Source organism: Cavia porcellus, unplaced genomic scaffold, assembly GCF_034190915.1.
Source record: "Cavia porcellus strain 051 isolate PalLab524CR breed Dunkin Hartley unplaced genomic scaffold, mCavPor4.1 scaffold_24, whole genome shotgun sequence".
Classification (NCBI taxonomy): Eukaryota; Metazoa; Chordata; class Mammalia; order Rodentia; family Caviidae; genus Cavia; species Cavia porcellus.
This window is the reverse complement of record NW_026947507.1, coordinates 39,901,823-40,009,055: the sequence shown is the minus strand read 5'-3', so window position 1 is coordinate 40,009,055 and position 107,233 is coordinate 39,901,823. Positions and strand designations below refer to the sequence as shown.

At 42.4% G+C, this 107,233-nt stretch overlaps 2 protein-coding genes across 2 annotated transcripts; both read right to left on the bottom strand.

The window, feature by feature from the left end:
- Positions 1 to 8,846: 8,846 nt before the first annotated feature.
- Positions 8,847 to 26,021, bottom strand: LOC100735706 (L-gulonolactone oxidase-like). Its single transcript, XM_013143314.3, is given in 14 exon segments — positions 8,847 to 11,021; positions 11,297 to 11,385; positions 13,161 to 13,325; positions 13,423 to 13,572; positions 18,441 to 18,517; positions 18,909 to 19,049; positions 21,013 to 21,125; positions 21,972 to 21,997; positions 21,999 to 22,080; positions 22,752 to 22,918; positions 23,304 to 23,398; positions 24,474 to 24,599; positions 25,172 to 25,273; positions 26,013 to 26,021. Coding segments are annotated over 14 exon segments (1,473 nt in total). The 3' UTR covers positions 8,847 to 10,890.
- A 17,384-nt stretch (positions 26,022 to 43,405) lies between these two features.
- Positions 43,406 to 101,093, bottom strand: Adam2 (ADAM metallopeptidase domain 2; the record flags this gene model as incomplete). Its single annotated transcript, NM_001172910.1, is given in 21 exon segments — positions 43,406 to 43,728; positions 44,088 to 44,190; positions 45,921 to 46,080; positions 48,948 to 49,074; positions 49,358 to 49,435; positions 53,687 to 53,870; positions 63,293 to 63,401; positions 66,085 to 66,280; positions 66,398 to 66,487; positions 68,120 to 68,303; positions 74,054 to 74,190; positions 79,670 to 79,751; positions 80,745 to 80,911; positions 82,044 to 82,115; positions 86,868 to 86,921; positions 90,157 to 90,322; positions 90,625 to 90,701; positions 95,805 to 95,883; positions 97,978 to 98,033; positions 100,513 to 100,589; positions 101,028 to 101,093. Coding segments are annotated over 20 exon segments (2,208 nt in total). The 5' UTR covers positions 101,089 to 101,093.
- Positions 101,094 to 107,233: the final 6,140 nt, after the last annotated feature.

Genomic DNA, 107,233 nt, shown 5'->3' with positions numbered 1-107,233 from the left:
GTGAATCTTTCTCATTCCATTCTGAAATTCTCTAAGTACCTGGACAGGGTGAGGGCTATGTCCTGAGGCATCCATTGGTGATGAAGGCAAAAAAGAAGTAATAATAAGACTTCCTAGATATGCTAACATTTAATTAATGCTATTATGGAAATTGTAGCCTCCAAAAGATCAACTGAGGCAGTTTTCATTTGTAAGAGTTTGGAATCTCCAGGCCCTTGCCTAGTTGTAGATTTCTCTGTCCACTGACCCTCCATCCCATCGTCCTGTCTTCCTGGACCACTGGCACTCCTCTCCAGGTGGCTCTGGGTGAGTGGTTCAACATAGTGGAACTGCAGTACCTGATGTTGCCAGCAGGTGGTCTCAGCTCAACACGATGCAACTCAGTCCAAAGGCTTAAGCTTGTTGCTAATATTAATGTTCTCTAAATACAGACTGCTGACTCTCACATACTGTAAGTGGGAAAAAACCTGGATTCGTCACAGTTCGTAGCAAAGTCCACTCGCCTATTCATGGCTTTGAATGTTCGTAGGTCACTGCCCCTTCTCTCTAAGATAACATCTTGGCCACTTGGGAATCAAACTTGTAAGCCCAGCTCACACCCAGACTGAATACTTAGGATTGTTAACCAGGGGCATAAGAGTAAAGGCAGTGAGATTCACTTAATGGTGTAGAATAGTTAGGGTTATGAGATCAGAGGGGATTTAAGTAGTTGTTAATTGTAAATACTAATTAAAGTCATAGCATGATTGACATTTAAAATTCATCACATTTTATTAGTATATATTTGCAATAGTAGTGATCATATTCGTCTTGAGGAATTGGTACATACTGCATCTTGACCACTTTTACCCTCGCCCCACCGGTCCTATTTCCACAGAGCCAACCTCTCTGTTTCCGACCATCTCTTTATTTTTTTAAAAAATTTTATTTTAAAGAGGAAAGAAACACAACAAAACAGAACATAACAAAGCTATATAAGAGACATAGATTTCAAAGCAAGGCAACCTGGCATCTTCACTGTCTATCATATTGTCTCTTGTTTTCTTCCAAATAGTTGTCCGTGTCTTCACATCAATGAATTCATACAAAACAGCATAGTATAAAACTGATCCAAACAGGATGATGAAGGCATTTTAGGTCTTCAGGACCAGACAATAAGGAAGTCACTAATGGCTGTCATAGTATTTCTCATTCTCTTCAAAATAGCTGTCCATATCTTCATGTGTGTTGAAATTAAAACAAATCAGGCTAAAATCACTCTGAACAAAGAATAATAGTACTGCTGGATTTTACCTCATGATGCTACGGAATCACTGAGTACCCTGGTGTGTCTTTTCCTTCAGAGTAGCTGTTCATTTTATCCTGTGTTATATAATCAGTTCTCATAAAGTGTTTATAGGTGCTACGCATGCATGAGTCACTACATGTATACCTATCCTTTCTGTATTAGAGGGAAAAGCAAAACAAAACAAAGCAAGACAAAACAAATTCCTAGAAAAACATGAAATGAAAAAGTCATATAAAACCACAGTACAAGGTGATCTACAATGGTTACTATGATGTCTCTTGTTTTCTTCAATAGAATTGTCTATATCATTAGGCATAGTATAATTGAATATAGCAGTATATAACGATATTAATAAACAAAACATTGGAGACATTTTAAGACCTCAAAAGCAGGTAATAGTCAAACCAGAGTGGGTATCCTAGTGAATCTTGTCATCCTCAGTATAGTTGCCTATACTCTCAGACTTGATAGTATCAATCATAACAGATTCGAATAAAATCAGTCAGTATAAAACAGCAATCTAATAAACCAGATTCAAATAAGATCAGTCATAATAAGACAATGTAAGTGTACAGGGCTTTAGTTTAAGTTAATAGGAAATTAAGGATGGTTACCATTATATGTCTGTGCCCTCAAATCTAGTACAAGTATACAAACTGAAACAGAATATAGTCCATCTAAACAGAGTGGTGACAATAATGTGGATTTTAAATCCTGATACACTAGTAACAATGTCCTCTGCCTTCCCTTTTTAGACAGTTCTTCTCCTTTCACAGGGTGCTTTGTACATTTTGGTCCCACTAGCTCCTTTAGTTTTTAGATTGGAGGGAGCACCCTGCTATTTCCCTAAGTGGTTCTGAACTTCTTTACTCCTGGGCTTGATCTTAAGTTGTATCCATTTACCTACAAAAGCCTCCAGGTTTTCCTTCATTATAGCTGGGTAGTTCTCTACTGCACAAAAGTGTCACGTCTTTCCATCTGCAGCTGCTGGACGAGCTGCCCTATTTCTCTCTGGTCCTCTGTCACATATAGCATTGTTTTCTCGTATTTGACTTTTGGTCCATAAACCCTCTTTCAGGTTGATTATATTTTCTATACAGAGCATCTCTATGGACTCTGTCTCCTGATTTACTCTGCCTGTATTTCTTTTTGTTAATGTATCAAGGCCATCTATGTTAGAGATTATAGCCAACCTTCTCTGCCTCATTTCTGCTATGCTATTTTTCTGCCATTGGGTGTGTACTTTTCTCCTTCATCCCACTGTCTGCCTTGTTCATTGAGGCCTCTCTGCCACTGTTCCTGAAATCCTGGTGGTTTTTTCTCTCTCTCTAGAATGTCCTTCAGTATTTTTGGTAGGGTTGAATTGGTGGTCACAGTTCTTCTTTGTCATGGAGGTATCTTGTTTCTTCATTAATTTTGAGAGAGAGTTTTTCAGGGTACATCAATCTGGGTTGGAGGTTATTTTATTTCAGGGCTTGGAATACTCCATTCCAAGCTCTTCTTGATTTGATGGTTTGTGTCAAGAAATCTGTCATGAGTTTGATGGGTTTTCCTTTATAGGTGATCTGTTTCTTTTTTCTGATGGCCTTTAATATTCTGTTCTTGTGATGAATTTCTGGGACCTTGATTATTTATGTCTGATGTAGATCTGTTTTGGTTGTAGGTGGGTAGAGTTCTGTATGCCTCATACATCTGAATATCATTTTCTTTTCCTATGCTTGGGAAGTTTTCCTTAATTATTTCTGTGAATAGTCTTGTATTTCTTTTGTGTTTACCCCTGCTTCTTCACTCACATCTTTTATCTTAAGTTATAGATCCTCTTGTCATCTTCTAGCCTTTGTATTGTTTCTGCCTGTTGCCTTGTTATTTTTAAGAGATCTTTCCTTTTGCAATCACACATTGCAAACCTATCTTCAAGTTTTGTTAATCTATCTCTAGTTCCTTTCAGGCAATTTTTCCAGCTTTCAATGGAGTTTTTAATTTCCTGGTAATCTCTTTGAGTCTGTTTCATGTATTCTAGGTTTTTTAAAATAGTCTTTATCATATGTTTCTCTCTTTTTTTTGTGTTCCTCCATTCTTCCCTCTGTCTTTTTTAAAATTTTTAAATTTTATTTTAAAGAGATTAAGACAAAAGAGGACAGAACAAAGCAGATCAAAACAGAACAATGTAAGCAACACAGCACTTCATCACAAGACAACTGGATATTAACAGTAACTACCATAATGTCTCTTTCTTTGAAATAGTTGAGCATACCTTCACATACAATAGTATCAAACATAACAAAATAGCATAAAACCATCCAAGAGAATGAAAGTATTACAGGGCATTCAGAACCAAACAACAGAAAATGAACAATGGCTACTCATTTTCCATAAAAAATTTTGTTTATACTATCACACATATTAAAATCCAGTAAGACACAACATGATAGAACAAATAGAAATAGAAGAACAAAAAACATGGTAGGACTTCAAAGCAAGATGACATTAAATCAGCAATGGCTGCCATAATGTCTTGTTTTCTTCAAAATAGCTGTTCATACCATCACACATAATAAAATCAAACAAAGCAGAATAAAACCATTCCAACTAATGAACGAAAATGTAAGGCTTCAAAGCAATGTAATGGAGAATCATGATTACCATAAAACCTTATGTACTCTTACCATTTCTTACATTAGGAAGACTATATGATATTTATACATGTGAGTTTAATTTATTTTGCTTTGAGTATGGTCTCAAGTTGCATGCATTTATTTATAAATATCTCAATGTGGTCATTGTTTATAGCTGAGTAGTACTCCATTGTATAAAAATACCACAACTTTTTTTATCCATTCATTGGTTGATGGACACTTAGGTTGTTTCAACCATCTGTGTCTTCTTGAGAGATGCTTGGCATTTCTTTTATTAATCTTCTTACATCTGCTTTACTTGTGTTAATATTTCAGTTTTGAGTTTGTCTATAATGTCATGAAGATATTTCTTTATGTCAGCTGATGCCGTGTCCAATATTGCATGTTTGCAGCCCTCAATCTCTTCTGTATTTATCTCTCCTGGACCAATATTCCCTGGGTTGGGGCTGAAGTCTTTTTCTTATTTCTTTCTCTTGTCATGTTTTTGGTTTCTTCCATTCAGGTGTATGGTAGAGGTCCCAGCCTCCAGCCCCTTTCTGTACTGGTTACAGTTCTTCTGAAGCATGCTGTCTAGGGATTTCTGCCCTCTCCAGTTTGCTGTTGGTCACTGAGGTGCAAGCAGGGGCAGTGTAGCCTAGCCCCTCCCCTCTGAGCGAGTCAATCGTGGGGGTCTTCACCATGGTAGTGTGTGCCACGTGGAGGAACCAGTTTTGGACAACTTCAGGGACAATTCGCCCTTGGCTACCGGGTTCCAGCCAAAGGTGATCCAGCGCAAGCAGATCCTACCAATCTGCTCTGGGCAGGGAGCAGCCAACTGAAGTCACTGCTGTTCCTTGTTCAAGCCCGTCCTGCCCGATTCCAATATGATGTCAGTGGGTCACCTCTTTTCCATGAGAAGGTCAAATTCCAAGCACTCACCGCGCGGGGGTTAGTGCAGGCCTCCACGCCGGCTCTGTTCTCCATTGGGCTCACTGACCCCTGACTTCAGCACAGCTGTGGCTCTGGTGGTGAGCGCATGTGACCTCGAGTCTGACCGGCTCGATGGGAGGGTCGAGATCTCGAGTTTGACCAGCTCCTTTCCCTTTGGGTTCTTCTTGGATTAAGAGGATTCATCTCCCTCCATCTGGTTTTCTCCAGGATGTTTTATTCCAGCATCTGAGCTGTTTCTCTCAGGGAGGCTCCGTAATTTGCTGCTTACTGATCCACCATCTTTAGCTCTGATCCACCATCAGAGCTAATACTGATCCACCATCTTTAGCTCTGCCCACGATCATAGCTTTTTATGACTCATTGTTTTCAGGAACTCCTTCCTATTTCTGACATGATGCACTTATCATGTTTGCTTTTCTCTAAGATGATGGAATTTAACAGAGCTGAATAAAACTCAACACTCAAGTTAGGAAGACTGAAGAATTCCAGCAGTCAACAACATACCTTAAGTAAATGGTAAGCTTTCAACAGAAAATTACTAGTTATATGAAAACGTGGAAAAGTGGTCAGTAGAAATAGACTCAAAAGTCCATCTCTTTATTTTGCTTTATGAATTATTTATTCCTGGGATCCCTCATATTAGAGTAAACCATGCATTAGTTAATAGTTGAGTTATGACCTCAAGATCCTTTTTCATTATAGGGTTGTTGGGCTTGGCAGCCACTGTTACAGATTTTATTTTAGTGTGCCCACTTTAAATTCCTATATTCCAGCATCTCAAAAGGCAGAGTCCTAGCATAGAACTCTGAGGTTCCCTGGGACCCTTCCTGTCCACCTTCATTGTCCCTCTGTGCAGTGACCCTCCATCCCAACAGAAGTTCCAGCTCGAGGCACTAGGAAGTGACAGGGCACCAGGGCACTGGGCTAAGAGGTAGCTCAATCCAGGTGGGGGCCATGGAATCAGCCCTCAGTTGCTGGCTGCCAGGATTCTTGGAACAAAGTAGGAGCAGCGCTTGACAATTGGGAAAGAGGGAGGCCTGGGAGCAGGGTGGACCAGCCCTGCTGTAAACCCCTGTGTTGACACTTGACTGTCATCTGCCAGGATACTGTCATCAGATGCAATCTTGGATGATGCCGAGGAAGTGTGTGCTGGTCACCCAAAGTGCCGACACTGGGCCACTGGCTTCATGAAATCCCATTATACTCTTGCAATTACCCTCAAGGCATTTCCCACACTGCAAGGGAAAAACCTGCATCAGAGGCCAGGGTGGGGTGACACCCCACCCCAGTTCCTCCAGATCCATGGAGGCTGGTACAGGGACCTCAGAATCGCCTGTCCCTCACTGTGAAGAAGCAGGGAGCAGGGGAAGGGGGTGCTGGGAGCTCCCCTCATGTGCAGAGCCCTGCTAACATGGCAGTGTTGGATGACAGAGGGGCCAGAACCTGAGGGGCGGGAGAAGGGCTCTGTTTTGGAGGTGACACTGAACTCCAGAACCAAATGGACTGTGCTATTGGCTGGAATACGGAGGGACCCCGAAAGCCACTGTGAGTGAAGCTGCAGGAGTGACAAAGACAACTGACTTGCAGCGAGTGAGTGAACCCAGTCCTGTCTTGGGGGCCAAAGGGGAGCTCCCTGCTGTCATTTAGCTGCCTGGGACTTTCCACATCAGGGTCCTACACACTGCCAGGTATTTTCCAGTTGCAACAGAAGAGCCCAGCAGAGCCAGGATGTATAAAATAGCTCAAAGAGGACCAGGTCTTCAGAGTTCAGGAACGGAAGGGGTGATTGGCAGATCCCAGGGCGGTAGCCCCGAAAGTCGGGCTGTGGACGTGGAGCCCACGCACAGGGTTAATCATGGGTGCTCTGTGTGCCGCCTGGCTCTGCTCACAGGCCAATCTGGGATCCAAGTCCTCTGCTATACAATGCCAGAACTGTCTGTGTCCCTGTACCCACTGCTCTGCTCAGTCACTGAAGGGCCAGCAGTGGCCTCTGGCCACCTCTGCTCCACCCCAAGGCTGCAGGGCTTCAGTCAGCTATAGATCTTTCCACGGTGTAGTCCTGCGATCTGCCTGCTCTTGGTCGAGTGACCACCAGGGAGACAAAGACTGTGGCCTTCAGCCAGTGCCAGACATTGCCTCATGGCCTCCTCTTCACCCCAGCCCTTGAAGCACTCAATCCGGTGTGCGCTCCGAGGCACTTGTGAGGGTAGAGTGACAGGCTGGCCACTTACTCCAGCTGCACATTCAGAAGCATCTTTGCCAATGATGTCACCTATATGCAGCCACAGTGGTGATACGCAGACACCAGCAATGGCACACACTTGTGTCACAGGGCCCACATCTGTGTCCTGTCACCAGCTCACATCCCTGGGGGACACGAGAGACCAGTTTCAGAAGAGGGACACTGCAGTTGGCTTGAACCCAGCACTGTAGTGCCTAAGTCTGGGTGGGCAAAGGCAGCCTTTGTGTGTAAAGGGGCATCAGAAATAGAAAACCAGCGAAACTTTCCTCTTTGGAAGTGTCAGGGTCTCTCTTGACTTCTGAAAGGCCCTGCCCTGTGCAGAAGCAGGTGCTGCCTGGTTTAGCCCATGGGTCCCACTCCTGTATCTTAGAACTGGGGTGCTCAGCAATTCCTCAGGCTTCCACCCTCTCTTCTTCACCCCGAGCCTGCCTTGGGCTTTATTTTAGTACCCAGAGATCCTGGGTTGACCCTGCCTCCCAGGATTTGGGGACGTTCTGCATAAATTTGAAACCAACTGTGGCATGGAGAATGCTTCTCAGCAGACCCTGGTGCTGCCCGCAGGTTTCTCCCTTCTGTCCTTGTTCCTGTCTGTCCCCTTCCTGCCTGGGACTGGCTGACTGTGTATGATTCAGGCCAGAGCTGGAGCTCAGTCTCCTCTCCTGTGTTCTATGGCTGGGCTCAGATAAATGCCACCAGGGCACCTTTGACAATGGCCACCACGGAGTGACCACAGCAGGATTCCTTCTGCTGAGCCATGTCCTAACTCACGGTGGGCTTCGAGCCTGTGCCCAGGAAGCTGCCTTGCCCTTTGGGACCTCAGGGTCACTAGCCCTCACCTAAAATCTGAAGATCAAAACGTCACAGCCTCAGTGCTCACCTGGGTCCCTCTGTCTTGCTGTGCACCTGAGGGATACAGCGATACGGTGGTTACCTGGCGGGGAGAGCTGCTCACAATCAGTGCAAGTTGCTCATTTCCTTGTGACTGGAGGCCTCTCCCCCTAATCCAACTTCAAGAGCTGCTGTGGCTCCACAGCTCTGATTCTGCATTAGTTTAGTCTCACGCTGGTCAGGGTGGCACTGACCTCAGTCTTTTGCCCTTTCTCAACTTCTCGGAGGCTGCTGGCATTTCCTGGCCACCAGCAAAAGTCAGGCATGGAGGCCCAGCTCCCAACCTCAATGCTCAGTCATTTCCTGAGATGAGCATGTTTGTCAGCAGGTGACAGAGCTGGTCCAAGGCACTTTAGGCTCAGCAGAAGATAGGGGGACGCTGGCCTGAAGTGACAGCAAAAGCAGCAGGACGAAGCCAGGAAGGAGAGAGAAACGGGACAGAACAGCGGTGCCCTTAGGACTCCACCTTACAGGCTCGGGCTGCACCACTTGGTGACAAAGGGACTCTGCATGGAGAACTCTGCAAAGGTGACCTCTGGACATCAGAGAAGACGCCAGGTCAAAGAAAGGACAGGTTGTGCTCAGCATCCCAGTGCTATCCTCTTGAAATTCTTATTAATTTTGGGTCACTGCACTTTCCATTGGCATTGCCCCCTGGACTCCCTCAGCTTCTCGTGCTGCAGAGGTGGCCTTGTTCTCAGGGCTCTGCTCTCATGGCCATGGACTTGGGTCCACTCATGGAGGCCCCTCTGAGGATGTGCAGCCCATGCAATGACAGTCACCCCGCTTCCCTGACCCCACACTGCATTTTCCCTTATGCTGTCTAACATCCTATGCATATTTTGTTTCTTTGAATGAGAATGAAATTTTCATTATTTTTATCAGGGTTAAAAACACAGACTATACAATTTACCACTTTAATCGTCATAAAGGGTATGATTCAGTGACACAAAGGACTTTCACATTGTTGTACAGCCGTTGTCACCACCCATTTGCAGAACTTTTTCTTCTTCTCAGCTCAAACTCTGCATCCATTAACACTAACTTCTAGCACTTACAACTCCTGCTCACGAGAACCCCCGTTCTACTGTCTTCATGAATCTGACTGCTCCAGGCACCTCATTTAAATGCAATCATAGGATATTTGTTCTTTTATGAATAGCTTCTTTTACTTCATCCAGTATTGAAAGAATTTATCCATTTTGTGGAATGTGTCCAAATTCTCTTCTTTTCTAAGGCTAATATTCCATTGCATGTACAGACCACATTTTGGCTACTATGAAGAACGCAGCTATGAACATGTGCATGGACATATCTCTAATGTGCTGCCCCTGCTTTGGGGAACAGGCCATTCCCGCAGCAGTCAGAGCATTTTGCATTCTCACCAGCAATGCTCAGTTGTTCCAGTCTCTCCACATCCTCACCAACACTTGCTATTTTCTACTTTTGAACTTTTTGCCATTCCTACTGATCCTAATGAGTGCGAAGTGGGATCTCGTGGCTTTTTTGCATTTCCTTAACAAATAGTGGTGCTGATCATCTTTTCCAATATTTACTGGTGGTTAGTATATCTCGAAGATATTTGTAATCCTATGAGTTACAATTAGAATAAAAATTTCTTGAGGGCAGAAAGATAGCTTAAGGATCTTTTAATGCCCTCACAACACTTGATGCATAGCAGATCTTTGAGGAATGTTGAACGCAGTCAGAGGCAAGCTGAAACTAAATTTATAAAGGACCGTGAAGAACATTTTCCAAGAGGGAAGTAGGCAGTCTTCACACCCAAAGCATTGCTCTGGAGGTGGCAGGGTCGGGGGAGGCACACCGGAAGTGAAGCGAGGGTCACCAGAGGTGAGATAAGGGTCACTGGAAGTGAGGTGAGCCTCTTACTTTGGGTTTTTATTGAGAAGAGTGGAGGAGTGATGTGTCCTGAGGTGGCGGCAAAGGCCAGACGGTGGCTTGTTTTACTTAGTTGGTGCCCCTACTTTCCTGACCTTGCACTACATTAGAGTGGGTACCCCTGGGCAGTGGGCACCCACAGAGCATGTGAAGATCCTCGTCATGAAAGACAGCAGGCAGGGTCTGTTGGGAGCCGCGGCCGACACCGGTCACTTTACTTGGCGGACGTGAGGCCTGTAGAAAAGAGCAAAGCCTGAGCTAAGTTACCCCTCCCATCGAGTGAGCCAAGTTGGCGCCTGCTTCCTGCCCCCTGATTGCCCTGGCGACTTAAACAACCCGCTCTGTAAGATAGTCTGCCTAGCAACAACTGATGTTAGCCAGTCAGCCCGCATCGCGCGCTTTGAACTGATTGGCCACTGTTACCCTATAAAAGTGAATGCCTCTCCCGCCACGAGGAGGAAGCACAGAGAGAGATAGAGAAAGTCCACCGGCGAGAAAGGGCTGGTGGCAGAGCGGAGGCCTCGCGGGGCCCACGCGGAGACAAATAAAGGCAAGATTGCACACCGTCAGAATCTGTCGCATGTTCTTCCTGCAGGCCGGGAGCGACACCGACAAGGGTCCACACCCCTGCTGTGCCCAAGCACCTCCAAGGGCCGTGTCTGGAGAGGACTAAAGAGAGAACCCTGGAAGTCGCGCTGCAACCCTGGAAGTCGAGGACATTCCCTTGTCAATGGGCTGAACCTGTGAGTTTCAGGGCTCCTGACCTGTGAGATCCACAGCATGGCTTTAGGGCTCCCTTTTCTCCTGAGAAACTGGGTGTGGTGACTGGAGGTGCAGGGAAGGGAGGGGACGACATGGGGACACCACAGAGGAATGGGTGCTGTGAGGACAAGGAGGGGAGGACAGGCCCTGATCCAGCCCAGCTCATGCCATGGAGTTGAGAGGGGGTGTTGCCTCCTGGGCCTCCACCCTCAGGGAGGCGGGCCCTGCTCCTGGGCCCTCCTGTCTCAGTAGAACACTTTCTCCAGGTAGGAATTTAGGAACATTCCAGTGAGGTTCAGCTTTTCACGGATGGTGCAAAACGTGGGAAAGGCAGAGTACATTTTCTCAAAGTCCTTCCAGGTGCAGTTGTGGGCTTGCAGAAATAACCAGAGGCCATGGGTCCCGGTCCCACCACCTTGGAGCATCCTCACTTTCATGTCTGCTAAATGGGCTCACAGATGCCAGCTTGTCCCGCTCATGGGCTTCCTGAGAGAGTCAGTGAAGGGAAAGGTGACACATTACTCTGAACACAGGGGCCTGGCAGTCATCTGGAACTGTGGACATCGAGGTGAAGGGTGAGGAAGTGGGTCTGGGAGTGGGAAGCAAGCCCAGCCTTCCCTGGCATGCCAGCAGCTGCCCGCAGCCCTACCTTGGCCCAATGGGGTCTTCCCTGGAACTTCTTCATGATGGTCTCACAGGTTAGCCAGTAGTTAAGCTGAGGCACGTCCTTGCCGTAGGGCCTGGGCACAGGGGAGAGAGGAAGAGGTGAGCCTTCCCCAGCCCGTATCTGCCCACCATGGGTGATAACAGCCCAGCACCCAGCCTGGGAGTGGGAAATCAAGGCCAGCTCTGCCTCGGGACACGGACAGCAGCCAGCCGGCATCCCCATGGCTCCTGCTCATTCCCAAGGGGTTCTGAAAAGCCTGTGAGCCCTCGGCTATTGTTCAGTGAGTGTCCGTAAGTTGCCATGAGCTTAAATAATCTTGTCAAGGACTGCGAGGAAGAGTGTGGGCCTGGACAGAGCTGAGCCGAATGGTCCTGTGGCCTGGGGTCACCCTGGGCCTTCCTGTGTCATGGTGCTTGGGTGCACAGACACCAGCCACTGTCCCTGCTGCCTGAAGTAGTGACTGCTGTGCAGTGTGCAGTAGCTGGACTGCCCAGTGTGCGTGGGGACCCCAAGCCTTCCCGCTGAGGATGTGGCACCTCTATTACTGGGTTTGGGTTGGTCCTTCTGCCCAGCCAATGAGGTCTGACCTCTCTCTCTCTCTCTCTCTCTCTCTCTCTCTCTCTCTCTCTCTCTGTTCTCCTTCTTTCTTTCTTTCCCTTTTCTTTCTATCTTGTACTGAAGATCGAACACAGGGACCTTTGCCTTTGTACTGAGCTATACCCCCAGTTCTTTTTACTTATATGCTGTTTACTTGGTGGCAGGGCCTTGCTAAGTTGGCCAGGCTGGCCTTGAACTCACAATCCTCCTGCCTCTGCCTCTCAGAGTGCAGGGATATGGGCCTGGCCAGCACGCCCAGTACTGCTGACTTCATTTTTGAAAACCTGTAGGAGCACGTTAAGATGCATCCCTGGCAATATTCTCATTTCTGATTTTGAGGGCACAGATAGGGAGAAGATGGACAGACACACAGACAGACAGATGGGTGAGTTTGTCCCTCCAGGAACCCGCTGCTGTTCCTGCAGTGAGTCTCCAGGAAGCCCTCTTTCAGGCTCTTGGGACCTCCACTCAGCAGCAGCGCATTCCCAGCCATGTGGTGCCCTGCAAGCTGTGGGAAGCACCCCGGCAAGATTCAGGGAAGGCAGGGGGTGCTTTCTTTAAGTCAGAGAGGGCTGCGATGGATGGTGAGGAAGGGGAGGCCGCAGCAGCGTGGAGTTTCAGGAAATGTGAACTTGACCCCCAGGCACAGGAGCGCCGTCCTGCAGCCTGCTGGTGCCCCAGAGAAGGTACTGCAGCCCTGGCGGGGCCTGGTGGGGCCATCAGCATGGACAAAGGCACCCAGCAGGCCCCTGGCCTGGGGCAGGAGACCCTCTCCTGCTGAATGCACACCATCCTCGGAACCCTTGCCAGCCCCAGTGGGCGATTGGCATGGACACGACTTCTCAAATATCAAATATCTGTGTCATCCAAATATCTGCTCCCTGAGTAGTAGCTATTCCTAATGAATAAAGTCATAAGTAATATTGATTAGCATAGCATAGACCAGACCTGGGGTATGTTGTGAGTCTATGGAGTGGAATCACTGATGAGTATGGTAGTGTCCACCTAGGATCCCAGCACTCTGGGAGGCTGAGGCAGGAGGATCGTAAGTTTGAACCCCTCCTGGGTGACTTAGTGAGACCCTGTCCTAGAAAGGCTCAGTGCGATGCCTTGGGTCCAATCCCCAGTGCTGCTGAGAGAGAGGAAGGGAGAGAGACTGGTCTCCTGCTGCCAGGACCAGCAAGTCGCTGGAGATAGTGGCATCAGAGATGGGAGGGGGAGCCTCCTAAATCCCATGGAGCAGCCTGTCACCTGTATATGCAGATGTTCATGTAGCAGCTGTCCCTCTGGAAGGAGGGGCTCAGCAGGATGTCGTCCCCCCGGGTGAAGCGCACCCCCACAGGGTAGTGGGCTGCCACCTTGGGGTGAGCTTCCAGCATGCTCTTCAGCTCCAGCAGGGCCTCCTTGGTCTTCTCTCTGCACTCAGGGCAGGGGATGCCATCTGGACCTCAGGGCAGGAAGGGATGCCGGCACCCTCCCCACAGCTCTCCGGGTTGCCCCTGAAGGGCCCTACCTGGGGATGGCCCAGTCCTGGACGTGCTGCTTGAAGCGGCACTCATAGCTGAAGATCTTGTGGCTGAAGTCACAGTTCTCCTTCTTGCAGTTGAACAGCAGCCAGAAGAAGAAGCAATTGATCCAACCCATGAGGCACGGCAGGAAGGTGCTGCAGGACAGGGAGAGGAGGGATAGGGGAGTGGCCGTCATGACACCTGGCATGGATCATGCCATCATGAGCCAGCTTCGCCCAGGGGCAGCGATGAGCTCTTTCTGAGCCAGAGCCTTACTCTCCACACAAGGGTGCCTTTGTTGCTTATCTAGAGCTTGGAAATCTCTCCTGCTGTAGAGGTGTCAGAGTCACTGATGTCAGAGGCACTGCAGGCTTTATTCTGACATATTCACCCATTAGCGGCCACCTGCATTGCTTTCCTGTCACCTCATGCCACACTGTAACATGTCCTCTTCCTAGAATCCTCCCAGCTTGCTGGAGACAAGGACAATGGGTTCTAATGTTAGCAGAGGAGTTTCTCGGAAGGTTGTGGTAGTCATCCACCTGAGCTCTGGGTTCCTAGATTGCTATAAGGATTAGGTGCCAGTGGGAGCCAATACACCAGCATGGGGTCATTTTCCTGAGTTCTTGTCCCCCAAATTGAGGCCAACGTTGCCCAGGTCACTACAGAGGGAGGGCTCTGTCATTCTGGGGCCAGGCAGGAACTAACCTAACCCTAACCTGGCTTTTGCTTTAGGAAATACATTTACACCACAGTCTGTGAAATCTTTACACTCTCTCTCTCTCTCTCTCTCTCTCTCTCTCTCTCTCTCTCTCTCACACACACACACACACACACACACACACACACACACACACGTTCCTTTTTCCTAGTTCTGCAGGAACTGATCACCCACTCTGGACACACTGGCAAGCGGGGCCTAGAGCTAGGAGGTGCGGGGGCCCCAGAGAAGAAGGCACCACATGAGCTGAGCTCAGAGGCTCTGGAGTCTCCTGGTGCTTCTTGGCTGTGGGTCTGGATATGGTGGCTGGGATTTAGAGCCTGGGATTAGGCTCTAAAGCATATATTTGAAGCCGTCCTGCTGCAGAGATTGAGGCTGAGCTGCAGAGAAACACAGGCTGCCCTCCGAATGCCTCATCCAGGAGAGCTGTGGCCGTCACATAGGGTGCATCAGCAAACTCAGGGTGCTGCTCCTTGGCCCTTTCCCATCCAGATCTGAGGAATCTCTTGCTGCATTTCAGTTCCTGACACCTCCATGGTTTGGTGACTGGCCCTGCATGGGTCCCCTGATGCTACCTGTAGCCCCCCTATCCTGCGCACAGGCCCATCTGCCAAACTGCCCCAATTCCTTGATGCAGACCTGACCTGGGATTCAGAACCACTACGAATGCAGCATCTATAACAGGCTGTCTGACCTGCCTGGGAGAAAGCATCACAGCCCATCCCAGTGAGGCCTGGGAACCCATCCCAGTGGCTCATCCTTGCATTCAGCTGCAATTCAAGGATGGGTGTCAGCCTCTGGGGATGTCACAAAAACTATAAGGAGTCACACACATGGAGCACTGGGCAGGGTGCCTGGAACATAATAAGTGCTCAAAAAACTACAGCCTTTGTGGGCTGAACGCAGCTGCTACCCACTCAGACAGGCGCAGGGGAACGAATGGGCGTCTGCACCTGCACCAGTGCGGGTGGGTGACCAGGGAAGGAGGCAGTGTTCTCACCCATCAGCCTCAGACTCTTCTTCAGCCAGCCACAGGCTCTCGGTTTTGTGCCGTGAGCTGGAAGTGTCTAGTTTGCAGAGGAGGAGAAGGAGGGCAGCTCTGGAGTTACTGGAGAGGACCAGAGCCCAAACCCGGCCCTCTGACTTATTCCTTCTGTCCCCACTTTTCCTTCAGACTGATGATCAAATTCCCAAATCATGCATTAGATCAGGATTCTGGGTTTTGCCATAAGGTGTAAAGTGAATTATCATCTATAGGAGTCTATTAGTTGGATTTATATGAAAAGTATTGGGGATCACTGGGGCTCAATTCACGTGGGCCAAGTAGCAGCAGCACTAAATCCCAAGCAGCAGCACTATGGTGTCTCTGGTTTGGGCCTTGAGCTCGAAGTTTCTCTTGTCTTGTGAGACACTGACTTTACACCTCACCCTGAGGCCAACACTAGGACAGTGCCCTGAAGAAATGGTCCCCTCTATGTCGTTCATGATCATTCTGTATTCCAGGTCTAAATCCAGGTGTTAACCCCACTCTGCATAGCTAGGAGAGTCCGGAAGTTCCTCCCAGCCTGAGTCTTCTCCAGGCCAGGTGTTCACCTTCACCCACACGGGACCTGGGCTCCTGCCCATGCACTTTTCCAGTGCACTTGTGCACCCTTTGTGCCAAGATGTGCTGGGTGCTGCTGATATGAGCACTGAGGGGGCCTCTGGATGGCCTGGGTGAGCTGGGTTGGAAGGCCTACAAGAGTAGTGGCAAACAGTGGTGCCAAAAGGTTGGACATCACTGACCTAGAGCTGTCATGCAGAGAGTGTCTTTGTGCTTTGTTAGAAGGGAGAGGAACGCAGAGGGGAAGTAACTCACTGGAGGGGCTCAGCAAAGGCGGGAGGTTTGAGCTGCTCAAGGAGAACCAAACTGGCGCTCACCAAGCTGACAAGGGAGAGACTTGGAGGAAGAAGGAACTGTAGGAGGAAAGGCTGATTCTTGTCCCAAGGTTGGCAGAGCAGGAGAGGGAGATGGACTCCTCTTTCCCTCACCCTTCCTGACATCAAAACTTGAAGCCACAGGATCAGGACAGTGCAGTGCTGGGTTAAAGACTCATGTAGATGGGTGGAATAGAAGTGAGAATCTAGAAAGACACCCTCAAACATTTTTGGACAGTTGATTTTTGAGAAGAATATAACGATGATTTAATGAAAGAAAGGATAGTTTTTTCATCAAGTAGTGCTAGGACAACTGAACATTCACAAGCGAAGAAGGGGTCAGATTTCTCCCTCCAACCATACACAAAGGTAGAAGTTACAAAAGAGCTGAACATGTAAACTATAAAACTCACATGAAAGTCTTTGTGATCTTTAATCAGGCAATGCGTTCTTAGAGGTGACACACAAAGCATAAGCCACAAAAGAAAAAGAGGAGAAATGTGACTTTATCAAAATCAGTAAAGAGACAGATCACAGAAGGGGGGAAATATTTACAAATCTTAGATCTGATAAGGGACCACTATCTAGAATAAGAACTCTTTCAGTTCAGCAATAAAAAGTTAAATGGCCCAATTTGTAAATTTTAAAAATGGGTAAAAACCTAGGGGTGATGGCACACACCTGTAATTCCAGCATTCTGGGAGACAGAGCCAGAAGGATTAAAATTTAAACCAACCAGGGGGCTGGGGATTTAGCTCTGCGGCATAAGTACCTGCCTTGCAAGTAGGCGGTCATGAGTTCGATCCCCAGCACTGATAAAAAGAAAAAAAAAAAAAAGCAAAAAATTTAAAAAAAAAAAAGAAAGAAAGAAAAATTTAAACCAACCCAGACAATCTAGCAAGATCTTGTCTCAAGCTTAAGCAAAAAAATGTAAAGGGCTGGGAATATAGCTTAGCGTGCAGACCCTGCATTCAACCCCAAGTCCCGTAAAAACAAAACAAATAAAAAAGGGGGAAAATCGGAATATTCCAAAGAATGTACACAAATGGCTCTAAGTACTTGAAAAATGCCCAATGCCAGTAGTCATCAGGGAAATTCTAGTGGAAATTACCACATCCTACTGCAAACTTGCTAGGATAGGTTAAGTGGAAAAGGCAAATAATGAAAAGTTTTGTTAAGATGAGGAGAAACTGGAAACTTAATAAAATGCCAGTGTGATTGTAAATTGGTGTAGCCTTTCTGTAAAACTCTGTCAGTTTCCCAAAAAGCATAAAATTACCATGTGACTCAGCAATTCCACTCTTAGGCAAATACCCAAAGAATGAAGATATGGATCTAAATACAGAATTATACATGAAGAGTCACAGCAGCACTAGGCAGGATTATCAAAAAGTAGAAACCACCCGAGTGCCCATTCCCTGAAGACCTGATACGTACAGGCCTGCATACAGAAGAATGTTATATGACCATAAAAAGCCCCGGATGATTGACACATGCTATAATATAATGAACTCAGAAACACTGGGCAAAGCAGATGGAGCCATTTGCAAAGGTCTGGTTACACCCACATGAAATGTGTAGAGCAGGCGAATCTACAGGACGTAGACAGGTGATTTCCAGGGCAGAGAGCCGGATAGTGAGAAGTGGCTGCAAAGTTCAGAGCTGCCTTTTGGAGCCATGGAAACGCTCTACCATAGACTGACAGAATGATCACACAGCTCTGTGAATACACAGAGAGCCCCTGAGCTGTGTGCTTATAGTGGGGATCTGTGTGCACATGAATGAAATTCTTTTTTTTGTTGTTGTTGTTGTCTTTTTCCTTTTTATCGGTACCAGGGATTGAACTCACGACTGCCTGCTTGCAAGGCAGGCGCGCTTATGCCGCTGAGCTAAATCCCCAGCCCCCCCCCCCTTTTTTTACATGAATGAAATTCTAATGATGCTCCCAGTCAGCTTTCGTCAGGAGGTGACTTGACCTGGATTGGGTCTTCTGTCTCAGATGCCACCCAACCACCCATCCATCCACCCATCCATTCATCCATCTGTCCAACCATTCACCACCCATCTATTCACTCACCCATCTACCTCCTTCTTTTCTTTCTTCCTTCTATTCATCCACCGCACCCTGCACCTGCCTCCACTGACACTGCCTCTTGCATCATTCAGGAGGACTCCTGCCGCATCTCCCGTCCCTCCAATCCACTTGCTCACAGCACTGGGTGCTGTTTTAAAACATGCCCTCCTCTAAGCACATCTAGTGAGTCCCACTGTCCTTAAGATGAATCCTGCTCCCCAGGCAACTCACACATGTACTGGAGGTGCAAACCACGACCCCAGACCCAGGAGGCAGAGCTCACCACCTCCTCAGCAGCACATAGCAGACACTGGGGCCGGGGCAGGAATTCCAGTAGGTAGAACCCGATGGCATAGTCCCAAAACCAGCTGGCTGAAGAGGAGGGGGCCTGGGAAGGAAAATGTGTCATCAGTTCGGTACCAGGAGTGAGGGCTGAGCGCTCTTCTGACGTATGTGTGTTTATGTCATGAGATGGCGATCTGTTTCAGGGATGGCTTCACATGGGGGAGGAAGGAGAAGCGAGGGGCAACACCTCGCAGGACAGCTAACACCTCCCCTTCCATCTAGGCTGTCCTTTGGCCACACTCTTACACGTCCCCACTCAGGGACCTGCTGGATGCCCCTGACTGCCTTCCTTCTGCGCGTCATTTCCCTGACCCTCAGAGCATCGAGTGTCAGCTACCCGGGGAGCAGGCAGGGTGTGGCAGGGAGGACGTGTGCAGGTCACCAGGTACCAGCTGCCCTGGTTGCAGTGACCTTGGCCCCACCACTGCGGCTACCTTGTTGGTGCGGTCCTGGTAGATGACACTGACGTTCTCGCTGTGTGGGAACCACAGGAAGCAGAAGTACTTGAACTTCTTCAGATGGCTGTCAAGGTTGTCGAGGACCTGGTCCAGCAAGAGGAAAGGAGAGAGACCGTGCTGGTCACAGGAAGACGGTGGTAAAGTGACCAAATGATATTCACTGACAGTGGAGGCTCAGGTGTTCCTGTTTTTCGTCACCAAAAGGAAACCCTTAAAATTGTCCCAACACACTAAAGTTGGTATACCACCCCCCCACTGCTAAATTTGACTGGCTTTAAAAAAAAAAATTGTTCCAACATTGCCAAATGGCAAACAATGAGTCTTAAAATACATGGGGCATCAAAAGGGTCCACTTACGTATTCACTTCCCCAAGTTGGCAGAGGACATGAGGATTTCTTATTTGTCCTGGCTCAAGCAGACACTGGCTACATGAGTCTGAGAAGTTACATAATGCTTCTGTGTCTCAAGTTCTTTCTCTGGAGCTAATAATGATCCTACCCCTTCGCCCCTGGAGTGCCAGGAAGATTGAATGAGCTGGTGGCTGAAGGCCCTTAAAATGGCCCCAAGCACACGGAAAGCACCACAGAGGCTTGCAGTGCTGCTTCTGGTATCCCTGCTCTTCTGCTGCTGTCCCTGTCCTCACATCATTGTCATCGATACACAGTCACCCTCCATGAAATGGGCAGGAGAGTCCTGCTGTGCCCTGGCTCAGTCTTGCACATGCTGAGTGTCTCTGGGCGAAGCCTGGCTCCCTGACACCCATCGAGCAGATTCTAGACAAGCTTGGAGCCAGAGCTGAGATAGATTTCGGGGTTGACAGGAAGCTGAGGGGCTGGGAAGACCACTGGTCTTGGGAAAGTTCTGGATTCAAGTCCAGAGTCCCTGCTGTCACTGTCACAGTGCCCTCCTCCTGGCTCTGGCTCCGGGGAGAGGTGTGTCCAGCTTCCCACCTGGGACAGACCCATGGCTCAGGATTGACTTATTGCTGGCTCTGGTATAGTACCTCCCATGGCTCTCACCTAGCACTAAGAGGTTGTTAAATGGTGGAACCATCTGGGGCCTTCCTGTCAGGGCTCACTGAGTGTCCTGTCTGGGGAGCAGTGGTCCCTGGGGGCGTGGATTTCCTTGGTCTGACTTGTCACTGTCAGGTTATTCCCTGGAATCACTGTTGAAGGTGTTTCCCCCATGCAGCAAAGGCTTCTTTGGTGTGTTACTAGCATGAAGGATCCTAGTGGGGTTTGTACCTCACATTTAAAGTCTTGGTGCTATAGAGATGGCTTTTGAAAACTAGTTACCAGGCTTGTGTTTGACTGGGACAGTACCCAGCAGATGGCCATGCAAGACAGTGGGGAGCTTCATCATGACAAAGCACCAGGACCAGTCCTGCTCCTCAGGGGATGGGAGGTGATGCAGGCAGCCAGCTGCACACATCCGAAGCTTGTGATGGCTTAGCTGGCATGAAGGGCAAAAGGGGGACCATGATTTGTGATGTCCCTACGTCTTCTAACTGGCCTGACCGCATGCTGACTGGTGAGCACTCAGCCCTGCTGCTGCCATAAAACAGCACGCAAGTGTGTGGGAGCTTAGTGTGGGCTCCGCAGACCTGAGCTGGGGATCTGACTGCACTCTCCTGCCCTGTGTCCTAAAGCCCCGATTCCAGCTCTTTAGGGCCCTAAGAGACCCCTTCCCTTAACTGAATGCAGGCTCTGGGCAGCATTCAGGTACATGCTGAGCTGTCTGTAAGAGAAGTGGTATTGGGGAGCACAGGACTGGGTCCCAGATGGAACCCTGTACGATCTGGGTGGGGGGCAGAGAACAGGGAGAGGGCGGGGCTCTGAGTCAGGCCAGCCATGCTGGTGTCACCTGCTGCCTCAGAGCAGATCTCTGTGCTCCTGAGCTGACCCCCCCAGCAACAGAGGGAGGGGTGAAGGTGAGGAAAATGGGTGAGCAGTCCATGCAGCCTGGGGACCAGAATCCACACCCCCTCAGCAGGGCCGGGTGGCTGGTGTCTCCCAGCATGTCAGAGAGGGGCCTCTTCCCCACAATGTAAGTGGCAGTGAGGACAGAGGATCCACGTACAGTGTTTCCTTGGAGGGTGACATGAGTCACAGAGGAGCGTGAGGGGCACAGCCCCAGGAACTTCCCTGGGTCGCTCCAGCCAGTGGGACAGTGCTGGGAGCCATAGTCTCTCTCTGGGGGTGGGGACCAGGAGGCAGGGAGCAGTTTTGCACTGGATCCCAGATATCAGAGCTTAAAGGGACCTTGGGGAACTTTGAGCCCAAACTCCCTTGGAAAAGACTAGAAACTGGAGCCCAGAGTTTGAGGCCCTCGATGAAGGTCAAACCCAGAAGAAGCATGGCCAGTCATGTGGGCTACGTGTGCCTCCTCCCTCCACTTTGTGAGAGTTTCTGACCGTGTGTGTGTGTGTGTGTGTGTGTGTGTGTGTGTGTGTGTAAGAGTGCACCTATCTGTTTTATCTTTTGCGGGGGGGATTGCAGCTGCCATTTTTCCTGTGTCATCACACAATCAAAGCAATTGGAAGCTTTGAAAAGGATGTGAGTCATTGCTTCAAAGTCACTTTGAGTTTTCAAGGATGTTATGTTTAAGCTGGAAATTTCCATGCTGACCTGAGGCTGATGGTGTGCACATAAATGTGTATACGTATGTGCCTCTGTGTGAACTTGCATGAGCATGTTTGTGCTGGTGTGTGATGGAGGAGGGAGGCAGCCTGAGAGGAGGCTCGAAGAGAAGCAGGATCCCTGCCAGGTCAGAGGAGGTGCAGAGGACAGGTCTGGGGGCAGAGGACCATCCAGTGCCCAGTTCTGGTGGCCAAAGTCAATCCTCCAGCAAAAGAAGCAACGCCTTAATCTCCAGGCCAAAACCCTTAGCCTGAAAGTCAGTCGGTTCTCACTCAAGTGAGAGGCAGGAAAAGAGGACTCAACCCCGAGGCAGGAGCCCAGCCGCTCTCTGATGGGGAGGGGTCACTGCTGCCTGTCTCTTTCTCTTGGGTGACGGGTGACGTCTACTTACCCCTCAGCCCAGGTGCACCCGCGTTGCCTGGAACATCTGGGTGGCTGGACTCGGAGCACTCCAGAATGACCCCATCAGCTGTCATCAGTGTCAGTGCCACCACCTGGCAGAGGGACGCTGCACTCAGGGCAGGGCTCAGCAAGAAGGTAGTGGGCAGCACCCATCCCCAGAGGATCCTAGCCCCTGGCCACTGGAATCCCCTAGAGGCATGGCCACAGTGGGGCTCAGTGTTGGAGGAGAGAGAAAGGAGAGAGGAAAGGCAGGGCACGCCTGGTGGGTGACATGGGACCCTCCTTTTTGGGAATCATCCTCCAGGAACCACTAATTATCTCTGTGGCTTCACAGTCCGGAAGTGGTGATCTGAGGCGCAAGCCCAGATGGGCGCCAGAGAACCAAGGGCAGAGCATGTGGGTGTAATCCTAGCATCTGGTAGGCCAAGACAGGAAGACTGCAAGTTTATGTCCTGCAGGGGCCACTTAGCAACTTAGCCAGACCCCGAGGGGTGGGCTGGGCAAAGGCCCTGGGTTTAATCCCGTGTAAAAATGAAAGAAGGAAAGAGAGAAAAGAAAGAGCGGAGGGTTTAGGATATATGGATGGGGTGTTTAGGATATATGGATGGGGACCCTCCAGGTCAGCGCAGCCCTGCTGTCCCCCCTCAGCTGGGAGACAAGGTACTTGGGCTGCCCTTGCTGTAACTGGGATCATTGTCTCCTCTGAGTCTGCTAAGGAACCAGCTCCTCCTGCTGGCCGCTCCCGTGCCCCACTGGAGACTGGAGGAGGAGCATCACCTTTGGCCCGCTGCCCTTGGCAGGGCTTAGCCCTCTGGGCTGCCACACATGCTATCTGGAGGGAAATTGCTTCTGACTTGCGGAGCTGGCGGAAGGAGCGCAGGGTGGCAGAGCAGCTCCAGCGGAACAAATTCTCATTAACGTTGGCGGAGACGAGAGAGGAGAAGCTGGCAGAAAATGGCTTGGTGGCCTGCGAGGGAGTGAGGCTGTCACAGCAATTTCTAAGACAGCCGGACTCTGTCTGGGCCAGGAGCAGTGAGTGAGAGCCGGCTGTGAGGCATCTTGCTAGGCCTGGAGCCCGGGAAGGGTGGCACTGCTCTCAGGGCTTAATCCATGGATTTCAGACTTAATCCATGATTATCTCAGCCACGTTCAAGATGTACTTACTGCTTAGCTCAGCTCTGGTCTCTTTCATTCCATTCCCACTCAAGGGCCCCAAATCCATGTGGAATAGGAGATAGGCACCTCGGGGGCGGGCAGCAGAGCCCAGAGAAAGGGATGCATCCTAAGAAGTGCTTCCCAGGAGTGCAGAGGGAGGGGCGGGTCTCTTACTTGGACAGGGACAGGCCGTGCTTGTCCAGCTGCGAGTGCAGCTCAGCCAGCAGGATGCCAGTCTCCACCGTCACCTGCTTATTCTTCTTGTCCACCTGCAGGAGACCAGGGTAGGCTCAGAGGATCCAGGCCACGCTGGTCCTTCATCCCCCCACTCCCGTGACTGGGATGGTGGAGCTGCGCTGTAAGTCTCCACAAGGCTGTGTGGAGGGGCTGGCTGGTGAGGGCTCCTTCTGCAGAGTTCCCCTCTGCATTCCATTTCTATTTGTCCTCTGAGAAACTCTGGGCAAAGACTGAGACTTGGGAGGGGAAGGGCAGACATGGGACATCATTTTGGCACCTGCCGTGGGGACCAGGATGCTGCGTCCTGAGGAAGTAGGAACAGCCCTAGGAGAAAGGAAGTCTCTGCCCTTCACAGGGTCAGAGCAGGATCCAGGCCTGGAAGTCACTCATTTAAATTAGTCACACAAACAGCAGTGGCAGAACTGAGCCTCACTCCAGAGCAGAGCTCACTCCAGGAGTGGAGCACAGAAAGCAGGAAAATCAATCACAGGAACCCATGCTAATTAGCAATTAGAGGTGATTACAGCCATGACTGATGTTCTCTAAGAGGTGGAGATTGGCATCATGAGAAAGAAGGAAATCGCCGAGAGAAACCCAGACGCTAGTGCGCTGGGGCGAGGGAGGTCGTCTGGGAAAAATGACGGCTCAGGCTCGGTGCAGCAGGCCCTGTGGGTGAGACGGGAGACTGATACACGGACATTTGTCCTGGGCTCTGTGTTGCTGTCAGGCCATATGTGGGCTGAATCACACAGACTTCAGCCCTGCATAGCTCTGCTGTTGGCCCTGGGCCTGCTCCCAGCTTTGCTGTCCTTTGACTGTGTGATGCCAGGCAAGTCACTGACTCTGATCCTTAGTTTCCCCATGTGTAAAACTAGCCTCGTGTCACTTTGCTCACATCTGGCTCTGATTCTACCTGATTCATCACTTCTGCTATAACAAAGTGGAGAGGGAGCGCTAGAAGAAGGGGTCACAGGACATTTTCTCATAGCTACAGGAGGCCAGGCAGATCTGACTTGCATGAGCAAGCCTGGACAGGTTCAGGAAAGGGGCTCTCAAGGATGAGTCAAGGAGCATGATGTCATGGGGCAGGCAAAGGTGGTGCGGTACCTGGAGGATCCGGTTCATCTTGCCCCTGTGGATCATGATGCCCTCTGTTCAGGCAATGTCGGAGGGGGAGTGGCCTCTGCCCACAACCTTCACGCGCTTGTTCTGTTGCCTGGCTAGGGCCAGCACCTGCAAGATGATAACCTAAGTCAAGCCTTTTCCCGAGGAGGCCAGAGTGTGCAGGGATCTGGCCTGGCTGCAGGGGGCGCAGGTGGCTCACAGGAACCAGGCTGCCCAGGAAAGAGCTGGAGATGTGGGCCTAGAGGTGAACCAGTACAGAAGACCAAGGAAACTCCTACTGTACTGCGTGGCTCTGGTTCATCCTCCTGCTGCAGCTCCAGACTTTCAGATGCAAACCTGGTCCCAGTCTTCACCAATGCAAAGCCTTCCGGGGTCCTGATGATGAAACCCACTCGTGTGTGTGTGTGTGTGTGTGTGTGTGTGTGTGTGTGTGTATACATGGGGCATTCGTACACATATGCACAGCACCAAGTGCCACCCAGCGGTCCCTGACCCATAGCTGTGCAAGCTGGCGTGGGCCTGGGAGCTGCAGCAGCTGCAGGTGGACCTGGGTTTAGCGGAATCCCCAGAGCTCAGCCCAGCCAGTTCTGAGCTAGGAATGGGATCTGGCCCAGGAAGTTCCATCTCCAGACTCTTGGAGCCAGGGCAGTCCCTGAGCGGGATGTGGAGCTCACACTCACCTCTCGGACCTCCTCCACCGATGCCGACTGGTAGTACATCTCCAGGCAGCAGCAGTAGGTTTTCACCCAGTTTTGGAACTAGAAGCCTTTGTGCCCCTGGACCTGTGCCAGGGAAGCAGCCAGGTCTCAGCAGCTGTCCTAGCTGCATCCCCCTGTGATGCCACATCCTACCCACCCCCTTTTCAGATTGGGTGGCTGAGGCCATGCATGGAACCTTGGGCTTCTCTCCCTGAATCCACTGTGGATCAGGGCCGCTAGGAAGAGCAAACATCACTGGAGGAATTGGGGCCGAGTGTCCATGCACAGGGCCACCCGTTCTTATCTCCCTTGACTCCTCCTGCTCTGTGGGTAGATGGCATGCAGAATCCTGCCCATTGGTAGGTGCAGGGGGACAGATGAGGTCAAGAATGCAGCCCGAGAAAGCAGGCCTCGGGCTTCCTGCTCTGGGGCACCCTCTGGCAGAGCTCAGCAAAGGGGGTGGGGGGTGTAACTGAGTAGGGCAACTGGGAAGGGGGCTGTGTGAGCTGGGCATGGTGGCCCAAGGAGGGCTAGAGCCTGGTCCTCAGCTTTCCTACCAGGCCTATCAGGGAAGGGGCGTGAGGGGCCCCAGGGCCATGTACCCAGCTGGCCTCTGGCCCACAGCCAGAATGCTGGAGATGAGACTCCCACCTGTCAGCAAATGACCCTTTGCATCCTATCTCATTGAGACCTTACAATAATGACATGAAATAAGTGACATTATCCCCATTTTCAGCACCCAAAACTGAGGCTCACAGAGCCGCTTAATAAAGGCGAAAGAGTCCAGCCCAATATGGCCCGCACCTTCCCTATAGCCCCACACCTGGCCCATTGCTGCCCCCCCACACACACCTGGCTCACAGGCCCGGCCTGGCCACACTATGGGCCCCTTACCATGGCTACAGCTGTTGCTGGCCTCGGCTGGCTCTGACTTTCCTGGGGAACCAAGCCCTGAGTGCAGGAGCACGGAAGCAGCAAGTGTGCCTGTGGCACATACATGACTGGGGCAGTGGAGTAGGGGCAGTGGGTCAGGGAGCACAGCGGGGCAGGCTCCACCCCACAGCAATAAGGCAATGAGGCTGGGACAGGGCAAAAAGCGCAGGCCCTGCCCCGCCCCCCAAGGCCCTGACAGGCAGGGAGGTGCAAAGCAGATTTCAGCCGAAGCTGCTCTGTTTCTAGAAACTACCTGAGCTTGGACCCCAGCCCTATGAATTCTAGAGCCAAAGGCCACCCCCAGCTGCATGGCTCTATCCTCACCCCATGGTCAAGGAAGCCCCGTGGACAGCTGCAGCCTGAGTCCCTCAGGGCACCAGTTCACGTCAGACCTGGGGGATGATGAACCAAGTCACCTCACTGTTAAGGAGACAGATCAGGGTGCTGGGGGCCGCAGGCTGTGCATTGTCTTCTGGGAGACCTCTTCTCTGTGCTGAGGGGAGAGGAGGGCTTTAGGCAGGGTAAACACACTGAAGCTTCTAGTCCAGGCCTCGCCAGATAACACCGGAATCTCAGTTCCCTTCATGTCAACACACAGGTTACAGTGGCCATAAGAGACATACCCAGACTGGGCACAATTGGTGCTTAGAAGTGTGGCCTGCTGGTGGGAGGATCCTTGGGACACCATTGTCCCCAACTCTTGGCTGCCAACCCAGGGAGCTGTGCATGTTTGTGCAACAGACAAATTAAACAGTCATCGAGCACCTTGTCTTAGCAGAACTTTTGGAGCCCAGAGTCGATGTCTGGTGTGGACCCTGAGCAATGGTTCCGGGCTCCGGAGGAGGGAGGGTTGGGTGAGAGGAACCGGGCATAGGGAGTCCGCATAGGGGATCACAGCAATCTTTACCTCCACACCAGTATTTCTGAGGTGGGATAGAAATTACCCAATTTGTGATCAAATTTACCCAAAGTTACCCATGTCTGTACCCCACATCTGTAGTCACAAGGCTTGGTTTTTTTTTTTCTTTCAAGAACCACCATACCCTAACCCTTTAAAGGCACTGTAAATACAGACATGAACGTAGTAGATAAGATAAAAGCAACAAGCTCAAAGGATTCAAAGAATGTTCTTAGCAAAATGTCTTAAAGAATCTTAAAGATCACCCTCTTATTTTTTTATATCGGGGATCGAAGTCATGACCTTGTGCTTGCTAGGCAGGCGCTGTGCTGCTGAGCTATGTGTAGGGCCCAAGATCCCTCATCTGAAAGGAAATCTCTGAGACCGAGCACATGGCTCCCACCCCAGATCTCAGTGAGTCTCTACCAAGCACCCACCACTTATTTTCTCCTGAGCACCCACTTACTCCACTGCAGTTGGTAAATCTGCCAGGTCCTCTCTCTGCTGTGTCCTGAAATTCTTTCTCTATTGTTGGAATGGGCAAACAAACTCCATGGAGGGAATGAGCTGAAGTCCCCATCTCCTCCTTGGAGCCTGGTCTGTGACATCCTACCAATGTGCCACACACATGTGTGCATGCATGCGTGCGTGCGTGTGTGTACGTGAATGTGTGTACTCAGGCACCTGCAGCCTCCCAGCCAGCAGGTAAGGTGGCCAGAGAAGGTGCTATTGCTGAGTGGTTGGCGCAGTGGTCAGAGAGGGGATCCCTGAGACCGGTGGGAGTCTGCAGAGCTGAGGGCTACAGGATAGGACTCACAGGAAGCACAAGAGCCGGGTTCCACAGGCCAAACTCAAGCCCTAGGATCTTGGAGAGGAATGTATATGGAGAGAGGGTCTTTTTAATTTTAATTTTATTTTTTAGTTCTAAGAATCAAGCTGATGACCTCATGCTTGCCAGGCCAGCATTGTGTGGCTGAGCTATATACCCTGGTCCCAATGGGCCTTTAAAGAGTGACTGAGGTGGGATAGGGTCCTTAGGAGGGCCCCTGACCCTCAAGGACTGGTCCTTATAAGAGGTGGTTAGACAACAGATCCGCTCCGAGGGCTCCGCAGCAAACACAGCCCTCCTCAGCCCAGGAGACAGGCCTTGGGGGAACCAGTCCTGACCACACCGGATTCAGACCTAGCGACCCAGGACTGTAAGGCAATGACTCTCTGCATTCTGGTCTCCGGATGTGTGGTATTTGGTTATGGTGGAGCTGAGGGAGGCACCCCCTAAAAGCCCCAAGGCCTTTGTGGGGAGAAGAGCCAGGCCAGGCTGCTTCTCTTGGCATCTGTTCCCTTGGGGCTGTCCTTAAGGGAAGGGGTGAGGGGCTGGTCTGAGCCATGGAGAAAGCAACATCAGAGTTGTCACTGTTGCTTTCTATCCACTGTTGTAAGGCCCCAAAGGGGCCCAGGGCTGTGGCTGACACAGGACAGGGTCAGCATAACAGGGACAGAGCGGTCCCAGCAGTGAGGGCCCTGCAGTGGTGACAGGCCAGTGCCACCTGGAACCGGTAACTCAGAGCCCATTTCCCCTCCAACCCCATCCCCACAACTTCAGAGCTTCCTGGGGCTTGTCACCCACAGAAGCCTCATAGCCTGGAACTGTGCGGTTCCCACTGCCACCAAAGGTGTCCCGGCCACCTCTTTGGAACCGAACACTTCCATCAACACCCCAAGCTGCCCACATCCGTGGTATAAATTAGAAAAAATCAAATCACCTCAGGAAGAATCCCCAAAATCAGCAGAAATGGTGCCTATTAGTTATTCTGATCTGTGTTGCTGCCATTTGATGACTGAGGTCCAGGGTGCGTTATTTCTTATACTCTGAACAGCTCAGCTTATTCATTGCTGAGTCTCACTTTTTTTAAACGTTCATCAGCAAGGAAATCAATGTTCTGTTTCACTGGGCTCTGAAGAGCCCAAACACAGATCTTTATCTCTCCCAGGTTTGCTCATCTCTGAGAACGAATTTCCTTGTATTCCATTTGCACCCCAGGAACTGAACACATGGTTTTGTTTTTTAACCATCTCCATGTTCTTACTGTCAACACTTTGAATGATATTTCACAATTCCTGATACTATTCAGTCAGGTCACCCTCTCTAAATGTGATACTCAACAAACAAGTCAATGGGACTCTCTACAATGTTCCATGCCTTCAGAGTTGTTTTTCCATCAGAATCTCAGACCACTAAGGAGACAGTGCAAAGATATTTGCTTTCAAATGTTTCCCAATGAAAGCCATGCTGGTTTGTTTACTAAAACACCCACTGATTTGTGATTGCGGTTACAGTGGAGAATCAGCGGCTGCCCTCTGCGTGGTGATGAGCGCGTGGACTGTGGGTCAGCCTCGGTCCTGGTTCTGGCTCGCAGAGCGCAGTCCCCCTGCCAGAAGCAGCTGCTGTTTAGCTCAGGGATGGAGCTTGGTTCTCAGAGGGACCCAGCGGGTGGGGACAGGTCTTTGTTCTGAAATTGTCCTTAGAAGAGCAAATAGATGCCAAAAGGGTCAGTAAAAAATGAAAGAGGGCAGAAAGATAAATCTGTCCACCCACATAAAAGCCCATCAGACCGATGTCCTGAATGGGATAAAGGTGAAGGCCAGACAGGGAGGAGATCAGAGTGTCCCCTCTGGTTTGGTGCCCAGCTGATACTATCACGGCCTCATTTACAGAAGATAAGGCTGTGTTTTTCATCCCACAGAACAGTGACAAATGTCTCCTTTGTCCAGCTGACAGTGCTTTTTCCTTTCAGGCTCCTGAGCCTGGAGATAAAGGATGGAACTTATGTTTAAAATTATTTTTCCTATTTTTTTTCAGTACTGAGGATTGAACTCAAAGCCTTGCAAAACTGCAAATCTACATCCCCAACCCTTTTTTAATTTTCTTTTTTCCTTCTCTTTTGAAAAAGAAGCAAGTAAGTTACTAACTTGCCCAGTCTGGGCTGAAACTTACTCTGTCCTCCTGCCTCAGCCTCCAAGGATGCTGGGATTAAAGGTGTCATCACACCCCACAAGGATGGACTGAGAATATAGCATATATGTCTATGATTTCTAGCCTCAGTATTGGCACTAATTAGCTGGGAACCTTATTCATCCAGGGCCTCTTCATTATAAAATGAGAGTTTTGTAAGGCTTGAGGTAATTGCCTGACATGTAGGAGCCATACCAATGTATGGTAATTAATATCATTATTATGATCTCTGTGCTTAAAGCCATGGAAGGAGACCAGAGTTACCTACTGCTTTGGTCTGGCCAGTAGCATCCTGTGAGCTTGATCCTTGTCTGTTGTTCACATTGTCAAAGCGAGGTCAGAGTAGGGGCTCAGCAAACACCAGAGGGAGTGGGGGAGGGGAGAGGACAGGGAAGAGCAGAGAGAAAGAGGAAACTTGAGGTGAGGACTCTGGAATCTGTGCTTCCTAAAGGACCCCAGGGTTTGGGCTGTGATTTTTCTGCTTTCCAGTGCAGCTCTATTCCCGGATCACCTTCGGCCCAAAGTCAACAGATGGATCTGCTCTACTCTTACCGGAGTTGTCACCTGAGTTAGGTGAACTGGGGACAGCTGTGGACCCTAAAATAAACCAGGATGAGGCCTTTGGGAGTGTAGAACCGCTGGGGCCTTGCCTCAGTGCTTTCTGAGGTGTTTATGGTGGAGTCCGTAAAGCGATGTTAGGGCCAAGGTGAATGCTTTGAAAGGAACCACTTAGAATTTATCAGCATCCAAGAGGCCTCTTGTACCAAGAGCTGTGCCTCTTCTTGCCTTTTCTTTCAGCTCAAAGTCACAGAAACTCATGATTAGAGGAGAATTTATAGTTCTCATCTCCTTTGGTCTGCAGAGCTTCCAGGCCAATATCTCTGCTTTTATTCTCATTTGCATCACATAGTTCCAAGCCTGTCTGACAAATCCGTCCATGGAGATATCTGGCCATGCCCCTCAGTGTGATAATTAAAATTAACTTTAAAAGCTAAGTGATGTAAATTACAATTTTTGGTGAAATACGGTTTTTTAATTCATACCCTATTACCATCACACTCCAGTGTAGTGAGCTGAATTGTGTTCCTCCTAAAAGATGTGTCTGGGTTTCATCTCCAGTTCCTGGGGCCTCACTTGGAAATAGGTTTTAGCAGATATAACTGAGGATCTGAAGATGAGATCATTGTGAATTTAGGGTAAATTCTAACCACAATGGCTGCTGTCCTTTTCAGAGAAGAAAGGAGACTTGGTACACAGAGAGACACTGAGGCAGAGGCCACATGAAGACAGAGACAGAGATTGGGGTGATGTAGCTGTAAGACCAACATTGCCCAGGATTTCTGCCTGGGGCTCAGGCATAGGATAGTTTCTGCCTCACACTTCTCTAAAGGAACCAGCAAGTCTGCCTCTTGATTTTGGGCTTCTGTTCCTCGGAATTGAAGAAGACCAAATTTCTGCCAGTTTAGCCTGCAAGTTTGTGGCAATTTGTGGTGGCAACCACAGCGCATCTTGGTTTGAGAATGAGGAGAGGGAGTGAGGAAGAAAAGGGGCTTGGGAGGGCCTGGTCTTTTCCCAGAAGCAGCAGGGAAGCAGGGTGCTGATCTCAATGTGAGGATCTGAAGGGTCCCTGGAGCCTGAGCACCTGAATGGTGGCGCTTCCTCCATCCATCCTGGCCCCCACTCCAGTTTACTCCTGGTATAAATCTGCTCGGCTCTGCCAGGGAGCTGGGACACAATGGAGAAAAACATTGTGCCTGACATTTTACTGGACTCCAGGTGCCTGGGGCATGTTCTCGGTCACCTCATTTGCCACCAGTGGGAGAGCCACAGGACAGGACCTCCAGGCACATCTTCCCTCCTCACATCCTAAGAAAGTGTCTCCCTTTTAATCTTCTCTTCTTTGTCATTCTGCCTGGAATGACATTGTGTCTATTTGCCTCCTGGCCAGGCAAGGGGACAGCTGTTGAAGTCCAATAGCAGCTTTCTGCAGTTGTTTGGTGTTTGGTGTCCGCTGTAGGGGACACAGAGCAAGGCTGGAGATTCTGCTCCTCAGAGGCTGGGACCAGCAACTGCTTCCTTCTCACGTCCACCTCCTAGTATTTACTCACCTTGCTCCGAATCCCTGGGGCAGTGTCCTCTGAAATAGGCCAGAAGACACAGCACGAGGTTCAAGATGCAACCAGCATGGCAAAATCAAGCTTTACACATCAGATTTTTTTCTTTTTCTCTAAACTTCTTGCTGAGCCATATAACCAACACCCAGTGCTATTCCTCAGCCCAGATGAAGTGACAGAATATGCAGATGGCAGCCCCTGGATCTGCTCTGTGTCCTTTCCCCAAAATGGGGAGAGGAGCTGCAGACCCTGAGAGCCATAGCGCAAGCCTCCTGAGATGCGTACTGTCCCTGCCTCTCTGTTTCTTGCTATGAAGGACTCCCGCATGTCCGGCCATGGGGAGGTGGTGATTTGAAGCACAGAAGACCCCTCCAACTCCATAGAGCTAGGCTTGAATGTTGACTTTGCCTTATTTTGGAAATTATCGTTCTAAAACAAATGACGTTCTTTGATTCAACATAGAGCAGATGAACCTGATGGTCCTGCGTGGCTGGTCACATACTTGGTCACAGAGTCAGAGAGAGAAGAGCGAACTTCGTACCTGTGACTCTGCTGCTTGGCAAGTCAGCCAGGAGTTAAGGCTCGGAGATGCTCTGAGAGGACAGAGGCACTCAGGTGCCGCGTGCCACCCTCTCACGCTGCCGGCTCTTCCTTTCCAGGTTGCATGGAGTCAAGCCAGCACTTAACAGGCAAAGGCTGTGAGGTCTTCACGTGTTAGGTCAAGGTCAGGAGGATTTGAAGTGGAAAGTCTGCGTGTGGGAACTCAGATTTCCAGCCCCTCAGCATTGCACTATAATGCAGCACGAGCAATGTGAAAAAATGAGAAGAAACTACCAAGGTTTTTTCCATGAAGGCATAAACATGAAATCCTGACAGCTGAGGCCTGGTGATGGGATAGCACCAGTGACAACATCTTTTAGAATGCATTCCTTGGCTGGGATAGCAACCCAAAATGCCTGGTGACAGAAGAGGGCCATATAAATCGTAGTCCATCTCTATTATGGAACCCTGTGCAGTCATTAAAATAATCTGTGTACACAGATGGAGAATCCATGCAGGGCCCATTAAACGGAAAAGCAACACAATTCCATTTATATTGGAAATACACATCCATATTCGTGTGCATACACATGTACTTAAAAGCATATTTGAAAAGAGGTTTAGAAAATACTACTACTAATAATTTCATAGTTATTATAGTAGCTTCTAGACTGGTGCAGAAAGATTCAACTTTTTACTCCTCATCTTTTTTTCTGAAAGTAGCTAAATGAATTATATTACAAGAAAAAATTCTCTAAAAAATAAGCCATGTAACTAATAACCTGCTGTCCCTGAAGCCTGAAGGAGCTATTGTATTCTAGAGAAAGACTCCCAGCTGTGAGGGAGGGGAAAGAGTCATGTGGGTGCTGGGATGCCCTTCAACCAAAAAAGAACCCTTGTCCCTGACCACCTATAATTTCCTTTTCCCACATTTTCTCTCTTTTCCTTTGTTTGGCACCTGGTAGTAGGAGGCTGGGGCTGATGGAAGACACCAGACATGTTCTGAGTTGGGGGTCACAGTGGCTCTGAGCTGTCCTCAGGTTAAACAAGGACACTGAAGTCCTAAGACTTAAAACCTGGAGCTCGTTATTATGAAATTACTTAGCCATTTAACTTGGCTTTGCCTCCCCCTCACGTAAAAACTTGTTTTTCCTTTTCTGAGAAAGGAAGGAAACATCCTTTTTAAGTTTTTACCAGACTTGAAATTTTCAGGTAAAACAGTAGATGCATCTGCTTAAGACTCACAGAGAGCCCATGGAGTCCGTGGTCAAGCATGTCTAAGCCCTGGGCCTTTAGCGTTCAGCAAACACACGCATGAGATGCGGTAAGGGTCAACCTGGCAGAGAGGGAGGCTTCGTTCTCTGACCTGTCTCAGCAGCCATCAGTCCCAGGAGAAGCAGGAGACACTCACAGAGGACTCCTCCAGGCCAGAGCGGGTGCCCTGGAAGAAGAGGTATAAGCTGGGTCTCTGAGCAACTCTGCAGGGGACGGTGGGATTTACTCCTCTGAATTCCACTTAAGATCGAGCTGTCACCTCAGTGTCAGAAAACTACTCAAGGAGGCTGACCTTTTGCAGCTGGGGAGAATGCAGGTCAGTGATAAAAAGGAAGGAAGCCATGTGAGTGATGCCACCTTAGCCTCTGAGCCCGTCATGACCAGGTCTGGCTGCTGGGTTTATCTCAGACAGGTTTCTGGGTGGCCTGAGCACTAACTTTTATAAAGGTTTAACATTTCCTGCCAAGTGATTTTGTGGTTAAGAACAAAACCATCTGCAAATTCTTAATGCACATAAAATGCAGCTGATACCACAGAACATGGAGATGGTGGTTTTTCCCAGAAGGATTATAACAACCTGCGAAACAAGCATTTCATCTTTACTAGGAGTGTAATTAATGTTTCTCTCTTTTCAGGTCACTTTTTCAATTAAGACTTTGAATGTATATTGCTGTCTTTCTTGGCTCTCTGCTTTGATCCCACAGCACACAGGATAAAGTCCGTTTTACCCTGCCAGCAGGACTTGGCATCAGGCTAATGGGCTTTTGAGTCAAACAAGTGTAGTTTGATTTCTTGCCTCAGTCACATGCCTGCCTTCACTACTACCCTCTCACAGCCTAAATGCTCAGAAGAAAAAAGTCCACAGACTTCTGATGGTCAGATCAGAACTGCTTATGACACTCAAAAAAATAAAAAAGGTAATAGTTACAGTCAAAGTGCCCATCTATGGATGAATCAAAGTGCCCATCTATGGATGAATGCATAAACAAAATATTCCATGTCCATTGAATGGAATATTATGAAACCTGAAGAGGGAAACTTCTAGCACTTGCTGCATGGATGAGCCTTGAAGATATGTGCAATGGAGCAGGCAAGTCACAGAAAGACAGATGTCATACAATCCAATTTATATGAAATGTTTATATGATCCAGTTTGTATGAGATGTCGAATTCATAAAGACACAATGTAGGGTAGTGGGAACAGAGAGGTGTTTTGGTTTAGATCAAGAATAACACTCAGAAGTCTCATAGGCTCAGAGGTGAGGCTTTTGGAAGGTGACTGGATTGGCCTAGTGATGGGTTTGTAACTGACATGTTATAAGGAGATAGGGCTTGGTCAGGAGAAGAGGGTCACTGGGGTGCAACCTGGAAAGATGTCTGTCCCTCCCCATGCCTCCCTTGTCTCTCTGTGAGCAGCTTTCCTCTGCCATTTCTGTGAAGCAACAATATGAACACACGTCATGCGACTGGGCTGCCCGTTGGCTAAGAATGGTTAAGGTGGTGATGTGATTTAACCCCCAGTGATTTGTGTTCTTGAACCTTGGTCCTCAATGCAATGGTATTCAAAGATGGTGGAAACCTAAGGGTCCGTGTGGGAAGTGATCGGGTCATGACTACCCCTGTGAATGGATGAATGCTGATATCATTGTGTTACAGCGGTGCTTCAGTTTACAAACTTGATTTATTTTACTATTTGAGGGAAGACGGCTGTGTTTGTGTTTGTGTGGAGCAGATGGCTGTGGTTATGTTTGGCACCCAATGTGGAGTGTGAAAAGTAAAATTTTGCTGAATGCTTTTGTTTGTGAAACAAATTGTTTGCAAACAGAAGCGTTCATGAACCAATGTATACAATAGTGCCCACAGAAGGGGTGGTTATGAAAGAAGGAGCTTAGTCCTTCTTTGGTCTCTTGCTTCCTTTTTTTCCTGGATCCCTTTCCTCCCACTCCATGCCGTTCACTATGTTATGATGCACCAGAGGTGATTACCCGATCTGCAGAAATGAAAAATACTTTTTTATTATAAAATATTCAATTTTGAATATTTTGTTATAGTGACACAAAACAAAGACAGGTAGTAAATATGCATATTTTACCACATACCATGTAGATCTTACCTTTTACATTTTAAAATGAGCTAAACACTGTTGATAAATATTCATGCAATTATATCAAAACATGCTATAGTGCAACTATTACTTTTTCTTTTCTATTCCTATAATGACATTAATACAAACTTAAAAAAATAAAGTAATATTTCTCCAAATGAGGTCTGGTTACTAAAGAGAATTCTGGGAACCTTTTAAGGGCCTGTGACAAAACCATTTTTATAGCAGTGCTAGAATTTATCTTTTCTACTCTCATGTTCTCCCAAATGTACAGCAGAGTTTCCTAGAAGTTGCATAAAATGTGATATCATAACAGCCTGAACACAGAAGCAGGTATCAGTCTCCAGCTGTCTCTATTAAGAGACATGAGAAGGACTTGAAAAATATGCCACTCTTCTCATGAAATTTTAAAAATACAGTTTTTTTAAAAAAAAAAAAAACCATGTTATTTATATTTACATAGGTACACTATTATTTTAGTGGATTAATAAATATGTAAAAATTTTAATTTCTAGTATAATAAATATCCATGAATGGAATTCACATTAACTAAAATGCTTTAAGATTCTTAATAATTCTTAAGAGCATCAAGGTTACATATGACCTCAAAGTTTGAGAATCATGGCAAAAAGGGAAACTGTGATTTATGAGACAGTCAAAGCCTTCAAATGTTCAGTAATCAGTATAAAAAAAACAAAGATTTGGAAAATCTAGGGAAATATGATACCACAGAAGGAAAACAACTTAGCCAGTAATGTGCAAAGAAATTCCTAGAATTATAAGAAAATATGGATGGAAATTTAAAAGAAATTTGGAAAGCAATCCATGAATAAGAAACAGAAGCAAACAACAAGAAATTTTAGAAATTGAGACTGGAAAACATGGCGTCTTGATGGAAGCTGGATAGAGACCTCTGCAGGGGAAAACAGATCAGATGCTAGAATTTGACAACATGAAGAGGGCCAGAAGCAAACCGAAGGGAAAAATAAAATTAGGAAGAGGAAGGAAAAGCGTGGGTGGAGGGCTGAAGCCTGACACACTCACTGAGACCTGATCTGCATTGGGTGCGCCCAGGAATCAGACAGTCGCGCTGAAGCCACGCTGCTGATAACAGGAGTTGGTGAGTCCCGAGCCCTTGGCCGGAGGACCTGGTGCAGTGTGGAGTGGAGCCAAGATGGAGAGCTTTATTGGCTCTCGGTGAGTACTGGAAATTGGTCCTGGGCCCACGGAGCAGCAGGAACTGCCTGGCCATGCTGGAGGAGGCCATGCGCCTGGGTGCCAAAGCTGGGTGCCGTGCAGTTTTCTGAAAAGGCAGGATGCTGATCTAGATGTGGAAAAACCATATCAAGCTAGAATCTTCCTCTGTGGAGGAAGGAAAATCTTGAGTGGAGGGCTGGAACCCTGTGTGCTCACTGAGACCAGGCCATGCTGTGCTGGGAGCGCTGTGGAGTCAGGCGATTCAAGGTGGAGCTAAAGCCATGGCCACTGATAATGGGAATTGTTGAGTCCCGAGCCCTTGGCCGGAGGACCCCATGCAGTGTGGAGTGGAGCCAAGATGGAGAACTGCATTGATTCCCAGTGAGTGCTGGGGATTGGGTCCCGGGGCTGCTGTCCCTGGCTGGAGGATATCTTGGAGTTGGGCAGAGCCTGCAGCCATGGCAGTGTCAGTCGGCTGACCCTGGCGCAGAGAGGACTGGTGGAATCTGCTGGGGCTGAGTTATGCCTCTGGTTGGGACCCAGTAGCCAGGGGCAAAAAGGTCACAACTCTGTGATGTCCACAAGGTACAGCCTAAGTCTCTGAAGGGAACTGTGGGTCTCCTGGCTCAGAGGCTTGAGGCTAGCCTGCATAGTCCCTGCATTCATGCATGTACCTCAGATAACAGCAAATTGGGGAGGGCAGCAAAACCCCAGTCAGCATGCTTCGGAGAGACCCTAAGCAATATTGAGAGGGCCAGAGACCCCCAGGACATACCTGTCTGAAAGAAACCAGAAACATGACAAGAGATAGAAATAAAAAAACCCTCCAGCTGCTGACCCTGGGAAAAGAAGCCCAGAAGAGGTAAATACAGAAGAGAACCAGTGCAGTAATAATGCAATATTAGACACAGTATCAGCTGATATAAAGAAATACTTTCGTGACCTCATAGACAAATTTAAATCTGTACTTATGATCCAAGTAAAGCAAGATATAAAAAGATTAATTAAAGAAATGATAAGCTCCTTCCAAGAGAACACAGATGGAAGAATGGAGGAACTCAGAAAAGGAAGAGAAATCTTTGATGAAGAGCATAAGCAAAATCTAGAATACATGAAACAGATCCAAAGAGATTACCAGGAAACTAAAAACTTCATTGAAAAGCTGTCAAAATACCTTGACAGAAACTAAAGTTAACCTTTTGAAACTTGAAGAGAGATTTATGTTATGTGATCATGAAAGAAAAGATCTCTTAAAAATAACAAGGAACCAGGAAGAAACAATTCAAAGGCTAGAAGACAAAAGGAGGATTTATAACTTAAGAATAAAAAATGTGAGTGAGGAAGTGGGAGTAACTACAAATGAACTACAAAGGACATTCACAGATATAATTAAGAAAAACTTCCCAAGCATAGGAAAAAGAAATGATATCCAGATAAATGAGGCATACAAAACTCCAGCCACCTACAACCAAAATAGATCTACACCCAGACATATAATAATCAAGATTCCAGAAATCCACCACAAGAACAGAATATTAAAAGCGGCCAGAGAAAAGAAGCAGATCACCTACAAAGGAAAAATCATCAAAATAACGACAGACTTATCAACACAAACTCTTAAATCGAGAAGATCCTGGAGGGGAATAGTCCAAGCCCTGAAAGAAAGTAACCTCCAACCAAGACTAATGTACTGGGAAAAACTCTCTCTCAAAATTAATGGAGAAACAAGATATTTCCAAGACAAGGAGGAACTGTGGGAGTTCATGGCCACCAACCCAACACTACAAAAAATACTGAAGGACATTCCAGAGAGAGAGATGAAAAAATATCAGGATTCCAGTAACAATGACAGAGAGGCTTCAATGAATGGGGCAGACAGTGGAATGAAGGAGTAAACTGGACAAATAATAGCAGAAGAATAGAATAGCAGAGATGAGGCAGAGATGGTAAGCTATAATCTTTAATATAGATAGCCTTGATACACTAACAAAAAAGAAACACAGGCAGAGTAGATCAGGAGGCAGGATCCATAGAGAGGCTCTGAATAGGAAATACACTCAACCTGAAAGAGGGTTAATAAACTGAAAGTCAAAGATGAGAAAACAATGCTATATGTGACAGGAAACCAGAGAGAAATAGGGACAACTCATCCAGCAGCCACAGATAGGTTGGAAAGTTATGACACTTTTGTGCAGTGTAGAACTACACAGCTGGAAGGAAGGAAAACCTTGTGGCTTTAGTAAGTAAAGGAGTACAGCTCAAGATCAAGCTCAGGGGTAAAAAGGTTCAGCAACACTCAGATAGATAAGCGGTTGACCCCCCTAGTCTAAAAACTAAAGGAGCTAGTGGGATCCAAAATATACAAAGCATCCTGAGAATGGGAAAGGTGAAGAATTGCCTCAAAAAGGAAGGCAGAGGACACTGTTAAAAGTATATCAGGATTTAAAAGCCACAGTAGTCTTATCACTCTGTTTAGTTTGATTATATTTTGTTCCAGTTGGTCTACTCATATGAGATTTGAGGGCACAGACAGCTAACCAAAAAATACCAGATTATACCATGGTATCTATCCTTAATTTCCTACTAACTTAAACTGAAACCCTGTATTACTTACATTGTCTTACTATGACTGATCTTATTTGAAGCTGGCTTGTTAGACCGTTATTTTGCCTTGACTGGTTTTATTTGAATTTGGTATGCTTGATAGTATCAAGTCTAAGAGTAGAGGCAACTACTCTGAAGATGACAAGATGTAAAAGATATCCATTCTGGTTTTGATTATTAATTGCTTTCAAGTCCTACAATGACTCCAAAGGAATTTTTATAAAAATAGCTATGTAATGCTATGCTTAACTATATAATGCCTGAGGGTGTGAACAATTCTATTAAAAATAACAAGAGAAGGCATAGTAACTACTGTAGGTTACCTAATATTGTGGTCTTATATGTCTTTTTCATTTCATGTTTTTCTAGGAATTTGTTTTGTTGTCTTGTTTTGATCTGTTTTTCCCTAAAATACAGAAGGGATAGATATACATGTAGAGATTCACACATGGGAAGAATTTCTAAACTATTTGCAGGAACAGATTATATAATACACAATGTAATGAATAGATACTCTAAAGAAGAGACACTAAGAAACCCAGTGCTAATTCTGTAGCACTATGATATAAAATCTAGCAATACTATTATTCACTGTTCAGAGTGATTAGTGATATTAGTCTATTATGTTCAATTTCAGCACATAAAGACAGCTACTACGAAGAGAATGAGAGATATTATGGTAGCCATTATTGACTTCCCAAAATCAGGTCTTGAAGACCTAAAAAGACTTCATCATCCTGTAATGACTTGATTGGTTCTATAATGCTCAGTATATGTTCAATGTGTATGAAGATGGGGACAAACTATGTGGAAGAAAACTAGAGACAATAAGATAGACAGATCTCCAGCAGACTTGCTTTGAAATCTGTGTTTCTTTAAATTGTTTCGTTATGAACTGTTCTGTTCTGTCATGTTTAATCTTACCCTCTTTAAGAGAAAAAACAAGTGTGTAGGACTGATAACCATATTACTAACTTTTTGACATTGAGCAGAACTGTTTGCAGTGTCATTATTTGAATGTCACTTTGTATGTTTTAATTTTGTACTTGAACAACTGTTTCTAAGATGACAGTGTGTAACTTATCAACTATGATTTATTACTGTTTATTTTTCTGAAATTCTGTATTATTTCTACCCTTTTCTGTTTTTTTACCTCTTTATAATCATAATAATAAAGAAATTCTAGAAATAAAAAATAGAATAACTGAATGGAAAAACTCAGTAGAAATTTTTGACCGCACATTTACTCAGAGGAAAGTATCAGTTAACTCTAAGGCAGGACATATATAACATAAGGAAAATAATTAAAAAAAAAGAATAAAGAAGTTCTACAGGAATTGTGGGCTATCATCAAACAAACTACCGTATGTATACTCTTAAGTATCTGGAAGAGATGACAGAAAAAAAAAAAAGACCTAAAAAGCATATTTAAGAGAATGCTGGCTAAAAATTTGGCAAATCTAGGAAAATATATATCCCAGTGTGAGAAGCTCAGAGGTCACTGAATGCAATTCAAAGAGGATCTCCTCAAGGTACATCAATCAAATTCTTAAAAATCCAAGACAAAGAATACTGAAATCAGCAAGAGATAAGAAACATCAAATTAAAAACAAACAGCATGACTTTCAGATTTCCTGAAACATAGCAGGCTAAAAGAGTGTAGAATGATATATTTAAAGCAGTGAAGTAAAGAACTACCAACCAAGATTACTGTATCTAGCAAAACAATTAGTCAAATTCACAATCTTCTGAACACTGAGGGCATGTAAGTTAATTTAGGAGGAAGTGTAATGACAAAATATAGGTAATAACTGATAATTTGTTAAAGAATAAACACTATAAAAATATAGTGACATCAAAAATTCAAATTGTGTGTATTAGGAGTGGGATTAAAGTATACATGTTTTTGTTGCTTTCCAGCAACCAAAATTGATCGTACTCTAAAATAATCCACTTTAACTACACCATGTTTGTGGGGAAAATACACAAAGTTTTCTTTAAAACACAGTAAAATGCTCAAAGCCAAAATCTGTAAAATTATGTTAGAAGTAAAATGCACGACATCAAAGGATTCTATTAGAGAAATGTTGGAAGTGTTTAACTTTCTTTTCATTTGTACAGGGACTTGTAGCTAAGAGTCTGCCTTAAATCTTGGAGGAAGCTTTAGACTTAAGACTCTGTAGCAGTGCTAAAATTGTTAAGACCGTGGAGACTCTTAAAGATGGACTAAATGTCTTTGGCATAAAGAGATGTGCCTGAGTCTTTTGGGGGCCAGGGGAAGAATGTTATGGCTTATGTCTAGGTGTCCCCCTCAAAGCCTCATGTAATCATAAGTGTGGATTTCTCAGAGGTGGCTGAATCTCAAGTGTGTGACTGATTCATGGCGCAATGCTGGGATTAAGGCTATGAATGCCACCTGCCCTTAGAATACAATGTAAGGTACAGAAAGAGGCTTGCTGCTAGTTACCTGTAGTTGGTCCCTTGCTTGTCATTTGCTGCTGTCTACCTGTCCTGCTTTGCCATAAACTGTTTCTCCTCTGCAATCCTGTCTACCATGCCACCCTCTATAGGAGCCAGCTACAAACTGCAAATTCTACAAACTGTGAGCTAAATCAACTTTTCTCTCTTAAATTTTGGAGTTGGGTATTTTGTCTCAGCAACGAAACAGTAACTAAGACATATACCTTCTAGTTAGATTGACTCTCTGCATCATGATGTAGTCTTCTATCAAATCTGTATACTTTCAGTGTTAAAGTGCTTCAGCTTTCCTTTGTATAAAATTCCTGTGGTACTGTATACATTTTCCACTCTTTACTTAAAAGTCTTGATATACTTGAAATTGTGTTTTCTGCAAACAGCATATAGGTGAGAATTCTTTTAAAGGAGAAAAAAAAACCAGACTTTCAAAACAAAATAATTGGAGAGTAATGATAATTGATACATCATGTATTGTTATATTCATAGTGGTTACTCAGAGTACAAGATAAAGGCATGAAATATTGTCCAAACAAATATTATTTATTTTCAGTGAACTAAGAGAAACTAGCTGCATAATTGTCTTTTCTTTTGTTGTGTGTGGTACTAGGGATTGAACTCAAGGTCTTGTGCAAGGCAAGCACTCTACTACTGAGCTCTATCACCAGCCTGTAACTATCTTAGCTACTATATATGTATGTATATATACTTTTTCCTTCCTTCCTTTCTCCTTTCTTCATTACAGTTTCTTTTGTCTTTTGAACAGGATCTTATTTACTCTTTCAGCTTCTCACAATAACAGACAATTTGTAATAGCTAACTCTTGGAAACCACCCAAATGACATCAACCAAGGAATGGATAAAAAAGATGTAGTCTTTTTATACATTGGAGCATTAGTCATAAAGAAAGATAAATGAGAATTTTATAGCTAAATGGAGGCAATTTGAGACCACACACATAGGTGAGACTTTTTTTGCAGACCCTTAGATCATTATTAAACCCTCAGATTATAACATTAAAAACATAATCTTTGGAAATTAAAACATCACTGTAGCCTTTAATCATGGTATTACCTTTATTATAACTTTTTCTATATCATGCCTACTAACAGAATTAGTGACTTCTAGCTAACACGGTGTGAAATAACTTTTAAAATGAGAAAAATGTAATGTAAAACTCATAATTAGGCCTTCCTTACAAATAAATTATCTGTTATAGAATCATATATATACGACATATATGTATGTTACATGTACATGAAAATGTCTATAGTTTCTGGTGCACTGGAAACCACGATACATCAGTTTGACTTCCAGGAAGTAAGGTAGTGCATATTTTTTCTTCTCCACTTTTTTCTATCCACTAAAGATACTTGTTCTGGAAGACTGAAGAAAGGAGAAAAAGTTATCAGTGTAGCCAACCAAATCTGATGATGTTAAAAGTGAAGATCACATGTGTACTCTCAGTATGAAATAGACTTCATGCACATTATTTACTTTTAGCCAACATTTCAAATTTACAGCTACTCAAAGATTAAGCTCAACTAGAAAATGAAATTGAAACATAGAGCTGCAAGAATTTTTCAAATGACAAATTGCAGTGTCATTCACACCTTTACCACATCTGTGATGTAACTTGCAATACTGAAAAAAGTATTTTTCCATTTATTTTTATTATATAGAACTGTACCCCACCTCTGCTTGACGCATGTGTATTTCCCTACTACCCCTCCTCACTGTCATACCTTGAACTATTTGACACTCACTGTGGCAGCATAGAATCCTTGCCAGCCAGTCTACTTGGAAGAGACTTTGGAGCTTTTGGGTTCACTCTCGCTTTCAATGTTCCTGTATTTTAAAAAAATAAAAATAATTATTTTAAAGTATATTTCCTCCAGAACACTGTACTGTTTTGTTGGTATTGAAATGACAACCCAACCCCAACCTGTGAGCTGGGTGTGGTGGGAATCTGCTACCTGGGGAAGCCCTCTCTCCAGGTCCTCAAACTATGGACAAGCATCTGCAATTATGCAAGCATCCACATTATTTCTGTTTTCTTCCTTTGTACGAGTACATGTTTATAGTGCAGGATGACTATGTTTGTGGTAGGGAGCTGGTACATGTACATGACACATCTCAATTCTGCTTATATTCCCTTCTTTGACCTCTCCCCCCATCTCTTAGTCTCCTTCCCTTTCATGGAAGATCTTCCTGTTTCTCATTATCTGCCTTTTATTTGGCTATTTAACTTATCTATACCTTAAGTCTTTCATGTAAGAGAAACCATGTGACCTTTAAGTTTGGATTGTCTGGTTGATTTCACTTACCATTATGGTCTCAAGTTGCATTCATTTGCATATAAAAAGATTCAAGTACGTCTTTGTGGCCCGCTGGTACCCTACTGACTATAAACACCACAATTTCCTTAGCCATTCATCTGTTGATGAACAGATAGGCTACTTCCAAGATTAGCTGTTAGGATCTGTGCTGCTCTGAGCATGTGTCCCTGGAATACCTTTCTCAGAGCAGCTCATTTTCATAGGCAAACTGTTATTGGTGCTGATGTCTTTCAGCTTTTTGCTACACTTCACCTTTAGTCCTATTTATCTCTATAGTTTTACTAGCTTATTTTCCCCTACTGTTATTTGATATTAGTTTCACCACAATAAAGTTATCCAATGTAAGAAAATTATATCTAAGTATTAACAAGGTCTATTTAAAATTATTAGCTATTTCATATAATGCATACTATTTTCACAATGTCACATTAACTTCTCAGTATATATCCATGAAATACAGTTCATGCACACTGTTTTGTTAATTTAGTGAAATTTAAGTTCATTTGCAGTAAAACAAAGACATAGATATAAAATTCAAAGGTCAAAATTATTATTATTATTATTTTGGTCTTTTTCGTTTTTTATGGGTACCAGGGATCGAACTCACAACTGCCTGCTTGCAAGGCAGGCGCTTATGCCACTGAGCTAAATCCCCAGCCCTCCAAAATTATTTTATAGAAATTTCCCTAAGGAGAATTATACCGATCTTAATATTTATTTTTATCTTATAGTATAGTATAGTATTCCTATAGTTTATGTTCAGAAATCCATTGTTTTTTGAAGGGGATTGTTTTTGTGTTTTTGACAAAGTCTTGTTGTGTAGTTCAGACTGGTCTTGACCTGACTAGCCCAGGCTGGCCTTGAACTCGTGGTGATCCTTTTTCCTCAGCCTCCAATCTCCTTGGGCCGCCATGCCTGGACCATTACTTATTTTGAGACAGTCCTCCTCAGTTGCTATGCTACCCATCCCAGCTCAAACTTCAGATCCTCCTACCTCATCTTCCCAGAGGGCTGGTATTACAGGCATGTGCCACCCACTCAGCTACAAATTTTTAATCAGATTAAAATGATTGGTTTCTGTTGAGTATCCATTATATTATTAACATGTTAAATGCTAAATTTCCATATAAAAACAAAAGTTAAATCTGAATTATTACTATTTATATCTACCATGCTATTAATAAGTTATTATACCAAAAATTATAAACGTAATAGAATTTAAATGTGAAAGCAACATACTCATCATTTGCATAATCTTCAGTTTTCCATTTTTTCTTTTGGTAATAGACTTTTACCACTGTAGCAACCAGTACGGAGAAAATAACGAAAAAAGGAATGATCAAGAAAAATGGCCATTTTCTAGACTTGGTATGGTAAGCACCTTCAACGAAATACGTTTCTAGGAAAGAAAAACACCAGAGTTGAATTAGTAGGCAGTCACCAGGAATTCAGGAAAGATTACTTCGGCATTTTATTGTGACTCCTACAATACAAATTTAAACAATTCAGTGCTTTTATGATTAATAAATTTTAAATGAAGAAGATAATTTGACAGTATAAGTACAAAAATAAACTCTTCTGGAGCCTACACGGCATCCCTAACCCTCACTTTTTAACTGAGAAACTTCTCCCTTGGTAGTCAATACTAAAGATGCACTGTGATTTCTAGTCAATGGAATTTTTTAAATCAAAAACACTGGACATATAATAAAGTCTAAATTGTGTTTTAGTGCATTGATATTTATTTTTGTTTTGTCTAAGAAATTGTTGTTTATCCTAAGGTCATGAACATAATGTTTCCTGCTAGAAGATTTGTAATTTTAGTCTCTACATTTAATTCATAATCCGTTTCATGTAGGCTGTTAACCACATTAGGATTTTGAGGTTCATCTGGACATGGTAAACATTCACTTCAGTGCAATGTTTTGAACTGACTTTTCTTCTTCATCTTTGTGCTCTTACTGAAAAATTGATTAGCTATATTTTAATGCACATATCTGTAAAAATTCTGTTCCATTCTGTTGATACATTTATGCATCTAATCTTTAGCAATGCCCATGCACTGTCTCAGTTAATAGAATTATATACTAAATTTTTACTGTAAAGCAACTTAGTAAATTCAGTTTCAGGCAAACAGACTAAGCCTTTCTTTCTCCTTGCTCTTTTTTGAAAGTTATTTGACTCTTGGAAGAATTTTTTGCTACTTTAGAATCCTTTGTGTGTATTTTAGAATCAAATTTCTGAACAGCTGTGTGTATTTTCATTAATATTTCCGATCTAGGTGCTTTATAGAATTAAATTATGATATGATCTATTTATCATTAATATAACACGTATGTGATGTATAAATTTGCATTTTATATATATTAAAAGTACACAGTTAATTTAATGAGAATTGACATCCTAACCATCATGAGCCTTCCCATGGGTGACCTGTCCCATTTCCCCATTTATTCCAGTGTGTAACATCTATCTGAAAATTAGTTTTAGTCAATTCACGGACCAAGGGTAGAGAGAGCCAAGTCATACCAGCAAGCAAGCTCAGCCTGGAAATCAGCGCCATGCATGGGCTGCTGTCAGACTGGGACAGCCAGAACCAGCCCCTTCTGGCGCACTGGCTGGCAAACAAGAAGTACCAATCCCTCCCACCCCCATAAGCGACCAACTTATCCAGAGAAACACAGGCTGTGATGATAACTATGGAGGTAAAATGCAATTGGATGCCTGTGACGCTTTGTTGTTTCACTAACATTGCGGGTCTAGGGCCAGTGGTCTGATCACAGGTTCAGAGGATAGCGGTACACAGTGTGGCATCTGGGGGACCTGCTTCTGAGGGTTGCAGCCATGCTTGATGTGTGCAGATGTGTCTGCAGATTCAAATCACTCCTCTGACACATAAGTCCCGTCTCAGGGAGACGATGCTGCCAGCTACCGCTGTCTTCTTCCTTGAAGTTTTCCTTTTCACTCTCTCTGGGCTTCAACTCACAGTTAAGATTCTCCCCGGTCCAGGGGACCCACTGCCCTCCTTCTTGTCTTCCGCATGATGCTATTTCCAGTGTCTGGACAGTGACTCTCAGAGAGGCTGTTTTCTCTGCTGCTTACTGCTCCACTATCTCCCTGGAATTTCCATTGTGGTTTTTCGTTTTTGTTTTTGGTACTGGGGATCGAACTCATGACCTCTTACTTGTCAGACAGGCACTTGCACTGCTGAGTTACATCCCCAGCCCCGCACTGTGTTTTAATATGCACAGCTAAACAATCTGAGCTGATATTTTGTTGGGTGTTGGAGACTTTGTTCATAAAGGATATATTCTGTGATTTTTTTCTTTGTTAGTTTGCCTTGTCTGACTTTGCCATCGGAGTAATGTTTTCCTCATAAAATTAACTGATGGGTGTTTCCCTACCATTTTTTAAAAAACAATTATTTCTTCCTTGTAGAAATGTGGTTTTGCTCACTGTGTGAGACTATAGTTTGTTTTTGTTGGTAGTGGGTTTTCTGTACCATCAAGTTTTAGCATCTAGTTTCTTATTTCTACTCTTTGGTTGATAATCCACATTGCACAAGGAATACTCCTTTTCATATTTTGAGTAGGTTTATGGTCTGGATGTAACCCTACGTAGATTGGAGGAAGGAATGTATGAATTTTTCTTGATCATTCATCATGAGCTGATACAATTCCTTTAGCATGTGGGTTTCTGTGTACCAAATAACAAAGTACGTCTACTATATGAAGGCTATTTCAAAAAGCCTGTTGGACGTAAGTTTTTTCTCTGTATTGAGCCTTAGTAAGGCTGCTATGGGAAAACTTACTTAAAATTCTTCTAGGCTTCTTGTGAGTGAATTCTTAGGAGTCCTTTCCATAAAACTCTTCGGCCTTTTGTATAGATGAAGAAGTCTTTGCCAGACATTAACTTAGAATTTTATGAAGTTTTAACAAGGATATTATAGGAGAATGCTTGATATATATTTTAATCTGATAATTTTGGGGAGGGGTACCAGGGATCGAGTTCATGACCTTGTGTTTACCAGGCAAGCAGTTAAGCCACCGAGTTAAATCCCCAGCTGAGATAAAATTTTACTACTAAAGAATTTGGCGATAGACTAAGAATGAAAATTAACCTTACTTTTATTCTCCTTCTAAATGTCTTATGTTTACCTTGCATTTTACTTGTTATCAAATCAAAGCACAGGTGTCACCAAAGTTTTTAAAATTTAACCATTTAAAATGATGTTCTATACGCTTTCCATTTGTTATTAATACGTACCAGGGATTGGTTCATATCGTAGATTACCGCTGTCAACACTCCCTCCAGGCTTTGTCGAATCTTGGGTCTCGCAGTTTGGAGGTACATAGGTGGGATTACAGTGACAGTGCCTTTTGTTATTGCATACCTAAGGTAGGAGCATATCACCTTCTAAGATAAGCATCTGGATTTGCAGGTGTTCAAGAATTGTAAAATAGTTCTTAGGTAAAATAAAACTGATTTTCCTACTTGGTTTATGAGAATATAAGTGTGCATATGAGGGTACATGCACACATGCCCTCGTGGATGTGTGTGTGTGTGTGTGTGTGTGTGTGTGTGTGTGTGCGTGCATGTGTGCATGTCTGTGTGCTATGCATTTGTTCCCGTGGATTAGTCTAAGTGACTGATGAACTCACAGTACCACTACTTACACCATGATCACTGCAAGTGGCTGGTGTGCAGTCATATCCCAAATACGAACTGGATACACACTGTTGTTGCCTACAAACCTAAAAGAAAGGAGTAAGTCAGAATAAACTCCTTCATATGCTATCTAGATTTGTCACTTAATTTAAAGCATCCTCTACTATACCAAAAATAAAAGCTAGGGTGAAATATTGCCTCATCCCAGTTAGAATGGCTATGATCAAAAAGACAAAAAAGTAATAAAGATTGGTGAGGATTTGGAGAAATGGTGAACTCTTGTATGCTACTCATGGGATGTAAACTAGCACATCAGTTACGGGAAATGGTATGAAGTTTCCCACTCCCACCCCAAATAAATTGGAACTACCGTAACATCCAATAACACCCCTATTGGATCTATTTATCTCCAGCTCCAGCTCCAGCTCCAGCTCCAGCTCCAGCTCCAGCTCTAGCTCTAGCTCTATCTCCTATCAGTGGATTGGTGGATACAGGGCATGTGGTACGTAGAAGATGGAACACTATTCAGCCATAAAAATGAAATCTTGTCATTCATGACAACATGGGTGGGCCTGGAGGACAGTATGTTAAGTGAAATATGCCAGCACAGAGGATGAATACCATATGATCCAATCACATGTGAATCTGGAAATTTTAAATGGAAGTTGAGATTAGAAAGTGGTGACCAGTGACTAGAGACAATATGGGAAGGGTGACATGGAGAAGAACTGGTCCATAGGTACAAAGCTACTGTTAGAAAGGAGGAATAAATTATGGTACGGAGCAGTGTGATTTTGAGGATTCTCACAATGAACAGATGACAAATAGTTGATGCAATGGGTAAGCTAATTCCTGATTTGATTATTACACAAATGTATCCATATTTCAAAACTTCACATTGTACCAGTGAACATATATAATTATTATATATCAAAATAATAAAAACCTGTCCAATATGAAGTGATTGTATAAACACCATGAGAGGTAGGTGTGTTTTCATCAAAAAATGCTAAGGAATGACAAGAAATAGAAAAAATATGTTCATTTTAATGGAAAATCTGAAGTGATGGAAATTTGTTTTAAAATATGTGTGCCTGATATCCTCAAAGACTTAAAAAGAAGACATGGACCAAAAAAAAAAAAAAAAAAAAAAAAAAGAAATGGAAAGAAATCAGGACAATAATGTATGGGGAAATGAGATTATCAATAAAGAGATTATTATAAAAAGAAAGAGAAAAAGAAATTATAAAAGAGAAATTATAAAAAGAACCAAACAGAAATTCCGGTTCAGAAACTGTAATAACCGGATTGAAAAATTTACTAGATTAACTCCACTGCTATCATCAATTGGTCAAAAGACAAAGACGAGGGGCCTTAAAAGTGGTAAGTGAAAACCAGTCATCACATGCAAGGAACCCTAATAAGATTAGCAGCAAATTTCTGAACGGAAGAGGCCAGAAGAGAATGGAGAACTGGTAAGGGAGGGCCCAACTAAGAATTCTGCAGAAAACCACCCTTTGAAATGAAGACTGCTATCGCCTAGATTGGAGGAAAATAACTGAGGGAATTAACTACCAGAAGAGCTGGCTTGCAAGAATTACTAAAGGAAATTCTTCAGAATGAAAGAAATGAACGTAGTCATTAATAAGAAGTCCTGTGGAGAGATAAAGAACTCTAGTAAAGATAAATAAATGACCAAGTATAAAAACCAGTATTATTCTAATTTTTATTTGCAACTCTACTTCTCTTTCTTCCTTTCTTTTTTGTCTTTTTGAGACAGAATTTCACTACGCAGATCAGGCTGGCCTTGGGCTCACTTTGTAGCCCAAACTAGACTCTAAGTTGCAATGATCCTCCTCCTGCCTCAGCCTCCCGAGTCCTGGAATTACAGGAGTGTGCCACCATGCCCGGCTTAATTTTCTATAAGATGTGAAACGAATGCATAAAAGCATTATAAATCTACATTAATAGATACATGATATAAAAGGATGTGACTTTTGACATTAACAAGTTGTAAAGTGGTACTAACTATATGTACCACATTGAGAGGTTAAACAGAAAAAGCACTGTGATCCCATATAAAAAGACAGACACTATGGTAACTACTATTCTTTAAAAAAAATTATTTAGCTATTTCTTATGTTTATTTTAATTAAGGGAAAAACTTAAAAAATTAGGATATATAGTAGTAACTCTTTTTGATCTCCTATTAACTTGTTTTGAAGTCCTGTAATACTCCCAAGATCTTGTTTTGACTGATTAGACTCTGTTCCATTCTGTGCGACAGTAGCAAGTTTGAAGGTATAGGCAACTAATTTGAAGGCAATAAGATTCACAAAGATGCCCATTCTGGTTTGACTATTGTCTCCTTTGGAAGTCCTGCAATGTTCACAATGCCTAAGTTTTATTGGTCTTGTTCTCCACTGTTTTGTCCAACTTTATAATATCTAATGAGATAGACAATTCCTTTTAAGGAAACAAGAGACAATGTTGATAACCATTGTTGATGACCTTGTACTCTGTTCTACATCATGTGCTATGTCTATCCTTGGTTTGGACTTACAGCTTTGTTTTGCCATATTTGACTTTATTATCTCCCCCCCAAGAGAGTAATGAGAACTGAGGAGTAATAAAATCCAAAATGTGTAAATTTTGTTATAAAAAAGAGAGGGAGGGAAAAAAAAAAAGAGCTCTAACGGATATAACAACAAGTGTGTTTAGGGATGTTAAATAGCTGACTATATTAATGTTTTTGGATCATTGAACACAGCTGTTTGCAGTCTCTCCGTTTGAATGTCTACTTTGTATTCTTTGATACTGTGATTTGAGCAACTATTTCCAAGATGATATTATGTAATCTATTAACAGGTGATTTCTTACTGTTATGTTTATTTTTTTTTTTTGTAGTTCTGTATTATGTGTAACCTTACACTGCTTTGTCTTGTTTTGTGTTTTTCTCTTTTTCCTCTTAAATAAAAAAAAAAAAAAAAAAAAAAAAAAAAAAAAAACAGAAAAAGCAAGTCAGAGAATGGAATGTTTTTATCAAAGTGCATAGTTAGAAACTAGTTTATATTTTTGCATACACATATGTATATCAACAGCTTGAAAACATGTTCATCAGAATGGAGATACAACTACATTTCAGATATGTGACATCCGTACGTGTCTGTTTTACCCTGTGAATTCATTATTTCCATTTCTAAAATGGGCATTATTATTATTATTATTATCTAAAAATAATTATACAACTACTATGTCAATGAGCATGTTGAAAAAGCTGAAATTCCCTTTGACCCTGCTGTACGTCTTGGGGTTACATTCTTGAGGAGCTGAAGACCCCATACTGCGATACCCCTGCATGCCCATGTTTGCAAGCAGCACAGCTCATAACAGCTAGATCTTGGTAGCAACCCACAGGCTTATCAACAGACAAGTAGATAAGGAAAGCGTGATACATAGATGCAATTTCGGGTCACAAAGAAGGTTCCATTTGAGTCGTTTGTAGGAAATTAAGACAATAATAAGCATGCCAAACAGAGAAGATTAAAATCGCATGGTTTCTCTGATATGAGAAACCCAAAATATACACAGTTTGAAGGAGAAAACGAAAAATGGATGATAGGAAACCAAGAGGCAGAGCTTGTGGACTGGGGTGGAGAGGGGACAGGGAAGGAGTGTAAATAAAAATGATTAAGACACAATGTGTGTACGGACCAGTTCCCCCAGGACAAATGGAATTACTGTGTACACACATAGCCTAATAGGAATAAATAAATAAATTAAGTAAATAAATTCTAAAAATTATTTCAAAAGATAATTCATGATGTTAGGAGTGTTCCCTGTGAAACAAGGGATAATTTAATAAAATACAGTGAACAAACAGCATGATTCTCAAGTCACACAACTTCCACAAGAAAAAGGGTAGCCATCAAAAACTTAGCAGAAATAGCACCTGTCCTTGATTGCAGATTATATTTGACTCTTAAATTGTTTTCTTATTTTCCAGATTCCAGTGTTGACTGTACATTTCAGCTATGAGAAAATACTAAATATGTATCATTTAAGAATGCAGCACTGGGGGTGGCACTGTCTGTCATCCCAGCACTCGGGAGGCCGAGGCAGGAGGATCACTGTGAGTTTGAGGCCAGCCTGGGCTACAAAGTGAGTTCAAGGCCTGCCTGAACTACACAGTGAGACCCTGTATCAAGCACAAGCACAAACACAAGCACAAAACAAAACAAAAATTCCAAACCCAAAAGCCAAAAATCAAAATCAATACCAAAAACAACCACAGTATAAAGTATTCAAAAGTGACTGGGGAAGAAGAAACTACCTACCTCACTCGGGCCACACACGGTGCCATCTCTTACCCACATCAGTGCACTCTTGGCGTGACCAGGAGGATATTCTATGCTGACACAGATATGGCCGCTGATGTTGGCATAAATGGTCATGCCTTCCTTGTTTCTCAGGATTTCGCTCTTATCATAGGAACAGATTAATTTTCCACACTTCCAATTGCTGTGATTCACACACAGACAGAAATCATTCATCTTAATACATATGTGCCTATCACTACAAAAGCACATCAGTTCAAAGAAACTCTCAGCATTTGCAGTAGAACACATGCAGTTAACTCTCAAGTACACCCCCAAGACAGCGATTTCTCAAATTGCTAACTGAACATTTCAATAGTGATTATGAACTACTCCTTGTTATTGTGATACTTCTTTTGATGATGACTTCACTCTTTTCTGGTCGTTAAGCATCACCCCCAAATATATTCTTTCTTTTCTGTTTTGAAACAGGGTCTCATTTTGCAGTCCAGCTTGGTCCTGAACTCACAGTGATCCTCCAGACTCAGCTTCCCGAGTGCTGGGATTACAAGCATGAGCCATTGCTCCCTGCTTCTACTTTTAAAACATGAGAGAATTTGTCCAGTTACCAGGCTCGTTTGGCTTTCCTTACAGCCTCACATCATCAGACTCACACTGGTCCGATGCTGGAACCACACCCAAGAAGGAATACATGTCGTTCATATGTGAAATAAACTTCAAGGTGGGGACAGAGCAGGAGGCAGGAGAGAGATGGGGGGAGGGGTGGCGAGAAGGATCAAGATGTGACACATCCTGTGCGATACCCCATCGTGAATGTTTTTATTATGAATATAATGAATATGCTAATAAAAAAGGAGAAAAAAGAAAAGAAATTCTACTATCCCCAAGATTCATACAATTTGGTAAAGACACAAATTCTAAGCCACCACCACTGGTGCAGGACACGCAGTGGGCAGCCGGCCCTGCTGTTCGGGATTCCCCGTCTGAACCTCACATGTGCGGCTCTAGCAGGGCTCTGATGGGTTTCAGGAATACACATTCTCCTCATCTTTGCTAATGTACACCTGACAAATAGGAGTTCTATGTATCGAGCTAAAAAAAAGTGGTGCAAGCCACATTGAAATCATACAAACAGAAAGCAAAAAAGACGATCTACAAAAGAACAATAGCACAACCAAAATGTGATATTTCAGCACTGAAAAGTGCAAACCAAAAGACTGCTAAATGGTACTGTCAGTGTGGAATATAGATATCTGGCCGCCTATGGTTTGAAGAGAAGACATCCTCGAAGTTGAGCACAGGCTATCATCAGACAGTAACCAGGAAAACTCATCACCAAGCAAAATGTGTGCTGAGTTCTTCAAAGGGAAGAGAATTTGGTTTCTCTGGAAGGTTCTAGTGGTGGGAAGGACAGAGAGCATTCTCGGCTTACCGAAGTTTCTGTCTGTTTCCATAACATAAAAGAGTTTATCCTGCATCAGTGCTGGGTTCCTTGATGAATCAGACACCAGGACAGAGGCAACTATAGATGCCGCTAAAAGAAGCAGCTTGTGGGGGAAGACAAAGTGGCCTAAACCATTCTATACCTAGTCAGGTTTAAGACAGAGCCAAGTAAACAAAAACAGAGCCTCAGATCTATGGAAACGTACCCATGGTGGAGAGTAAACTCTTCGCTACATTTTTATTTTGTGGTCCATCTTGGCAGTACATCATAACGGTTCCTGTTGTGAACTGGTACACTTACGTAACACATGAGTTTTTGTTCATACCCCAACCGCATATTTTGGCCCCTTTTTCCTTTTGCTACAGATTTACCTCCCTATTTCTTATCGATTTTATCTTTTTCTTTTTTTTGGCTTTTTGAGACAGGCTCTCACTGTGTAGGTCAGGCTGGTTTTCAGCTCACTTTGTAGCCCAGGCTGGCTTTGAACTCACAGTGATCCTCCTGCCTCAGCCTCCTCCCAAGTGTTAGGATTATAGGTGCACACCACCATGCCCGGCTTATTAGTCATCACTCATTTTGCTCTTTATACTTTATGTTTCTCATAAAAGATACACCATGTGGGGCTGGGGATTTAGCTCAGCGGCATAAGCACCTACCTTGCAAACAGGCAGTCGTGAGTTTGATCCCCAGTACCAATAAAAAAGAAAAAGACAAAAACAAAATACACCATGCAATATCTAGCCTTCTGTATCTATTTCAATTACATCTGTCTTCTTACACAACACTCAAATTTGTCTTCATAGCTGTAATAGTCCTCTGTCAAAGCCAGCACATTTCTCCCCATTTTGTAGGTTGTCTCTTCACTGTATTGTTTGTTTCAGTGATTGTGCAGAAACTTTTTGATAGGGTCCTGATTCTTGATATTATTTCTGGTGTAACTGGGTTTCTGTTCAGAAAGACCTTGCCTATGCTTATGTCTTCAAGAGTTTTATCTCATTTACTTTCCAGCAGGTTAAATATTTCCATTTTAACACTTTGGTCTTGGATCCATTTCTATTCTGGTTTAGTACATGGTGAGAGACATGAATGTAGATTCAATCTCATGTTGATAGTTCTCCTGGCACTGTTTGTTAAGCTGACTTTCCTCCAGCTCAAACTTTTGGCCCTCTTGTCAGAGATCTGAGAGCTGGATATACCTGGGGTTGTTTCTGTGTCCTCTGTTCTCTTCCATTGACCCACACATTTGTTTTTGCACCATTAGGACTTGTGTCTACATGTCCCTCCAAAGCCTCATGGGGTCATAGGGGTTGGGGAGTTTTCAGAGGTGGCTGGATCTAGAATGCATGATGCTGGGATTCAGAGCGTGTGGTTGCTAAATTAGCTCACTGATTGGTTCGGCACCTGTCCTAAGCCAGGTAGCCTATAAGAGGGGCAGAGAGAAGCTGGAGAAGCTGCTGTTGCTGCTTGTGGCTGGCTCACCTTGCTATCTTCCTCCCATCATGAACTGTTTCTCTTCTGAGATGTTCCTCTGCCGCACCACCCTGCCTTGGAGCTGGCCAGTTATCGGCTGAAAGCTCCACAAACGGTGAGCTAAACAAAACTTAACTCCTGTAACTTTGGGTACTAGGTATTTTGTCTCAGCAACAAGCAAAATGTAAGACATGTGCCAGTACCATACTTTATTAAAGGATCACTATAGTTTTGTAATGTAAGTTTAAGTCTTGAATTGTGATGACCCCTGGTTTGTTGCTTTTGTTATTCTGAATCTTTCTTGGCTCCGTATGAATTTTAGGATTGTTTTCTCTAGTTCTGTGAAGGATGCTACTGTTATTTAGATTGGGATTGCATTAACTTTGTGTATGTTTTCAAAAGATGGCCATTTTGATTATATTGGTTTTGCTTATCCAAGAAGAGAGATATCTTTTTCTTATGTCCTCTTCTAGCTCCTTTTTCCAAGGACTGTGGATTTCTTTGTAATTACTTCCTTAGTTAAATTATTGGATTTTTCCCAATTTTTTTTCTTGGTGATTTCATTATTGGTGTAAAGGAACACTATTGGCTTTTAATTTCCTGATTTTACCTGATTGCTCTGGCTAATGTTCTAAGGACTGTATTAAAAACAAGTGGTTATCTTGCTCCTGACATTGGAGGGGGGGCATTTAGGTTTCCCCTATTTAATATCATTTTGGAAGTGGGGTTGTGATAAGTGGTTTTTATTAGAATGAGATTAGATCCTTCTGTGTCCATTTTTTTCAGGGGTTTTCTCATGAATGTATGTTGGATTTTTAATGGAAAAAATAAAACAAAATTTCATAACAAAATAGTAGGAGAATAACAATAGTTCATATACAGTGTATTGTTATCTTTGAAGTAGTTACTCAGAGTACAAGATTTGGGCATAAAAATTCCAAATGATATTAGCACAAATCTTTCTTTGCAATGAACTAGGAAAAACTCGTAGCATAACCATGTCATTTTTTTCCTTTTCCTTTCCTTTGTTTCCAATTTCTACCACCCTCATTCCTCTTTCCTTTTGAATAATTCCTCCCCATTTCATAAAATTATACGTCTTGGTCCTTATATACTCTTTCAGTTTCTCACACCAAGGAGGCAATATGATGCTTGCACATGTGAGTCTGATTTATTTCACTTACAATATGATCTCAATGTGCATCCATTTACCTATAAATGTCTCATCTATTCTTCTTAATGACTGAGTAGTACTCCATTATATAAAAATATCACATCATTTTAATCTATTCCTCAGTTGGTGGAAGTTTGTGCTGTTTACAAGATTTACTGTGTTGCTATAAACATGGGTGAATATAAATCACTGTGATATGTTGCTTCTAATTCTTCCGGGAAGATAACCAGAAGGGGAACAGATGGGTTAAAGGGACCTTTAATCCTGGTTTTTGAGGACTCTCCATACTGATTTCCACAGTAGTCGTACTAGTCTACACTCCCACCACAGTAGAGAAGGGCTCCTCTTTCCCCACAGCCCTTACCGCATTTGTTATTGGTTGATTTCTTGTTATTGACTGATTCTTTCTGTACTGAGATGGAAACGCAGTGTTCTTTTAATTTGCATCTCTTGAATGACCAGTGATGCTGAACATTTTTTCATATATTTAATTGCTGTTTATATTTCTTCATCTAAGGAGTCCTTATCTCTGATGCCCATTTTTTTCAAAACCATTTTAATTAAAAAAAAACAAACAAAATTTCAAAACATATCAGTTGGGGCAACAATGATACATACATTGTGCACTGTCAACCCCAAATCACACACCCAGCACACAAGACATCAGATTACAATTGTCTGAACAATACCAGCACAAACATTTCTCTCCAGTGAACTCAGAGAAATCAATGGTATAGCTGTTTTAGCTTTTTAATATACCTATACATATACATGTACGTATGTTGTTACTTTCAGATTCTCATACTAGTGAGATAATATGATGTTTACATATGTGTCTTATTTCATTAATGAGTAAGGTCTCAAGTTCAGATGCCCATTTTCAAATTGGGTCTTTGAATTTTGGAGATCTGATTTTTTTCAATTCTTTATATGTTCTAGATATAAGTCATTTGAGGGACAACTGGCCAACACATTTTTCCTTCTAGGGGTGTTTTTTCACTCTAATGGTGATTTCTTTTGCTGTACAAAAGCTTTTTTTTAATAAAATGAGATTCCAGTTGTTAATCTTTCTAGTGTTTCCCATGTGATCAGGGTTTTGTTCATGAAGTATTTGGCTACATCTATGTCTTCAAGAGTTTTACCTATTCTCTCTTCTCACAGATTTAGTGTTTTCACCCTAATATTTAAATATTTGATCTATTTCAATCATAGTTTCATGGATAGTGAGGCACATGGGTCTAGTATTAATATTTTTGCAAGTGAAAATCCATTTATTAAACAGCATATCTTTCTTCCAGTCAATGTGTTTGACACCTTTGACAAAGATAAGGTGACTGAATATGTTTGGAGTTGTTTCTGTATCTTCCAATCTGTTCCACTAATTCTCAGTGTTTTTTTCAGTACCATGCTGTTTTTATCACTAGAGCTTTGGAGTATAATTTCAAGTCAGGGATTGTGATGCCTTTTGCCTTGCTATTGTTCTCTAGAATTGTTTTAGCTATTCTAGGTCTCCTCTGGTTCCAAATGAATTTTAGGGATATTTTCTCTAGTTCTGTGAGGTATGCTAATGATATTTTGATTGGAATTGCATTAAATTTGTATATCAATTTTGGGAATATGGCCATTTTCAAAATGTTGGTTCTTCCTATACATGAGCAATTTTCTGATATCCCCCTCAATCTCCTTTTTCAGAGTTCTTAACTTTTCAATGTATAGATCTTTTACGTTCTTTGTTAGATTAATTCATAAGTGCTAAACTTTTTGGGATGCTATTGTAAAAAATATGGTTTCTCTAAATTCTCTTTCAGTGTGTTTGTTGTTTGTGTACAAGAACACTGCTTTGAGTATTGAGTTCATATCTAGCTATGCTACTGAATTTGGAGTTTTGGGGGTGGCCTATGATAATTTAACTTCTTCCTTTCCTATCCTTATATCTTTTATTTTTTTCTCCTGCCTAGTTGCTTTGGATAATGTTTCCAGAACTATATTGACTAGGAGTGGTGATAGTGTGCATCCTTGTCTAGTTCTTGATTTTAGGGTAAATGCTTCCAGTTTTTACCATTCAGTATGATGTCAGCTGTTGATGTATCACAGATGGCTTTATCAGATTGAGATAAAGACCATCTATTCCAATTTTCTGTAGGTTTTATTTTTGGATCATGAATAGGTGCTGGACTTTGTTTTTTTCTGTATCTACTGAGATCATCATGTGATTTTTGTTTTTGGCTCTGTTAATATGGTGTATTACATTTATTGGTTTGTATATGTTGAACCATCCTGCATTTCTGGGATGAATCCCATTTCCTAATGTATATAATCTTCTTGATTTTCTGCATTTTGTTTTCATGATTTCTTTTGTTGTCATTTTCATCTTCATTGTACAATGGTCAGATAATATATATGGGATGCTTTCAATTCCTTTGCATTTACTTATGCATGTTTTATGGGCTAATATGTGGTCTATTTGGAAAGCATCCCATGTGCAGCTGAGAAGAATGTGTATTCTGATGTTGTATGTTGGAACACTCTATAAACACATACGAAGTTGATTTGTTAACAAGTTGGGTTTAATTCTGGTATTGTTGATTTTTTTTTGTCTAGTCAGTCTAATTGTGAGAGGGGAGTATTAATTTCTCCCATTACAAGTGTGCTAGTGCTTATTTGATTTTTCATGTGTGTTAATATTTGTTTTATGTAGCTGGGTGTACTGGTAATTGGTGCATACATATTTATGATTATTATTTCTTCTTCTTGGAGTTTTTCCTTAGCAAGTATGCAATGACCTTCTTTGTCTCTTTTGATCAGTCTTGACCTGAAGTTCACATTGTCTGCAAATAGAATAACTACTTCTTTTTTGAGGGTGGGTTTTCTGTGGTATGGAGAATTGTTTTCCATCCTTTGAATTTCAGTGCACGAATTTCTTTTTCTATGGGAGATTTCCTTCTGTCTTGTTTTTGAAATCCAATATTGTTCTGTTTTGTTTGGTTCCATTTTATTGTTTTTAAAAAATTCTCTTTAAAATAAAAAAAACCATCCCTCCTCCAAAAAGAATTTCATTTTGAGTTAAATGTGCTCCTTGAATGCAGCATATTGTTGGGTCTTGCTCCTTGATCCATGCTGCCAGTCTATTTCTTTGGATTGATAAATTGAGAACATTTACATGAATGGTTATAACTGATAGGTACTGGCTTATCTTTTTCATGTTATTTTCCTGTGGTTGGTTGTCTATTGTTTCCCTTTAAGCCACCCACCCTGATGGCTTCTTTCTATTGATGTTCTTGGGCTTGTGGGCTTCATTTTCTCTGTCTAGCGTACTTCAGAGCACTCCGAAGAGCTGGTTTGGTGACCATGACTTTCTTTTGGTGCTCTTTTTCATGGAAGCGCTTATTTCCCTACTGATTTTGAAAGATAGTTTTGGGGGTTGGAGGTTGCTTTCTTTTAGGACTTGAAATAACTTACTCCAAGCTCTCCTTGACTGGAGGGCTTGTGTTGAGAAGTCTGCTCTAATTTTGTTGCAGTTTTTTATAGGTGCTTTCTTTCTTTTCTCTAACTTCTTTCAATATTCTGTTCTTGTGCAGAATTCCAGGAAATCTTGATTATTATATACTTCTGTGTAGATTTATTTTGGGCAGGGCTATTTGAAGTTCTGTATGCTTTGTATGTCAATTTGTTTATTCATGTTTAGAAAGCTGTCTGCCATCATCTCTATGAAGAGTAGTTTTATGACTTTTGCACTGTCTCCAGGTTTCTCATTGACTCCAGTCAATCTTATGCTGTTGTTCTTTGCTTTATCTTGTAGCTGTAGCATTTTTTTTTCATGGTTGCTTGACACAATCCTGTCTTCTAGATCTGGTATTTTATCTTTGCCTTATTGATTCTGTTGTGTATACTTTCAATGGAAGTTTTAATTTCCTGGATTTCTGTTTCAATCTGTTTCATGGATTCCAATTCTCCATGGAACATTCATAGTTTCCATTGTTGTTCTGAGCTCCTTTATTTATTTGTCTGTGTCGGCTTTAATATATTTTATTTTGATCATCATTTGTTTTTGTATTCTAGAGGTTATTTTTCTATAGACTCTTACATTTGTTTTTTCACTTCTGTTGCTGTCATTTCAGAAATTCCAGTAGTTTGTTTCTGATTTCGTTATGCTCTGGACTTGTCCTGGGGGGACAAGAGGGGTTGCATTTCACTCCTGCATCTTGTCATTTGCTATTTTTTACTTTCTGTGTTGATACGTCTAAATTTCTTAGGTAGACAGCTTTATCCCCAGTACTGAGGTTTCCTTAGGGTATATCCATTCCTCGGGATGTCTTCTGGCTGCAGGTGACTCGTGGTCTTTGTGTCTGTCCCAGGAACCTGCCTTCCCAATGTATTTAGAATGAGAAGTTACTATCTGTTTATCTCAGCACCTATTCCTTTGGTACTGGACTACAGTGATGGTTATGAGCCTACATAATCACATTTTTGGCATACAAGGAAGAAAAACCGATTATAACAGGAATTGCATTCTTGGTAAAGTAATACTGTTAGCAATAGCAATAGTCTCAAGCACAACCTGATTACTGACAAAGTGTGGTAAATATTAACCAGATACCTTTAACCACAGGAGCAAATTATACAATTATAGAACAAAATCCAGGACATATCAAGAACTTGTATGCAATGATTTTCCATTTAGTGTAGCGATTTTATCTTGTTGGGGGGGTGGCTTCAGAGGGATGGGGGAAGATGGAGAGATGCATAAGGCTAAATATAGTAGGAGCCAGGTCAGAGGGCAAAGGATGGTCATGTGGAGGACACAGGAGGGGAAAGAATGGAGGATAAACCAAAGTAGTATGGAAGTGAACCAGAAAGAGAAGAGACAATGTTTACTCACATGATAGTATCATAAAGTCAAACAAGATAGTTGAGGAAAGAGAAAGAAAATAAGTATTTGAAAACAAAAAGAAAAATAAGAAATCTAAATCCTGAGAAAAAGAGAGAGAGAGAGAGAGAGAAAGAGAGAGAGAGAGCAAGAGAGAGAAATAACCACAAAAAACAAATAAGGAAAACCAATCAAATAATCAGAGAAAAATGAAGGTAGTAAAATTCTTCTGGTGCCTACAGTTCTGTGGTAGGTCCAAGTTGGATACCAGAAATGTACTTTGTATACTCCAACCAAGTTATAGTGTGAGATAACATGCAAAGTAAAAATCGGACTGAGGATATAGCTCAGTGGCACAGCATCGAACTGGCAAGTGCAAGGTCGTGAGTCTGATTCCCAGTACCAAACTAATAATAGTAATAGTAACAGTAACAGTAATAATTATAATAATTTGTGTGGTGGTAAAGTCTAAAGGATAATCTGGGCATATGAGGTAGATAAATAGAGCTTAGCTCTGTATCTATCACATTTATTGTTGTATCGAACAGTCTCATATCATGGTCAGGTGATATCGTGATTATTACAACCTTATTTAACCATAACATTTTCAAACACAAAGCAGCAGAGGTGCTTGGATTTACTACAGCATACCTAGCTCCACATGCTTTGTAATTCCCGGGGCTGAGGATACCACAGTTTCCAGTAATGTCATTCTTAGTATTAAGTTGTTCAAAGCAGTCTACTGAACCCATTTCCATTTCTGAAAGAAAGTGTTGTTAGTCACATTATGTATAGAGTAATTTAAATTAAAACAACTGGTGAATGATTAAATTCTGAGATGATTTAAAAATACCATACCAAACAACATAAAATTGAGAATAAAAATTTGCCTTAAAATAATATAAAAACACTTCAGTGAAAACATTTACTGAAAGGACTCCTGCTCGTTCCCATGCACACACCTACAGACATATTTTAGCATAAGTCAGTACACACAGTTTGACTTCTAATTTTAGTAAATCTATAAACACAAGTCTGTAAGTACATAATAAATGTTTCAAACATATTATTTACTCACTGGCTCATAAACTTTTTGCATAAACATCTTCTCGAGCCAAGCCAATACTCAGTCGTATTGCTCATCGTAATCTCAGACCAAAAAAGAAATCTTGATAATTGATTCACCCCCACCTTCACTTCCAATCTAAGTATATTGTCTGTTTAATTTTAGTTCTCATAGGACCCAATCTACTTTAAAGAGCAGTTTAATTTTTATAACCTCCATCAGTTCTCCCCAAGCCAAAAGTCTCTAAAAGGGCCGTTTGACTAACTCTGGGGGAAAAATGAAGGAGAGTGAGCTGAGCCTCTGGGACACACCAGGGTGTCAGGTAAAAACCCCAAGTCACCGGGGAACGGAACAGTAATGATTTTGTTCCCAGGGTCACTCACAAAGCTGTTTCTGGGTGAAAAGCAGGCCAAAGCCTGAGAGTCTTTCACAGATGTAGCGACAAAACTGGACTCTGTGACTTTGACCCATAGTTGGTTCCTTTCTCTGGGCTGTCTCCTGGCTCCAAAGGTGAGCAAGAGAGGAGAGTAAAACAGGAGAGAATTTCAGTAAAACACAGCAGACTTTTCTGTAGTCTCTTGTGTGGTGATTACGTATCTGTTGGATCTCTCTCTATATATATAGAAAAATGCTGAACACCTACATTTTAGAAATGGTGGTATGCTCTATGGAGACTGAGCTTACCTAAACGCTAACTGAATCTCAGAGCATCAAGTATCAACCCATGTCATACCCTGTTGCTCCCAAAATAAGACCCTACCCAGAAAACAAGTTCTAGCACCATCTTAGAAGAGAAATTGAAATCATACTAGAACCTGTTTTCTGGGTAGGTCTTGTTTGGAGGGCATCAGGATATTAATTAAGGTGATTGGTCTCTCATCTCATATACCTAGAGAAGGAAAAGATGAATAGATCTATCTATATAAGAAGGGCATTTAGACTAAAAGTAGAGCTTTTGAAAGATAATGATTAAAGATGGGAGACAGTGGAATGATTTTGAACTACAAATATGTCTTTGTCTAAAATATCATTCAATGGGGCTGGGGATTTAGCTCAGCAGCCTAAGCGCCTGCCTTGCAAGTGTGCGGTCGTGAGTTTGATCCCTGATAAAAATGAAAAAGACAAAAAAAAAAAATGTGTGTAAAATATCATTCAAAGCCAGGCATAGTAGTTTGTGCCTATAATCATAATACTCAGAAGGCTGAGGCAGGAGGATTGCCATGAGTTCAAGACTAGCCTGAACTACATAGCAAGACCTTCTATCTATCTATCTATCTATCTACCTATCTATAATCAAATAAAGCAAAGCAGCTAGTTATTTTTACCCTGCCTTGCTTCCTGTATGTGTCAACAGATATATTTTCTGCTGACCTATAGTTTACTCTTTGATATGCTGTTTCTGTTTGATTGATCTGCTTAGGAGTTCATCATTCATGTTCTTAATTTCACATTAAAATTTTTAATTCTTCATTTCTGTGATTTTCCACACTGACAGGTAAAATCGTACGTGTTCCCTGTGTGCAAAGTGAAGCTTTGACACATGTATATGTGGTCTGTTAGAGCCCACATGTATATGGGTTCTAATTTGCAACGCCAAGTTCTGAGTGGGTCTCTATTAAAAATGTGGACTGTTTATCAAACTCATTTTACTTGCCAAAGGTTGAGCTCTACCCTTTGTCTTTCCCAGCCTACGAGACTCTGGAAAATTCTGTCCAGCTCATTGGCTTTGGAAGGAGGCAGGGTTTTCCCACCTGCTTGTCTTCCCGGTTGTTACCTCTCCATTCCCTTCAGAGGAGCGGCTGCCTCAAAGAACAAGAACGAAGTACTGTTCTCATCCATCAGTCTGAGCAGCCTGTCACATGCCTGCATGTGGCTCTGCATTTCAAATACATTTTTAACTATTTTGCTCCAACTCAGGAGTAAGAAGTTTTTCGTAAATGAACCTAATCAACTTCTGAGAACAGAGGGCCCCCCTTTAGTTTTGATGATGTCAATTTTTAAAACAGCTTTACAGAGATACTGCTACAGAGAGCAAAGTTAATCCCAGTGTTCAGTTCCTGGCTCAACATCAACATTTATCTTTTGGAGACCCTGTTAAAATATATTCCCTTTCCCCCCTATCCCATATCTATTGTCTCCACCAAAAACTGCAACCCAAATTTTACAATTTTTGTAGCATTTTCTTACATATGAATGATACTTCAAAGTTTGTGTACTCAGGATTGACATGGGACACACATTCATATATAGCTTCTGCTGTTTTTAAAAGATCCTTGCAGTCTTCCTTGATATTAATGAGCGTCAACATTAATCCATGACCTAATGACACATTAGGTGTCTAACCTAATTACCAAATGAACCATGGTGTTATACTTACCTGTACCAAATGTTTCTTGGCATTGTGCCTTCCCAGACAGACACCTCCCATTCATGCAGATCCACTCTTCATTTGCGCATCTGTGCCCATTAATAACATAGAGGTCTTCTTGGCAAGCCCCAGACGAGCCGTTGCAGTACTCAGGGAGATCACACTCATCCGTGGACTCTCGGCATACCTCTCCTTTAGTTTTGAACTGATGGGCATTGAATGCGTGACATTGAATAAAGCAGAATTTGAATGTATGAGAATGACTAAAGAATAGTAATTTCATGACATAGGCCATGGAGACATTTTTTAAAAAATCTTTTACCTCACACTGGTTACAACAGGGCCCTTGAGCACATCGTGAAGTACTTTTCAGCCTGCAGGTAGCAGCATCACAGCAGGTGTCTTGGCATTCCTGGAAGGCAGATCAAAGGCTCTGAAGAAACTTTCAACCTTTCTTTACACTGGATACATAGTTTAATGCATCGCATGGAACACAGATAGATGCTTGACTTGCAAGGTTAGCAAACAGGAAGAAAAATCACTTGTTTATTAACAGACATTTATTGGTTAACTACCAAGTGTTAGATCTTGTTTGATTTTTAAAAAAATATTTTCAGATTAAGTGTGTCTATATTGGTAATAGGATTCTCTGGGACCATAGCCAAAGCACTGACAAAATCTCTGGTTTTGCAGACGAAGATCTGGTTAAATACAGGATGTGAGATAAACGGAAGTTATGATCTAAAGATTTTATCATAGTGATGAGTTCTTATTTGATCTTTCTGAATCTACTGCACTTTGGATATTTCAAAGTAGGATATTATAAGTTTATTTCATTTTCAGCTGTTCAATGAAGAAAATGGTATTATATCTCAAAATGACTGAAATTGACACTTATAAATCATTTATCCATGCATCATTGTGCCTCCTTTAACCCTAAAATTCATCTATAACCCATAAATCTGTTTTTAAATATTTTATTGTTAATGATAATAAATGCAACACATAAGAGAAGGCTGGAGAGAAAGTACACACACACACACACACACACACACACACACACACACACACACGTGTTCTAAATTCCCAGAGATTTGAAGCAGAGTTAATTAGGGGGAAGTTTCAATATACTGCACAAATATACATCATAGATTTCAGTAGTCTTAATATGATCTATAATAAAACATTCACAAGGGCACATGGTTTTTTACAACTAGCCTGTCCAATAAATCTCACTGCTTTTTTGTGTATGGAATTCTATACGGAAAAAAGATTAGTGTGTGAAGGACTCAACTGTATTACATTTAATGTACTTTACTTTTTTCCTCACTTTGTATTAGCTCTGCCTGTATTTTTTCCACTGCCCTCTAACCTAGCAGATTTATCTTAAGTTCCTGTGGTTTGGGAACGTCTAAAATTTCAGTTGTACAGGCTGAGAGAGCTCTGGAAATGCAGTGTAATGTACAACAATGTGACTTATGCTTAATGATATTCTGTTGTGTACTTGCAATTTGCAAGGATAGATCCTAACTATTCTCTACAGAATAAGTGGGGAGGAGGGAGACAAAGAAGGTGTAAAAAGATGTATTCCGATATATTATGCACATGTACCAACTCGCCATGATGAATGCAATCATACTGCAAGCATGTACTAATAAAAATTTTCAAAGCTATCTTTTATTCATAAAAGAGTCAGCAGTGAAATTATTGCTATCTTAATTAGCTTATGGTGAATAGTTTATACTGTATACATAAACGATCAAGTCACATGCCATAAATATATAGTTTTTGCTGCGTCAGTAAAACAATAAAAGCTTTATTGTTATACCTTGATAAAGCCACAGTAAAAAAAAAAAATACAACCAGCCTATCAGTGAATCCACATAGCAATACGTAAATCGATCTGCAAATTTTGTTCAAATCCCTCTACATCTTCCTGAAGGCCTTCGTAGAAAGATGAGTGTTATCAATGACCGTGCAGCACTAGCAAAAGTCAATCCCGATCACCACGCATGGCTGCTACCATTTTGCAATGGGCACTGACCTCCTGCGATCCGCAGTCGCAGTCTTCACCCTGTTCCACCCTGTTATTGCCGCAGACCGGGTTTGACCTGTAGACGGGCTCCAAATACGGCTGGTTCTGCAGACACTGAGACACCTGACTGGACGTGAAGAGCTTAAAAGCTTTCACGCTGCAGTTGCTGAACATCTTCATGCCACTGGAAAAACTAAAAATATAGCAAAACCCAAATTTTTATGTGAGGGTTTTCAGAAAGGGCCCCTCCTTCAGAATAAAGCTATCTCATGAGTATTCCGCAACAGACCTATCCTCAAGTCTGTTAATGTCAAAACCCTTTCTTCTTCTGTGCATGGGAAGCCAGTTGTGCAAAAATTTCATGTTAGATTTTAAAAATCTTTTAGAAAGCGTTATTGGCTCTTCTTTTACACTTATTCATGGCCCTGCCTCACTCTTACAAATTACTCCATTTTTCTTTGTTTTTTCTCCTTTATCTGATGTAATTTCAAATGTTAGAAGACCTCTGTATTCTAGCTATACTTGGTCCTATGCAGTTTTAACCAATTCTATAGTTTTTAAACAACATACCAGACAGCTCATATATTTGTTTAACTCAGACTTACCTCTAAAACCCCAGCATCTGGTACACAGTTCCTTACTCCACGTTTCCCCTTGAGCCTGTTTCACAGGCAACTTAAATTTAGCATTTCCAAACTCTTGCTGTCTTTTGCCCAGCCCTTAATGCTCACAAAGGATAACTGGTTTAGAACATGCATCTTCAGCCAGTCAAAAACACAAGTTAAATCTAGCCCCTGAGAACAAGTCAGTGTCTCCCAAGAATCAGCCATGCTGGAACTTGGGGGACCAACAAGAAAACAACAAGCCAGCCTTCCTGCTAAGTCCACCAGCTGCTGGCATGCCAGGGAGAGAACAAGTCAGCATCTCCCGTGAGCCTGCCTGCCTTCAGTCTGAGAATCAAGTGTCCTGTGATCCCCGTTCCCCGTTGGCAATTGGATGGTTTCAAGGTCAGCCAGAGTTGATAGCAATTAAGGTACATAAAGCAGCTAACTGCTTGTATTGCTGGGTTGATTATGCTGACCTGGGGCCAGAGGTCTGAGCATCTCTTGGAAGGATGACGGTATGCAATACAGCAAATATGGGGGATTTCCTCCTATCTTGTTGTTGAAGGCCAGCATTGTTTTCACTGTTTTGCTTTGTTCTGGTTAATTGTTTTGCTCTATTCAATATTCTGTTTTGATTGGTTTTATAGTGTTCTGTTTTTGGTTTGATTTTGCTACACCTGATTGAAAGGACAACTTTTATGAAGATAACGAGAGACACTATGGTACCTAATATTGTCACCCCAGTACCCTGCTCTGAAGTTCTATACCAATTTCACTGTATTGTCTTGCTGGCTTTTTTCTGTATTGTTTTGTTGTATGTTACTATCTTTAAAATAAAAAAAAATAAATAAATAAAATCTAGCCCCTGACACTTATAGGTGGTATGTGCTTGGCAAAAAGTATTTAAATTATATATATTATATAACATATATATAATTTATATTATATATATTGTATCTCCATCACCTCTTTGCAACATGACAAAGGCATCATTTCAGTCACATATGTGGTAAAACACTAGAAACGTGCCTACCTGCATCCCATACCTAGTATTTCCAAACATAATAAAGGGAAACTCCAACTGGCTAGTTGACCAGGATCAAATCTTCTGCTTATCTTCTATTTCTCACCAGTTCCCTTTTTGTCACAAAATACTGCTCCATCTCTTAACCATGTTCAAATCACCTTCTGTGTGCCAACCACCCCTCGCCAGCCTTTCCGATCTCTCCATACAGATTAACGCCATAGCTCCTAAATGGCCAAGAAATTCCATTGTCCTTTGCAATTTTTTTTCTCAGAACACAATTAAGAATGCTCCCCCAACAGTGTTACTTTTCTGTTTATTCCCAGCTCTGGTTTCTCAGTCACTCAGAGTACAATCTCTGAGCTCACCTTTCCCTGCTGCCCCAACTCACCCTGCCCATCTAAGCAGCCTCTTTGCCGAGCCCCCTGCCAAATGCTAAACTACTTCCTCTGCCTGGAACATTTTCTGTAAAAACATTCGTAATTCCTGCTGTTCTTTATTTTGGATCTCTATTCAAAATTTACACAAATAATATCTCCAACCACACAGTGAAAATATTTCCTCCTTACTCCTCTTTAGCGAGGGTCCTTTTTTTTCTTTAGAATGTTTATCAACAATTGGAACATTATTAACTTATTTATTGATTGCTTTTTCCTCTTAGGTTTTGTTGTGTTTTTTGGCTCCAGGGAAAAAGCCATTCTAGTTGTTTATTTGCACAAAGTGAGAGCTCAGTAATTATTTTTTAAAAAAAAAATGAGAGTGCATGATTGAAATTATCTGTTGTAAATCGTTTCTTTGGTTTTTAAAGCTGATTTTTAAAAGTATCCTTAATATTAGTTTTATTAAAAACTGATACCTGTCTCGGCCTAGAGGCTCTTTTAATTAAATATGTGACTTTCTTGTACAGATTCCACTGATTTTGTTTCATTTTTTGTTCTGCTTTTTTGAGGCAGGGTTTCACTATCTAGTTCGGGTTGACCTCAAACTCCTGGAAATCCTCTTGCTTCAGCCTCTTGGAGTGCTGGGATTACAGGCGTGCACCACCATGCCAAATCCCACTGATTTTTAAAAGAAAATAAAAACTGTAGAAAAGCGGATGATAAATTAATCAATTTTGATAAAATGGACAAATACTAGAAAAATAAAAACCAAAACCTAAATAGCCCTTTATCTTCAAAATGATTAAACATCTTTCCAAAAAGAGAAATCTAAGCCTAGATGGTTTCTTTAGGTGAATTCAATTAAGTAATTTAGGAAAAAAAATAACAAATTTCCAAATCTCTTTTAGAAAAGGATAGAATGCTGATGTAACCAATAGTGAAATCAGTCAACAATTACAAGAGAAATCAACCAAAGAGCAAACCATTTACACTTAGCACTCCTAGAAACAAGGGGAGAAAAAGAGGAAACACTCAATTTTGAAAGATTCTAACCATAATGGGAATAATTCCTCACCCACCCCAAACAACTACTTTGTCTTCAAAATTGAACAGTGACTACCTTGACAATATGCAGGGGTGCAGAGGAGCCAAAGAATTACCTAGATTTAAGAGGCTCTGATCTTTTCTATCAATTCTTTGTCCTTATAACTATAAAGATTAAGGCAACAGCCCGTATCAGCTATCATTGCAAAAACAAACAACTACAATGTGGTCAGTGATATATAAAACTGTGACAATTATTGTTCAACATTATGAACATGAACTGTGTAAAATGTCAACGTGTCTTTGTCTAGCTTAACCAGGAAAAATATCGAAGGCATGAACGCAATAGCATGAACTTTTTGAGACATGATCTCAGGAAGCGGGAGTCAGGACAAGGAAAAAGGAGAAGGAAAACTCAATGTAAGTGTGTGTTATCGAGCTAGCAACAGGGGCGGCTTCCAGCAGGGTCTGCAGAGCAGAGCAGCATGTGGAGCAGCCCCCAAAACTGTCCTTGGAGAGCCAAGTGTGGGGGCACATGCCTGAAATCTCAGCACTCGGAAGGCTGAGGCAGGAAGATTGCCATGAGTTCAAGGCCAATTTGGGCTACAGAAGAAGAACTTGTCTCAAAAAAACAAAAACAAAAACAAAAACAAAAACATTGTCCTTGAATCACCTGGAAGCTAGTGCTCCACTAAAGTGGCTAAAGTTTGTAGAGGGCGTGCCTTTCTCTTTAGGGCTTGCCTTAAGGTGGCTGGGGAAGAAGCTGATTGACTCTGACGGCTGTCAAAATGTGAACAGCTGTTTGAGTGCCTCTGAAGTACTGGAGAGCACTGAAAACAAGATATATGTGTCTGCATGCGGCTACCCCTGAGTGTCAACGGGGAGGGTCTGGGGAAAGTCCCTCAGGTAGCATGAAATAATAGTTTCCCGTAATGGTGCATATTCTGGGGAGTTCTTGGAAATGTCCTTAGGTGATTTATCCAGTGCAATGTAGATGCCATTTTTTTTTATCATTGGTACCAGGAATATAGATGTTATTTAGATAGCTGTTACACTAGATTTTTAAGGAAATTTTGACAAGTCTAGAAAAATTAAATTAAAAAAAAAGAAAGAAAAAAGCCTATACATGTTTGGTGCAGATACTTTTTGTTTGTTTGTCTTTGCAGTACTAGAGGTTGAACCTGGGGCCTTTGCAGTGAGCCTAATCCCCCTCCCGTTGTCACACTTTTAAAATTCTAATAGTCTTGGTAAGTGGCTATGTTGCCCAGGCTATGCTGTCCCCGAAGTGCTGGGGTTGCGGGCATGTTTTGCTCAGTGGCCGACTGAAACTGACGGAGCAGCATTCCCTGCCGGACCAGCTGCGCTCAGCACCACTCTGAATAAACTCACCTCTCACAGTCTCTAAATGTCCAGTTCTACAGCGTCACGTTCTTGATACTTAAGTCCCTTGTCACAGTGCTGGAGTCTACCTCCATCCCACTCTCTGGGCCATCCCTCACACCAGCACAGGAGGAAAGCCAAGGGCAACCTGCTCCCCACCGCTGGCCATCCCCTCGTGCTTAGGTCTCCAGCTAATCAGACTGTGCTACGTAACCTTATTTACATGTTATCCCACAACTAATGTATTAAAAGAAGACAGGTAATGTTTCCTCCTTCACTAGTGTTAGGGAACTTCATGAAGATGAGAAATGATTAAAAAAGAAGTGAGAAGGTCCCTGTTGGTGGCCTTCACCCAAGCTATCTGAACCTTCTCTAGCCCACTCAGATACACTGTTTTGGTCATCAGATGGATCAATATCCTTGCTGGATCTCATAGTCCTGCGGATCTGAAAATATCTAAATGAGGGCGAGTATCTCCAGCTTCGGGGCCACAGTGCTTACTGTTCCTGCTTCCTGGATGCACGCTCAGTTCTGCAAGTGCCGAGCAGGAGCCAGGATGAGTACAGCACTGCACTGCAGACGGCGAGCACTGGACAGAGACTCCCTGTGCACCTCACCTGCCACGAATATCTTCAGCTTCACTGTATCTTAATCCTTCTAGGGACCAAAGACCAAGGCTTTCTGTCCCACACCCTGGCCAGCAGCAGTGCCCTGCCAAATATGCCCTTCCTGCCATCGGATAACTTATTAATCCATCGTGTTATAAAAAGGTGCTGTCCACAGCTTCTCCTGAGGTACCTGTTTTGATATGGGCTCCCCCACCCAACAGAGCCTGAGATAAGAGCTCGGGTACAAGTATTTTGGGGGAGCAACAGTGAAGCAATGGAGAGAGTGAGGCATTTTGGTGCTAAAGGCAGTGGGGCCTCAGTTCCCTAAGATGCGGAGAAGGCCTCCAAGAACTGTCTGTCTAGAAGATAAAAGCCTGGCTCCTATCACGGACAAGATGCTTTCCTTCAATCTCCTTAAATCACTTCTACAAACTTGCATAATGGGCTCTAAAAAGAACGATGGGAAGAGCAAACAAATTCTCTAGGCCCGAAGGAGCAATAAGGTTGGTTCTCTCTGCCAAAGCTGAACTCAATATCTATCAATCAGCAGAGGCCAAGACCTCAGCGGGACCAGGGCAGGGTGAGACTCCCGCAGGCCAAAGCTGTCCTGCGCCGAGCGCCAGCCTGCATTTGCTCATCAAGCCACAGATTATTAGAAAATACATGGGTTAGCAGTGGTGACTGTAGGTAGCTCATACACAAGAAAGCCAGTGTGACCTTGGATTTGGATTGAGAAGTAGTGGATGCCTGAGCATGGCACATAGCCCTGGAACACACACTTTGGCCCGGCATCGTCGGTTCCAGCTGATACTCATCTGAACAACTGAAATGTCTTTAAACGTAATACACCAAATTACCTTACCATAGACTATTTATTCAGTGTTTTTATAAAAGCCTCTTACACTGCTTCCGGGGACATCAGGCAGATAGCTCCTCGGCAGCGGCATAGGTCAGCATTGTCGTAAGCGATTCCCATGCTCACGCTCAGCAACTGAACTAGAATAACTCCAAATGAGTCCAGAGTTATGGTTTTGGAGTGCTGAAAGAGAAACCGCAAGTGAACATGTACACGTTACCCCCATTCCATCTGTGGTGAGGACAGAGTACTTATTAAACAGGGTCCCATAATAAAACGACATGCACTATCCCCAGGAGGGCCACCCACACTGGCCTGACTTCCTGTGTTATAAATATCATCACAAACATGCAAAAAATGTAAAGTAAATCTGCAAGTGTACCAGAAAGTACATGCATGACTTATTTGGCGGCATCAGAAACCATCCTGGTAACTTGCTTAGCGTACACAACAAGAGTAGGGTAGCCATTGTGTTTCCAGGCACAAAGGAGACCGCTAGAGACAAATCCTGAGACACGTGTGTGCAATGCTACAAACAGGCCAGGGGGTTTGGCTCAGTGGGCATGTCTGGCATGCACAAGATTATGGGTTCGATCCCTGGTGCCCACCCAACAAAATAAAAAAATACAAAATGCTGATACAGTTATTTTAAATGATTTTGTTTGGAAGATATCATGAAAAAAACAACTAATCTATCTATCTTAAAATTTCTCTCTCTTTTTCATTCTCCATCTCTCTCTCTCCAGCTTTTGTTTGGTCGGTATCTTTCATGGTTTAATGAGGTGGAGCTGTCACTCCTGGAGTCACCGTAGGCTGTGTATTCAAGCTGGTCTTTTTCTTGATGTGCCACGGCCCCTTCATTCCCATCTTCCTCCTCCTGCATACGGTCATTTCCACAGGCCAGGGTCAAGATAGGCTTGCATATTCCAGATGACATTTTGTTACATTCTTTTTGATGAGATTCTCTATTAGTCGGCGTGGCCTGCTACAACATGGTACCAAAGACTGGGTGACCTCCAGTATAGAAATTGATGTTCTTGCAGTTCTGGAGGATTTCACATTGCTAGAAGTCCCAAGACCAAGGAGCCAGTGAGGCTGTTTGTGATGAGGCCTCTTCTCCTGCTTGTGCAAGGCTGCCTTCTGCTGTGACCCTGGGGGCACGTGGTGGGGAGCTGCCTCCTTCTCGTCTTTGGTGGTCCCGAGTCCTAAAGCTAAGAGTCCCACCCCGGCCCTGCTGAACCTCGGCTTCCTTAGTGGCTGCATCTCCACATGGAGTCTCCTTGGGGTTCAGGCGTCAAGACAAGTTTAAAGTGATGCAATTCAGCCCATGGTACACTGATATGAAAAACCCGAGAGATCAAAGGGTAAGAATTTCCTAATAGAACCTTGTTACTCTTACTTCCGTTTTGAAAATAAAGCGAGAAAAAAAAAGGAAAACCATATTCGGTCAGTAGGATAGTCAGGCTCCCCACTGCTGCACAAAATACCTGAAACCTGAAACTTTAAAGAAGACAAACACTATTTGCCTGTCTGCCAGATACAAATCTATAACTTGAGCTCAATAATCTGTAAGTCTGGTGACAGGCAAGCCCAGAATGGCTCAGCAAGCACACTCAGTAATCTCTCCAACTTAGTTTCAATCCCCCCCCCCCAAGAGTAAGAAATAGTAAATATTCTCTGGTGCACTCACACTAAAAAATTCCATTTATTGGAATTCATATTTAATTGGTTATCCTCTATTTGTTTGTTAACCCTAAGAACAAGTTACCAAAAGCTTTACCGAGTCAGTATAGTTGTTTTTTTTTTTTAATCTATGCCTCAGATTCATTGCCTTGACTGGATAAATATTATTTCTACTATTCTTTGTATTTACCACTAGGGGGCATATGTGCCTGTTTTACGGTGCATACATAGTCATATCCGCTTGTATGTACATATATGAGAAGTTATTAATTATCTAGGCACGCTTATTTCCACTAGTAGCTATTTCAGTGTCTGAATTATATGTTTTGAAGAATTTCGTATATGCATACATGTGGATTCAAGACTATTATATAGTAAACACTAATAAAATTTTGCTCCATTGTAAGTAATAAAAACCCAGAAATCACACAAATTTGCATTAGGAGAATATTTCTCTACTTTACATTATGTGAATACATCAGATTTGTTTAGTTGATATTTTCTGGCCTTTTTTTTTTCTTCCCTTAGGGTTACAATTTTGGTAGCGCTACACTAAAGGCATTTTAAATTTATAAAAAGAAACCAATCGAATAATTTTATCTGAGCAGCTGAAATTAAAACATTCTTATCTTCTTTGAGTATCATCATTTTGGACTTACTCATTTGTTTGATGCAGTCAGTAGTTTCCTGACTTTTAAATAATTTGATCTAGATACACACATTGAGTTGAGTGTCTTGAAAAAAATTCTTACATATATATGCACCTTTGTGCATATGTTTTTTACATAAATGCACATTCATACATATTGTGATTTAAATATTGTAATCTCTTTTTTGTTTTCCTCGAGGTCTGGGAAGTTTATAATTGTAATTCCATTGAAACATTATTGGAATCCTGGTGAGTTAATTTTATATGTACCACCTCTAATGCAACCCATGGTAAGAATAAAGACACTAAGACATATTCTTAGTTATGGACAGCCAAGGGGTCCTGAGTCTGGCCCAGGTGAGGATTTAAAGAACACAAACCTTGACCCAACGCATCACCCAGCATATTCTGACTCGTGAAGAAGGGAGTGAGTGGCTCAGGGATCAGTGAAGGTAAGTATGGCAGGAATTATGTGAGTCTGTGAGCTGGGTTTAGCTAGGATGCCCGAAAGCACCTCTGTGGCATGTAGAGAGAAGGGAAGCAGAAAGACCAATTTGTGTAACTTAGTTGGGGTAGCATTTAAATGTTTAGAGGATTGTTACTTTAGTTCTCGATATGTAAATTCCTGTGCCCTGGAATGTTATAGCCTCTGATCTTGAGGCTCAAATCCAGTTGACATTCCTGGAGCTGTGTGGCTCTGCCATCCCATGGTGCTCAACCATTTATGGGAGACAGATGCGGGGACACAGGCAACTGTAGGCTGACTTCAAAGATTCCACATCAGTACCTCAGCTAACCCTGTTTACATTGCTTAGAGCCAATTGAAGAAAGAAGGAAATAGCCTAGCCAGCTCTGTACATATCAGGACATGGAGACAGGGCTTGGTTTTTAATGAATCCTGAAGTAATTGCTCTGCCTTGAAAGAGAGCTACGCAAGTCACCTTCTGCACATTTGTGTGTAGTTTGTCCTTACCACATGTGCACACATATCACGTGTATTTGTGAAGTGCACACACATGTGTCAGACACACATAGTTGTGTCACCGTTGCCCTGAACAAAACTTGGATCATTTCATCACTCAGGAAATTCCCTATCAAATTTCTAGGGATGTCCATCCCATAAAAAATCTAACTTTCATCCTGACTCTGGTACCGTAATTGATCTTTGTTTGTACTTTGGCTTCATAAAAATGGCACCATAGATATTTATTATTTTATTTTTTGAAAACTATTAGTGTTGAGTAGTTTATATGATTGCTCTGAAGCAGTAGAGGATCTAAATATCCCACAATAGGTTTATCCGATTAATGGAGGAGAGGACGCAGTGTTGTCAAGAGGTCAGTCTCCTTCAAACTGACCTACAAACCCAATCTAAACTAAAATTCCAGACAGTTTCTGTTGAACTTGACAAGCTAACTTTGAAGCAGAAGAATACTTAATGCAGTCCTGAAGAATAAAAATGAGTAAAATCTGTGCTACTAATTTCCATGACTTCCTATAAATCGATGGTCATTTAAACAACATGGTATAGTTTGAGGTCAGGCAAACAGAATCTTGACCATAACAGATTCCAGAAAGAGGTCAGAAATGTGACCTTTTTCTGTAATAAAGGCACTGCTTTAATTTTGTGAAAGGAAAAAAAAAAACTCCAAATAAATCATCATAGAGCAATTGGCAATCTGTTGTGAATCAAACCTATCACCCTGCTATTTTTCTTTCATTGTTAGCATGCAATTCTTTCTCTTTCTTTTGAGTTTCTGTGAGCTCCTTTCAACCTGCTTTACTTCTCTTCTTCTGGATGTTGCAGCATGAGGGAACCTGGTGAGGTTCTGGAGGTGTTAGTGGGGAATTCAGCAATGAAAATAGAACTGTGCTGCTTACTTGAATTTCAGAGAAAGAGCAGACTTCAAGTGCCCCCTCCACACATAATGGTGACTATGCTTGGTGATGCATGCATGTGTAATCAATTTGATTGTAGCAAACACTGCATAATGTATAGGTATAACCAGCATGTCATATACGTTGAATGATTGATTAAGTGTTTTTAAACTAAAAAGGATCCTGTGTCACCTGGCCTGAGAGCAGAGGCCTATCCTCACAGCACTATGAGGCTGAAGCAGGAGGATTACAGGTAGGAGCCCATTCTGGCAATTGAGCAACTTGTTGGGACCCTAACTGAAAATAAAATCTAAAAAACAAGTGAGAAAGACCTGCAGGGGTAGCACAGGGAAAGTCCTTGGGTTCAATCCTCAGTACTGAAAAAAAAATCAGATGCTGATTACTCTCACTTCTACACAACCAAAAGCCACTTGGGGTGCGGTTTCATGAGTGAGCGTTCAGGGAGAAATAACGCGTGAAGCATGCAACCCCCACTGCATCCCACAGTTCCGGAGGGTTAAGGGGAAAGTGGGTGGAGGGCGTTGGGTTGTCAGAAGGCAGGGCTTCAGCCACTGTCTTCCACACCTCCCTGCTCAGCACACTGGCTGCTGCTGACTTTTCCAGGGAAGATCATGCAGTTTTACACCAGCAAAACGTGGGAAATAGGACAGAATATGAAAGGCTGTTCTGGAGTTGTCCCCTCACTGGGGGACCACTGCTCCCTGCAGGGCGGCCCTGCCCAGCAGCCAGCCTTCCTCCAGACAGCCAGGTTCTGTTTGTGCCTGGTCAGCGGCAGGAGCTCTGATGTGCTCCAATCGAGCCAGCCCCTCCAGCTCTGGATAGAACGCTCGCCCACAAACAGAAGCTGGCTTCTCCAAACTATGATTTATGAGCTTTAATGATTTTCATCTCCACTTGATTGATTCATCGTTTATATCTTCAGCTGACTTCACTTTAACTTATCTGCTAGAACAGAATATTATAGATCGCCTGTCTGAAACCAGCAGACATGGCAAAAACACACAAAAAGCAACAAAAACAAAAGTTTTCTTTTTGCTGGAATAAATAGTTCCACATGTCTTAATCTGGCTCATACTTAAGTTAGCTAGCAAAATAAGCAAACACATTTCATCTAAAAAAATACATGCACAATCCAATGCTAAAACTATGACAATTGATATCACATAATAATCATACTAAAACAGATCACCGTCTTAACTGCTTAAAAAGAATACTTTCTGACTCATGTAAAATTTTTATACCTACTGTAATCCTCTATGATCAATGAGGAGTCTTGATAGGTTAAATTTTCTCAGCATTAGGCATAAGAATCCTTAGAATAAGGCAAATTTACTCTACACAGAAATAGGGCAGGAAATGTTCACTCTTATACACCCCCACGCAGCATTCTATCCTCTACAAGTCTTAGAAAAAGATGAAACCGTACTGTACCAGGGCAATGCCTCCCCCGTAGCTCGTGTTACATATCATTCCTTGAAAGATGGCTCCGATATAACTGGGGGATTCTCTGTAACTTAAATTTTATAATGGGTCATAATCATATACTTGTACAAGTCAGCCCAATCGATACCCAGCTTTCGTAGCACAAATTTTAACTTTGTGCACTTATATGAAACTCATAAATCTGTCCACCCACCATTAGTGTAAACACAGCCTCCGGAGTGGTTATCATGTATTTCTGCATCTTTTGAAAATAATAAAAAAGATTTAGAAAACAAACACAAGGTGCCTTTTCATATGACTTCCTATACATAGTAATGGTGCATAGTATGCTGGATTTTTTTGATTAAAATGAATCAATCCCTCAAAATAAATATGCTTAAAAAAACCCTCAAATTCCTTAAACTGAGACAGTTAAGGCAAAATAGCTGACAGACCCGCAGCATCCCTAGGGACCAAAGCCTCTTGGGCTGGCTAAGACCTGCTCACCAGAGCCAGACAGAGGTGTGACATCTGGATGGAGGAGACGAACCTACAAAAGCTGAAGCTTTTACCTTTTCATGTGTAATTTTTATATATTGCTTATATTTGAAAATATTAACAAGAGAAACACAAAGAGCTTGCTAAATACCAGCCTTACACACTGAAATCCTCACCACAGGGCAGTTACACTATGTTTGTATTATACTGAAATGTATAATGGTGTTTCCATCTTTTCGGGGTTTTTGTTTGTTTTGTCTTTGGACTGCAGAGAAAAGGTGGCTGTATTCACAGAGCTCAGATAAAAGTTTGCAGTTGGTATGTAGTGCACAGTAGGGACATTTAATGAAGTGGTAAATAATCTGGCATTTGCTCTAAAATTGAAAAAGTGAGCTTTCACTCCAAACCACCAGATAAAACGAAGGGGATCAATAACCACACTGTGGCAAACCATACTCACACGGTGGAGTATATCGGAAAAAAATCACCAAAAAGCTTCTATCTACAGACCTGCCAGGTATCAGAAACTGGATCAAAGTGGTATGTTCCCTTGGTGGAAACCTCGGTAATTTCAAAATATGCTTACACAAGTAGAAATGCCACATCGTGTGGACGCAGAACCAGGTAAGATTTTTTCCATTTTTGAAATGCGTGTAATAACTCATTAACATCTCCAGTGGTTGGAATTTTGTTCTCATCTATCCACAGCTCCAGTGAAGCCAGAATTACTGTAAGATTTAAGGTGCTAAAAAACTGAAACAGAGCACAAATAGAGAATATGTTCAAACAGCATGGCCACAGTGGGCTTGCTAATACCCTAGTGGCAGTGGATGGTGACACATACTAAATGCTGAATGGTGAGACGGCCCAGGTCTTTCTATCAGGCAGTAAGGATACTAATAAGCAAGTACAAATGAACACTTGCAAAGGCTTCTACTTCAGCAGAACCCATGACAAGTGGACTATTTCATTTAATCCTTACAGTGATCAAACTGTGGCTGGGTGTGGTGGCCCATGCTGGTAATCCCAGCATGCTTTGAGGCTGAGAGGCAGGAGGACTGCAAATTCAAACACAGCCTGGGAAATTTAGAGACTCAGTGCGACGGGGACAGGACTGGGGATGTAGTTCTATGTTCAGCTCTCTAACCTCCAGTACTGCCAAACACATTTTAAAATATTGTGTATATATTTGTGAGACAGAGTTTCACTGTGTAATGCAAAAAGACTTGAACTCACAGCAGTTCTCCTGCCTCAGCCTCCTACGTGCTGGGATTATAGGCACGCGCCACTACACCCAGCTAAATTTTTTATTTTGGGAGGCTGAGGCAGGAGGATTGTTGGGACTTCAAAAGCAACCTGGGTTGCAAAGTGAGCTCAAGGCCAGACTGAGCTGCATAGTGAGATTCTGTCTCAAAAAGACAGTAAGTAAATACATAAATAATTTGACATTATGTGTGTGTACTTCAGGTTTACATCCCTCATGTGAAGCTGGTACACGTACGTAATATATTTTACTTTCTTTTTCACCCACTTTCCCTTTCCTCTCTCCTCCTTCCACTCATCCCATGATTCCCCTTTCTCTTCCTCCACCTGCCTATTTACAATTATCATTGTTTCTACTTCACAGATAGGAAACTAAGATTTAGCTCTCCTACGTCAACAAACACGACTATTCCAGCAGTGTCATAAAAGAAAATACAAGAGTTATTTTAGGAACTGAGCAAGTGCAAAAGTCATTTAAGATGTAAACACTTGGGCTGGGGGTTTAGCTCAGCGGCATAAGTACCTGCCTTGTAAGCAGGCAGTCGTGAGTTCGATCTCTGGTACCAGTAAAAACAAAAAAGACCAAAAAAAAAAAAAAAAAAAAAAAGATGTAAACACTTACAGCGTTCATCAGGCCAACCAACTGGAAAATTTTCTCAGTGACAGTCGCTGTGTTCCCACCCATATGTTTATACTGAAAAATACAAGTGCCTTTTAGATCTACAGATACATTATTAACATTCAATTACTGTGACCATTCTGTTTAATTATAAGAGTTTAAAATTTAAAAATTTTATTTAATTATAACATAATTATAGTTATAATTATCAACATAGCAGTTTCTACCAACACTGCATTACCAATGTGCAAACAATATCATATGTATGTAGTATGAAAAATGAAAAATAAAAAAAATTTTAAAAACTACAGATAAGGTATAATCCTACTGTCAAAAATTAATGATAATACATCTGGCAGAGCTTAAAACTATAGGATTTAAATGTGACTATATATTTTTACAAAGGTGAAAAATCTAACTCGTAAAGATCATACACTGACTTTATCTATTCAAAGTCAGGTGTGCCTGAAACTCCTCTTAAACAATGATGGAAATATTAGTAGAAAGTTAAAAGCTAACAGGAACAAAAACTACAGAGAAAGGAAAAGGAGAAAAGCTAACTATAAAATTTAGGAACTAAAAAAAATGAAGCAAATCTAAGAAATGTGAATCAGCCAGGTGTGGTAGTGCACACTTGTAATCCCAGCCCTGGGGAGGCTGAGGCAGGAGGATTGCCTGGAGTTTGATGGCATCCTGGGTTACATAGCGAATTTAAGGCTAGCCTGAAATACATAGCAAGACTGTGTCTGAAAAAGATCCAGTGGATCATAAACCAGTAGAGCAATGTGATTTACCTTGAAAACCCTAAAATACTCGAATAGGCTACATTGGTGTTTCTAAAAGCTGGAAAAGGTAGAATGCCTTAAATTTTGTTTAAGAAGTAGTTAAGGCTGAGGAAACTTCTAGAATGGGTGTGTGAAAAATTCCAGTAATATTACATCTTCGATGAGTCCACGCATGTAGCATTTGCCCAGAAGCTAAGGGCAGTGGGGTGAAAGAGTGGTTATAAAACACAGCACAGTTACATTCTACAGCTTGACTGTATTACTTGTGAAACCCGGACTGTATATTTGCTGTAGAGTACACTGTTTAAAAATTAGAATCACTGAGTATTCTTGCATTTGCATATGAATAATTATCTCCAAACAAAAAAATAAAAATCTAGAAAATTTCCACTTATTGCAAAAGGAAATAATAAAAGACAACCAAAATAGCTATGAAACCTAGAACAAATCCAAATTTCTGACATACATAAATACTTTCTTACTTACATAATTAAATTTGAATGGGATTAATCAACAAGCAAATGTCAGAAACTGTCACACCTGATTGAAGAAACAGACAAGAAGCATTAACTGCTCACAGGAGATGTAGTACATTCTCAGGGACACGAACTTTTTGGTGGTAAGAATGCTGAAAATGTAACCAGGAAAGCCTGGTGATAAGAGTTGGCTCATCCATTGGGAGGCTGTAAAATTGGAATTAGATGCCTATCCAAGATCAGAGCCAGCAAATTACACAAAATGAAAAATGACAGAATCGATAAGAGAAATAGAAAATTCAGTACTGCAGACTTTAAATGTAAAACTTTCAAAAATAAGAAAACTGGGCCAAGAAAATCAATACAAATTTTAAGATTAAAGTTCTAAGTCCATAGAGAGCTACAGAACTTTTTAACATCACAGGCGTTCTTCTCAATGCCCACGGAACATAATTAATATAACTTTTAAACAGCAAAATATGCTCTCTGTACATAATAGGATTCGATTAAAAGCAAAAGTGAAGAGAAATTTGAGAAATTCAAAATATCTGGAACCAAATATGAATAATTAATGACCAAAGAAGAAATCCCAGGAGGACTTAGGAAACATCACACTAGTTAAAATACGGCTGAACAAACGTCGTTACTCAACAAGAGCAACCAATACTCAGCAGAACTGTGACAGGAAGTGGCAACATTTCAGAGAGCGGCACCTCGGATCAGTAGCCCTACCGCCCACACTAGGAACTTAGCAAAGGAGATGAAACAAACAAACCCAGAGAAAGAAAATGGGAAAAATAATAAAGATAAAAGCCAAAACATTTGCAATGAAGGCAGATAATTAGCCAAGTTAGTTCTTGGTAAAGATGAGAAAATAGTTTTAGCCACATTAGCAAGGAGAGAAGAGAGAGAGAGAGAGAGAGAGAGAGAGAGAGAGAGAGAGAGAGAGAGAGAACAAGAGAGGAGTCCACAGTTATTAATGAGAGGGTTAGAACTACCGACCAGAAACATGTAACTCTGATTCTGTGTTCAACTATATGCAAAAATCTAGGTAACGCAGATGCAATGAATGACTACTGAAAAGACACAAATGTGTAAAACTGACTCCAAAAGTTGAAAATACAACAAATAAAAAGATAGAAAATACAATTTGTAAAAATTTTTTAAAAAGAAATAGCCAGTGCCAGATGACTCCAGTAGTTTAACCAAATATTTAATTAAGTACTAACGCCAGGGGCTTCCCAAATGCTTCTAGAAAATAGCAAGAAACACCTTCCAACTCAACCAATGAGATCAGAAAAGATGTAAGAGAACAAAACTCCAAAGTAATATCTCATGCATATAAATGGACAAATCCTAAACAAGATGTCAACAATGCAAATTGTGCAACACCCCAAAAAGATTATGAACCAAAACTGAGTGGGACTTGTTTCAGCATTGTAAGTTTGGTTTGGCATCCAAAAACCTATCTATAATAGTACAACATATTATAGAAAAAGGAATCAAAAACATACAGTCCTTGTACAGATGCATAACTAAGCGTTTGACCAAACACCCACCCATTCACGAAAAAAGCCCTGAGTAATCACAGGGAATTTCCTCATCCTGATGAAAGGGATCTGTGAAAAACCCACAATGCCATTTTTATATTGTTTCCTTCAGATGTGGAACAAGGTCATCTGTTCATGCTGTGTTAATTCCACTGTCACCAGAAGTGCTGGCCAAGACATTTACTCAAGGGAAAGAGGCAATATACATTCATCGGGGAAAACAAGATGTTAAACTCTTTGTTCACAAGAGATTTATATGGAGGGACTCTTAAGAAATCCACTAAAATTATCAGAACGAATAAACGATTTCAGCAAGCTTGCAAAGCATCAGAGAATACACAAAATAATTGTACTTCATATATCAGCAATAAATAATCCAACAATTACATTAAGAGAATAACAGTATCAGAAATATTAAACTAATGGAAAGAAAGTTTAGCAAAGAAGTGCAAGACAAACATCAAAATGTAGAGTTGAAAGAGAGTAAAGTCCTAACAAATTGTGCTCTATAAATATGGGAGCACGTCTATCGCTGTGGTTTTTAATTCTTCTGGGAAAATACCCAGAAGAGAAGAAGCTGGGTCCAATGAGACCTCTAATCCTAACTTTTTGAGAGAAAAAAATGAAGACCCCACGAAGTTCAGGGTCATTCTGTGTTTACAGATTGTAACATTTAATATTATTAAGATGGCAAAAATTTCCAAATTGAGCCCTCTCTATATATCTGGTACCAAGTATGGAAGTCACGGTCTTGCACTTGCCAGGTAGGAACGTATATTCAAGGCAATACCTATCAAAATTCCAGCTCCCACTTATGGAGGAATTGGAATGTTGATCCTGACATTATTTTAAAAATTGACAATACAGACGGTCCAAAGAGATTTTAAACAAAGACAAAGTTGAAGGACTTACAGTATATACCACAATTTGAAAAATAACTACAAAGCCATAAAGACAGCAAGCTCCTGATATCAGATTAGACTTAACTGAGTGACACAGAATTGAGTGTCCAGGAATAAATTAATTGATGGACCAATGATAATTGAAGAAGAAGATCACTGAGCAGGAAGATCCATGGAGAAAGGTACTGTTTTCCTCAAATTAAAAATGTCACGCTTCAACTAACATCAGGAAAATAAAAGACAACCTTCAGAGAAATTGTAAGATGCGCAAATCATATGTGTGATTAGGGTTTAGTTTTCAGATTACACGAAGAACATGTGCAACTACCCGGCAAAAAGAGGATGCGTGTGTAAAGATTTAGCCTTCCTGGCTTGAAAGCTGTAACTCCTGTGGTTCCCAAGTCACTCAGAGTGAGCCCAGTGGCAGATACTGGTCAGAGAGACAGAACTTGAAGTCCCGCAACAAATACTCATCCTGAGGTCTATTGACTGCTGACCACGGCAGAAGGCACTTCCTTGAGGAATTTCCAAACTATAACTTAGAAAACATGGTATATTTTTAAAAAGCAATGTTGGGAAGTTGCTTACAAAAATTGAGAAAAAAGGTGGAAAAAAACAATGAAATTACTTCAGGAATTCCAACTTTCAAGTAACTGCAGTTCCATTTCATGAGGAAATCTTTCAAGAAGTACCTGGAACAATACACTCTCTTCCATCTCATGTGTAAAGCATTGCTTTTCTGTCTACTACTGAAAGATTTTTATGAAGGAGAAATTTTTTTCTCTCTTTCAGTAACAAAAAATTACGAATTATTTAAAAAAATTTTTTAAATGTTAACAGTACATGCAAGAAGTTTCTGTGATTTTAAAACTATCTGTAAACTGGTGTAAAGCTACCATGTATTTTTATTTGCATTATTTTATAAAATTAAGGAAAAAATTTATAGAAATCTGATTCCTAATTTCCTGCTGACACAAATAATTTAAAATGTATTAAAACATAGCTAGTTCAAAGTTATTACGTCTCCTGTCATACACTCATTTCAGATTATTTTTATAATTTCTAGTTGCTAAAGTAAAAGTGACATAAGACAAATAAATCAGAATATACTTACCAAATTTTTTTCAACTATAATGTGCATTTCTATGTAGTGAGTGCGCACTGATGACTGAAAAGAATCAGAAATTGAGAGAACATTTACTATATGTATTCTCATGGTAGCTCTTCCTGCTTTACATTGGTATTTTAACCTCTTGAAAGTTAAAAACCATCTCCTATTACCTAAAATTTGTTCCTTAATGTATGAAATGGTGCATTAAAGGAGTGACAAACCCGCAGTTTGAGTAGAGATCAGAAAACTGCAGATTATAATGACTTAAAGAAAAGTTGGGAAAAATCAGGACGACAAATTCAGAGCTTATTCATCACACACTGCACCTGTTTTAAAAGTATTTGTCCTGACCCAAATCTTAGAAATTTAAGATTTTGATTTTTAAGGACATATAAAATCCTTTTATGCTCTAGTGGTTTTTTTTTTTTTTTTTTTACTGCTTTTATTCAACATTAAGCACCAAATGTTTCATGCCTTAAATAGGAAAGTTAAAATTCTTTGCTTGTAAGATTCCATCATTTCACTAGACTCCTAAATATGAGTACTTTATTGAATCTAAAATATTCAGGCCACATTAATTAATTAGAGAATATAAACTTCTTTTGTTTTGTTTTAGCCAACACCAAGCACCAGTTATCTAACATTCTCTGAAGAAATCTTTGTCCATTTTCGAGTCTCGCATGGAACTTAGTAATATTTAATCTTATTTATTTATTTACTGAAAAATGTATTTGTTTGGAGAAACCTAAGAAGTCCACTTTATCTAAGTAAATAAAATGTTAATATAAGAGCATAAGAGAATGCCAGAAAATACATCTACTGGGAAGTTAGGCAGCTGCCAGATTTCAGAAGACTTCAAAAGTCATTTCCTTTAGTAAGACAAAGTAGTCACGGAAGACATGGGAATGCTCACACATGTGGTAGGTAAAGATGTCTCCCCCTGAAGGATGACGGCTCTCCTGAAGAAGTGGGTGTGGGCAAACAGATTAGAGAACGTGCCACTGTGCTGACACAGTAGTAATGCAGATGGGTTAAAGGTGAATTTGGAAGACAAACATTCATTAGTTTTGTTTACTTTTCTCATTGCTGAGACAAAACACCTGACATTCAAAGTTAGAGGTAAGGTTTACTTGGCTCATAGTTTGTAGAGGTTTCAGTCCAAGGCAGGGTGGGATGGTAGAGATGCATCCCAGAGGAGAACTGGTCGGTGGCAACCAGGAAGAGAGAGTACATTATTCCTCATTCTGTGTCTTATATTTTATCTAGGCTACCTGCCCTAGGGCAGGTGTAGCACTCACACCCTCAATCCTAGTCAGAACTATGCCAAACCATCAATGGAATGCTTTAGTGACCATATACTTAAAGCCCAGGACCACACACTCTGGATCCACCACCTCCAAAAAGCAACACCTCATAACTGCATGAGGCTTCAGGGGGACACTGAGGCACAAGACATAACAGATTTGAATATTCTGGGATTTGGAAGGAACACAAAGATGGAAAGTAAATAAATAGTAATTAGATAGAGTGTGGTGTGTGCATCTGTATTTTTTTTTAAATTTGGGCAACTGATGTGAGATCAAAAACTCAGTATTGGAGTGGAAATGGAAGATCTGGAAGCCCATGTAAAGCCATGGGAAAATGCATGCTAAGATGAACAAGCTAAACCTGAGACAGAAACAGTGTTAATAGTATTTAAGGTGCAAATGTATAAGGAAAAGTAAGAGAGTAAAAACAAAAAAGAGGATTTTCACAGAGCAGAGAATGAGCTAAAAATTCTGATGGGTTTGAGTTGTATTTTATTCTTAAAATGATTTAACATTTCAAATAGCTGGTTCAGCAATGGGTCACCACTGATTACAGTATTTCTGGAAAATCCATATTCTTGCAAGTATAGGGAAGAAAGATATCTCCCTTTTCTGTAATCTGAAGCTTGCAGTGAAGGAAAGGGTAACTGTAAATATATAACTAAGAAATACTACTTTATTTTCTTTATTTGTATTTTTATTGTGGAGGAGTCAAATAATTTCAGAGAAAGAAATTTTAAAATGTTAAAAAGGATAAAATGATTAAAGAAATAAAATTCTGGTGCCATTCTATTGAGAATTACAGGAATATAACTTAAAGTGAGAAAAAAATAACATTTAAATTTAGGGATCAAATTTTTAGCATTGGGATTAGTAGAGGGAGAAGTGGCAGGCAAATAAAATTAATAGAAGGTCTCAGATGTAGAGCTATAGGTGATGCAACGGAAAATAATTGGGAGAAGAATTATGGAATTATGCGATGATAAACATAGTTTACCTGATTTAATTAAGTTACCTAATTTAATTAAAATTAAATACATAAATGGAAAAAGCTGTAAAAGTGAAGTCACAAAAGCCACCATATTCTATAATTCAATTTATATAAAATATTCTGAATAGAAAGATGGTGAGAATGGGTGAAGGTATACAAAAGTTCTTTGTAGGCCTCTGCCAAACTCTATTTGACTTTGAAAGTAGACATTAAAAAAAAAAACATATATATATATATATATATTAGTATTAATGGGTGTGTTTCAACAAAACTTTATTCAGTAAAACAAGCTGTGGACCAGATTTTGCCCAAGAACCATAATTTGTCAATGACATTAACTAATAATGCTATTATATTGTGAAAATATATTTTATATTTATTTCATAATATGTAATGTATAAATATAAAATATATGAAGCTATCATTTAAAGCCTTATTAGGAGAGGAAAAGAAAATAAAACATTTTAATAAAAATAATGTAAAGAGAAAAAATAAAGGAATATGGATCATATAAGACAAAAAATGACAAAGAGGAAGGTTAAATCCATGTTATAGTACATATGTGCATTAAAATACATGCAATGAATAACCTATTTCAGAAAAAAATGGTCAGACCTGATTTACAGTTAAAATAACCATAGCATGCTACTGGAAATAGGCTTTACTGGAGCACATTTTAATGGAAATACTTTTAGCTAGTCTGATTACAAAAAACTGAAAATATTTAAAATAATGAAATCAGAAATGCGAGACCACTACTAAAAATACAGATACTTAAGCACTACAGGGAACCTTGCAAAACTAGTTTCAAGATCTATTAATTAATTTATCCTTTCTGCATATACAGAGATAGACTTCTCTCTGTGTGGAAGGTTATAAATAAGTAACTTGTTTATTTAAGTTGTTTAAATAACTCGTTTATACACTAGAAGCTAGTGTATTGCTGTATTTATATTGCTGTGAAATGACAATCTTGCAGTTTACTAATACTTACCTTTATACTTTTTATTTTATAGACCACATTTTTGACATTAATAGATTTCTTAAGATATTGAGATTTTTCATTATCATGTTTTACTGGGTAAATCACGTGTTCAAAACCAATGGAAGACTTCAGTGGTTCAATCCCATAGCTAACAGTTTCAAACTGCAGTAAGCCCCTACAGATTCCAAAAAGAAAATGTGTAAGTAGAATGATACATTTTTAAACGACAGTTCCATGCCACTTAGTTTTCAACAAATGCATATTATTAGCCTTACTCTCAAGAGGCGAGGCAGGAAAGTTACCATGGACTTATTCTCAAACTCACTGACAGATGCGGAGTTATGATGTGACTGTGTTTGTCAAGATATTAATATCTGATGGCCTCCAAGTATACAAATAATTTAGTGTAAGGGGAGGGCTCATCATGAAAAATAATTTAACCTATTTTATCATCCATGCAATTTCATATAGTACAACCTGAGTCCAGCACATGTGCTAATGCTCGCCAGAGACGTTGGAAAACCTTCAATATGTCCTTGGTAGTAGCAAAAATTCTGAAAGATAAAGACAAAATACATATAATATGCATTAGAACACTTCATGCTAGAAACACTCTTTTCAGAGATTTAAAGCATATATTGTGTGTTCATCAAATACTTATCGTTTCCATGATCAATTTATAAAGTGATTAGATGAACATATGGCTCAATTTTCCAAAATTCTTCCTACAGGTTCATAAAGAAAGAGGCTACTTTCACAGTTTTTCATATGGTATAAATTAAATATGATTTTCCTAATCACTAGCTTACTACAAAAAAACTGATCAAAAACCTACTTTTTGGTATTCTTCTGAGTTAATCGTGCATGGAAAGAAAAGCAAAATGAATCCAAAGGAGAAATAATTTATTTTTCAGAAGTAATTTGAGATAGGTGTGGTGGCATATCCTGTTATCCCAGCACTGGGGAGGCTGAGACAGGAGGATCACTGCAAATTTGAGGACAATGGTAGGTTTCGTTGTGAGTTTAAAGCTAGCCTGAACTGAATAGCAAGACTCTGTCTCAAAAAGCAACAAACAAACAAACAAAAAGCCCCCAACTAATTTGAACGCAATGGCAGAGTAACTTGTAAAGACTAACCCTCTCATTAGATATTATAAAGTTGGACAAAACAGTGGAGAACAAGACCAATAAAACTTAGGCATTGTGAACATTACAGGACTTCCAAAGGAGACAATAGTCAAGATGATAATATGTAATCTATTAACAGGTGATTTCTTACTGTTATGTTTTTTTTTGTAGTTCTGTATTATGTGTAACCTTACACTGCTTTGTTTTGTTTTGTGTTTTTCTCTTTTTCCTCTTAAAAAAAAAAAAAAAGACTAACCCTCTCACAATGATGAATGGACAATGCTCACTATTATCTCAGGTGCCCGTTCTGCAACTACATTGGCACTGAGAATGTGCCATCTCGCAGAAGCTGAGACCAAGACCACAAAGGCCGACAAACAAGGAAGAAGGCTTATGCATCCCCAAATGCTAGGGACAGAGTTTGGGAGCTGCCGGTGCCGCTGGTGATTCCCCTGACAGCTCTTTAGAGAAAGTTTCACAAGCGCTGCCGTGGATCACGGATTGCTGAATGTGGCTGGGGTGTGACGGGAAGCTCCTTACAGCTGCTCCGGCAGATGAGGCTGGAAGATCACAAGTTCAAGGCAAGCCTAGGCAGCGTAAAGCTTGAGATCCTGTCTCAAAATGAAAAGTAAAAAGTGGTTGGGGATACAGCTCAGGGTAGTGCCCCTAGGTTCAATTGAATAATAATATATATTAGATTTCTTTTAAAAAAGAAGATGTAGCCTATACCTTGGAGAGATTCAGAAAGACACTGATCTAAAATAACCTAAGGCTTTGGAATTAGTTAAAAAATGACTAAAATTTGGGATGAAGAACAAAAAGGAAAATACTGGGCATATAAGGGATCAACTAAGAAAATCAGTGAAGTATAGAGGATAAACAGCCATGGAGAACAAAAATATTTACTGTGTTTTACTACACACTGTAGATAGAAAAAGAAAGCTTTAAGAGAAAAAACCCTTAACAATCAGACTATGCTAATTGCCAAACCTAAGACAGCTGAGAGAAAACAAGCTTTAAGAGTGAACAGGGAGCTGGGTGTGCTAGGCGTGGTGGTGCACACCTGTACTTCCAGCACTCAGGAGGCTGAGGCAGGAGGATTGCTGTGAGTTCGAGGCCAGCCTGGGCTACACAGTGAATTTAAGGTGACACATGCTTGTAATCCTAGCACTTGGGGAAACTGAGGCAAGAGGATTGCAAGTTTGAGGCCTGCCTGGGCAGGTTAGCAAGACCCAGGCTCTAAATAAGTAAATGATAGATAGATAGATGACAGGCGATAGATCAATGATCAGAAGAGCTGGGGATATGGCTTAGCATGAAGGCCCCGGTTCAGTCTCTTGCACTGGATGGTGAGGGAGATGCAGTTCATGGCTTCCAGGGCAAAGGGTGCTGGTAGGGATAGAGCTGAGAAGATGCAAAAGAGAAGCCTGAAAAGCTGGAGCCACAGGGGAGCTGGAAAAGTGGCCGAAAAACCTATGAAGGCCAAGACGGAGCATTTCCAGCAACAGAGGGGAAAGGGACAGTTCCAGTCCCAGGGCAGAGAAGCTGCCAGCCGAAGAAGCTGCAGAACTCCCAAGAAAGCCTCCAAATGTGTCTGACTTTGGATTTGCCACAGGGAGAGGACAAAGAAAGCACTGGCCATCTCCAGCACTCTTGGGTCAAGGAAGCCCCAAGCAACAGTCCCATCTCTTGCTCCAGAACCATTTTCAGTCCAGAAGCTCTAACCCGGAGGAAGACAGCGAGCCCGAAATGTAGCTGAGGATGCAAGCACCGCACAGGAAGGGCTGCACCCACATCAGCCCCATCCCACTCTCTGAGGGAAAGACTGAGTTCCTGACCCCCGAGCTTGGCCAGACTGAGGTAGAGAGTGCACCGCCTCCCGGGCCGGCCTGAGACAATGCCTGGTGTGAGAAACAGACAGAAGGTACCCAGCACCATCCCAGATGGAGCACTGCATTCCCGAGGAAGCAGAGAAGTGGAAACCTAAAGACACGGTCCAAATGGAGCTGGTTAGGGTCCGACTGTGGGTGGGAGAATCATTGATCCCTTGAATATAGGGACCCCTCCTAGAGGCTATTGGGTATGTGAAGCCCTCCTGGGATTAAAACAAATAGCAACCACAGACCCACAGAACTGGCAACCCAATTCGATTGGCTAAGACTACAGAGCAAGCTGTGTCCGGGCAGCAGTCACCCAAGGGGTAGCAGAGTTTGAAAGGTACCTGAGGCCAGAGCAGAGAGGACATTGCCAAACCACTTCGCCCCGGGTACCTGTGGGTGTACCCCTCTGTAGCTCTCTGGGAAGTGACAACAGAGAATTCATGCTGTGCTGGGAGGGCAGGGCTGTATAAATATCACTGAAATAATCTTCCCAACTTACTAAACAAATGAGCCACTGTGGATTATATGCACAGGGGACTGGAGGCATGTTCAGCTTGGCTGCATTATCTAAAATGTCTAATTTCCAATGAAAACTACAAGACAAGACAAGAAACAGGACCTGTAATTGAAAAACAACAATAGCAAAAATCGGGTAATAGAAACTCCCTGTGTGCTGTATTTATGTTCCTTGAAAATATCCACTGCGATGGTATCAGGAGGGCAGGCCTTCGGCAGCCAGCTGGCTGATTTGTTCTTGAGTAAATGTCTTTATTTTTTAAAAAAATATGATTTATGGATACGTATCATTTGTGAGACTTATAGAAAACAAATAATTTAATAAATTTACCTATTTTTACTTGACTTGATTTTTCCTGGATTAGAATTGCAACTGTAGGGGCTAGAGGTTTAGCTCAGTAGCATAAGCGCCTGCCTTGCAGGCAGGCAGTTGTGAGTTCGATCCCTGGTACCGATAAAAAGGAAAAAGACAAAAAAAAAAAAAAAAAACAATTGCAACTGCAGTGATGGCAAAAACACTACCTATCTACATGACACCATCCATTGTAAGTTCAACAATTTACCATATAAGGCAGTCATAAAGCATTCTTTTGGCTTTCTTAGTTATGTTTATCTCACATGGTTACCTCCTGGGAGTTGACAGAGTAATATAAAATTTAAGTATGGGATTGTCTTACTTTTCTTGTTGCTGAGACAAAAATACCCAACACCCACAAGTTAAAGGAGGAAAGTTTTATTTTAGTTCACAGTTGGTAGAGCTTTCCGGTCACAGTTAGCTGGTTCCAAGGCAAAGTGACATAGCAAAGGGACAGCACAGAGGTGAAACAGTCCGTGGCATGGTGGGCAAAAGGCCAGGCTGCCTCCCTGCTTCTATCCTACCCAGGTCACCAGCCTTTAGGGTGATGCCACCCAGAGCTGTGCTAATTCCATTCCATTCCACCCACCCTAAATTCCAGGGCCACACCCTAGACCCATACAGGTTCAAAAATCCCAATTTATGAGCCTGAGATTTATCTCAGTGGCACAGTGGCTTCCTGACAAGCCTGAGATCCCGAGTTTGAGTGCTGGTATCCTGCAAACAACAAGTACACAAATAAAAATTGAAAAAACCCCAAATATCATGTGCTTATACACATGAAGCTTTGGGCGAACATCTAGATACGAGCCATAACAGGGGTATTACAGCTCTGTATCTCTTTCATATCCCCCGTTTTCTCTCTCTTCTCTATACATCTACATACACAAATACTTATGTGTGTATAGCACATTATTTAACAATAGGTATTATTTATATATTTTCATTGACTCTGATATATTTGCTCACAGACAAAATTTAAAGTAAGGACTATGCCTATTATTTCCTCTGTTAAAATCTTAGCCTCTATAAATGATGAACTCATTAAATAGAAATTGGAAATACAAATGGAAAAGAGAAAAACCCAGCAATCTGGACAGCAGGGCAAAGGCAAGATAATTCTCTGCAACTTTGTCCACCTTCCCAGGTCACTTTTGACCAAAAAAAACCACAAACAAACAAACAAACAAAAAACCAATTACAGACATTATTAAATAAGAGTTTCAATGTTCCAATCCAAGTACAGTATATCGAAATTTAATATATTACCAACTGCACTGTTTTTACTTTAATGCATTTAGTTAATTGCATATATTACCCTAATTTGATGTGGGCTTATGTGATCCCTGGACATATTTCAGAGGATACTTTGTTTTATTTATCTATTTTTTCAGAGGACAATTTAGATTGCCCTTTTCTTTCCAGATTTAATTTCCCTGATTCAAATAATCATTTTTCTTTTCAAGTATTTTATATCATATTCAAATCCTGTGGCCAGAAGGAAAGAAAGCTCACCCATGCACACCATCTGGAAACAAGTATCTGCAAGTATCAGCACCGCACTTGGTCTGTTAGTCATTTGTTTAACATGGCTGAGTATACATCATCAAAAGAAAATGACGATGTTTGTTTTAAACAAAACAAAACCTTAACCTTTCTTCTCTAGAACAGTGTGCCCTCAAATCGCATATCAGAAAAGCTCATTTCATAAAACACACAATTAACTGTCTGTAATGCAGACCAAAAAAAAAAAAAAAAAAAAAAAAGCCAAAACATACCTGAGAATAGTCTTCAAAAGGTTTCATAATCCCTGCACTGTCATAACTATACACTTGGAAATCATGAGGTAAAAACATTCTGTGAAGATAAAAGTTAAAATATTGAATGTGAAAATTGCTTCCTAAACTTTTGGAAAAGATACTTATTAGATTTATTACGGATAGGTAGGTTGGCAGGAAAAAGGATTTTTCAGTGTAGAGCTTTCGCCTTGTGAAATTTCCCCAAGGGACCGGAGAATCTTGAGTCAAAAGCTCGCAGTTGGGGGTTGGACTTGATTTCAAGGCTATCGTCAAAGCAGCCGGGCACAGACACAAACTCAGCTGCAGAGCCTGCTGGAACAGAATGTGGATCTGAGAAATCGGTCTGTGCATTTATAGCCAAGTGGTATTTTAGAAAGTTGCTAAGAACATGCAATGGAGAAAGAATGGTCCCTTCAAAAAATTATGTTTGGAAAACTGGAGGTCCACATACAGAAGGATAAAACTGGACCTCTGTCTCACATCAATGCAAAAATCAAATAAAATGGGTTAAAGACTTTAATGTAAGACCAGAAACTATAAAGCTACTAGAAGAAAATATACTGGAGTACTTCCTGATGTTAGTCTGGGCAATGATTTTTTGGCTCTTTTCGATTTGTTGTTGTTTTACTGATATTTTGCTTCATTGCTTTGAATTTTTTTGTATTTAACAACAATTATTGAATTTCCATAGAGCACGTGCTTCTTTGATTAAGCATTTGTGATTATGCTCTCATTTTATTGCGCTAGCCATTGAGATTTTTGTTCTGCTATGTGACTGTTTTCACTTTAATGCATTTTGAAGAAAACATGGATTATTTGTAAATTGCATAATATGATCAATTATATATTCATCAGTTATATACTAATAATCATATTGTATATTCTGTACCTTTTTCTAATAATATAAAGAGACAAGACTTAAGAATTGTAGTGTGGGTTTTATTTTAATTCAGATCTTCCATTTCTAATCTGTTATGCTTTACGTATTTCAGCCTATATTAAAGACTGATAAGGAAGTATTATGCTGCAGTGCTGAGGTACTTATAGTCTGTTTGCGACTGGGTCACACGGCCCACCTCTTAGGTCCTGTATTTGAAAACAGCTGATGGAAGATACTCTTTAAAATTTCCCTGTGTATTTATTGAGAAAAATGCAGGAAGTTTTTTCCACAAGTAATTTTGAAGGAGACTTCAGTGTCTTCCTTCAGGCCAGTACCATTTATCTTACATGTAAGGAAACATTTCCCAAAATTTATTGTTACTTTTTCTTAAGTTTTTTGAGACAGAGTTTCACACAGCATGTAGTTCAGGCTGGCACTGAACTCAATATGTAGCCCAGGCTGGCCTCGAACTTGCAGCCATTCTCCTGCTTCAGCTTCCCAAATTATAGGCATGCACCACTATGCCTGGTTTAAAAATTTATGATGTATAAGAGGATCACACTTATGAATTCTAGAAATGATGCAGGTGTATTTATTTTCATACCGATTTGGACTTTATTTGCAGGCTCTGTCTCTCGTTTTTTGCAATTTATTCTTATCATTTAAGCGAAGACCATTTCAATTTTGATTTTTCTTTGCTGCTCCATATGGTGTGCATTTCCCCCCAAAATTCATTACCTCAAATTAGAATGAGACTGACTGACTACAGTTGTTACCTAAACCCTCAATACTTGTGACACAGGATGCAGCCTTTTTTTTTTTTTTGTACCGGGAATTGAACTCAGGACCTTGTGCTTGCTGGGCAGGTGCTGTGCTGCTGAGCTATTTCCCCAAACACAGCAGTATGCACCCTGATTTTCAAAATTGCCATGATTCATACCAACATCACATTGATATCCTTCAAATATAAACTGAATACATGGGAATTTGAAACCAAGCCATATTTGTGCTTCCAGAAAGATAGAAAATTATCAGAATTTATCTTCTGTGGAACCTCAGTGGTACCTCAGAATAAATCTGTTATTTCCAAGCATCAGGAGGATGGGTGTACTGGGTATTTGTTATAGTGGTGTATGAGATTTTTTTAAGACCACAAAATAAGATAAAAATGAGTCACAAATATTTTAAAATGTGAGATAATTACTTTCCAGATAATTACAAGCAATAATAAATAGAAGCAAGGCAGTTTATAGGATAACAAAGATCACTTACTTTCGTACTAGGTTCACTATATATGTTGTGTTTTCAATTACAATTTTGTAGGACACCTGGTAGAAAAGTACACGTAAAAAGTAAAGAGAGAAAAGAAATGTTAGAACCTATCATTTTACATTAATTACATTGCAAATCACATTACTACAATAAAGGGAAAAACTCAGAATTCAGTGTTGACTTATTTCAATGTAATTTGATATTAAAATCTTGGCTTTTATAAAAAAAAGTAGAAAAATATAATTGGTGGTGGGATTTCTTGTTAACTTTTAAATGTATTCAATCTGAGACCACTGCAAAACTCATATTTAAAGTGGACAGAATATAACTGAATTATTCAATGGAAAATTTATATACACTAGAGAAAAGAACTAACAACACGATAAATAGGTTCATAGTAACAATGTGTTCATAGCCTGCAATATTAACCTATTTTATTAACAGGAAGATTGAGAAGTGGAATCTGGTGAAAGAAATATCTTTCTCATTAGGGTAATTGGCAGAGACCAGGTATCTTTTCATTACTGAGCTTTGCAAATCAGAAGCACTTAATTCACTTATGAAAGTCTTTATTTTCTCTCATCTCTTTTTCTTATTTTTGGTGAGGTTTTGGTTATCTTTATTTGCATCTAGATTTTTCTGTAGTGTAAATTAAATCTTCTGAATAATTTTTTTATTGACAGCCAAGATATTTTGCATAGAAAATTCACTGTTCATGTATTAAGCCTAATTTTCCTGTAGGTTATTTTAGATTCTATTTTGCAGGTAATCATTTCATCTACAAATAAAGTTAACATTGCTTCTTTGCCTCTGGTCCTCCTGCCTCGCTATCCTTCTGTGAAATCTCAGGAATACCAGAAACGCATCTGGTGCTCCTGGGAATGAGGAGGATGAGGGTTAGGTATTTGTTTTCTTTTCATATTGCACTGGTTGATACCTCCAAGAAAATGAAAAAAATAGAAAAAAGTAACTGTGAGCATCCATTTTTTTGAGACAGAATCTCACTATGTAGTTCAGGCTGGTCTCGAACTATCCTCCTGCTTCAGCCTCCCAACTTTGTGCATATTTTTAAAAGGCATTTTTGTCCTCTCTACAAGCCACTACTAGTTGTTATTTTTAATTATTACATATGGTAGGGCTACGAAATTTATTTTTTAATTTTTATTAAGGATACAAAATTTAAAAAATAGATAAAAAGCATATCACCAGTGATTATGTTGAAAAAGAATATATTACAAATATTTGCAAATAGTATTAAGAAGCTATTCCTACACCCTAGCTAACCAGCATCCTGAATTTCACTTATCATTTTCGTACATATTTTGCATTTATGCAAGCTGTAGATGTTTATTTAAACAAGGGTTTGTCATTCTTCCATGAGATATTTTGTCTGCTGCTTAAGACACTGCTCCGACAGAGGAAGACCTATTGCAAACGTTCACTGCCATTGTCATCTACCTGTGCAGTGCTGTCACTTTTAGTATTTTATTATTAAAATAATATAATATTCTATTTTTGGCATGGACCATGCATTTATTCCCCTCTCCTGCTACTGGACCTGTAGTTATCTGTTTTTATTATTATAAACAATGCTGCAATAAATATGTGCATCTTAGTCAGACATGTTACCTTTTACTAACTACTAAGTGGTTTTGCAATTTCACTTGCAATTTAAAAACAGCCCTGGGACTGGGGATATAGCTCGGTGGCACAAGTGCCTGCCTAGCAAGCACAGGGTCATGAGTTCAATCCTTGGAACCAGAGAAAGAAAGAAAGAAAGAAAGAAAGACCTTCAAAATGGTTGGCAAGCGGAATATAAGATTACCTTTTTATTTATAACCTCTAATCACATTTTGTTTTCTTATATTTAATTTTTGCCAGTGATGGCTATGAAACAGTCTTCCATTCCACCTTCAAGCCTTTGTACATTTCTCAAATGTTTGATGTTATCACTCCCTCAAACTTGATACTTGGTTATAAATTTAGTCTTAGCTCTCTTACTGATAGTAAAAGTTTCTAATGTATTCTGGATACTCTATGTAGTAAGTGGGTTGGAAAATGTGAGTGTGAAGCATTTTTCACTTTACCCATGGTAGCTATTTACTTGGTTAAATCTAGATATTCCTCAAAACCTTGCTTAAGAACTTATGCTCATTCCCCTTGTCCAATTCTTCTCTGTTCTAAAATTCCACAAACATTTCCTGTATGTTCTTGCAGATCTTTAGTGTTTCACTCCGGAATTCATAGCACCTGGAGTGAACCTCGGTAGCGCTAATCTACAGTCCGGGCTGGCGGTGGTGGCTGGGGCTCTCCAAGGAGTCAGGCCAGCGAATATGCAAAGACGCCCGGGAGGATAACAGGTTGGGAAGGCAGCCCGGCTGCACCATTTTTTCTAGGAAACATTGTTAATCTTGGTTACCTCTCTGCCCTCACAAGTTCTACTCAAGGGAACCGAGGCGCAAAGCTTAGCAACAATTAGCTTCTAGGGAACAGAATGCGATTTTTAAGGAGCGAAGGAAGTGAGCGGCTCATTACTTCGGATTCCACGCTTCCGCGTTTTACAGAGCGTATCTTCTCAGGAACTGTAATTTGCATGCCCGAATTCTCCACATCTGCAAGGTGCAAAACGTGGTGTGAGAGGAAGGTCCATCCCCGCACCCCGCAGGCCACCCCCTAGCCTCACTGCCTTTCCATGTGCCTTTCCCTCTAGACGTCCACGAGATTTTAGAAAGGAGCCGGCGGCTAGCGGTGGGTGGGTGCGCAGCGTCAGGGCAGCAGACCCAGCTCCGGTGCAGACCCCTGCGGGCGGGGCGGACGTGGGCCTCCCGCTCACCGCAGCACCAGCTCCCAGGGCGGGGCGGGGGACTGAATCCCATCCCGGGGCACCAGAGAGGCACGCGTGGCATCTCCCATCTCTCCGGGGTCCCCCTCATCCAGCATGTGCTCGGCTGACATAAAAAGGCGACGTGGAGGCTCCGGAGACCCTGCCATTAGGAGGCAGAGGGCAAGCAGCTGCACCGTGGGGCTCCAAGGTGGGTTTCTCCACTTACATTTCTTCAGGGGACCGCCCAGGCTTGCAAGCCCGCAAAGCAGGAGCAACAGACACAGCATGGTGGCGCCCTGGGTCTCCCGGTCCCAGCTGTGGCAGTTGGCGCTGGGAGGCAGTTGGAGGCGCGAGATGACCCCTAGGGGCGCGCACTGCCAGGGGCGGGTGGCAGACTGGGGAGCCCAGGTCTACAAAGAGAGCTCTACTTGATTTGGCCCTTGCTTGAGGCTAAAGGAAGGAAGGAAGGAAGGAAGGAAGGAAGGAAGGAAAGAAGGGAAACAAAGACCTATGTTTATAGCAGCACGACTCATATCTCACGATAGTTAATATCGCTAACCAGCCATCAAGAGACAAATAGAGTAAAGGAAATGTGTTTATACACGATGGAGTACTCCTCTGCTATAAAAATGGAAACATTCGAGACATTTGTAGAAAAATATGCACCCGAGCTCACAACACTGAGCGAAATAAATCAGACACTCAAGCTTAAATGTGGTATGATTGCTCATATATGAGACACCCAAAGTGTAAAAACTTAAACAGCAAAATAAAAGATGTTAGGAAACAAGATCACTTACCAGGTGTGGTGGTGATTGTTAATTCAAAACAACTTTCTGTGTGTGTGTGTGTGTGTGTGTGTGTGTGTGTGTGTGTGTGGGGGGTGTACTGGGAACTGAACCCAGAGCTGCCTCACTGAACTACATGCCCAACCCGTTTTATTTTTTATGTGGAGACAGAGTTTTGCTAAGCAGCTAAATTGCCCAGGCTGGTTCCCACTTGCAAACGCCCAACCTCAGCCTCTGGTATTACAAGCATGCATCACCACTTGCAGTTCTAAGTTCTTGTTTCGCTTTATTCAATATTATGTTTTGATTGGTTTTACTGTTTTGGTTTGGTTTGGCAGCCTTGGGTTTACCACTGGCTTCATGCCATGCCCTAGCGCAAGGCCTTATCTACTGGTTCCTGGCTCACCACCTGTAGGCACTTGAGTATCTCGGCCCACCCCAGGTAATCCACACTTAGATGCCTGGCCCAAGGGCCCCATCCCCTCCCTCGGTCCTGTCCCTGCCCATGCCCAGTTTGCCTTGTGCCATCCACCCTGTCCAGTCTGCACCCACCCCACTGCCAGTACTCTTTCTTTAGTACCATGACACCCTAGCTAGACAGCCTCGGGAGCCTTGTTCCTCCCTGAAGGCACTGAACAGAAGCTCCACACTTTGGATACTGCAGGTCTTACTGAGGCTCCTGGTCCCAGTCCCACACCAACGCAGGATGGCTCCATGATGAGTGTGGGGCACCCTGGCCCCAGCCCTGCTTGATCAGTGCTGCTGCTTCCATCGCGTCCTTGAGCCCAGAAGCCTGCATCCTTGGTGCCCTTGGCTTTAGCGCCCCATGCTCCAGAGAGTCCCTGCTGTCCCCACCTGCTGCTTCACTGTGGCCTTCATTTCTAGCCCTACCCCCCACCTCCCCGGCCTAGGCCACCAGGTCCTAGTTAGCTGCACCCCCAGCCAGAGTCCTCTCTTGGTCTGACCTTTCCTCACCTGGGACCGGGCCATGCTCGCCCAGCACTGACACCCATGCCCATGCCCGTGCCCCATCAGCCCGTGTCTGCTCGGAGTACCTCATACGTGTGGAACCCATCCCTCCCCAGCGCCACAGCCAGCTGCGTCCCCGCTTTGTCCTTACCCCGTCTTCCACCGACAGATGTAGTTCACCCCTAATCCTCACTGATGCAGGACATTTTGTGTAGCTTTCCTGGATGACTTCACCAGCACCACTGCCCTAATGGCCCTCATCTGTGCTCCCAAGCTCTCTAGTGCCCTAGCTTTAGGTGTGACCAAAGCTGTACTAAAACAGACCTCTTAGTGTGCTCCCAGCTCTCTCATTTCCATTTCATTGGTTGGTTTTACAGTCCAAGCTCTCAGCCTGACTGAACTCCTGTCAGCACGTATCTTTCCACTGGCCTTGGCCTCCATGGCCTTCTACCTTTTGGCCCAAGTGTCTCCTTACCAGAGTGGCCCAGTCCAGCCTCTTTCCAGTCCTCTGTTCCTATTCCCTTGATCCTGTACCACCTGCCCTCTCTGTATACCCCCAGCTTTGTGCTATGTCCCCCACACCTACCTCAGCCACCAGTCCTGATGCGACTGCCTCCTCCCTTACCCAGTGTCGTGTCCGAGTGCTGCACATCGAAACATCCGGCATGAGCTCTGCCATCTGCTGCACCGCTGGTTCCCGGGTACTTGTACCCCACCCACTGTGGCCCCGGGGCAGATTCCACAAGCTCACAGCCCCTGGTCCCACCCAGCGTCTACACATCTGGCTGTAGCTTTGGTTTTTTTTTTGTCCTGGCGTTGAGTGATTTCCACTGTTACCTCCTGACTTCAGGCCCATTTGTAAAACGTCCTGGCCTGACATATGTGCTTCATGGGTTCCCCAAGTTACTGTGCCCCATAGAGGTCCAGCTCCTAGTGCTCCTGTACCTGCCCTTATGCCTGCCCTCTATACCCTAAACCGTAGACCCATGGCCTACCCATCTACCCTGCCATGCGGTCCTCTAACTGCACCTCAGTTATGTGTGGACTCACTGGCCCAGTACAGTGTACTCTGTAGCACCTTTAAAGCCTCATGTCCACTTCAGCTGCCTGTCATCCCCGTGTCCATTGCAGCCCTTGCCCTTACATGGGTCTTCAAACACCCGGCTTTACACTGCGGCCTCTTATGTTCTCCTCACTGGCTTATCTCATTCACTTATCAGTCAAACTAGAGTATTTGTCCTGCTGGCTAACACCTCGAGTTTCAGCTCCCCAGCTCCACTGTACCTGCTCTCTAATGACCTCCCCCACATCCCTGCACCTCAAGTCCTTTGAGCACCTGCCTTCCTGTCACTTTATCCACCTGACCTTTGCTTTTGCCTCACCCCTAGCATTGCCCTGCAGTCTTCCTAAGGCCAAGTTAAGACTCTGGACTTAAACAATCAATGTTTAATGGCTTCCCAAAACCCATCACCCTTCCCAAAACCCAGCACTGCTGGTTCCCTGTCTCTACACAGCAGGCTTTAGGCCTTGGCCTTGCCACCTGGTCTGTTCTAGACTAAATTTCCATTTTCCTGACCCATTCTTATTATGTGGGCCCTTGAACCCAAGCTCCTTAGTCCCTGCGCACTGTGTGCTCTGCGCCTATGGCCTTACCCATGTATCCACATCTGGCTTCCAGTCTCTGGCACTGGATCTCAGCACGTAACCTCCGGGCCTCATGCACCTGAATTACCCAGGTGCATTTAGTCCCTTCGGTTCTCATCCAAGAAGACGTGCAGGTCCTACTCATCCTCCACCCCAAACCTGCCCATCCTCCTGCCGGAAGCTTCCCTGACAGAGTTTATGCCTGTAACTTACTCCCGCTTTAAGCTGTGGCCCTTTCTTCTCTGTTGACTCACCTGACTACACATTGGGTCAAAGGCAGGTCTCCTTGCCTGTGTGACCTGATTCACATCCTGCTCTACCCAGCCAGCTCCAGACCTCAAGATCCACGCTGAGCTGCTCCACCAAATCCCCTTCCCTTAGTTTAAGGCACCCATGGGGTTCTCCCCCTCGCAGAGACTGTACAGAGGCCCCAGTCTTTTCTTTTCTTTCCCTTCTTTTTCCCCCCCTTTTTGCCTTTAAATAACTTTTTATTGATACACTTTAGACAGGTCTCTTCTGGTTTCAGATCAATTTTAGGACTGTGTTCTCTAACTCTGTGAGATGTCCTACTGGTATTTTGATTGGGGTTGTAGTAAATCTATAAACCAATTTTGGGAGTATGGCCATTTTCACTGTATTGGTTCTAACTGTCCGAGAGCAAGGGATATCTTCTCATTTCCTGGTATCTTCTTTGATCTCCTTTTTCAGAGTCCTGTAGTTTTCTATGTAAAGATCTTTTATTTCCTTCATTAGATTCATTCCTTGGTATTTCATTTTTTGGACGTTATTGTGAAAGGTGTTTCCCTATTTCTCTCTCAATGAGTTTGGTTCTTTGTATACAGAATGGCTACTGATGTTAAATGCTGACTTTGTGTCTAGCTACACTATTGAATTTGCTTATTAAATTTAGAAGTCTTTTGATAGAATTTTTGGGGTCTTCTATGTAGAGTGTAATGTCATCCTCAAATATTGATAATTTAACTTCTCCTCCTATCCTCATTCCTTTCATGTCTTTCTCTTGTCTAATTGTTCTGGCTAATGTTTGCAGAAGTATTTTGACTAGCCGTGGTGACAGAGGACATCCTTGTCTTGTTCCTGATTTTCGAGTGAAAGCTTTGGTTTTGCCCATTCTGCATGATGTTGGCGGTTGAGAGAGCCCAGTCTTATGCCTCCTGGCCAACCTGCCTTCCTTTGCCCTTTAGCTGCACCCTGCAGAGATTAACCAGCAAGCTCGGCCTTGCCTTCTGGTCTCACTCACCAGACATCACACTCCTAGGTTTGCTCACCGTGTAACCACCACCTGGTCTTATTTCACTCCTGGCCTTTGCAGTCTTAATTCCTGGCCTTGACATTGCTCCCAGCACCCTTGCTCTTGGTGCTGCTTCCCCAGCAACCCATCTCCTTAGCCCTGAGCCTCATGCACGGATCCTGCATACCACGGCTTATGTTTGCCTTTCCCACCAGCCTTATTTAGCAGTTTGGTAACATTAGGGTGAGCAATATGGGAAATACTTAGTCCTTTCAAAGCCTTAGGCCATGGGGTCATCCTACTTCAAGACAGAGCTTTTCCTCCCACTTAGTCTACCGGACTCACTTTTTTTTCTTTAGGATTCTTCTCTTGGATGTCTACTGTGACAAGTGTGAGTGACCTTTACTTCCTAAGTGGGTGACAGAACAAACCCAATGGTAGGTGGATGTGAAAAGAATGTGGAGACTTCCATTCCTCTTTTTAAAAAAGTCTATTTGATTTACCAGAGTGAGTATATTTATTCCTTATGCCTTTGGTTTCTAGGACAATTAGTTTTCTTTTATCCCTTCATTCTTTTTTTATTGGTACTAGAAATCAAACTCAGGACCTGTGCTTGCTATATTCCTCCCCCCATACCTTTTGTAGGCATGAAATACTTTAACATTTTATAATTAACTAAGTTTGAACACGCTCCATGGAAGAGTACTTAAAAGGCACCACAAGACTTTCCCACCCATCATAGTTAATTCCAGTGGCTACCAAAGCTCTGGCAGCTGACTGTGGCTTGAGCTGCCCCAAGAAGGCCAAGAAAGTCTGTTTTCTTGCTCAACCCAAAGACCTTTGGGAGGCCAGCATCATGCATGCCTTCAGTCTTGTGTGATGGCCACGCTTTTTGCTTCAATGCTGTGCGTTTGATTCACTGGACCTTTACTTGCTGGAGCAGTAGGGTTTTGGAGAGACCTGTGAATTCGTGGGGATTACTGGGTAGAATTTTGATCTGCAGCTAATAGGGAAAACAGACCTGCCTGTGTGCCCTTCTTCTAGTGCAGGATGTTCCAGGATTCTTTATGGCCCCCACTTGCTCCCTTACAAATGATCTTGGATGGACAGACAGCGAGGCAGCCTTATGACTTAAACCCTATTCCTCTCAGCTCCACATTTGCCTTTCAAATGAGCCCTTTAACTCTCAGATGCAGTGATGGAAGAGCTGGTGGTATGGCTGGAAATTTAAAGCCTTTATAGATCTTGTCCTGGGATAACCTGGAAACTGCCCAGCTTAGCCTTCTGCAGCATTTCTTCTTGTCAGGCACTGTAAGAACCCTGCATACATTACCATAATTAATATCAACAGCCAAGTATGCATTAGGTCCTACTAACGCTGGGTGCTACTAAAATTAGGTACTACTAACAGCTAAGGTAACAGAGACACAGGTATCCTTTCTCAAGGGCACACAGCAAGGACAGCAGATCTCTGACCCGGTTGGGCTGGTTCCAGATTTAGAAACAGAAAGGGCTATGGTAGAAGGTGCTCTGCCTTTGGAACCACAGCTCGAGTCTAAGCTTGCCTATCTAGCCACATGGCTCTGGGCAAGTCAGGGGAAAGTTTGTCCCCGCCTACGCAATGGGAATGACCCTCTGGAAAGGCTGGTGGTGGTGTGTTTAAGACCAGGGATATCACTAACATCTCTCATGAACCCCGGTTTTCTTCACACACAGAGATGCACACAGCCTCACTACCTGGACAAATTAGAATCATCATTATTCAGAACTTGCCTGGGGAGT